Source organism: Arvicanthis niloticus, chromosome 20 (genome assembly GCF_011762505.2).
Source record: "Arvicanthis niloticus isolate mArvNil1 chromosome 20, mArvNil1.pat.X, whole genome shotgun sequence".
Classification (NCBI taxonomy): Eukaryota; Metazoa; Chordata; class Mammalia; order Rodentia; family Muridae; genus Arvicanthis; species Arvicanthis niloticus.
Genome location: NC_047677.1, coordinates 25,610,678 through 25,718,090, shown reverse-complemented (window position 1 = coordinate 25,718,090; position 107,413 = coordinate 25,610,678). Strand labels below are relative to the sequence as shown.

Here is a 107,413-nt window from a genome sequence, read left to right as displayed (position 1 = left end):
CAATTGTCTATTTTATCTAAACCTTTCAAAAGCCTAAGGAACATTAGGAGGGCTGTCTCAGGCCTGGAGTTAGCTGGAGACAGAGGGCTAGGAAGTCGAGGGAAGACTGGGAGGCCTCAAGGGCAGGCTACATCATTGGAACCTAGAACCTGAAGTTTGGCTTGTGGTCCAACACTGAGTCCTTTACAGTGGTCTTAGCGACACTGGCCCTTTTACAGACCCAGCAATACTCACTACTCAGCTGCCACTCATCACCACTCAGAAGCGACATGACTCACACCTCAGGGGTGCCAGCAGTCCAAGGGGATCCTAAGATAATGCCAAGGGGCTCCAGCTCCCTCTGTGCACTTGGTGAGGACCCTTTCCCACATTTTGTTCTGGGGGCTCTGTGAGAAGGATCAAGAACACTTCTGTAACTTGTCGCTGCCCAGGGAAGGAGTACGGTCCCTTTTCAAAATCCCAGGAAGCGTCCTCAGAGGGACAGGAAGGTCCTCATGTTCAGGGTGGACAGCATTATGGGGGTGCTCGGGCAGGACAACTCTCCTCGAAGTCTCCTCTCTGAACTTCCATCCCTGGGGCTGGGAGTTCCTCCTCAAGGAGCCTCGTCCTCAAGGGTAGGGATCGGAGCAGCCCCGGCGAGTCCCAAGGGACGCAGCCACGTCGGGAACAAAGGCCCACAGAGGGGTCGAGGAGAGCTAGGCTCCCAGGGGGGCGAGGGGTGGCTGCTGCCCTCCCTCTCGGCTCCTCCCTCCTCCCTACGTCCTCCGCCTCCTCCATCCTCCTCGAGAGGCCGGGTGGGCGGCCGCGCTAACTTCACCGAGCGCCCCCAAGTTGCCGGGTGCGCGTGTGAAGTGAGGCGGGGAGCTTGGCGGAGAGGCGCGGGGCTCCCGAAACCTTGGCTGTGGCTCAGAAGGCCGCCTCCGGCCGCTAACGGGATCGGAGTCTTGGGTAGGACCGATCGTTCGCCTGCAGCTAGGACACCGCCCGCCTGGCGCCGCTTCCCGCCCAGCGAGGGGACCAGTCGGGCCGCGCCTCCCTGCCGGCACTCGCCGGGGAAGCAGAGTGGGAGCCGTGGGGAGCGCGACCCCAACATCTCTGAGCCGAGGGCGCAGTTGGGGGCAGATGCTGCCCGTGCTGGACGCCGGCCTCGGGAGAGTCGGATCCGCCCGCCGGGAGGAGGAGGAGGCTCAGCCGCGGTAAGTGGGGAGCCCGCGTCCCGGCACCGCCTCCTGGGCCCCAGGCGGGCGCCGACCGCATCCCAGAGCGCGCGCCAAACTTTTGGAGGAGAAGGGGACCGGTGGAGGGCGGGAGGGGAGTTCCCTGCGCGGAGAAAACCCCACGCTGCCAGATTCCCATCTGCCTGGTACCCACGGCCGGGTCACCGCACAAGCCTTAGGCGAGGATCTCAGCGCCTTCAAGCCGACCGTCCTGCACATTCTGAAATGCATGCTCCTAGGAGCCAGGGTCGGGAACTTTTAAACCAGGCTGGGTTCTGGGTTCTTTGCTGGCTCCGAAGCTCCTTCCACCATTGAAACCAGCCCCCTTCCCCCCGCCCCAAACTCCACAACAGGGGACTACTAGCTGCCCGGACTTTGGGAAGCCGTCACTGGGACCCACTGAGGCCCAGGAACGGGGAGGAAGAAGCGGAACACTGAAGTCACTTCTCCCCGGCTAGCAGGGGCGGATTTAGTGTGGAAACTCGGTGTCTGGATGATGTGTCTGGGTATGCGCAGCCCTTCCGGAGGCAGATGGGGGAGACCGGAGCCAGTAATTTGGAAACTTTTAAAGTCCTTCTGGACTGGGGTCTTTAAGCTGTAAGAAAAAGGCTGCGTGTTGGTGCTGTGCCTGACATCTGCATGGTGTCCGTGACAGGGCGTTGCAGGGAAGCAGAGACCCTTTCCCCTGGCGGATGTGCTTCCTCAGAGGAACTTCTATGGGGGGACTCTCAGCTCTGGGTCATATAAGGGGTCATGGATTGAGCTGAGACTTAAGTCAGGGTGAAACCAGGCCTGTTGGCCTGTTTTGCACCAGAATGTCTGCTCGGTTTCTGATTTGTAGTGTCCCGGGCATGTCCCAAGGATCTTGAGACTAGCGCAGTGCAGGGCACACAGTCTTAATAAGTGGCGGTCTGGCGATTGAGGGCACTAGTAGTCAATTATGGACTTTCCTTGAGGGGAGCCCAGCTAGCCTCGGCTGAATTGGCATTGATCCTCTTGAAGAAAAGGCAGCCTCAGTGACTGCAGGGAGCCCTGCCTGGTGTCTTGGGTGGTGGTCAGGTCGAGTCCACTGTGTCTCATGGTTACCTCTCCCTCCCCAGGGCAAGAGGAAGGTTCCATTTCAGCGTCTGGCCTACCTGGGGGAAGGAATGGGATTGGAGGGGTTGCGTGCTGTTTGCCAGACTTGGGGAGTTCTGCGATGGACAGTATAATTAATAGATTGTATTAATCTTCCCATGTGCTCGCCCTGGGCACCGGTGGGTTAGTGGAAGAGAATGGCCAGTGAGCACACGCTGGAATTGAGTCCCTGGGACATGTGGAACTGGGGATATGTACTCTTGCTGGCCTGGCTGGAGAAAATGACTACAGGAGTCCAATAGAAGCTGTGTCTTCCAGTAGGGGCTTGACTTGAGGGTAGCACGTGATAGCATCAGGCAGAGGTGGGTCACAGTTCCGCTACAGAGTATCCATGACTCTTCCTCTGTGCCAGCTGGTGTGAGGCCCCCCCTCCAGGGGCAGAAACAGTCCTTTTTCCTGGAACTGGGGCTGCCAGCAGTTGGGACTGAGAGTCCACAAAGATGTGAGGGTGGCCTTGGCCTGTCACCGGGAAGAAATGGGCCCTAAATGCCAGGATTAGCAAGATTCGTGGGCAGTGCCAGGCCTGTGGTCCTAGAGGAAAGAGGAGGTGTTTGTGCTTGGCCACTCCCAACTCCTGGTAGAATATGGCCCCCTTCCTAAAGCCCCTCTCCACCTTCATCATGTCTTCTGCAGTCAGGAGCGTCATAGAAGCTGTTCCTGAGAGCCATTGTGCTCCTCTAGGATTTCTTTTTTCTTTTCTTTTCCTTTCTTCTTCTTCTTTTTTTTTTTTTTGTTTTTTTTTTTGTTGTTTTGTTTTGTTTTTTTGTTTTGTTTTGTTTTGTTTTGTTTTGTTTTGTTTTGTTTTGTTTTTTGAGACAGGGTTTCTCTGTGTAGCCCTGGCTGTCCTGGAACTCACTCTGTAGACCAGGCTGGCCTTGAGCTCAGAAATCCGCCTGCCTCTGCCTCCCAAGTGCTGGGATTAAAGGCGTGCACTACCACCGCCCGGCTTCCTCTAGGATTTCTATTTCATCTCCTTTTTTACAGATGGGAGACTAAGCCTCAGAAAAATTAGACATCTTTCAGAGTCACACAGTTTTGGTAAGAGACCAAGGCAGGATTTGAACCTGGAGAGTCTGACTTCAGAATTGTGCTGCTGACTCCACCATGCTAGTCCGTCTGTATAGGCTCTGTAGCAACGAGGCAGAAGCATTGGTGTTGCTTTCTGCGCTGGTTCTGGGGCCTGCCTCTGACTGTCTATCTTTTCCCACATTCTCTGAGGAGTCATGGAAACCAGAGGCTGGGTGGTACCCGGCTTCTGGAGCCTTTGGTGTGGCTCTGCAGGCAGGAAGCTGGGGGTTTGGGTGTGAGTGCAGGGCCATGGTACAGAAACTTCACGAGAGACAATGCCCTACTCAGCTGTGAATGGAGGAAACGGTCCCTTATGACTGTCCTGTGGCTGAGCTGTGTGTCATCTATCCCTTCGTTCCTGTTCTGCCCTTGATAGCAGACACTACTGTCTGAGGAAGTTATTCCTCACTAGACATTTCCCTGGTAGATGCCCATAGCCATCTTTCTTACCATACCATGTGCCCCAGAGAGCCAGTCTCTTTGCATCATCAGAAAGGACAGGTCAGGCAGAGCCAGGCAACAAGGGGAGAGGATAATGATGGCTCTCTTTGTCCCCAGTTGCGCTTCTCTATACATGGCCCACAGAGTATAAGCTGTCTGATCCCATGGGGCACAAGAGGATAGGACGACCAAGCGCTCATGAGACAGGGAACTGTAGCCACACTGCTTCAGTATCCCCTGTTGGATGGCAAAGCTGGGCATCTGAGTTTTAGCATACCCGGTGTCCTGTTCCTCCAACCTCAGAGGGTTAGGATCACCCCTGGAGGAGCAAGGCTTTTAGCTACTCAGGGCCTCAGATACGGTATCCATTATATGAGAAAAATAGGCACCTTTAAAAGAATAAAAGAGGCCTTGGGTGAACGCAGCTCAGTGGACACTCCCATCCCAATCTAACAGAATCTCACTGTGTGAGGAGGTCCAAGTGCCTTGAAGAATGTACATGCTGGGTGGAGAGGGAAGGTGGGGATGAGGACCACCCCACAGAGCACTTTGGCTGGTTATCTTTGTACCTGCAGCCCCATCCTGGTGCCTGACACCCAAGGAGGGTGGGAGTTGGGAATGTTATCAATTGAAGGGTAAAGCCTGGCAAGGACTGTGTGCCATTACTGGGAAGTTGCACTGAGGGCATCTTAGCCACTAGAGATGGCTCAGAGCCTCAAGCCTCAGGAAGTCAGGGCAGCAGCACTTAAACGGGACAGATTTTTTTTTTTATCACTCTTCTCTAAGGGCTAAAGAGAGGATAAGAAGCTGTCTGTCCTGCTCCAAATCTGTGGATTCCACAGCTGGGTGTGGGTGGTAGGGAACAGGGTGTTGGCCTCTACTGCAGGCCCAGGCACCTTCTGTCTCCATTGTCCCAACTCTAGCTGCCTGCTCTTGATCCCCAGCCAGTGTGGAGGCAGGAACTGGCTCCAGCATCTGCCTGGCTCCTCCCGAGCGAGCGTTACCACCTTTTCACAAAGATGGCTGTGTGCCGGAGCATTGACGGTTTCTCCAAATTCTGGGCAATTCATCACCAGGGTCCTGAGGACTCTGTGGGAAGTCTGGAGGAAGTATGGAAAACCAACAAACCAATTTCCCACTCAGCTGCTCCCAGTGGCCAGGAGTAAACAGCCGCTTCTGGGGCCAGCCTAGACTGTCTGTCAAAAGATTATGCCTGTCTCTCCTTGCCCCGCCCTACCTCCTTGACTTTAGGAACCTCAAAAGCCAGGGAGCACATCCTGGCCAAGCCAGTCCTGTGCTGCTGGACTGGATGTTGGTGGTTGTGTTGGTGGTTGGGATCAGGCGACACTTGAAGGATAAAGGACAGCCTGGGGCTGCGGCTCTACAACTCTCTGGGTAAGTTCTTGGTCTGGGAGGAAGGCTGGTACTTTGACCTGGAGGGCGAAGAACAGCAGGGATTTTTCACCAGCTTTGGGGCATCTGACACATTGCTTCAGGGTGGGTGGATCAAAGTTAATTTTCCATCTCTCCAAGGTGGGGTCCACTTGCGAAAAGACCACTAGAGACCATGTACTCCTTTTCTTCGGATGTGTTCTGGATTGACAAAACTGTCGGAGAGTTGGGTCCTCTCAGGGAAGCTGCTAGTGTGTGGCTCCTCAGAGTACACGCACTAGTGGACCTTCCGTGTCTTTGAGATAGGTAGCTGGCCAGGCAGTGATGGCGCACGCCTTTAATCCCAGCACTTGGGAGGCAGAGGCCAGCCTGGTCTACAGAGTGAGTTCCAGGACAGCCAGGCTACACAGAGAAACCCTGTCTCAAAAAACAAAACAAAAAACAAAACAAACAAAAAAAGAGATAGGTAGCTGACCCTCTGGGGGCAAGTGTAACTTATTCTCAATGAACTGAAAGCTCACACTCAGTAAGAAGGGACCAGGGTGAGGGCAGGTCGACAGTGCTCACAATCTCCAACTCAGGGCCAAGCAGAATGCCAGAGCCCTCTCACATGTGGCCGTGCAAGCGGGGGTCTATAAACGGGACACTTCGGGAGCCTGGGAGAGGGGCATTGCCTGAGGGTGCTCAGTACTGCTGCCACCAAGCTGCTGGAGAAGGGAGTCACGGGGTGCCCCCTAACCCCCATGATTGCAGACTTTTTCTCCTCTGGTGGTAAGGGTGAAACTCAGGGCCTTACACACTCACTAGGCAAACTCTCTACCACTGAACTCCCTCCCCAGACCCATCTTGTAGCCTTGTAGGGGAAGAAGGGCTTAGTAGCCACACTACCACGTATAAACCATTTCACAAAAACGTACACACACACACACACACACACACACACACACACACACACTCAGATATGCACCCACACACAGAATATTAAGTAAGCACGAGACATGTAGATATACTCCAAAATCATCTACGGGTACAATCCGCTACAAACCCAGACTCACAACCTTAAGCATCGAGGCAAACTATGCCATATTTAAGAACACTCTGGGCTAGGTACTTAACCTTCCTGAGCCCTTCTTCCTCCGGAAAGAAGGGACTAGGAACCTCGGTTTGACTGGCTGTTGTTACAATGCATACGGAGGCTAGAATTGGACACAATGTATGCTAGGCATGTGGTATTCCTGGCGTCTTTCTAGCACGCCCCTGTGATGGCTGTTTATAGAGTTAAGGGTGTAAAGGATCTCAGGGATACCCATATTGAGGCTGGATCAATAGGCTACACTGGATGAGCCCTGATTCTCCACTATGGGAGCACAGCCTTGTGCTAGACCCTCAACCAGACTTTATTAGGAAGACTATCACGTCTTCCCACGGGCAGCTCAAAGGGTGCAGGAGTGAACTCCTCCGAGAGTTGGTGGAATTCCTTCAGCAGCAGTTTAAAAGCAGGGTTACATGGAGTTCTTTGCTTAGCAAGGGAACCCTGAGAGGCCGGATGCAGGTGGGGCTGCAGACCCTGTTCCCTTGGGAACATATTGGACATCTGAGCATAGTTCTGGGCCATTTTTTAGAAGGCTCACAGTTGGGTATGGTGACCCATGCCTGTAATTCCAGCACTCTGGAGGTAAAAGCAGGAGGCTCCGGAGTTCAAGGTCATCCTTGGCTACAAAGAGAGTTTGAAGCCAGCTTGAGCTACATGAGACCCTAGGGACAGAGAGACATAGATAGACAGAGACAGATAGGCAGACACACACAGGGGGTGCAGAGAGAGGGAGAGAGAGGGAGAGAGACAGAGACAGAGAGAGCTCACAAGCCTACAGCCTAGATGGTATCAGTGCCTCCATGGGCTGCTATGCTTTTGGTATGCATCTAGTGTCCACACAGTGCACTTTTAGGTGCCCGGGCCAGCTCCATTCTACCTGTCAGCCGGCCCCACCCTTCCTCCCTGTCTCCCTTCCTCTCCAGCTGCCTCACCATCTGCAAGATCCTGGAAAGTGCTACTGTGCCTGAGCCAAAGCAGTGTTAGCTGAGGAAACAGTTTGCAAAAAAAGTGCTCCGCCCCCAACTCCCCGTGCAGTCCACACCCCTGACCCCCACCCCCCCCCCCCAGCTGCAACTGCTCTAATTTTCAGCAAAGAATTTCACAGCTCAAAGCACACAAACCACAGGCCGCCTGGGCTGGCTGTGGTCTTCATCTCCTCTCTGGAGACAGCCAGAGTCTGAGTGCTAAGGGCAGATGCCCAAGTCTGAAGAAACTCCAAGGGAGAAGAAAGCTAGAAGCCAAATGTCTCAAGCGGGGAGGTCTTTCTCCTCTGAGAGTGAATGGAGCTCCCTGGCCTATGGACAGTGCTAACCCCTTTCGCACCTTGTGTTGATGTCTGAGGGCAGGGCCCACAGGAACCAGAAGCTCCAACACTTGGTATGTCAGCACCACCCCTGATTCTTCTCACATGCCTTTAATGGCTCCCCAGGCAGCTCCCGAGCTGGTCACTGGAACCATCACCATTTTTAGGCTTAAGCCCCACCACATCCATGACTGTTAAGCTGGCAGATCTTTGCCTCACCATGACATCACCGATAGGTTATTTCTCCACCAGTGAACTGAACCAGTTCAAGCCAGACTAGAATATATTAAAGGCAGGTTTGTTGAGAAGCTGCCCTCTGGCAAGTTCATTGGCCCAAAGGACCAGGGAAGACCAGCGAAGTCACCACAGGGAGAAAGAGAAGGTAGGGAGAGGGGAGAGAGAAAGAGCTCAGGCACAAAGAAAGAAGGGGGGTGGGTAGTGGAGACCAAAATGTCTGGATTATACAGGAAGATCCTCTGGGCCCCTGGGCTGGAAAGTTCAGGGTTGGGGGCGGGGTATGCCAGGAAGGGACTGAGGGATGCTGGGAGAACCTGGAGGCCAGATCTACTGTGCTATGTAAAATATGTACCTGAGTCCCTTGTCCTGGGGTCTGAAACCAAACAGTTGCAGGTGTGTATTTGTCTTCATGTGGCTGTCCCCAGAGGAAGGAGTCTCATGGGGGCCAGATTGTGTCTGAGGGTCCAGCTGAGGGGCTGGATCCAGGAGGTTGGTGTCACATGTCACTGAGGACCTTAAGAGGAAATAATGGTTCTGACTCTCCAAATCTGACCCCAGTTGGTATCTCAGATCATGGAGCAATCTATATATATCAGGCCTAGTATCTATACCAGTGGCTTCCGGAGCCAGGAAGAGAGGATAAGGCAAAGCCTCAGTTTCCCCATGGCTATTTCAGCAATGCAGAGTCCTGGGTGGCTTCTATGGCCTGTGAACTGTGGAACATGGCTGCTTCAGCCTGCAGGCAATCTCCTCTCTGGTATTTCAAGCTCCCCTCATTTCCTGGGCACACAGCTTGAACCCCATAGCCTCTTTAGCTGCCCAGGATACCACCTCCTCCATCCCTCTTCCCCCTTGTCATGCATGTCACTCTCTCCTGGAAGCCTGGCTGGATGGCTCCCATCACAGAGCCTGCATGTCCGTTCTATCCCATAACATGGTGGCTGTTAGTATTGTGGCCAGGGGGCTCTGCTGGATAGTGACTCTGATGACGGTATTGTCTGACCTTACTCATCTGTGTCTCCTGTGCTGAGTACTGTCCAGGGCATACAAAGAGTGTGCTGTGTACTGTCTGAGTACAGAAGGCGAGAGCTACAGATGTGAAGTAGGAGCAGCTGGCAGAGGTGTTAGGGTAGTCCAGGTCAGCATGACCCCAGTAAGCAAAGGGAGATCATGGCGAATGGAAACAACAGAGAATGGCAGGGACAGCCGACCCCTAGACTCCTGACCTATCTATTCGTTACCTAGTAATGGACCTGAAACCCTCAAGAGGCTTCTCCATCTATCTCTGCCTGCCCAGCCTGTCCCTTTGTGCCAGGCTGCTGGTCCCTGGATGGGTATTCTCTAGGCTCTCCGCTCAGCCCCATAAGCCCTCAAGGTCTAGGCCTCTCCTCTCTGTAGATACTCAGGCAACCTCTCCATGGTCTATTCCTGAGCTCCAGGCAAAGCAGGTCTCTGAGGCTGTCTCTTTGAGGAGACTGAGGCACAGGGAGGAGAAGAGCCACTTGCTCTGTTGTTCCATTTGCAGACCCCAGTTTGTCCTTTCAGAAGTTGTAGGTCTAGATTTTGGGGTTCAGGGACCCTTTGCATCTCATCTTACTCAACACTATGTATGGTGGACTGGTAGTAGGGGGAGGTCCTTCTGGAAAAAGAGATGAGAGGGACATTGGTGACCGCCTCTCTTGTCTCAGCCGATTCTTGCTGTGTGACAAGGACTCAAGAAGGCTCTTCTCATACAGGAAGCCTTCTGGGAAAACAGAGGTGAGGATGCTCAGATGTGCTGCAGGGACCAAGAGGAGCATAGCCGGGCTGCACTGTTCACAGGATGCAGGAAGAAAGAAGAGACAAGGCCGAGCGTGGCTACATGTGCAGGCTCTAGAGACAACCTGCCTGCCTGTGCTCATCCTTACTGTCAGGGAGCAGGGCCAAACTGCTGACCTTTCCTGTGCCTCAGTTTCCCCACTGATGGAACTCAGCATATATAGTATATGTGAGACTAAGACACAAAGGCTTTTATTATTGCATTCATTCATTCATTTATTTATTTATTTATTTATTTATTTATTTATTTGGTGTGTGCATACCAGAGAATATCTTACTGCAGTCAGCACTATGTGGGTCCCGGGGAATGAGCCCAGGTGTCAGGCCTGGCAGCAAGCACCCAAGCCATCTCTTACCAGCTCAAATGTTTTCTTAGTGCTGTGCTTAGCACATAGCACCAAGCAAAGTGAGCTGCTTTATATACAGGTGTGTGTGTGTGTGTGTTGTGTGTGTGTGTGTGTGTTGCTGTTGGGAACTGGAGACTGTATGTCTGTATGCGTGTAGTTTTTGCTGTTTGAAGCAGAAGCTCACAGTGAAGCTCCGGCTAAGCTAGAAGCCTTCTATGTAGACCAACCTGGCCTTGAACATAAGGCCGTCCTCCTGCCCCTGCCTCCCAAGTGCTGGGATTACAGATACATGCCGCTGTGCCTGACTCTAATGAATTTTCAAAGGCAGCTAAAAAGTAAACTGAGTCTGTACCTTAGCTCCCCTGAGATACCTCACTTGGCATGACAAACCTTGCTGCATGCTACATGCTTGGCGCCCTCACTAAGCCTCTGTTCAAACTATCAAGGTTGCTAGCAGGGTCCCCATTTGTCAGATGAGCAAACTGCTCCTTGAGGCTACCCAGCCACGAGCACTCAGAGAAAGGCCGGGCTCCCTGGATTTGTCTGTGCTTAAGTGTCGCCACAAAGTAGAGGCTGGCTGAGGCTGGCTGAGGCTGGCTGAGGCTGGCTGAGGCTGGCTGAGGCTGTGCCCAGGGCTTGGATATAGAGACTGTGGTTGTGAATTTCCATAGCAGGGAGAATGAGAGGTGACAAGGGAGAGATGCCAAGACAACTCAGAAGAGAGGATGGCCTGGAAGCCACAGCATAAAGCTCACTATTCATAGCCTAGGCTAAGCCATTGAGTCACTGAGGGAAACCTGACATCATTGCATCTCTCTGTCTGCTGCCTACCTGCCTGCCTTTCCTGGGCTCCTGGAGACCTTCAATGCCCACAGTCTTATAGCTGCCCCCCACCCCCCACCAGGTAGCAGGGCCAGAAGCTGCCTTGCAATCCTTTTTCGAGACTCTGTTTCCCAACTTCCCGCCTCTCCTATTGTGTTATGAGGATTTCAGGCCAATATCATTGTACCCAACTTCTGTGCTGAGTTTTCAGAGTCTCTTTTCCTTTAGGAAAGGTGCCTGGTCTCCTGTTGGGAGTCAGGGTTCGCTTGTTTTTGGATACAGGCCTCATGTAGTCCAGGCTGGCCTCAAATACTGTATAGCCATGCGTTTCTTGTTCCATTTCCCAAATGCTGGAATTCCAAGGGCGTGTCATCATGCCCACATTTTTGAGATGCTGAGTATTGAACCCAGGGCCTTGTGCATACTAGGTAAGTACTCTACCCACGAGCTACATGTCTAGCCCAGGAGTCAGTGCCTGGAAAGTGAAGCTGTGTCCTAGATGGGAGAGAAAAGCTGATAAGCAGGCCCCTGTTTCCAAGGATGCAGCCGAGTGTCTGAGAGATCTTTGTTTAAGCATCTTTGGCCCAACTGCTTCACATTAGATAGCATTTTACAGATGGCAAAAATGAGGCCCCAGAAGGGTCAGGGGCCTTATCCGTAGCCACACAGCCAGAATTCAAACCCATCATCTAAGTCCACGTGTGCTCTTGGCCACTGTAGTAAATGGACAACACTTGACCCAGACTCACCACGTTGGCCATGCAGACAGAAAGTACCAGAGGAGCTTCCATGTCTGGATGGGTCACTGTTCACTTTCCTAGAGCATGCAGACGCATGTGGGACGTGGCACCGAACCGTGGATGTGGGAGCTGGGCAACAGTTGGGTTTTTTGTTTTTTGGTTTGTTTTTTTGTTTTGTTTTGTTTTGTTTTGTTTTTTGTTTTTTTTAACCCTTACAGATTCCTCTCTCAGGAAGGCACATTCTCCATGCGTCAGAGGGGCAGCTGTCCAGGATTTTGTGGGTCAGACCTGGAAAAAGAATATGAGTCAGGCTGGGGCGGGCTGCCAGCTTCCTCGGCTTGGGCTGTGGGTGCAGGATGCCAGGCTGGTGCAGCTGCAGCTTTGACTCAAAGCTCTGCTCCTGCTGCCTCTCAGCCAGAAGCTGGGGGAAGGGGTCTGTGCCAGCTCCATACAGAGTGGCACCTTTACACCCCCCTACCGCCTCTCGAGGGAGGGACCTCGCCCTGTTAGCCTGGTTTCCCAGTTAATGACGCGGGGGCGGGGCCGGGGGGCATTTTTGACTGTTTGAGCTTCCACAGCTGGAAGGAGGAGGAAGAAGTGAACCTCCTTTCTGTATGTAAAAGGACAGAGAATCTTCCTTCCTGGAGGCAGGGACCAACATGCCCCTCTCACAAAGGGCTCACGGATTTTTCGATCCTTTTTCCTTAACACCTTATTCTTTAGTCGTTGATACAGGTGTGAGCCCAGAGGGCACCCTACTGGAATTCCCCAATGCTTGTGTCCACGAGCAAAGAATGAAGCAGAACCTCATGAACAGGGGCGGAGGTGGAGATGGTCTATTAAAAAAAAAAAAAAAAGAAGGCAGTTCCGAAAGTGGGCGTGGTCCAGAGGATTGGGAGGGGTTAGAAGCTCAGAGTACTGGGCCGCAAGAGCCCTGACCCTTGACTTTCAAGGTGTCAACTGTGGGCAGCCACTTAGCAGTGACATAGACAGCACTAAGGGTGACACAGTGGGACTCCGCAGCGTCCCCATGCTAGCACTAGTTCCAATTACTTTTCAGGTTGTACCTCAGTTTTTGTAATAAAACAAGAAGCCCAAATGAAGTTCCATTTGAGTTGCCTTCAAAGTGGAGGGGCTGAGGAATTGTGTCTGTATAGCCTGTGTAAGAACCTAAGATTGATCCCAACACTACCAAAAAAATAAAATAAAATCGGAGAGTTAAAAACAAACAAACAAACAAACAAACAAGGCAAGTTGTTGGTGGTGGTGGTGGAGGCTCACACCTTTAATCCCAGCACTCAGGAGGCAGAGACAGAGGGATCTCTGTGAGTTCAAAGCCAGCCTGGTCTACAGAGTGAGTTCCAGGACAGCTAAGGCCACACAGAGAAACCCTGTTTTGAAAAACAAACAAACAAACAAACAAACAAACCCAACAGACCTGACCCTGACATTACTTGTTACCTGTATAGACAGTCCCCGAATGCCCCAGTCAAGAATAGGAATGAGATTTCACCATATAATTTTGTCAACATTGTACCAGGGACAACTGGTACTTGTCCTAAGATTTAAGAGGAAACAAGAAAATCGGAACCAGTTCTTGTCTATCTCCAAAGGCATGCCTCTCTAAATTCAAACTCTCCTGTTCTGCAAGCCTCTCTTGTTTTTAATGAGTCTCACAGAGCCCAGGTTAGGCCTAAGTACTGTGAAGCCAAGGAAGACCTTGAACTCTTAATCCTCCTGCCTCCACTGGAGTGCTGAGATTACAGGCTTGGTGCCACTATGTCCAGCTCTTAGAACAGCCATTTAAATAGGCTTTGACATTTACAAAGAGAGATAGTAAAATCCTACACTGGCAAGGAAGGTTACAGCACCATGGAAGCCTCCGCTGCAACCTAGCAAAAGCCAGCCAGCCTTCTCACAGAGAGAGCAACAGCTCTCCAGAAATTCCAATGAGATGACTGAGCTGAGCTGAGCTGAGCTGAGCTGAGCTGAGCTGAGCTGAGCTGAGCTGAGCTGAGCTGAGCTGAGCTGAGAGCAAGAAAGACTTAGGCCTGGGTGGTTTGATCACCTCTAGTCCCACAGGGACTAAGGGAAGGGGACAGTTTGAGCCTGGAAAGGCCCCTGCCAGTCCAGGCTTCTCGGTGTGTTTGGGGTTAGGGGGACACTTCCCAGAAATCCCTGAAGAAGGGTCACTGGAGTTGTGTCAGTGGGTACAGAACTGGACTCAGGCTGTAGTGACAAAGCCACTGAAGAGGCTGGGACAGCATAAAGGGCTTCAGGCCTGCAGACCTCTAGGTGAGCATACAATGCCCTGTGTTGCATTTTTTGGGTAATCATAGGTCCTTTGTGAAGGCTGTTTATGTCCACGGCCTTCTGAAGAGAAGCAGAGGCAGGGTCGGGCTAGCACGGGACCTGGGTGGAGAAGTGATCTGCCCTAGATATCTACAGAGGGGTCTTAAGGCTACGGACAACTCCTGGAGGCCTTTTAATGGCTCAGAGAGAAAGTGCATGTGGTATCAGCTGAGTTTGATCCTTGGAACCCACTGCTGGAGGAGAGGACCAACTTCTAAAAGTTATTCTCTGACTTACACACACACACACACACACACACACACACACACACACACACACTCAGAGAGAGAGACAGAGAGACAGAGAGAGAGACAGACATGCATGCATGCAAATAAAATAAAAAATACTATAGGAAAATGGAGAGTCATTCTCAAAAGGGAAATGAGAGCTTTCCATCTTGCCCCAGAGAAGGGTGCTTTTAAACACAGGTGGCCAGCTGCACCAGGAGAAAGATAACCATTCAAATTAACATGCAAATCCATTAGTAAAAGGCCTGGAAGTCCTTCCTTACCCAGGCTGCATGCAAAGACAGTATTTGGGAAAAACAGACAGTACACACACACACACACACACACACACACACACACACACACACACACACGTGGGAAAGCCAGGTTGATATGGACCTTGCCATCCCAATGGACAAAAGAGGAGGGAGTCCCCAGACTAGGACCTCAGCACCCCTCAGGCTCAACCAAGGTTTCCTGAGCTAGATGACCAGGCTTCCAGGGGAGTGGCCTGGTGCACAGCTCACTAATGACCTCATCCCCCACAGTGCCTGGGTACCAGTGTGGTTACACTCTCCTTGAGTGGACACTGTTTTAGGAATCCCGACTCAGCCATGTCAGTACTGGGACCTTGGCCAGAGTTTTGCTCCTTTTTGCATGTGTCTAAAACTTAGGAAGGAGTTCTGGGGTGAGATCCCTCAAGCTTAGGGGCAGTCTGTGGGGTGGGGAAGCATGCTTTCCCGTGGTGGCCTGTGTGGGGACCGATGCCCTTGCCCTCCCCCTTGTGTGATCTTGAGGGCAGTGTCAAGGTGAAGTTTGTCAACGTACTAGACAAATTTTCCCTCTCTGCTTTCTTCTTCGCACCTGTCCCTGTGTCTTTCTTTACGTATGTATTCAGTCTGTGTGGCGACAGCCTGTGTCACCTCTAAGAGTGGAAATGGAGGACATGAAGATAAACATGTCAGGAAGGAATGTCCAGCCAGAGCCAAGGGGACCTTGCCCTGAGCGGTCTGGCCTTTACTCTCCAGCTCGGCGTCCTTGGGCGGATTATTTCTCTGAACCAATGTTTCTTGTCAAGACGGTGAAGGAGGTGGTGATGGGAGGGTCCAGCTGCTGTGACCATCAGGCAGCACACAAGGATTGAAGGGGAGGGGCTTCCTGCTAGTCTCTGGGGGACTGACGATGGCGGTAGAGCTGGATGCAGAGTGGCTAAGCAGTATGGTTTGATGATTGCACTCATCCTCCGTTAATGACTACCTTTGTACCCAACCTGGGTTAATGGCCGTCTGTTCTCCTTTGGACCACTTCCCCGTGTCTGCAGCTCTCTACGAGTGCTTTAGACTGGTTATTTTATTCTCTTTATCGGAAAGGCAGACAGATGCCTAGTGCATACAGTTCAAGAGCTACAGATAGAAACCAGTGTGTCACATCTCCCTAGCCCCTCAGAAACCAGTGTGTCACATCTCCCCTAGTCCCTCCGCTGCATGTGACTGATTGACATTTGGTCCAGCCCTGGCAACTTGCACAAGGACAGGTCGGGGAGGCCACAAAGTTTTATGTACATGGGGAGAAGTGTGATATTTTGGGTTTTGTTTTTTTTTTTTGTTTTTTTTTTTTTTTTTTGAGACAGGGTTTCTCTGTGTAGCCCTGGCTGTCCTGGAACTTACTCAGTAGACCAGGCTGGCCTGGAACTCAGAAATTCACCTGCCTCTGCCTCCCAGGTTCTGGTATTAAAGGCGTGCGCCACCACTGCCTGGCCCAAGTGTGATATTTTTAAAATCAAATTTGTTGTAATTTTGTCTCTTTTTCTACATTTATTTGTGTATTTTGTTCGAGGAGCAGATGGTAGGTATACGCAAAGATGCACAGACTCACGTGTGAAGGTCAGAGATCAGAGGTCAGAGGTCAGAGACAACCTATTGGTTCCGTCCTTCGACCGTGGGGGTTTCAAACTCATCTCACTGGCCACAGGGGCTCACTATGCAGCCCAGGCTAGCCTTGAAGTCTCGGGTTTCCTGCCTCAGCCTTCAGACTGCTCGGATTAAAGGTCTGTGGCACAAGACCAGGCTGAAGCTAAGTGTACAGTTTTGTTTAACTTCGGGACAACATTGCACAGAGTTGTCTGTCCTGAAAGCAGTCCTTCTTTATGTCCCACCCACATAACTGTGTCATACGGGACTGAAGGGATGTGGCTGTGTTGTGTGGGACTGGAGGGACTCTCATGCCATCTTGAAAACCTCCCATTCAGGCAAATCACAAAGGCGGAGCCAATCCCAGTGAGTACAGTCAGCGCTAAAACACTGGCTTTCAAGGCTTCTGAACTGAAACCACGGCACAGATTGACATACCTGAAACAGAAGTCTTAGGAACCTTAGATGTGTGTATCCTTACAGCATATGAGACACTCTGGGATTTTCTGTTTTATGTAGCACTGGTCTATGGAGAAAGGAGAGGAAGGACTCAAGCTTGCTTGACTTAGTCAACAAACTGTTCGACCTTCTGTTTGAAACATAGGAGGAGGTAGCATGAGATAAGATCTTGGTCATTAGTGTATACTGGACCCACCTTGGATGGAGCAGCCTGCCAGGTTCCACCTCCAGAGTTCTGCTGGTGACCCTGACCTAGCTCAAATATTTGCACACCATAGTATTGAGAGGTACCTGCAGCCTGGCAACCCTTTGAGATAGTTTTGCTAAACAGCACAGGTTGGCTGGGACCTTACTAAATGTGTATAGCCTAGGCTGATTTCCAGTTAGGGCTTGCGATCGTGAGCCACCATGTCCAGCTTTCTCATGGACTATTTTTAGTTAGCAGGCTCCCTCGGGTTTACTTGATGGAACAGCCAAGAGTAGATGCTGGTTAGCAAGCACAAGAGGAAAAGATGATCTCAGATTGTAAAGGTGGTGGTGGCTGTACCAGGTTATCTTTGAGCGTCTGGAATACTCTCTTCCTAAGATGTAGTTTACACCGTGTATACAGAGTGTGGCATATTGGAGGCTCTAAGCAAAGAGACACTCGTACACGACCGTGTCTGAACAACCTGCCCCTCAAATCCTGGTCCCTCAGAACACAAAACCTTCCCAGCCTTGTGAAAACACTTCTAGAGGCTATGAAAGGCACCATTTACTCAGTGATTTCAAGTTTCTATTTTCCTAGGGGGAATGGTAGGTCAGGCGTGACTACCCAGTGGGTGGTGCTCCCTCTGGTTCCTCTGGGGTCCGCTGGGGTTCGCTGGCCATCCTTGGCTTTCTAGTTTTACCCAGAGAGCTTCCCTGGCACTACAGCTTGTCTCCTTCCTAGACAGGCTTGTGAGACTCTCAGTCCCCACACTGGTCATCCTGGGTAGTCTTGGATCCCTTGAGCCCCTCCCTAGCCTTGTTCCCTGAGCTAGCAGCCAGCTCAGCTGGGAGCTGTTCGGCTAAGAGCGGAGTGTTAAGTGGGCACAGAGCCTCCTCTGTTCCAGTAACAATGGCCCCTTGATGGCTAGATCGCGTCCCCTCACTCCTATTGGACTTTGGGGAGGAGAAAGGATGCCTGCCCTGCCCCCACCCCAGGCAGTCAATGCTGGGTGTGAGGTTAACTCAGAGGCTTTAGTCTCTGTCTGCCTACAGGACCTCTTTCTTCTTTATTCCCAGCCTCTGACCCCTCCCATCCATCCCAGAGACCCTCCTCAGGGCTCCAGGAATGGTTCAGTTCACTCACCTCAACAAGTATCTACTGAACAGGCCCCTGGCCTTGAAGGTTGTTACTAAATAGTCGTAGAAAGCTGGAATATGGGAATAGCTACCCCTTGGATTTAGAGCTTTTACAGTTAGCCTACTTTGGTAGCCCCACAGGCTCCAGGGAGCTAATGCCAACCCTTTTCTCACAGTGGACCTTCAGGGCACTGATAGTTTTAGGTTTTACCAGCTGGAATTCTTATACTCAGCTGGGATTAAACGCCCTTGGGCCCCCTGACACCACGCTAAGCACATCGCCATAGCACCCCACTTAAAGAGCCTTGTGTTTGTGGAAGGCCAGATATGAAATCCTCAACCTCAGGTATTCACACCCACAGCGGAACCTCTGTGGATGTGTTATCTTACATGGTAGAAGTTTAATGCATGTCATTTAGGATTTAGGGTGGCAGAATGCCCTGGATTAGCTGGGTGAGAGTTAGTTACAGAAGGCACACAGAGCTATGCATCAAACCCAGGTATCTCTGAGTGCTGAGCAAGCGATGTCAACTATGCTTATGTCGAGCTCAGGAGCTGGGTTTGAATGAATCCAACACCCACAGTATTAGAAGTTTTCCAAGCACGTGGCCCTAGGGAGCACAGGGAACACAGACTTTTTCTTTCTGGCTTCTGTGTTATGGTGCTTGCTTGTAATCCCAGCACTGGGGAGGCAGAGGCAGAAAGACTTCTGGGAGTTCAGATCTAGACTTAATAGTAAGACCCTGAATCAAAAGGGAAAGATTAGTGTGGCCTTGCTGGTGAGCTAGTGTGTAGCAGGCAGGACTGGCAGCTTCTGTCATCTCCTGGATGTCCTGTGCTAGTGGAGTTTGATGCCCTTAGATAGCATCTCTTAAGTCTTTACTAAGCCTAAGTTAGAACCATCTAAGGATACTTTAGCAGTCCTGATGCCCAATATAGTCATGACCTCAGGAAGTGTGACTTGGCCATCAGGAGTTCTTTTAAGCTCCCTAGATGCTATTAGGATCGAAACCCAGAACTCCAGAACAGGCTCTATGCATTCGTAACATGATGCTTCTCCTCTACCTGTGCAGACATCACCAATCCATTCCAGTTCCCTTCTCCCAGTGGGATGTACCTGTTCAAATTCAGCACTACAGGAAACCTTTTCCAACCAGTGAGCCTCAGAGAGGAGTTGAAAATAACTTGTCCTCCTAGCTGAGAAGCTTTCAACTGTCTGGCTAGAGCCGTGTGTGTCTAGCTGCATCTGAACCAAATAATGATAGAAATAATAACATCAAGCCTTGACCAGAATTAATGACTGCCACGGTTATATAAGGATTGTTTGGCTTGGTTAAGAATAGCGGCGTGAGTCAGCTAGCATCCCTGTCCTGCAGTAAGTTGCTGTCCAGCTGGGAGAACTACATGGAGGAATGCAAGCCAGCAGTGCCATAGGACAGACAGGCCCTGGTTGACATTTGTCTAGACCAGCAATAACAACCAGCTGGATACAGGCTCCTCTGCATTGGGAGCCTCGGGCACATTTGTGCTGGAACTCAGGGTCACCATTTTTTGCTACTTGTATCAGTGCAGAGACAAAATATCTGACAGAAGCCACCTAAGGAAGTGGGGAGGTTGTCAGCGTTTACAACTCCAGCGAAAGTGTGTCCTAGCAGGGAAGGCGCAGCAGCGGGTCGGTCACATTGCACCTGCAGTCAAGAAGCAGAAAGTGGGGAATGTTTGTACTTCTGTCTGTCTGTCTGTCTGTCTGTCTGTCTGTCTGTCTCTCTTTCTCTCTCTTCCTCTCCCTCCCTCCTTCTTCCCTCTGTCCCTTCCTCTCTCTCCCCCCTCCCCTCCCCTTTCTCTTTTAATTAAGACTAGGTCTTACTATGTAGCCTCAGCTGTCTCGGAAGTCATTATGTAGACCAGGCTGGCCTCAATTTTGCAGAGCTTCAGTCTCTGCCTCCTCCTGAGTGCTGGGATTGAAGCCGTGCGCCATGCCTGAGGTACTCTCTCTCTCTGTTATCTAGTCAGGATCCCCACGGAATGGTTCTACCAGTACCCAGGGTAGGACTTCCCACCCCAGTAAGCACAATCTAGAAAATCCTTGGACGGACGTGGTGACTCGAAATCCCATCCAGTTGTCAATCAGAATTATCCATCACAGCCATTAACCTCAAAATCCGATAATGGACCTGTGCCTATGGAGGTGAAGAACAGGAAAAAGGAGGGTGGGGTCCACGGGAAGAACAGTCCATGCCCTCCTCCCTCCATGAGTCTCCCAAGCATGTGAACCTCCCATATAGCCTGGTGTAAGCACACTTCTGGTTGAAAGGCCGCTAATGAAGTAAACTGTGAAAAACTTTGTGACCAACAAAGGATGACATTAAAGAGGGTAGTAAGGTGTGGTAGCCTTTCATGGTTGCCAGCTGCTTCCAGCCGTGTTCTCTCTCTCCCTCTCCCTCTCCCTCTCCCTCTCCCTCTCCCTCTCCCTCTCCCTCTCCCTCTCCCTCTCCCTCTCCCTCTCCCTCTCCCTCTCCCTCTCCCTCTCCCTCTCCCTCTCCCTCTCCCTCTCCCTCTCCCTCTCCCTCTCCCTCTCCCTCTCCCTCTCCCTCTCCCTCTCCCCTCCCCCTCCCCCTCCCCCTCCCCCTCCCCCTCCCCCTCTCCCTCTCCCTCTCCCTTCCTCCTTCCCCCTCTCCTCTCCCCCTTCCTTCTCCTCCCCCTCTCCCTCTCTCCCTCTTTTCCCCCTCTCTCTTTCTCTCTCTCTTTTCTTGAGACAGGGTGTCTCTATGTAGCTCTGGCTGTCCTGAAACTCACTCCATAGACCAGTAGACCAGGCTGGCCTTGAACTCAGCGATCTGTCTGCCTCCATCTCCTGAGTGCTGGGATTAAAGGTGAGCACCACCACCACCTGGCCACATGTATCCTTATGTCACCTACATGTCACCTGTATGAGGGTGGTTGCAAGTTGACCCTTAGACTCGGAATTGTTGAGCCAGAGAGTATCTTAGTCTGTTGGGGGTAGTTAACACTGTGCCATTGCCTGGGAGATTTACTAACAGCTGTCAAACACGGCTCTGGAGGTTGGAAAATTTAAAAGCAATGTGCCAGCACATTCAGTGTATAATAAAAGGCTCGTTCTCTACACCCAAGATGGAACCTTCATGCCATGTCCTTGCACGGTGGAAGGGATGACTAAGTTCCCTCACACCTCGTTTACAAGGACACTAATTCTATTCACAAGGACTCTACCCTCTTGACCTACCACTCCAGTCACTTGCTGAAGGTGTCACCTCTAACACCAGCACACTGGGAATTCGACTTTCACGTAAGAACTTTGGAGGGGCGCCAACACTTAGGCGGAAGCAAAGACTGTGTACATTGGAAGCCATGGCAGTCAAGGGCAGCCTAAGCTGTATAGTGACACACTGTCTCAAGAAGTAATAGGGTCGGGGATGTAGCTCAGTTGTAGAACGCTTGCCTAGCATGCATGGAGCCCTGGGTTTAACACCCAGTGTGGGGGTTTAGATGAGTATGGCCCCTGTAGGTTCATCTACTTGGAAGCCTTCTCTACAGTTGGTGAAACTGTTTGGGAAGGATTGGGAGGTGTGGCCTTGTTGGCAGAGATGTGTCATTCCCAGACAAGACTCTTTCTCTCTGCTTCTAACTTCTGGGTAAAGTATAAGCACACTTACTCGCCGGGCAGTGGTGGCGCACGCCTTTAATCCCAGCACTTGGGAGGCAGAGGCAGGCGGATTTCTGAGTTTGAGGCCAGCCTGGTCTACAGAGTGAGTTCCAGGACAGCCAAGGCTACACAAAGAAACCCTGTTTCGAAAAACAAAACAAAACAAAACAAAAAACACAGACTGATAAAAATCAGGTATAGTTTCTCACAAATGCAAATGGAATCCCAGCACTTAGGAGGTGAAGGCAAGAGGGTCAGAAGTTCAAGGTTATTCTTAGCTCCATTTTCTAGTTTTAAGCCAGCCTGGGATGCCTGTATGAGACCCTGACTAAACAACAACAACAAAACGATAACAATAATGTAAATTATGATGTGTTGCCCAAATAATCCTCCAAAAAGGACGCCTTCATCAGCATTGTGAAAGGATCCTTTCTTTTTCTTTTTCAGTTTTTCAAGATGGTCTTTCTCTGTGTAGCTCTGCCTGTCCTGGAACTTACTCTGTAGAACAGGCTTGCCTAGAACTCACAGAGACCCACCTGCCTCTGCCTCTCCAGTGCAGAAATTAAAGATGTTCGCCACCACACCCATCTGAGAGAATCCTTCATGTTACCCAGGAGAGGGACAAGCTCTGCTGCTGAGACAATCAGACCCCAAATCTGAGTACCTTTTTTTTTTTTTTTTTTCAGCAAAAGCTTCTTTTTCTCACATATCCCATTTGGCTCTCCCATAGCCACATGAATCCGGATGCTTCCAGCTTGAACTAAGCCCATCAGAAGTGTGGCTGCCCATTCGTCACAGCCCCTGGGGGAATGTGTGGAAACATTTTAAGGACCAGGCCTTGAAGTGGTTCCATCACTTTCTCCCACATCCCACTGAGCAGAACTGGCCACGTGGTCATCACTTCATTGCCAGCAAGGCAGGGCCGTGGGGAGGGGCACACAGGCACTCGGGGAATGTTGTAGCTATATCAGAGGGTTCCCTGGAGCTTCCATCCCAGAACAAACTCCAGGATGTCTTGTCCTTCAATGACCATGTGAAGAGATGTCGTGGAGCGTTGTGAGGGCCGGCTTTGGTTGTCGACTTGACTACATCTGGAATGATTTGTCTTAATTAAATCATTTGAAGTGGGTAGACCAACTTTAATCTGGATCTTTTGAGGTGGGAAGATCGACCTTTAATCTGGGCCGTACTTTCTGGCAGCAGCCTATGAAAAGGACAGGGAAGAAGAAGCTTTATTCTCGCCTGCTTGCCCTCGCTCTCATCAACAAGTCCGTGCCTTCACTGTCGTTAGAGCCTACTTCTTTGGGATTCTGGTGTATACTAGACATCCAGCCTCCAGGGCTGAACAGCAACTGGATTCTTGGGCTTTTCACTGATAGCTAGCTATTGTTGGACTAGCTGGACCTCAGCCTGACTGATACAAACATGGTTCCAATTTACCCTCCTGTGCTTTCTCAAACAGCTGCAAGCCACTGTTCTCTGCCGTAATATCCAGAGCAGATTGTGTTCATGATCAACACATCCCAGTGGCTTTGCCCCACCCCCCCCAGATGTCCCCGAACCCAAATATCCATTTGTGGGAAAGCCTCAAGACTTTAAAAAAAAATGTTGGCTGCTATTCATAAAAGCACACAAAGGCATGTGAGCAGCAATATAAAATTAGACGTGTCAAGATCTTTGCCAGCTGCACTGTGGCCTGGCCTGGCAACAGTCTTCCCTCGTGTTCCAAGTCACTGTCCCCTCCACTGCCTCTCCCCTTCAGGGACACATATGTCAAGTGAAGCGAAGAGGCAAATAATGATAAGGGGCGGGAGAAAGGAAATCTCTCACCCCTGGTGCTCTGTCTCAACTTTTGCAAACATCTGGGCTTGAACCATTCTTATCCTTGAGGCTCGTGACTGTGAGGACCTTGTGGGTTTAAAGGCTTGGAGCTGGTGTGCAGGGTGTATGTTCTTGGATGACAACTTGGCACACAGGAGCAAGAGGACAGTTGGAATTTGGTCTGGTGTCACAGCGTGCCATCTCACAGCATGGTGCCAAACTAAAGGATGGGAAACATTTGTTTGCATACCAGAAGGAGTCATCTGAGGCCAGGAGAACGAATAGGCTCTGCCTTCCAGGTCACCTTTAGTGGACTAGCCTTGTGCCCAGAAGACAGCAAGCAAGAACAAGAAGCCCAAAGCGTTCACAGCATCACTGCGCTCTCTCTCTCTCTCTCTCTCTCTCTCTCTCTCTCTCTCTCTCTCTCTCTCTCTCTCTCTCTGTGTGTGTGTGTGTGTGTCTGTCTGTCTGTATGTCTGTCTGTCTGTGGGCTCAATGATACGCCATGTTTGCTTTAATATAAGATCTCCCCATGTGGCTAGCTCAAGTTGGCCTTAACTTATCAGAAATCTTCCTGCCTCAGCCTCTCAGGTGCTGCGATTTCAGATGGCATTCACTATGACTGTTTTGTAAGACAAACAAACAAACAAACAAACAAATAACAAATGGACTGTCATTGTGGCCAGTTGTGTGCCCTCAGGTCTTTTTGGTTCAGTGTCCTAACGTGAGTGTCTCTCATTGCGCTTTATATTGACATTCTCCTTTTAGAAGATATATAATCAAGCCTTTAAAAAAAAAAAACAAAACAAAAAATATAAATAAATAAATAAATAAATAACATCAAAAACTGGCAGACACCCCTCCCCCACCAGCATCCCACGTAGCCCAGGCTGGATGACTCTGAATTTCTAGTCCTCCTGCCTCTACTTCCCAAGTGCCGGAGTTGCAACTGTGCACTACAACGTCTGCTTTTATGAGATGCCAGGGGTAGAACCCAGGACTTCCTGCACACTAGGAACTATGCCAACTGAGCTACATTCCCAGGTCCAACTCAGGCACCTTATGGGTGCCCAATACTCTGACAGCCCTGGAGAGGACAGATGGATACCAAGAGCCAGAGCTGGCATTCTGTACAGAATGGGCATCCGTTCATTTATCCCACAGATGTATTGAGCCCACCCACATGCCAGAAGCTGCACTTGCTGCTGTGGGACTCCAGAGGACACGGCCACCATCTGAGGAAAGAACAGGGGCCCTCCCAGGCTCCTTTGTTTTTCTAATCCTTTTGTCTATAGAATTTTTTAGTAAAACCAAAAAAGAAATAGCCTGACATAAAGCTCACCACTTGGGGGCATGCACAGAAGAGACAGCTCTTGTAGAGGATGTGGGTTCGGTTCTTATTACCCACACAGCAACTCAAGACCATCTGTAACTCCAGTTCCAGGGGATCGGACACTCTTCCAACCTCGGCAGGTATCAGGCATGTACCCCGTGCACATACATACACACGGAAGCAAAGTGTGTAAGCAAAACCTTAGTACACATAAATGAAACAAAATAGATAACACGTTTTAATACAGACAACACTACTTCAAACTGCTCAGTTTCCCGGCATTAAATGCAGCCGACCATCTCCAGAATCATCACCTTCATCTTTCCAGGCTGATGCTCTGTACATAGACGAGTGATCGCCCCTCCCACCCCTGTCTCAGCCTTTTGGGAAGCAAGTACTACAAATGGCAGTCTCCTTTGTTTGTGTAGCTGTTTTTCCTTGTTTTGTTTTGTATTAAGTCTTCTGTATCCCAGGCCAGCATCAAAATTAACTGTTGCCCAAGGATATTCTTAGGCTTTCCATCCCCCTGCCTCTACCTTCTGAGCGTTACAATCACATGCATGTGCCACGGTGCCCAGTTGTACATGGTGCTCTGGATGGAACCAGGGTTCTATGCATGTCAGATAAACACTAACTACTGAGCCACACTCCCAGCCCAATCCCTGCATTTCTCATTAGCACTCCTAGGGTCTCACGCCAACACATGGTTGTCCAAACACTCCACAGAAAGGTACGAGAACTGTCGCTCACAGCATTTCTGTAGCTGCCTCAGCGTTTTGAGCCCTGTGGGTGGGTGGGGAGTCAGTTCCCTTTAGTGGGACATTTCATTGCTTTGCCTGGCCAGTATCCAGGCCAGTTTTGAATGCAGCAGACTGTTTCCCAGGCTGTCTGCTCTGTGTGGCTGAAGGCGGTCTGGACACCAGTCACCATATGGTGCTAGCTAGCTAATGGAAGATTAACTAGGTTACCAGGCCTGGCAGGGGACTTGCATTTCAAGTAACTGTGTCTGTCCACTGGAGGTAGATGAAGAGTGCCTTCCCATGTCTGTTCACAGGCATGAAAGGCTGAAGGGTGCCTTAGGCTGGTTTTGCCAGGGTTATCCCATAGCTCCATCAGGCTAGCCCTCAGTTCCATAGTCCACCACGGCGCGGGCCCGTGCTCCTTATAAATACGTGGGCACCTTTGCCTTGGCCACTTCTGTCTGGGCTGTAGCTGGACACACATAAGAAGTTGTAGATGGACTCATTCATTTTGTTTACCTTTTTAAAAAAATTAGTGTGTGTGTGTGTGTGTGTGTGTGTGTGTGTGTGTCTGTGTCTGTGTCTGTGTCTGTGTCTGTGTGTGTCTGTGTGTCGGGGCATGTACTTGGCCTCCTGGTCATCTTGCCTCCACTTCCTAAGTTCTGGGATTACAGGCATGATACACTGTGCCTGGGGAAATGTGTTTATTTTAGAGAAAAGCTGGAGCCCCAGGATGCTGGGTTGCTGAAGTGCCGGGATACTGGGATGCTGGGATGCTGGGATGCTGGGATGCTGGGATGCTGGGATGCTGGGATGCTGGGATGCTGGTACACAGGATGGAGTGCTGGATGCTGGGATGCTTCAGTACCATGATATGAATGATGGGCACTAGCCAGACCTGCCCTCACACCCTGCTTCCCTGTTCTTCTCCCTTCATTTTGCCATCAGCATTCTCTGAGCATATCAGAACTTCATGACACTGGGGTAGGGTGGGGAGGGGTGTGCCCTTCCTGGGCTATCTCTAGATGCTTCCTGGTGAAATAGGGTCTAGCCTGAACAGGTCAGCACATGGACAAACCCTACTTATCAGAAACAAGTAACATCAGTGTTTCTTTTCTCATCCTGATTGACTGAAAGAAATGGCAGAGTCCCAAGCCACACTCCTCCCCTCTGCTCTCTAGGGATTTAGGAATAGCTTTCATTGACACCACCCTGCCTCCCATCCCCCCACCTGCTTCCAATTGGGTAACACAGAAGGATCAGTGGATTCACAACTTTCCCACAGCCACCAGATCGTCCCTCTCTGCCTGTGGAGCCCGTTTTTTTCTACTTGGAAAAGCTGTATATACAGGCGTGTAACAGCTGGGGCTGTTTCCTGCTATGTTCTGGGTCCCTGAGAGAGGGGAAGTGGGTGCCAGATGCAATGCCTGGCAAGCCCCAGCCCCTTTCAGTCTCCTTGCTGGGACCTCTCCAGAAGGACAGAGGCAGGGCTGGACTGCAATCCCTCAGGGGCCTCAGTGGAAGAGCCCCGCTGAAGGCTCTCCAAATGTGAAACCAGTTCTTCAGTGAGGCAGTTTGCCAAGTCACGGGAGAAAGACCCCTGAGCAGGGAGGAGGGAGGGGGAGCTGGTGCCCTGCTTGGCAAGGCTTATCCACCTCAGCTGCCTCCCTCCCTCTCTGAACCACCAGTTGCCTCGGGGGGGCTTTCCCACCCCTCCCCCTCATGAGCACGCAGCTGTTAGGAGCTTGAGCTGAAAGTCCCCAAGAAATGAGAATTCATTTTGCCCTTGGTCCAGCTATCCCGAATCTTAGTACATGTCTACCGCAGGTGCCCAGGGTGTCTCTCTATCATGGCTCACTCATGAATGGAACCAGTGAATATTCTCCTTTCCCCTGGTACTGCCTATCAACCTACAATACCTAAGCATCTTGCTCTAGGTTAACTATTCTGGGAAGGGCGTCCATCCAACCACCCATCCATCCATCCATCCATCCATCCATCCATCTGTTCATACATTCCTTTATTCAAGCCCACCCCCAACCAGCCGCATCCACTATGTTGAAACTGGGATGTTGATTGTACTCCCGAAAAATCATTTCAGGACAGGTCTGTGTGGAACAGAACGAGGCTTATTACGTAGAGGTGAGAGAAACCATGTGAATACACACGTTAAATCTAAGCATGGACCATCAGAGAGAGAGAGGGGGGGAGAGACTAGGTTCAGTATCTTATCAATAACATATGACTTCCTGGATTCATGTTATAGTATCCAAAGGATGTAAATTTTTATTTTTTATTTATTTTTTATTTTTTTGCCTTTTTGAAACAGAGTTTCTCTGTGTAGCCCTGAGTGTCTTGAAATTAGCTCAATAAACTAGGCTGGCCTCGAACTCAGAGATCCACCTGCCTCTGCCGCCTGAATGCTGAGATTTAAAATGTGTGCCACCATGCCTGGAAATTTTTTCTTTAAAAGATTTATTTATTTATTTATTCATTTAGGTTTTTTTTCGAGACAGGTTTTCTCTGTATAGCCCTGGCTGTCCTGGAACTCACTCTGTAGACCAGGCTGGCCTCGAACTCAGAAATCCACCTGCCTCTGCCTCCCAAGTGCTGGGATTAAAGGTGTGCACGCCACCACTGCCCGGCTTATTTATTTATTTTATGTGAGTATGCTGTAGCTGTCTTCAGACACACCAGAAGAGGACATTGGATCCCATTACAGAGGGTTGTGAGCTACCAGGTGGCTGCTGGGAATTGAACTCAGGACCTCTGAAGGAGTAGTCAGTGCTCTTAACCGTACACCCACCCCTCCAGCCTGCCTGGCTTTTTTTTTTTTTTAAAACGATTTTCATTTGTTTAATGAAATGAAATTGTAAAGTGTTAATGAGGCGCTTTGCTGAGGTCTGGGGTTGGCAGGAGTGTGGTAAGGTTACAAAACCTGTTCTTTGGCGAGTTTGGCTCGTTTGTTGTTTATAACACCTTTGGGATATCTTAGAAAAATGAGTCTTGCCCCTGTAGAAATCTCAACTGATTTTGTCAGTTGTGTGAATGAGGAACTTAAATTAGCTCCTGTGGGGTAGGGTCCTTCTCCACTTCCCACATCCCCTTGGCTTTCCTGCCTCTCTGTCCAGTCTCACCTGGAACACAAAATTGTCCCAGTAGAAAAGAACCTTTGCATCCAGGAAAGAAAGAAAGCATACGAAAAAGAAAGTGACGGAGGTTGTCAGGGAAGGTCTTGGAGCTCTACATGCTAAATCAGCACAGGGGGAATAGAAATTTCTGGCTTCTCTGGGCTTTATAGGAGGAAGAATGATCTTTGGGCATGTGTTAAATAGAAGAAACTCCGGTGAGCAAAAAGGATGCGCCCCGGGTGGGGAATAGTGGGAAAGGCTGGGGCCAGATAGTGCCCACAGAGGCTGGGAGCGAGGTGTGGCTCCCGTCCCCAGGGCCTTGGAGGGCTTGTGTTCTGCTCTGAGTTGTGCAGGAAGGGTTTTCAGCAGCTAGAGTCACCCAGAGTACTGGGCTGGGTGTCTGAGAAGCTCCCTATGTCTCGACCGCGTTCACGTCGCTGGATTCATGTGCTCATAGGCGCCCCCGTGTGTTGGAGACAGAAAGAGTTTGGGAGAGGAACATGGACAGGGTATGAACCAGAAGACTTAGCCGTGCTGATGTCCAGAAGAGAGGAGTGAGATGCTTGAAATGAAGGCCATCATCACCTAAGGAGAGAATAGAGAGAGGGAAGAGCACACCCCAGGTGATCCCAGAGGAAGCTTCAGCAGAGAATGGCCTGGGCAGATGAGCTGGAGGAAGGCTGCATGTCCTGCAGCCCCCAGGATGAAATGTAGCAAGGGCACCCTCTCACTGCAGGTGACTGGGAACAACCCCAGGGTGTTGTTTAAGGAAAAATAGGACATTGCAGAAGGAGAGGACTGAGACACAAAGGCCAGGGAGAAGTATGAGGCAGGAGAATGATCCTCTTGAGAACTGTGTGGCTCATCACCATGAGTGGTGTATGAGAATGTTTCTCAGCTGATACCCACTGCCACCTCCCAGAGGGCAAGGCTGGGTGTTGCTCCCTCCAGTGGTTCCCAACATCGATAGGGCCTGACGCACAGTGGCCCTCCCCAAATGGAAGCTTCCGTGGAGGACCTCGGCTCACCATTTTCTCTTACTGCTCCTGGTGTTTGCACCCAGCAGGCAGAGATCTGGTCCAGCTGAGTGCTGTCTATGACCAGCTGTACCCAGGCAGAGCTGGACTGGGCATGAGATCCTGGCATCTTTCACCACTGACAAGGACATGCTAACAGGTTGGCCTTTAGTGGCACCTTGGTAGGGGAACAGGGGAGTAAAGGATACTGGGAAGGCCATCAAAGGAAGAGGCAGCAGAGATCTCCAGCCAGGCAAGGATCATAGGACCAGCACTGACTTGTCAACCCTGGAAGGGAGGTAGCATGAAGTTTCAGCCACATTATAACCCACTTCTTACAGAGGGCATCCTTCAGGGTAAGCTCTGCCTGAGTCTTGCCAACTGAGTCCTATTCTGGGTCCCCTCCTCATCCCTCTTGACCCTGTGAACTCCTGGATTTGCAACTGTCACACATTCCTCCCTCTCCTGGCCTTAGGGCTTTCAAGGCCACAGAGGGGACATTCTGCAGGGATGGGTGGAGGGGCTGCCAGTCCACTCATGCCATACCGGTGTTCAGTTTTCTTCTGCCTGGCAGTGCCTAGGAACCCTGCATTGCTGTGAGGGAGCAATGTGTGGGTTAATGACTTCAAAATAGAAAAGGCCATTGAGAGAGGAGGGGAGGGCAAGAAGGGTTGGAAGCTTGACATCGGAGGAGCACAAATGCCAACCCTAACTGTTTCTGCTGTGCCTGGGATTGAGCCTGGGGCTCCAGCACACTAGGTTGTACCTTTTTTTTTTTTTTTTTTTTTTTTTTTTTTTTTTTTTGAGACACAGTCTAACTAAGTTGTCCAGGCAGGTCTTGAACTTGCAATCCTCTTGCTTCTGCCGGCCGAGTAGCTGGGATTACGGACTTATGGCCATGAGGTCCATCAACTCGCAAACCTTACCAAAAATGCTAGACTCAGGGACAAAAAGACTGCTGGACCACATCTCCCAGTCTATTTGTTCCCCCCCCCCATCTCCTTTATAATGAATACTTGCTTACCAAGTCCCAGATGCTAGACAAGTGCTCCACCACTGAGCCATGATCCCTAACCCCCGTTAGCATCTTTGTACAACCCAGAGACTCTGGAAACACAAGACCAATAAGCTACCCCAGCACAGCATACTGTGCCTTATGTAGTAAGGGTAGCCGTGAACTTCTGAGCCTCCTGACCCCGTCTCTGCCCTACATTATGCTTTTGTATGGAGGGTCGCTCAGCAGGTTACTTTACAGTAGTATCACCACAACACTCGTAGCTGGGATGTCTTTAATCGACCAGGATTCTGCAGTGCCATGGCTCCGTTTTAATGGCAAGGGCCCGTGACTACTTAAGCTTTTCTTTATCTAAGTACTCCATGTGATGTTTGACTGTGCACACCTTTAACTTGTGAGGTCAACAGAGAAACTCGGGGAAATGAAGGTAGATAGAAGGGTTTGTCATTCACTCATTCACTCATTCATTCATTCATTCATTAGGTCTCATTCTGGCTCAGCAGAACTTTGTAGCTCAAACTAGCGTTGAACTTAAAAAGATATTTCTGCCTCAGTCTCCTAGGTGCTGGGATTACAGGTCTGTTCTGTCATGCCCTAGATCCTGGCTAGCATTTTGGATGTTTTATTGCTGTTTGTTGAGTGTGGTTTTTGCTACCCCGCTTTAAGCTCCAGGCAGACCATGCTATCAGCCCCGACCAGGTTCCCTCGGATCTTCGGATGAAACACACACACACACACACACACACATACTATTTTCAACCTGCCTTATTGGCTCAGTTGTTGGGCACTTTTAATCTCCCACAGCTAGCGTGCCCTTCCCAATACTCTTAGCTCAGCACCTCTTAATCTGTCCTTAGCTTAGTTGCATTTCTAATCTCCTGCCTGGGGAAGTGGCCTATGGCCGCTCCACCTGAGATCTCACATTGCTGGCTGGTCACCTTTTCTCCCTCCAAAGCATGGTGAACTCTCTTTTCCTCTCCCTGCATCTCTTAGCCTGCCTGCGGGGACCCGGAAGTCCCGCCTTTCTCCTTCCACCCAGCAATTGGCCCCGGCATTTTTATTGATTGATCAAGAACCAACTGAGGAACAGGACCTTAGCATCAGAACCACCCCCTACAGCTGTTCGTTTTGTTTGGTTGGTTTTAAGGGAAAGCAAGCAAAGTCTATTGGGTAGAGCAACGGCTACTGGAAGTAATACTTTTTGTTTACCGTGGGACTTTTAAACATATTGTTTATTTATTTCATGTGTGTGAGCGTTCTGCCTGCTTGTATGTCTGTGCGTCACACGCATGCCGTGGCTGTGGGGGCAAAGAAGGCATCAGAATTTTTAGAGATGGAGTTACAGGTGGCCGTGAACTGCTGCTGGGGTGCTGGGAACTCAACCTGGGACCTCTGCAAGAGCACTGAGTGTTCTTAACCACTGAACCATCTCTCCAGACCCTGTTTTGGGTGTTTGTTTGAGACAGAGTCAAAAGGCTGGTCTAATGCTCTGTGCAGCTGAAGCTAGCCTCGAACTTCCGATTTTCCTGCCTTACTTCCAGAGTGCTGGCGTGCGACCTTTAAATGACCTGTTAAAGAAATCCCAAAAGGTGTGGTAGAGTACACCTGTGATCCCAGCTCTTAGGAGGTTGGGCAGGTGGATAGAGAGATCCAGAGTGGTCTGAACTACGTAGAGAGACCCTACCTCAAAAGAGAAGTGAACACATGGGTTCTGAGGATGGGCCTAAGGTCTCTCTTCAAAAGTTTTATAGAAAGATGGCTCTGTTCCCTGTGTATGAACAAGGATACACTGAGTACCTGTCTCTCCACAGGATGAGGGTGTCTCCCACCTGAAGAGGACGGGCTGGGTCCCAAGCTATGCTCCTTAGCTGAGTGTCTGAAGCCAGCCCGAGGGACTCCATGGCACCCCCTCTCCCCATGGAGAAAGGACTCGCTTTGCCTCAGGATTGCCGGGACCTGGTACACAGCCTGAAGGTTCGAGGCAGATACGTCCTGTTCCTGGCATTTGTCCTCATAGTTTTCATCTTCATTGAAAAGGAAAATAAAATTATATCCAGGTAAGGAACTCAACCACAGGTCCCCTTTGTCAAAGGTGAGGTCAGAGGTGACACTATCGTTTGCGGGGGATCAAGAAGTACATCTCTTTTATAAGCAGTCATCAGGCAGACCCTGTGTCTTAGGCCAAGGTCATGTACATAGGGGTGAGACTTGGGCAGCCCAGGCTGGCACCCCTATACCATCAACTGCAAGCCCTTAGGCGAAACACTTCCCTTTGCTGAGGTGGCCCTTTCTAATAGGTGACTAGCGATGGGGCCTGTCTTGTTGATAAGGTAAATATAGAAAAGTAAACCACGTTTTGCCCGTGGCCTGCTACATAGCTGATGCTTGGTACTTGCTGGTATGACTACTTCACTCTTTATTCTAGCACTCCATAGCAGTACCTCTCTTTTGCAAGTCTTGTTGTCATGGGTGGCGGTGAGCCCATGGGAAGCAGGATTCTGGTATAGCCACTCTGGTTGGTGGGACTATCATGGGTAGGTGCCCAGATTGTTTGTCATTCAACTCTAAGGAAGTGACCCTAAGATGGGCTGCACACTCCTTGAGTTTGCAGGGTACTGCTGTGTGGGGCGGACCTGCTAGACACAGAACCATTTCTTAATCCTGATCTCCCAGATGCATAGCCCCAAGTAACATCCTCAGCCAAGGAGGGTAGGTTAAGGACGGCCAATGAATCAGTTCCTATGGGCTGCACATCTTGTAAGTCTTGAAAGCTGCTAGTGACTGCACCAGACGAGCCAGACCTGTCTGAGGGTAAAGCGCCTGAGTGCTTTCGTGAAACTGAGCCTATGTGTAGCCATCACGAGTTGCTTAGCTTCTCCCACTGAATCACTCCTGGGTTTGTACCAAAGAAACCACACTCGAACTCTAGGCCTGCTCTGGAGAGACCCAGCTAAGACTGCTTAGCCTAGTACGGGAGATGGCCTCCCAAATCAGTCACAGACCTTGTCCTTTTTAACACCCCTCCCACCAGGGTCTCCGACAAGCTGAAGCAGATCCCTCAATTTGTAGCAGATGCCAACAGCACCGACCCAGCCCTGCTCTTATCTGAAAATGCATCTCTCCTGTCCCTGAGTGAGTTGGACTCCACCTTCTCCCATCTGCGGAGCCGCCTGCACAACCTGAGCCTGCAGCTGGGCATGGAGCCAGCAATGGAGGCCCAGGACCAGGAGGCTGTGGCAGGGAAGCCATCCCAGCAGGCTGGAGCAGGGACCCGGAGGCACGTGCTTCTCATGGCCACCACCCGCACGGGCTCCTCGTTCGTAGGTGAGTTCTTCAACCAGCAGAGCAATATCTTCTACCTCTTCGAACCACTGTGGCACATCGAGCGCACCGTGTCCTTCCAGCAGGGAGGCGCCAACGCGGCAGGCTCGGCGTTGGTCTACCGCGATGTCCTCAAGCAACTGTTGCTGTGTGACCTGTACGTGTTGGAGCCCTTCATCACCCCTCCGCCCGAGGACCACTTGACTCAGTTCTTGTTCCGCCGGGGATCCAGCCGCTCGCTCTGCGAGGATCCGGTGTGCACACCCTTCGTCAAGAAGGTCTTCGAGAGGTACCACTGCAGGAACCGTCGCTGCGGGCCACTCAACGTGACGTTGGCGGCCGAGGCCTGCCGCCGCAAGGACCACATGGCCCTCAAGGCCGTGCGCATCCGTCAGCTGGAGTTCCTGCAGCCGCTGGCTGAGGACCCAAGGCTGGACCTGCGAGTCATCCAGTTGGTGCGTGACCCCCGGGCCGTCCTGGCTTCACGTATAGTGGCCTTCACAGCCAAATATGAGAGCTGGAAGAAGTGGCTGTCCGAGGGGCAGGACCAGCTGAGCAAGGATGAGGTGCAGCGGTTGCGGGGCAACTGTGAGAGCATCCGCCTGTCTGCAGAGCTGGGTCTGCGGCAGCCAGCCTGGCTGCGCGGTCGCTACATGCTGGTGCGCTACGAGGATGTGGCACGCAGGCCACTCCAGAAGGCACGAGAGATGTACGGCTTCGCAGGCATCCCCTTGACCCCGCAGGTGGAGGACTGGATCCAGAAGAACACGCAGGCGACACGGGACAGCAGCGACCTCTACTCCACTCAGAAGAACTCCTCGGAGCAGTTTGAGAAGTGGCGCTTCAGCATGCCCTTCAAGCTCGCGCAGGTGGTACAGGCTGCCTGCGCCCCGGCCATGCGCCTCTTCGGATACAAGTTGGCCAGGGATGCTGCCTCACTCACCAACCGCTCCATCAGCCTCCTGGAGGAGCGGGGTACCTTCTGGGTCACGTAGTGGGGGATGTCCGGGACCCTTGGAACCCCTTCTCATGAAAGGCTGGCCCTGCTTCCCTCACACCTAGCCTGGCAGTGAGACACAGCCCTGACAGAGAGTCAAAATGGGGCACGGTGAGAGCGGAGCCCCTGGCTGTAGCGGTAGGCCCCCTGCCAGCTAGATTCCCCAGCGCAGCTACAGCTAAGGCCTTGGGGCGCTTCTGAGATCAGCAGCACCCTGTCTCTGTAGGGGTACTGGTCATAAGGCGGGGACACCTTATGACCTGCCGTGTCCCGAGGTTCCTATATGTGGACACACCTCCCTGGCTCTTTCTCACACGGTCACATAAACTATACACAGAGCACATAAAGGCCTGTAGGCTGTGTGGGCCAGCGTCCAAGTATTTAACAACCAGAAGGGGCTTAGGCCCCCTCCAGTCACTCAGACCTCCTACTGTATTAAGTGTTAACCTCTTCCACTCTGAGTCAGACAAGCCTGGACCTGGATGAGCCCTTGGAAAGAGGAGGACAGCCTAGAGTGGGGAAGGGGGCATCTGAAGCTCCTCAGGGAACAATAGTTGTTTGCTAGCTGATAGAAAATGGTTTGATTAGCTGTTCTTGTCACTCCTGAGTATCAGCCTGTGTAGAGCAAGACACACAAGGTGCAGGTAAAACAGACAAGGCTGGGGGCCGGGGGAGGGGGGTTTGTGTGGCTCAGTGGTAAAGCCCTTGTCTCTCATGCCCAGGGCCCTAGGTGTGATTCCCAGCACTATAAATATAAGGGGAAATAAGACATACATATATGTGCAGCACAGAGAGGGACAGAAAAGCATAATAAACACATTCCCCCATAAACACACTCCTCTCTCTCACACACACACATGCACACCACATACACACACGCACACCACACACATGCACACACACCACATACATGCACACACTGGTGCAGAAAAACTTCCTATCTCCATTATTTCACACTCACCATGATTTGGGGGGTTTGAGGTTTTTTTTTTTTTTTTTTTTTTTTTTTTTTTTTTTTGGTTTTGTTTTTCTGTATCACACATCTAAACAAGGAGCCTTAAATTACACTTTTTAGGATTATGTGAAGAGGTTGTTTATTCAAGGACAATGACACTTTGCCCTGACCAGAGCTGGAAAGGAATAATGGTCTCTGAACCATCGATGAGCATCTTAGGTTGTCATGGTTACCTCCTCTGATCCATCCACAGGCTCCAGCTGGCAGGCAGGATATTTAGAGATGGCATGGGTCACCTTCCTATGACTACAGGTGAAAGGCCCCATCTTGCCCACTCCTGGGGAGCATGCTGGCTTTTGAAGGCTTTTTGAGGCCTAACCAGTGGGCTCAGCTTCAGCTCCAGAAAGAGAAAGAGGGCTCAAGGGCCTGCTGTCTCTAGCCAGGCCTCTAAGACAAGCTTAGAACTTCAGAGTGCTCTGCAAGGGGAAGTCACATTAGGACATAGCCTGCCATTTCCCTCTTAGTTGACAGAGGTCAACCCTCAGGTTGCCATGGTTACAGCTAGTGTCTAAAAAGTGTCTGCTTTAGGACTTTGGGGAGAGATGTGCTGAACTCAGGATGGGCAGGTATCTTATTTGGGTTTTAAAGGTTATTTATAGCTTGGTGCTGTTTTGAACTTTGTTTCTGTAAAGCTACTCAGAAGCAGTTGGGTTTGACGATCAGGGGAGGCTGAAACCAGCAGGGAAAAGGATAGTCTAGGAAGAACTTCCCCTAGGAGGGTTGGAGTCATGCAGAGCCCCCAGGGTCCCACGTGTTCTGTGTGAACTTCATGTGGAATGACTCTCAGAAGCTGCCTTAGGCCCTGGGCCTGCTCAGCATGTGCAGTTTGTCTATTGTGTATGAAGCCCTGGGTTCTGGGCCCTGCACCACATGCCTATATCCCAGCATTCAGGAAATCAAAGATTAGAAGTCAAAAGTTCAAGGTGCCTCTATTTAGATCTCCGAGTCTATAAGGAAAAAAATTTAAAGATCCCTCTGCCAAGAGCAACCAGTGTTCCTTCTTAAGAACAGTTTATTTGAAAATCTCTTCTTGTAAGCCCCAACATTTGTGGGGGAATGGGGGAACTCTTGACTGAGCAGATAGGTTTCCCCCAAGCAGAAGCTTTTCCCTCCCTGGCTAGCCTTGGAACTGCTGCAGTGGGGGTTGACACACTGACTTTCTGGAATTGCTGCATCTGTCACTGTGAGAGCCCAGGATGGAGCTGGTGTGAGTACCAAGACACCGGATGTATAACATGGAAGTGGGTCTGGCACTGGTGTGGAGGAAGACAGTTGGGGCGCTCCCCCTGTGTTGGGGTTTGTTATCCACCTGTTCAGCTGCCGGGTCCCAAGCATAGGTGATCCTTCCCTCACTCAGGCCTCTGCTCTCGATTGTGACAATCCAAGAACAAGTGTGTGGGGGACAAAGAGACACCAGCTCTTCATACTTGATGGGGACAGGGGATAGGATGTTGCGGGCAGGCTCAGGAGTGTGTTATCTTCTCTCCAAGCTCTGGATCGGGGGCCATATTCCCTTCTCTGCACCGCATGTGGGGTGGGAGGGGCTGAGCTGGGAGTTTCTTTCCTTCTTCCCTGTGGCAGGGTGGGGGTGGGGGGTTGGGAGTGGGGGGGAAGGCCTCCATCTCCTGGCTCTGAGGACAGACCTTCCCCAGAATGGACCTTTGGGATTTCTCAGGACATTGACAAGGTTGTGTGAACTGCAAGTTGACTTTATTTATTTTGTAGGAAAAAGAGACAGTATTCTTTGCAGGGACTGAAAACTGTACCCTAATTAAGAAGTACAATTAATAAGATTATTAATAACAATAGGGATGATTCTCACACCACACACACACCAGGATACACAAGGACCATGTTGGAGATGAGACAGAGCCAGGTCACGGAAGCGCAGGATGCTGAAGAGGTTCAGTGGGTCTATTACTGATTGGAAAATACAATACCAGGGCCCTTTCTGCAGCCTTGCTCGGGGGCCTGCAACAACAAAGCAGCTCAGGTGGGTGGATGGGCAGGCAGAGGTAGCCATGAAGGTTTAGCCATCCAGCGCAAACCCTCAAGGTTCAGAAAGGGACAGTGTGGGGCAATCTCTGGTCCTTTGGGGCTCTTAGTATATGGAGCTGGAGAAAGTGGCCATGCTGGTGGCATGGGTCAACTGCTCATCCAACTCGAAAGATCAAAGGGCACCCAGGTGGCCTATGACAGTGACAGTCTTTCCTACCATTAGGGGTGGAAAGAACTTCACGTTCTTAAGAAATAGTGGAACCATGCCTTACCTCAAAAGGATGAGGCAAAGCTTGCAACTTCCAGTGTCTTAAGATCTTCAGGATTGCTGGAAAGATGACTCAGTGGTTAAGAGTGTTGGCTGCTCTTCCAGAGGACCCAGGTTCAATTCCCAGGACCAGCATAACAGCCTACAACTGTCTATAACTCCAGTTCTAGAGGATCCAACGCCCTCACACAGACATACATGCTGCAAAAAAGAAAAAAAAAAAAAAACCCAAACCAATGCATATAAAATACATAAATCATTTTTTAAAAAGTCCTTCAGGATCCTTTGAGCTGTGTCCTTGTCACTACATGAGGACAGACTCCTTAGGTATCCCTAAGATAGAGGCACGGTGCTGCCCTTGCTGCCTTGCTGACATTGTGAATCAGCTTCTTCCTGAGAATACAGAACGGCTCTGTCACCTGCTTCCACTATATTTGGGCTTGAACTTTGCCTCTTGTCAAGTCTCCATCTCTCCTGGATACTCTAGTCCTTGGGTCTAACCACCACCCTCTACTTCCTAGTGGGTCCTACAAGTGCTGTCTTTGTGCCAGTACTTGGACTGTGTCCTGTCTCATGGCTAAATGGTACAGGACATCTGCCCAGTGTGAGTGGTCATGGCACGTGCTTGTGTGCTCATGAGTACATGCATGGCATGTGTGAGTGGATGGCTGCATTCTGTTCTGCCTCTGGTGCAGCCACACAGCCTCTTGCTGTCATTGACCCTCTTGCTCTCCTTGTGGCCACAGACAATCTTCCAATGACCGGTTCTGCCGCCGTTCTCATCTGAGAGCTGACAACCTGATGTTCTGAGTAGGGTTCACGAACTAGGATGTGAAACCCTTCTCCTGGTATCTTACTGAACTTATTTCATTATAAACAAACATACAGGGGCTGGAGAGATGGCTCAGTGGTTAAGAGCACTGGCTGCTCTTGCAGAGGACCTGAGTTCAATTCCCAGCAACCACATGGTGTCTCACAACTGTCTGTAATGAGTTCTGGTGCCCTCTTCTGGCCTGCAGGTGTACATGCAGATAAAGCACTCATATGCATAAAATAAATCTTAAAATAATGAATGAACATGCCATAAATTCTGTAGTGGTCATTTTTCCTTTTGTTCCTAGCATCAATCTAGTCATAAAAACGAACAGAAGAAAAAGCATTTACAGCAATAAGAAAGACATGCCTTTCATCGTGAGGCTTTCCCTGCCCATTCCCAGGGGCCAGCAGCCCAAGAGGAGTATGGATGAGTGTAGCTGTCAGGGCCCAATTTATGTATTTATGGTCCCAGGATGATGGGTCTGCTGACCCTGCTTGGAGGCACCAAATGCAAGTGTAGCATCTGAGACACTCAGGTATTATGGGGTGGGGACAGGAGCATCAACCCACTAACAGAGAGCCTGGTGACAAGTCCCAGCTCTGTCACACTCTGTCCTTGGACAAGTCACTTATTGGGGGGTGTCACTTTGTTTTGGGAATGAAAGGTGTAGTAGCCCACAGGCATCGTCATCAAAAGTCTTGGTATGGATTTAAAAGTCAGTTAAAGGACTGATTGTCCTTTTCCCATGCCAATATACAACTTACGGCTTCCTTCTGTCTTCAACAAAAGCTCACTGTGCAGATGAGAAGGGGACTGGAACCCTTTCAGCTGAGGAGTGTAACTGAGTCCCTTCAAGCTACAGCTGTGTTTCATGTCGGAATAACCTTTGATGTACATCAGTTTTCTGTTATGAGAACACTTGCTGTCTTAGTTAGGGTTTACTGCTGTGAGCAGATACCATGACCAAGGCAACTCTTATAAGGACAACATTTAATTGGGGCTGGCTTACAGGTTCAGAGGTTCAGTCCATCATCATCAAGGTAGGAGCAGGGCAGCATCCAGGAAGGCATGGTGCAAGAGGAGCTGAGAGTTCTCCATCTTCATCTGAAGACCTCCAGAAGACTGGCATCCTCAGGCAGCTAGGAGGAAGCTCTCAAAGCCCACCACAACAATGACACACTTCCTTCAACAAGGTCACGCCTACTTCAACAAGGTCACAACTCCTAATAGTGCCACTCCCTGGACCAAGCTTTGAAACTACCACATTTACCAAGGTAATCAGCTTATCAAGTGAAAAGGTCTATTTCAGTTCATAGTTTGGGACATTTTAGTCTATGGGCCAAACCATTACATCATGGCCAGAGCAAGAAAATGCAGGAAGAGGAAGGGGCTGGAGCCCACCGTGCACTCTCAATGACTTAAAGACCTCCCACTGCACCCGCCTCTTAAAGGTCCAACCTCTTCCCCATACCACATTCCAAATTATAATTCTTTAACTCATGGGCATCTGAGGGCATTCTGGATGCAGTGAATGGCAAGCCCTGTTGTCTCCTAAGATGCTTCTGGATGATACAGGTGTTTTCCGGGGAGAAAGGGAAGCTTATTTTGGGACACAGGGAGATTAATCTGGGGGTGTTTGGGGACCTAGCAGCTTGAGGCATAGCTGTGAATAAATGGAAGAGAGCTGAACCCTACCTGAGGACAGTGACTTCAGAGAAGGACCAACAGAGGTGAGGTACAAGATGAACGGGTGGGACCTCTCTGCCTCTCAATCTCCAGTCTCCGAATCTGGCCCAGTCCAGACTTTAGCAAATTAAATCACTTCCACCCTATCCTTCAATGTCCTAGCTTACAAAATAACTGGTGGCTCCCCCTCCAATACAGCTATCACTATGCCATTTGCACCGGGGACTGGATATAGTCAGCATAACTTCTGGGCTGGGCTTGAATGGTCTGCCACAAATGATCCCCACAGAAACAAATTAGCTTAATCACAAAACAAAGAGGCTCAGATACCCACCTAGCACCCTCAGCCAGCAGCACAGGCCAGAAGCCTCTTTCGGCCTTCCTCTCCTTCCCCTCACCCTATTCAGGGTTTCTTATCTTCCTGCCCTACATCCCAACCCATGAACATTGGGAGGACTTGGATACCATGAGGTGCTGAGATAGTTACCTAGAAACATTGAGGAGGCAACTGGATCATCCCGAAACTGTCACCCTGGAGCCTGTGGCATTCTATCCCCAATATACGTTTAGAGGAGATGTGGTCCCAGCTGCCCTTGAGAAATTACTGTGTGCGTTAGTTTACCTGAGGTTCTGAAAGGCCTGCCCTCCTTTGGACAACATTAAGGAGTCTCCCACAGAATTATACCCCCTCCCATCTCTTTTGGACTTTGTGAGGTAGTATCTCATACAGCCGGGGCTGGCTTTGCATTTGTTATATAGTTGAAGATGACCTTGAACTTCTGATCCCCCTGCCTCCACCTCTGGGTGCTGGGTAGGAGTATAGGCATGCACTATCATTCCTGCCTTATGTGGTGCTACTGTTCAAACCCAGAGCTTCGTGCATACTGGGCAAGCACTATGTAAGCTGACCTCAGACCTCATAAAGAACTTGGAGGGTGGAGAATTGTCTCACTATGTATCGCTGGTTGGCTTGGAACTCACTACTTAGACCAAGCTAGCCTTGAGTTCACTGAGATCTGCCTCCAGGGTTGGGATTAAAACACACATCACCATGTGTGTTTTCTATTATTCTAGCTTTAAGAACCATTTTTAAGAATAAAATCCTCATATAAGTTTTCTTGCCAATGGTTAAGAGCACTTGCTACTCTTGCAGAACCTGGGTCTGGTTCCCAGCACCCATATCAAAAGGCTCACAACTTTCTGTTACTCAAGTTTCAAGGGATCCAGTGCCGTCTTCCAGCCCCTGCAGACATCTTTCCTCCTATGGGGAGGTATACCTGTGTCTTTCTTCATCATGATAAAATGTGTGCAATCTGAGATTTATTCATCACAATACCCAGGCCGTTTATAACAAAATGTGTGCAATACAGGCCATTCATAATTGACCATTCTCAACAAATGGTTCTAAAATATTGTCACCATCCTTAAAAGAGGCCCTCATTTTCTTCCTGCCAAAATAAGAAGTATTGGGTATAGTTCAGTCCCACGAATCCTAACAGGCCTTCTGAATGCAGGACCCGCTCCAGCCCCAAGGACACAGGGAACCCCAGTGTGTCCATGGAGACAGATGTCCTGTATCAGATTGCCCAGTGAAAAAAAGTCTGCCAACCATGTCATAGGACCTTCATTTAGCATCATCTATACAATACGGTCCCAAATGGAGCACCAAAGTGCACCGTCAACTTTTCTATCAGCCCCTCCCTTGAATACCCGCACGCTGTCCCGTGTGAAGTGGGTGGTGGGTCCAAGGGCAGCTCACCCACTCTGGCTGCTCTACACACTGTACCACTCAGACCCTGCCCAAGGGAGCTGCAAAAGGTTACAGAAAGTCACAGCTGTGTGCTTATCTCAGGCACCAAAGCCAACGGATCTGCCAAGTGAGGCCACATGTGACCTCTTAGAGAGCAAATGAAAACAAAACTAAAGAAAGGGTGGTCGTTTTTCCTCACATACCCATAGAACCACCATCTTTGAAAATTCAGGATATGAATGGAGAGTCTGTAGCCACCTCCAAGCTGAGATATTGAGAAGAGTTCTCTGCTTGACTTGTGGCCGCTTCTTCATCTGTAGAAAGGGGCCAAGAGTGCCCTCTGCTTCACATAGTCAAGGTAAGGTTTACACAGTCATGTGCTGAGTTATTACACTGGGAACCTGAGTTATTACACTGGGAACCTTAGTTATTGCAGGAGGAATCTTAGATACTGAACGAGGAACCTTAGTTTTATCACTAGGAACCTTGCTTACTACAGTAGTAACCTTAGTTATTACACTAAGAACCTTAGTTACTACAGTAGAAACCTTACTTATTACAGGCACGGCCTTAGTTATTACAGTAGCACTCTAGTTGTTACACTAGGAACCTTAGACATTACAATAGGTGCCTTAGTTATTATATTAGGAACCTTAGTAATTACACTAGAAACCATAGTTATTACAATAGAAATCTTAGTTACTATAGTAGGAACCCTAGTTATTGCACTGGAAACTTAATTATTACACTAGAATGTTAGTTATTACAGTATGAACCTTAGTCATTGTACTAGGAACCTTAGTTATTACAGTAACAACCTTAGGTATTACAGGAGCCTGAGTTATTACACTAGGAACCTTAGTTATTACACTAGGAACCTTAGTTATTACACTAGGAACCTTAGTTATTACACTAGGAACATCAGTTACTACACTGGGAACCTCAGTTATTACATTAGAAACCTTAGTTATTACACTAGGAAAATCAGTTATTACACTGGGAACCTTAGTTATTACACTAGAAACCTTAGTTATTACACTAGGAACCTCAGTTATTACACTAGGAACCTCAGTTGCTACATTAGGGACCTAGTGTAATTATTACACTATGACCCCAGCCAAAGGCAGGGAAGGAAAAGGGTTAGAACCATTCATGATTTTTCTTCTCATGACAGGACAACTGTGTACCCATGAACATTTCAAGAAACCAATGTTTGAAGTATTATTTCCTAGCTGGGCATGGTGGCACACACCTTTGATCTCTATGAGTTCAAGGCCAGCCTGGTCTACAGAGTAAGTTCTAGGACAGCCAGGGCTACACAGAAACCCTGTCTTGGAAAAAACAAAACAAAACAAGAAGAAAGGAAAAAAGGAAGGAAGTAAGGAAGGAAGGAAGGAAGGAAGGAAGGAAGAAAGGAAGGAAGGAAAATTACTTCCTACTTAACATACATCTCTCAAAGCCCTCTGGGCCCTCATATTTGATCCATGTCATTGTGCCCAGGGCCTCAAGGCCAGAATCTCACGTTCTATGAAGCACATAGCAGACTAGCCCATTTTACATTTATACGCCATTTACATGTCAACACTACAGCTTGGTAATAGGAACGAGTTGATATGGTACCAGCTGCAAACCTTAGTCTTCCAGTCCCAGAGCTTGCCCTCAGGAAAGCTGTGCTGTATCTTGGAGGAAACACGCATGTGTCAACCCTGGATAGTCTGTGCCTCTCCCCAGTGATGAGACAGTTAAAGGCAATTTGTCCATTGTCCTGGCTGTGTGCCTTCCCTGTGGACATCTGCATCTGCGAACAGTGCTATTTGGATCCTGGCCAAACCATGGAGAGATTGGGAGCGTTGGGAGGCTGTGCTTTGAAACTGGCTTTTGATGCTAGGCAGCGAGAGCCAGAGCACACACGGAGATCCCTAGACACAGTGCCTCCTGTCCCTTCAGATATAACAAGTAGGAAGCAATTGTAAGACTAGAACCAACCAAACACAGATTTTAAAAAAAAAGGGAAAGCCAGGTGTAGGGGGTTGTTCTGATGCTCTTACCAGGAATCTGTGTAGGAATCTGCGTGTGAACCCTGAAGGTCCTGTTCCCCAATTGGTTCTTGTTCGATCAATAAAGATGCTAGTGGCCAATGAGCTGGACGGAATAGGCGGGACTTCCAGTCTCTCCGCAGGCAGGCTAGCAAACACAGGACAGAAAAAGTATTCACTGTGCTTCTGAGGGAGAAAGAGCCATCAGCCATGTGAGATCTCTGGCAGAGTGGCCTTCTGCTGCTGCTTCCCCAACTGGGCCTGGGGTAGCAAGCGGGATATTGGAAATGTAATTAAGCCGGGGCAGATTTGCTGAAGAAAGAGAACTGAGCAACTAAAATTGAGGGCGGATTTAGGGTGCTAGACTGGGAGTGAAAAGAAGGGCAGCCATTGCAGTATCCAGTTCATCTTGAAGATTTTAGTCAGTGAAAAAATAAATGTCTGGTTTCAGAACCAAAAGCCAGTTGGTTTTCTTAAGGGGAAAAAATTAAAAGAGTATGTAGCTCTGGGACCTGGCTGTCCAGTTTCAAAGTCATCCTTGAACAAGTGTGACCTCCCAAGGTTTCAACTGGAATACAACACAGAGGCAATAATGCCTGAGCCCAGTAGTCTTCAGCAGTCTCCTTTGAGGGAGCACTGGATGTACCCAAATAGAGAAGTCTTTGTACTGTGCTGTCTGGTGACTTCCCATACCATTGGGTTCACTATTCTGATCAATTACTGTTAAGATTATTAATGTAACTACTACAATTAGAGTGGCCTTTGCCCTACTCCTCTGAACATTCAGCCTGAACAACAGCCCAGAAAACACTGGCTGGCCCCGGAGTGAGACTACACGAATGCATAACCACATGTTTGGTTTGGGAAGAGAGATGGGGCAGAGCCGGTGCCAAGCATGAGATAAGACGAAAGGGAATCAGGAAAGCTGAGAAGAGATCTCCACTAACTCAGCAGCCTCAATTGTGAAGAACGTCTGGCTCCGATAGGGGCTGATTTTTAACAAAGCCAAGACATCTCCCTTAGCTGGGCAGACTGGGACGGAGTTCATGGAAAGCCTGTGGTGCTGTCAGCAGGAATGCTGGGAACCAAAGAGCTGGATGGGAAAGACAAGGGTGATTCATAGCCAAGGGAAGCCCAGGGCCCATGTGGTAATGCGATGGGTTCAGAAACAGAGGTGAGGGCCAGGGATGTAGCTCTGTTCGTTCAGTGTTTGCCTCACATGCTCGAGTCCCAAGGCTCAGCTCCTTCACTGCCTTAACCAGGCGTGGTGGTACACGCCTGCAATCCCAGCATTCAGGAAGTGGAAGCAGGAGGATCAGAAGAGCATAAGGTTACTTTTTGGCTACATGGGGAGTTCAAGGACATCCTGGGCTACTTCCCATCTCAAAAAATAAATAAATAAAAAATCAGAAGTGGAGATGAGTGTCCAGAGATAGAGACCAGCAATGGCAGGAGTCGTTTCTGGATACGGCTCGGATACACATGCTGGGAAAACAGTAGAGTTACAGAGTTGCTGCTACCTTCACCGTCCTGTCAATTTGTCCTTGCAGGCATTTGCTTGGCACATTGGTGAATGTAACATTCCAGTGACCTCAGGCAAGGGCAGAGTAGCTGGCTGGAGCCCCAGGAAGGGCCAAGAGAAACACCAAAAAGAAGTCAGCTAGAGCTTTTGGCCCAATATCCACTTATCAGTGAGTGCATACCATGTGTGTTCTTTTGTGATTGGGTTACCTCACTCAGGATGATATTTTCTAGTTCCATCCATTTGTCTAAGAATTTCATGAATTTGTTGTTTTTAATAGCTGAGTAATACTCCAGTGTGTAAACGTACCACATTTCCTGTATCCATTTCTCTGTTGAAGGACATCTGGATTCTTTCCAGCTTCTGGCTATTATAAATAAGGCTGCTATGAACATAGTGGGCCATGTGTCCTTGTTATATGTTGGAGCATCTTTTGGGTATATGCCCAGGAGTGGTATAGCTGGGTTGTTGGAGCATCTTCTGAGTATATGCCCAGCAGTTATGGTATAGCTGGGTCCTCAGGTAATGCTATGTCCAATTTTCTGAGGAACCACCAGATTGATTCCTAGAGTGGTTGTATCAGCTTGCAATTCCACCAACAATGGAGGAGTGTTCCTCTTTCTCCACCCACAAGCTCGCAATACCCAAGATACAACTCACAGACCCCATGAAGAAAGAGCAAAGTGTGGATGCTTCGGTCCTTCCTAGAAGAAGTAACAAAATACTCTTGGGAACAAATATGGAGACAAAGTGTGGGACAGAAACTGAAGGAGAGGCCGTCTGCAGACTGTTCCACCTGGGTATCCATCCCATGTGCAGTCACCAAAGACAAAAGCTGATGTGGATGCCAGGAAGTGCATGCTGACAGGAGCCTGATACAGCTGTCTCCTGAGAGGATCTGCCAGTGTCTGACATATACAGAGGCGGATGCTCTCAGCTACCCATTGAACTGATCATAGGGTTCCCAATGGAGAAGTTAGAGAGAAGACTGAAGGAGCTGAAAGGGTTTGTGGCCCCATTAGGAGAGCAACAATACCAACCAACCAGAGGTCCCAGGGTCTAAACCACTAGCCTGGGAGCACATAGGGAGGGACCCATGGCTCCAGCTGTATGTGTAGGGGAGGATGGTCTTGTAGGGCAAAGGTGGGAGAGAAAGTCCTTGGTCCCGTGAAGGCTGGGCGCCCAGTGTGGGGGAATTCATGGGTAGGGAGGTGGGAGTGGGTGGGTGGATGGGACACATCATAGAAGCAAGGGGAGGGGGATGTGATGGGGGGGTTCTGGGTGGAGGGAAATGGGGAAAGGGGATAACATCTGAAATGTAAATAAAATATCCAATAAAAATAATTTTAAAAAAGGAAGTCAGCTAGAGGCTGCTGAGATTCCTAGAGGTTCCCACCCCACCCACATCCCACCACTGGTCCATTACTCCAAACGAGAGGTTAATTCCTCCTGAATCAGCACCAGAAAGGTGCCAAAATCCCAGAAAAGGGATGTCAGGATGTGAGCACGATGTGGATGGAACTGGGATACAGCAGAGGGCCAAGAGCTGCACTCGGTCACAAGTTTACCATCGTTGCCAAGGCGGCGGTGTGGGGTGGGGCTGCCCTCCAGAGCTGTGAAGAGAGCAACATGGCAGTGTTGATGGAATGGCTGGCATTGCCTAGCTCTCCCGCTTATGTATGGAGAGCTCCAAAGATCACACCTCTCACCTCAATTCTGGGCCTCGTTCAGGAGGAGATGAGCTGAGGGCAGCTGGAGAAGATGCCAACTCAACGCTTATCTTTTCATTACAAACAAGACCTAACAAAGCCAAGGTGGCTCCATCTGCAATTCTGGCACTTGGGAGGCAGAGGCAAGAGAATCGTGGCAAGGTCTAGGCTAGCCAAGGCTAGCCAGTGAGCAGAGAGACTCTGTTTAAAAATACAAAAAACAAAACCACCAACAACAGCAAAAACTAAACCAAAAGCCTCTCTGAACCACTCCCAGCATTTGTTTATTCATTATTTATTTGTGTGTGCATGTGTGCACGTGTATGTGTGCGTAGCTGTGTGCACCACAGCATGCATATGGAGGGCAGAGAATAGCTTACAGGGATCAGGTTTTTCCCTCCATCATGTGGTAGGGACCCTGTCATGGTTTGTAGATGCTCATTCCAGGGAGTGGCACTATTAGAAGGCATGGCCTCGTTGGAGTAGGTGTGTCACTGTGGGTGTGGGCTTTAAGACCCTCATCCTAGCTGCCTGGAAGTCAGTCTTCTGCTAGCAGCCTTCAGATGAAGATGGAGAACTCTCAGCTCCTCCTGTATCACGCCTGCCTAGATGATGATAGTTGATGATACTTTGATGATATTTTGAACCACCTTGATGATAACGGACTGAACCTCTGAACCTGTAAGCCAGCCCCAATCAAATGTTGTCCTTGTAAGAGTTGCCTTAGTCATGGTGTCTGTTCACAGCAGTAAAGCCCTAAGACAGACCCAGAGGTCAAACAGTTTGTGGAGCTTGGCAGTGAGTGCCCTTACCTACTGAGCCATCTTGCTATCTTGCTAGCCCTGGATACATTTTTTTTTATTTTAAATTTGTTTATCTTTGCATTTTGATGTATACAGGTGTTTTGCCTTCATGTATATTGCACCATGTGTTCATGGTATCCATGGAGGCCAGAAGAGGGTATCGGATTCCCTAAGACTGGAGTAACAGACAGTTGTGAGGAGCCATGTGGGTGTTGGGGCCCGGATGTTAAACCTGGGTTCGTTGGAAGAGCATCCAATGCTGTTATCCACTGAACCATTTCTCAAGCCCCCTGGATACACTTTAAAATTTCCCTCTGGCTCTCATGCTATCTTATCCCCAGAGGGTTGTTAAACCTCAGATTGCTGCACCCACCCAGGTTCATATTAACACTGTGAGGGCCAGTACAGCTGATTCTAGAGCCAGATCTGGGGCCCACTGCTTAGCCATGTGCTTCGAGAGGTATCCTGTGGGTCTGGAATAGAGTTCACGGTTTGGGCTGCTGATTCAGGAGGAAGTATCTAGAGAGGAAGATGTAATGAGGTCATGCCTGCAACCCCAGAACATAGAAAGCAAAGGCAGGGGATTCACAAGGTCCAGGCCAACCTAGCCTACATAGGGAGAGCTGACTCAAAAAGCAAAAACAAACAAACAAACAAACAAAAAACAAATAAAAGGGTAGCCAGAGGTCCACAGCTACCGCTACTGCTTCAGTTATGCTCACTGTAGCTGTGATGGACACCATAACCTTAGGAGGAAAGGGTTTACTTCACTCACAGTTCCATATCATCAGAAACAGTGAGGCCAGGAACTCACACAGGGCAGGATCCTGGAGGCAGGAGCTGATGCAGAGTCCATGGAGGATGCTGCTTACAGGCTTGCTTCCTATGGGTTGCTCGGCCTTCTTTCTTATAGACCACCAACCCAAAGATGGTACCACCCACAATGGCTGGGCTCTCCCCCATCGATCACTAATTAAGAAAATGCCCTACAGCAGTGATTTTGACTTGTGGGTAGAGACCCTTTCATAGGGGTTGCCTAAGACCATCAAAAACACAGATATTTATATTATGGTCCACAACAGTAGCAAAATTACAGTTATGAAGTAGCATCAAAAATAATTTTATGGTTGGGTCAACACAGCATGAGGAACTGTGTAAAAGGGTCACAGCATTAGGGAGCTAATGCCCAACAGGCACTACCCTACCATGGTGTATTACACTACCATGTAAGCACTGCCCTAGAGGCTTGCCTACAGCACAATCTCATGGACGCCATTTTGTGAATTGATGTTCCCTCCTCTCAGATGGCTTTACCATGTGTCAAGCTGACATAAAGCTAGCCAGCACAACCACCAAGGCCTGGGAAGGACCAGGCTAGACTGCTGATCCTTCCAGCACTGAGCTCACACAGACTGTTCTCAGGCAAGTGCTCACTAAAGCCAATCATTCTCAACCTCAGCCTGAACCCAGCCCCCTTCCTATGTCAAGAGATGTCTCTCTGATTGCCCATCATCAGCTTTGCTTCATTCTGCCACCCCCGTGTGCTGCTTTTCCAAGTCTTGGCTGAGTGCTGTGCCTGTGTGCACGCCTCTGCTCTCACCTCTCAGAACCATTGTCCCCTGATGCTCTAAGTTTCTCTCCAGCTCCTCCCCGACTTCTGGCTTCTGAAAGAAAAGGTTCTCTCCCTTGCAGAAGACACTCAAGTCCCTCAAATCTTGGTTTCCTCAGGACTAAGCACAAAACAACCTGCTCTCACTGACCCATAGAGAAGCTCAGGATCTGAGAGTCCTCTGCCCAGCAGGTCAGCTCTGGGAGGGAACCGCCACTAGCTCTACGTAATGCTCCAGAGTGTGGCTCTGTTCCATCTGAGGCCTGGCCACAGGGAGATGAAGACCATCGTGGGAAGAAAGAGAAGACAAACAGCAGATGCTGAGTATAATACTCACCAAGGGGGTGGGGACTCCAGTCACACGGGGGAAGGGCATGCTGGCCACATCCTACCCAGGGGACCCTCCAAGAGAGACAGCTGGCAAACACAATAAATACACCATGACCATGCATTGGTGCAGGACAGTAGGACAGACACACAGAGGGGTGTGTGTGTGTGTGTGTGTGTGTGTGTGTGTGTGTGTGTGTGTGTGTTAGAGTCTTATTTAGCTCTTTTAGCCAGGGCTAACCTTGGCCTTGACTTTCTATCCCCCTGCCTCTACCTCCCCAGCATTGGGTATATACCATATACCAGGGACTGAACCTGAATGAGCCAGAACTTCATGCTTCCTAGACAACCCTCTATCTCATGAACTGCATCGTCAGCTCCTGGGACCCAGAATTTCAATATGAATTTTTTGGGGGCAACACAACTTAATCCATAACTCTTACTTAAGCTCCTATATAGCCAAACCCCAGAATGTGAACTCCAGTCATCTGACAAATGTGACTCTGCCCAAGGTGATGACCTCGCTGGGACGGAAGCTCTGGAACAGTGGTTCTCAGCCTTTCTAATGCTGTGTCCCTTAAATACAGTTCCTCATGTTGTGGCGACCCCCCCCCAACCATAAAATTATTTCATTGCTATTCCATAACTGTAATTTTACTACTGTTATGAACTATAATGTAAATATCTGTTTTCAGATGGTCTTAGGCAACCCCTGTGAAGGGGTCATGACCTCCAGGTTGAGACCCACTGGTCTGGAGTTATCTGTCTAGAGCCATATGAACAGAAGACCCTGAGAATTCTTGCCAGCTGCTCTCAGGCACAAACCAGACCCAGACAACCATTCCCAATGATCAAAAACCCCAGAATCCATTTCAAGTCTTCAAATCACATGTCAAAACCTTCGAGAAATGAAGGTTCCTCTCTCCGTCCACTTCCTCTTCCCAAATGGGACACACTGTTTGCTTTGGGAGAATCCACAGTGTGTCCTTTGCCCATGGTCCCAACGCAGGTCTGGTCTTCCAGCATTGCTAGCTGGGTAGAGATGGGAAACGGGCACCATGCCAGATCTAGGCCTGGAAGGGGAAGCAGCTGGCATCATCTCCCTCCTGTACCCGATAGCCACCTCCTGTACCCGATAGCCAGCAAGCCCAAACAGAAACGGTTTTGTGCATGTACATGCTGTCGAAAAGCCTTCCCTTCCCACCTGCTCCCTGCTCGCCCCCACAGATCCCATCTTTATCCACTGTTTCTCCTCAGAGAATGCTCTCAGGAGAAATGTTGGCTTGCGGCAGGACCCCCTTAACCCCCAGGGGGTAGGGAGGAGAGGACAACACACAGGAAGGCTGGGGGCCAGTGTGCCTTTCCAAGGAGGCTCTTGCAGCAGACTCTGAGGCCCAGTTTCACGGTGGAAAGGGGTGGTCACATTAGTTTTGCATTCTTGCTTTGAGAACACCATTGTTGCAGAAACAGTAGCACTATGCAAAAGGCCAGCGAGAAAGCCAGGGTTGGGAGGGGCTGAAGCCTGGTGGGCTCCGCTCAGGGCCTGAAGCCAGCAGAGCCTATTCAGCTGCTGTAACAAAACGGGTTACAGTGAAGGAGAGGTGTTCATTCCCTGCAGGTTTGGAGGTTGGAGGCCCAAGGTGAAGGCACTGGCAGAGGTACTCTCCTCCTGAGGAGGGAGGGACAGACAAGAATTCTGGGGACTCTCTGGCATAAGCCTCAATCACGAGGACAGCATTCACCAGCCCTCCTCATAGTCTCAGCTCTTCACGACGCTGTGTTCCGGGCAGATTACGTTTCACCATGTGAGTTTAGCGATCCAGACATTATTAGCAGCAACGCTCAGCAGATGAGCAAGGGAGGGCAGGCAATGGGGCGTAGGTGCAAGCTTGCTGTGGAAACTGCAGTCAGGTGCCTCTGTGTGACCTCGGTCAGACTTCCTGATCCCTTAGACCCAAAACCAGATACTCACAGAAAGCCTAAACTGGAAGCTTCTTGGGGGAAAGAAAACCCCAAGGAAGCTATAATAAAAAAAGAGGAAGAGACAAGCAAAACACAAACCAACCTCTGCTCACACCTGGCCTAAAAGCCACCAGTCCACATCAAAGGAAGATGTGTGTTGCTAGCATCCTTTCCCTGGGAGAGAGGACCATCTACCATCTCCTCCTGAGGTCTGGGACAAACCTGAATGAAAAAATGAAAATGGGGGCCAGAGAGTTGGCTCAGCGGTAAGAGAACTGACTGCTCTTCCAAAGGACCTGGGTTCAATTCCCAGCACCCACAGGGCAGCTCGCTACTTTCAGTAACTCCAATTTCAGGGGCTCTGACACCCTCCCTCACACACACACACACACACACACACACACACATATAAGCATATAGAACACAAGTGCACATTAAATAAATTAAACCAATCATTTCTTTAAATGAAATTGAGAACATGATGCTGCTAGGTGTGGTTGAGGGGAAGGTGTATTGTAGTATGAGAGTGAGCTCAGGCAGAGGCATCTGGGAGAGTCCTGACTGACACAGCCATGAAAAGAGGTGTGGGGAAGAGAAAAAGAGAAGAGAGAGAAAGCAAAGAGAATACCTAGGAACCCAGAGACCAAGAGACCAGCATAGCCAAAATGGCTGGGTTCCATAGCAAAGAGAAGCTGGGGTAAGGGGCTGTAGTAGTTTGGACATGCTTGGCCCAGGGAGGTGGTTTGGACATGCTTGGCCCAGGGAGGTGGTTTGGACAAGTTGGCCCAGGGAGGTGGTTTGGACATGCTTGGCCCAGGGAGGTGGTTTGGACATGCTTGGCCCAGGGAGGTGGTTTGAGTATGCTTGGCACTACTAGGAAGTGCGGCCTTGTTGGAGGAAGTGTGTCACTGTAGGCTTTGAGACCCTTTTCCTAGCCATGTGGGAGACAGTCTTCCCCTGTTTGCCTTCAGAACAAGATGTAGAACTCTCAGCTCCTTCTGCACCATGTTCCTGCCTTGATGATAATGGACTGAACCTCTGAATCTGTCAGCCAGCCCCCAGTTAAATGCTGTGCTTAATAAGAGTTGCCTTGATTATGGTGTCTCTTCACAGCAGTAAAACCCAAGCTAAGCCAGGGGCCCAGCCTGGTGTCTGGGCTGGAGAGTTTTGGATAGTGTAGAGGGATGCCAGCCAGGATGCTCTGTAACAGGCGGGTTGCTGAGGACCTGGTAGCCTGCATCCACTTTGATATGTTAATAGCCACCTCAGTTGTCCTGGGTTTCCTTGAGAAAAGCAAGGTTCTGTTATCATTTCACGGAAGTTCACTCTGGGGAAACTGGCGCGATTAATTACTCTGTTATGTAGAGCAACTTGTGAGGTATTCTAGACACAAGCACAGGGGACCTTCACACAGCCACACTGGATGGTCTTCACCCAACCCAGATGATGAGTCACCATGGCTGTGTGGACAGAGCCCCCCACTCCTCTAGTCTTCTCCAACCTATGTTCTCTAGCCCCGCCCCAGACCTCAAGGCCATGTGCAATTGGGCAGACGTGTACGCGGCTGGTTGGGAGCTGTGGCTAGATCGTCAAGGTGAAGGTCCAAAGCCCTGCCCACCAGTTGACATTCCACAAGCCCAGCTGGGCGGATGGTCTGTAAGCAGGCACGCCGGAGCTGATGAAGATGGAGGCAGCTTGACTCAGGATAATCCCATAGGGTAGTCCACCTCTTCCTCCAGCTCTTCCATTCCTTCCAGCTCCCACTCCTTCCAAAAGGGTCCCTGAGCCTTGGAAGGAATGACATAGGTGTCTAAATATTCTCCTCCAACTTCAGTGAGCTACCAGGCCCTGGTGCCCTCTCATTATCCCTCCATATCCAGGATGCGGTTGTTGGTGAGACTCAGAGGTAGGTATCCCTCTAACTAAGACACAAATAGAAGAAAACCCAAAAGTGGAAAAAACTCGTAATCGGACGCAGGCTGCAGTAATAGCCTATGACTAAAATGCAAATGTGGGAAGCCCGTTAGCCAGGACATCCGTTGACAAAACAGTAGCAGCTTCTTCCCCACTGGGGCCTATGACTTCCCTGGTCACAGGTTCTAAGTTCCCAACTCTAGGTGTGAGTCTCCCCTGGCTAGTGGGACTAAATCCAAATGCAAAATTATTCTATCTATAATCACTATGCCACTCTAGGACAAGGGGACTCATCTTGCCTGGCACTTTTGTCTTGACACACAGAGGATGCACATCAGAATAGCACTTCTGGCCATATTTCTCCCCAGCAGGCTTGGTAGCCCCTTCCAGCAGTGTAGGAGCTAGGCTAAAGGAAGGGGACCTTTTCAGCTTGTCCTGGACAGTCCTGGCTTTAGTCCTCCGAGCCTGCAGAGTTATGAAATTCCATCAACAGCAATAACAATAGCCTTTTATTGTCTTAGGAGCCTCCAGGGCCTCTGTAAGCCAACAACCAACCCAACGGAGGAGACTACTCCCAGCACTGGTTGATAGATAACCCTCTTCTGGGAACACCTGCCTTTTGTTACAAGCACAGGCCTTGTAGGCTTCCTTCAATCATCCTCATGAATGCTGCAGCTACTCCCGGCCTTTGCACGCCCTGTACACTAATTTCCCTTGCTTGCTCCCTCAGTCACATTCCCAAGCCTCTCAAATGGGTTCTCAAAGCTGCAAACCACTCAGCAGGTTAGTATCACGTCATCCATATAAGGAAACCTTCTTCCAGAGGATCCGGAGGACAACACAATGCCCTGAAGGACTGCTTCACATCAGATAATGAGGTTGCAAAACTGATCCTGCTGGAGCCCTCTGAAAGCCCGCATCCTCTGTTCTGAGCAAGTGTCTGGTGACCGCTGAAGTCAAACATAAGCAAGGTCTAAGACATCACGGAGAGAGCCCACCCATTGGGATCAAGCTCTCCTTTGAGGGGTCAATGCTGGGGACAGTGACAGGGTTAGTGACAGTGTGGGATGGCACTCCACAATCTGTAGTCATGCTCTCTGACCCACATCCTGGAGTTTTCTCCACTCCAGATGAACTCTGCAGGTTTGGCTTAACCCGATCAGCCCTACCTAGGGCCAAGAAGAATCTTGGCTGCACTCTCCCCGGATGCCCAGAGTGGTTCCCTGGTTTGGCCCCAGTGTGTTGGGGTACGCTGTATGAAATTGTATCTCTGTCCTTCCTCACCTACCAAAGGTATTCTTTGATTGGCTTTAATAAAAAGAAAGTCTTATGGTTAACTAGCTGGGCAGGAAGTGGAAGGTAGGACTTTCTGGGAGGAAGAAAGGAACCCTGGGAAGAAGAAGGAGGAGTCGTTTCTGCCAGAAGACCTGAGAGGAAACGGATGTGATCACAGGACTGGAAAGTATGGCTGGATGTGGCTGGAAGGTTGGGTTACTTAGATGAGCTGGTTGAGGGTCTGCCCAGGCCTAAGGCTTTAGGCTATTGAAATATTAAGGCTAATATCTAAGGCTTTGAAATATTAAGATTTCTCTTTGTGGTTATGGGGGAACAAGCTGGTTAAGGAATAACTGATACTGTATTAATTTCCAGAATTAAGTAATATATATAGAACATAATAATCATTTAATTTACAGTGGTGGTTGTAGCCACAGATGTTGCTCCTCCACGCACCACACCTGCGTGCTGGGGAAGGCCCTAGCTGGGCACACTGTCTCCGCCCCTAGCATGCTCTCCCTTTTAAAAGAGACGTACGCATTTATGGTGCTAGGAATTGAACCCAGGACCTTGTACATACTAGACAAGCACCCAGTCACTCAGCCATAGGTCCAGCCCTAGCATAATCTTTTGTGGGAAGGACGTGTCCTGCTTGGTCTGGAACATGTGATAGTTACCCACCACTGGGACAGACCTGATTTCATCACCTGTACTGTTTTATAATGGATGCCTTCCATGATCTGCTTCTCAGTCTGAATACAAACTCTGTCCTGACAATTCCTCAGCCAAGCAAAGAAGCCTGTTAGTATTTTAATTTAAATCATCCCCACTCAGTTTCTCAGATTATGAGCAGAATGCAAACATATTCTTCATCAAAATATGAACATATATATATATCATATATATGTTATATATATATATAACACATACACACACACACACACACACACACACACACACACACACACATATATATATATATATATATATATATATATATATATATATATATATATATCAGTGACCGCAAGAGTCCTTGCTTACCTCTGACACCTCATGAGTCAAGCTATTACTTACCCTCTGCATTTCTTTTGACATTCTCCACCAGAATGGCCTGTTACCCTCTGCTCACAATATACTAGGGTTTTTCTAGCCCACAGCTCTAAACTCTTCCATGTTCTACCTGCAAATCAATTCCAAAGGCCTCAGAACCACATGGCCAGTTTTAGCACAGTAACAACCCCACTCCTGGTACTGATTTTCTGTGTTAGCTACCTCTCTTATTACTGTGAAAACAAAAATACCTGACAAAAGTAATATAAGGAAGGAGTGGTTTGGTTTTGGCTCATGGTTTGAAGGTACTATCCATCAAGGTCTGGAAGTCAAGGCAGAGAAGACATGAAAGCAGGCATACTTGAGGCAACTGGTCACACTGCATGTAGTTGATAATGAAGAATAACTGTTGTCAGAAGCCAAGACCCTCGCCTCTTACCCTCACCCCCTACTTCTCCCCACCTGCACAATGTCCCCTGCAGCTTCATCTCCCTAGCAACCACAAGGTTCTGCTTAATAGTTACAAATAGATTTTTAGATGTAAAGCAGTGTACCGTATCTTTTGAAGTAAGCAGTAAGACCACCATTGTTTCAGGGCACAGGCCAAGAAGATTCTGTACTTTCCCATCACCTGGATCCCTCTTACCTCTCCCTTTGCAAAATGTATTATAAATAAGCACTTGGTGCCTACATATATGACTCTTGACAAGCATTTTCTTCCTTGAGTCCATTCTCTCTCTCGCCCGTTCTTCCAGGATTGTAATCCTCCTCGTCCCTCACGAATAACCTAGGACCTGCAGGTCGGGTCAAACTGTCACCAAGCGCTATGCAACTACACAAGCCACATGTGTGGGAAACAAGCTACAAATGTGTGGTGGGACTTTTATACTACACATGCTTTCCTGGTTAGGGGACAGCAGCCTTTTGTTGGAACCTCAAAGGGGTCCATATTTTTTAAGATGTTCAGAATCATTTGGTAGCAGAAGACCAGAGCCAGATAGGTCTGAGTCCCATGGGATGTTATTTATATCCATAGGACCCAGATCAAGTCCCTAAGCTTTCTGAAGCTATTTGTTGTCTGTATGATGTGACACTTTCCCTGTGTGGTTATTGGTAGAACAGGAGATATATAGAGTGGAGTCTGGCACTGGCCTGTCGATAAGTAATGATCAGTTAAAATCGTTTTATTGTGTCTGATGTCACACTTGTTAGAAATAAGCAGTGCAGTCCCAGACAAATCACACCATGCAGCAGGTCTCACGTGGGAGCTTTATTTGGAGAGGGGCAGAGGCAGCCTCTGGGGAGGTGGAAGAAAAGAAGAGAGTGGGGGAGAGGAAGGGGAGAGAGAGGCGCATGCGCAGAGAGATGTGTAACGAGGCCATGACGCAGACGAAGGAGTGCTGCTGGGTCCCAGAGCTGGCTGTAAAGACACTTCTAGATATCTACTGATGTGCCTGATGCTGACAACACTCAAATCTCTACCCCATTGTACCATCTCTCTATCTTCTTGAATCTCAGCTATGCCTTCCATGAACATCCTCAGTAGGTCCACATGGTAGGGACCCTAAAGAATGTATGCTGGTATTACAGTCAACCGCCCGATAGGAGAAGGGACAGACCTGCATGAACATGGCTGGTCTTTCCCTTGGGCCCTGCCTATTGGCAGAGCTGACCTGGGTGGTCCACAGTTCATGTGGGGTCTCTCTTAGGTTTCTTTTTCTGTTGCTGTGATAAAGTACTCACATCAAAGCAATTTAGGGGAGAAAGTACCTGTGACTCACAGTTGAGGTTACAGCCACATTTCCCTTTCTGTTGCTATAGAAACCCCGATGAAAACCAGCATAGAGAATGGTTTACCATTCTAGGCTACAGCCCATCATTGTGTGAAAGTTAAGGCGAGAACTTGAAGCCTCTAGTCAGACCACTTTCAAGAGCAGAGAGAGAATGACTGACTGTGTGTGCCTTCTGCTCAGCTCACCTTCTCTGCCCATATAGGATCCAACCCTGGAGAATGATGTCATCCACCTTTGGGCTGTGACTTTCTGCATCAGTAAACACAATCAAAGCAAATGCCATGAGAAACAGAACTGATATAATGAATATATATATTCTTTGTATACATATATGCATTATATATATATTACACACACACACACATATATATTCTGAGGACAGGGAACTGGGGTGCCTAATGCAGCTCCAGGGGTCCACAGCCCGCCCTCCCCCAGTCTCCATTCCCATGTCTATAAATAGAGCAGTTTTACTTCTGTCCTGCAGACATCTCTCTTGCCCCTCATGTACCACCTTCCCATGTGTGTTTTCATACTGAAGGGAGATGGAATTGGCCCAGTACCACTGCCTGGCTAGAATATGAGTGCCTTGTGTGACTCCCAGCATACAAAAATAGAATAAAAAACCCAAACAAAAATACATGTCCATCAATAAAATAAAATTAAATTAAATTAAAAAAGAGTAAGGGCCAGGCAGTGCAGAGGAAGGCTGATTTCTGTGAGTTCGAGGCCAACCTGGTCTACATAGCATACAGGACAGCCAGGGTCCCAGAGTAAGACCCTGTCCAAAACAAAACAACAACAACAAAAACCAAACAATGGGGAGATTGGATGTCTCTGGCCTCTCCGAGGCTGTTAGATGATGCTAGCAGCGGGTACCTACACTTACATGAACGGACTCACATCTCTATCCACACATAATCTGAAATAAAATGTAAGGGGCTGGAGAGAAGGACTCAGCGTTGAAGTGCACTTACTATCCTTGCAGAGGGTCTAGGGTCAGTTCCTGTGTTCGTAGCTGTAGCTCCAGGTCCATGAGATCCAACGTCTTCTGACCTCCATGAACTCTTGTGGACATGAGTAGGCACACATGCCTACTCAGACATAAAAATTAAATAAAATCTTCAAAAGATATTTTTTTGTTTTAAATTGTAATTATTACTTATTTATATGGTGTGGAATGGGGGGAGTCCAGACGGTATCAGATCGCCTGGAGCTGGAGTTAAGAGCAGTTATGAGCTGCCAGGTGTGGGTGCTGGGAATTGAACTTGAGTCCTCTGTAAGAACAGTATGTGCTCTTAACCACTGAGCCGTCTCTCCAGGTCCAAAAGATAATTTTTTAAAGGGTAAAATAGTAGGAGTCAGGCTTGGTGGCTGTGATGGTTTGTATATGCCTAGCCCAGGGAGTGGCACTATTAGAAGTTGTGGCCCTGTTGAGGAGGTGTGGCCTTGTTGAAGTGGGTGTGTCACTGTGGGCATGGGCTTTAATATCCTAGTCTTAGCTGCCTGGAAGCCAGTATTCTGCTAGCAGACTTCAGATGAAGATGTAGAACTCTCAGCTCTGCCTACACTGGATGCTGCCATGTTCCCACCTTGATGTGGACTGAACCTCTGAACCTGTAAGCCAGCCCCAATTAAACGTCCTTTTATAAGAGTTGCCATGGTCATGGTGTCTGTTCACAGCAGTAAAACCCTAACTAAGACATTGGCATACTTCCAGAGTCCCAGACACTGAGGAGGTTAAAGTAGGAAGATCATTTGGCCCAGGAGTTATGGGATAGCCGAAGCAATAAGTGAGATCTTTCCAAAGAAAAACACCATGCACAACAATCTATAATGGGATCTGATGCCCTCTTCTGGCACGCAGGGCATCCATGCAGACAGAGCGTTTATACGTATGAGATACATAAATACATAATTTTGAGAAAAAATAATTTAAAAAGAGAAAGATATGATGAATTACATAAAACGGTAATTAATCTGGACCCTTGATACTCATTTGTTACCAGGGAAACTTATATTCTTGAAGGGAGAGGTGGGTTTTTTTTAATCTTCTTTTTCCAACTTTTTATTGAGTCTTTGTGAGTTTCATATCATGCACCTCATCCTATCCATCCCTTCATCCTCTTGTATCTGCCCTCGCCTATACACCCTCACACTCCAAACGAACATTAAAAAAAAAAGAAAAGAAAAGAAAAGAAAAGAAATAAATAAAACAAAGCATAGAAAACTTCTTGTCCTGGAAGCTGTAGTGTGTCACAGTGTGTCTCCCTTGTGAATATTCTTTGCAATGAGTCATTGGTCTGGTTCGTGGCCTCTGGCTTCTGTGACATCATCAACACTGGATCATCGGGACTCCTCCCAGTTGTTGTTCTGTGTCATGGAGATCCTGCGGCTTTGAATCAGCAGGACCAGCCCTTTCACGTGCTCCAACCATTCAGAAATGATGATTTTGGGGTGGGCCAACACAAAGCCCTGGATCTGGGCCTTGGCGACTCTCCCTTATCCACATCACCAGGGCAAACACTCCTTGAGCTAGCCCACTCAGTGCCACTACTGGCAGAAGGGAAGGTCAGCTCTCCTGCTCTCATGCCCTCGGGACTGACTAGCCTGTACTTACACCTCCAGAGCTAGCTCCACTGTGCTCCCCAGGTGAGGTACAGGGCCAACTCTCCTGAGTGCTGCAGCCAGTGAGGGTCTCCCAGTCTCATGACCTCAGGGTCAGCTCTCCAGGCTGTCTGAGGTGGCAAGGGACAAGCAATGGGATGGGTATCATGCCACCTCACTGTAGAAGAGGGGTGTGGCCAGCTCCAGTGCTCATGCCCTCAGGGAAGCTTTGCTTTACTGCCTGGGCAAAGTACAGACCTTGCTCTCCCAAATGCTACTGCCCAGTGAGAGGTGTACATCTTAGGACACCACCTCCCGCGTAATAGAATTTCAGGCACACACCACCATATCCAATGTGTGCAGTGCCAGGGATTAGACCCCGGGCTTCTTCTATGCTAGGCAAGCACACTGTCACTTGAGCTATGTCCCAGCCTCCCAAAAGTAGTATTCTTTATGTAGGATTATATGTGTTATAAATATGTGGTTGTGTCGTTACCAGGGACCAATGAATATAATAAAACTGTAAGAGGCTGACATCAAGAATCTACCATGAACATGACTATAGACTGTTGGGAGCCGCAGTGCCAAGATGGCACGGACATCCTGTCCTCCCACTTGTAAACAACTGACTGCGCAGGTGCAAAAGGCAAAAGGCGCGCCAAAGTCACTGCCCATCCCGGGGCGTAATATGGGGTGATGAGTGAACAGCCAATCAGAAGTGAACACGCCACTCTAGGGTATATATAGCAGTGCCATTCCCGGGCTTGGGGTCTTTTTTCACTTTTGCTGTTACAAGAAGTAAAGCCTCGTCTGTAGTGATACCCGATTACTGCCTCCGTGTCCTTATTCGCGGGCAAAGGGGACACAGAAGAGGTGTGCGCAACAATAGACCGTAAACATAGTAGCTCTTTAAAGGTAAGTGCATTGGGCTGAAGAGATGGCTTAGCAGTTAAGAGCACTGACTGCTCTTCTAGAGGTCGTGAGTTCAATTCCCAGCAACCACATGGTGGCTCACAGCCATCTGTAATGCTGTAATGGGATCCAATGCCCTCTTCTGGTGTGTCTGAGGGCAGTGACAGTGTACTCACATATATAAAATCTTTTTAAAAAGAAAAGAGGTAAGTATGCTGAGATTAAACAGTATCCATTATATATTATAACTGACAAACCGACATTGCAAAACACTGCATATGTCAAAATCACTTACATATAAACAAACCACACATTCTCTACACATCTTTATATAGAGAGAATGTTCTGGAGAGATGCACAGACAGTTACAGCCTCTGAAGGGGCTGTAATACTGACTTCCACTGAGCCCTCTGGAGCCCTAGGCCTAGGAAGCATGCTCCACTCTGATCCCAGAGCCAAGGCCAGGCTGCACTGCTGCCACCAGGGTGGCAGCTCTGAGTGATTTATAAGTAACCAACTTCCCAACCACAGAGAGGAAACCAAAGTAAACAGGTTACAACCACTGTTTGTTACCTCCTCACAGAACCCAGGCAGGCAATGTGGCTTCTCACCATCGACACAAGGTAAGCATTCTAACCCTGGGCTTGAGCACTGAGAACCACGGGAGGTTAGCTGGGCAAGGCCTGTAACTCCAGGATTCGGAAAGAGAGAGCAGGGGGAGCAGGAGATCCAGCTTTGGTTACAATGCAAGCTCCAGTCCTGGGCTATACGAGACCTTGTGTTTAAAAGCCCCCAAAAGGGGCTGGAGAGATGGCTCAGTGGTTAAGAGCACTGGCTGTTACTCCTGAGGACTGAGGTTCAATTCCCAGCACCTACATGACAGCTCATCATTGTCTGTAGCTTCAGTCCCAAGGGACCTGAGTCCCTCTTCTGTTCTGCTCGGGCACATGTAAAGTTCACAGACATACGTGCAGAGAAAACACCTATAGACGTAAAAATAAAATTAAAAGTCCAGTACTCCCCACCTCCAAAAACCCAAGTGTGGTGGAGCACACCTTTAATTCCAGCACTTGGGAGGCAGAGGCAGGAGCTCTCTGAGTTCAAGGCCAGCTTTGTCTATACAGTGAGTTCCAGGGGAAAAAATCCAAAACAAAAGGGTAGGGTCGGGGTTCAATACCTAGCACTGAATAAAGCAGATGTGATGGCTCATGCCTATGATACCAGCACTACATAACGAGTTCGAAGCTAGCCTGGGCTACATCAGACTTTGTCTCAAATAAAAGAGAGAAGGAGAAGGAGAAAAAAAAAAACACATAGAGACTCTGAGATTTGACCTTGCTTGCAAGCTAGGAAACTTTCCTGCTGTAGTTCCCTGGCCACTGTCTGGATGTAGAGCTCCTGCATCCGTGGCCAAGGACTTTAATACTGGAGCATAGCAGGCATGAATTCAAGTTCTCCTTGGCCCCGTATCACAAGCAGATTAGGGCGTGGGCAGTTAGTTCATGTTCGAGCCCAGGGTCACTGTGCTCAAGTAGTTCCCAGTCTTCTGGATGATTCTAGCAACCCTTCCCATTTGGATTCTAGAAAGAGATACTGTACTGTCTTCATTATTCTACAAAGCCGTGGGCAGGGGGGTCTGCACTCTTCCCTGGAGGGTGAAATTCTCTGTGTTCCCAGACCATGTGCTATACAGATATCCTGGAAGGCAATCCTGGACTCTATTGTAAGCAAACAAAAATGTCCAACCTTGGAATAATCTCCTGGGTCAGGCTGGGCATGGGACCTGGACAGGTGGCTTGGTGGTTCAGGGAGTTTGTTCCTCTTACAGAAGACCTAGGCTCCATTCCCAGCATCCACATGTGGCTCCCAACCATGTGTCACTCCAGTTCCAAGGGATTCAATGACTACCCTCTTCTGACCTCCTTGGGCACAAGCATAGATGTGGTACACATACATACATGTGCAAAACACTCACACATTAGATAAAGACATCTAAACATGTTTTTTAAAGCCAGGTATGATGGTGCACACTTTTAATTCTAGTGCCGCCGAGGTGGCCACAGGCCAATGCCTGGGACTTGTGGGCCAGCCAGCCTAGACTACTTAGCAAGCTTCAGGCCAATGAGAGACCTTGTCTCAAGAAATAAAAAGGTCATAGCCCCTGAACAATGACACTTAAGGTTGTCCTTGGCTTCCACATATATGCACACACATGTGGGGGTGGCCTGGGTACACTACATATATGAGCACAGACCCCAACACGCATGTGCGTGTACACACACACACACACACACACACACACACACACACACACACACACATCCACCCACTGGGAAAATGAGGAGCTCAGAAATTGAAGTGAGTCACCTCCCACGGGTCACACAGAACAAAGCAGACTCAACCACACTCCTGCCTCCTCCACAGTGGGCCATTAGTGTAGGCCAGAATCAAAAAACCCACCTCAGGTATTGCTTCAGAAAGAAGCCAGCTGCATACCCGTTGGGGGCCCTTAGGAGAGAGGCTATTCCTGCCTCATCCTGTAATGGAGCCCGTCCTCAGCACACCTACGTCTGAGAATGAAAATCCCTCCCGGGTTACCTCATGTCGCCAAGGAGCAGGGGATGACTGCTCAGCTTTTGGAGACAGATAAATGACCTTTTCTTCTTCAGAAGGAAAAAAAAGATGTCATGCTAGTCTGTATTTATTTAAATATGAAATTTATTTATGGAGCAAAAAGAGTTCACCATGGTGTTCCCAGCAGAAACGGGCAGGCTTGTTTTTGTCTCCTTTCGCCTTGTCCTCCTATGACCTGACTGAGTGTTCAGACTTAGAGTCTGCATGGTTTTCAGGCGACCCTGTCCCACCTTCTGGTCTCTGGAGTCCCCCTCCCCCATGCCTGGAGAGTGACCACCAAGAGGACAAGGCTGGCACTGGTCTCATCTGCCATCTTCATTGGCAAAATGGACACACACACACACACACACACACTTCACATCTCTCTCACAGATAAGAAGCAGTCAGTGTAGCCAGGTGTGCGTGTCCATAGTGGCAGATGCAGAAGAAACAGCCTTGAGGTTGGTCCATCTGCCAAGCATGTCTCTGTCACGTCTTTGAAGGTCTGTCCCTGTCATACCACCCCCACACCCCCTTTCCTGCCTCAGGCTCAGATGCTCAGCATCTGGGCAGGGCTGAGGCTGGGGTCCGGCCTCACCCCGGAAATGTTCTCAACATTGTTGCTCTCACTTGAACTTCATAGCAGTCAAGTGAAAGATGACTTTATCTCTATTTGGTAGCTAGGGAAACAAACTGTCTGTGAAGCTGCCTGCAGTCAGCTTCGTAGCTGATGGAGGTCAGAGACGAGCCTGGAAACTGAGGTTTCAATTCCCCAGGCTCTGCTTTACCCTCTATCATTGAGACTTCCAAAGCAGGATCCCAGATGGGCAGCCTATGTCCCAAAGGCATCTGTGACACCTCACATGTCAGGACACAAACTCTGCCCAGTCCTGTCTCTTCCCAAAGCCTGGAACAATGCATGTTCCTTGCCACCCGTGAAACGCAGGGTGCTAGCTCTCAGCTCCCTTCAATTAGGAGCTATGTATTATTAGTCTGGAAAATCCAGACCGAGTCTGAGAAGTGCAAGGGTCACCTGCTGAGTGTGGGACCCCAGTCTCAGCCCTGCTCAGCCTCTGAGCATCTGAGCCTGAGACAGGAAGGGAGGTCTGTCTTCCTCGGTGGCTAGCACAGAGCAGAGGGGGTGATAGGACAGGACAGACCTTCAATGGCACTTATGTGACAGAGACATGCTTGACAGATGGACCAACCTCAAAGTGTATCATGGCAGGACTAACGAAGGTAGGACCTTGAAGCCTGGCCTTTGGCACCTGCACGTCTGTGGCCCAGGCCGCAAAGGGTAGGGATGGTGTGTGGGCTGGTACTCTGTCAGGGAAAGACTGAGACATGTCTACCTCCCCTGAGCAAGACCATTCCTAGGAAGGCTTCAAAATAAGTTCCCAAGGCAGACGGGAAAATTATAGGGTAGGAAGGTTGGGCAAACCTAGCTTCCCAAACTTTCCTGTAAAAGGGAATGATTGACAGAGGGGGTGGGGAGGGGCGGGGGAGATGGACACCTGCCACAGGTATCTAAGTGTCTTAGAGAGGGCTGGAGATGTCTGCCGTTACTTGGATCCCCCCCTGCCCAGGCCCCTCAGATCAAAGTCAAGACCTTCTCCAGATGGATTCCCTCATCTTCCCATATGAAGCATCCTCTCCCCAAACCTGCTTCCCCACCAGGCTCTGGTCATGGCTGGAAACAGTGACAAAGGGAACAGGTAGGAGTAAGGTCTGTATTTGGAAGGGTGGGGTCATACTGCTCAGTTCATAAGGCATGCAGGACCAGGGCACCAAGATCCACAGGCAGGCAGTTGATAGTGACCCCCACACTGCAGTTAGTGTCCCTGAATCCACGCCACCTCCTCCCTCCTGCCATTATGACAGCTAAAGAAAGGCAGACAAGCCAGAATGGTGGCACGGGCCTGTAATCCCAGCCCTGGGGGTAAAGGGAAGAGGGTTAGGAACTCAAGGGCAGCCTCAGCTACACCGTGAGTTCAAAGGACAGCCTGGGCTACACAAGACTCTATCTCAAAACAACAACGATAACAACGTTTTAACGCAGTTCCAAACATTCCCCCATTGAGAAACTCTACTGAGGCCTGTGCCTTAAACCCACAAGAGCAGTGAGCTGTGTGCTTGCGTCTGAGAATAAGTGTGCATGTGTCAGGGAAGGGCCTGAGACTGTTCACGAGGGAATGAGGGATGAAGAGAAGTGGTAGATGTGGGGTGGGGATGGGGTGAAGAGGCCCTCTGCCTTTTCTCCAAGGCTGCAGAAGCAGCACCGTTGAATAAGTGCCTGTTGCTCATACGATGATCGAAATTTGTAAAGATTTGGGGGAAGCCTCTTAAAAGAAAACTGGCACAAAGAAACAAAAGACGGGATGAGAGGCATGGGGGAAAAGAAAGGAACTGAAGAGGAAGAAATGGAGACACAGGATAAGCTCTGGACCCCACCCCCAGCTCAGCATTCAGTGCCCCAAGCCCCCTTAGGACCACAGCATCAAGTGTGCAGGCAGCACCTGCCAGCCTCTTTCCAAGTTGCATGGAGCTGGCACACCCTACCAGTCCAGCAGCTGGCCTCTACTGACCATAAAGGTCCCTTTCTCTGGTGGATGTTTGTGTTGGGCCCTGTCCGCCGCCATGGCAGTTTGCAGCCTTTGCTTTAGCCACAGGGCCTCTTCCTGTGGCTGAAGGGCTTGCTTTGTGGACCCAAAGATCAGCTGGCCAAAGCTCTGGTCCTGAAAGCCAGATGTTTCCAGCCTCTTGATCTTCCAGGAGCTAAACAGGATCCCAGAGCCACCTGAGTCATAGGCTCCACTGCCCCCACCTTCCTCAGCCCCGTTCCAGAAGAGAACACACAGCCCCTGTGTCTCCTCTGTTTATGACATAAATCATTACACCTCAGACCAGCAGCCAGTGTTGGGGAAGACGCCACGAGTACCATCTGCCCAGAAGCTTGGCCAGCCTTGGCTCCCAAAGGCCTTGATCCGTCCGGCAAACATCAGAATCTTGTCCATGTGCCTCTTGAAAAGCATTGCACATATATACGTACACCTTGCTTGCCCCATTCAGACAGCACCTCTTGGTATGTGGGCCCATGGTTTCGTCACGTGGTCTCTAGGCTCCTCACCAGCACGGCAGATTTAAGACCACTGGTCTATGCATCCTGCAGAAAGTGTGGGGCTCCCAGGCAGAGTTTCTAGGTGGGCAGATTATTTCTGGAGTCAACTGGAAATCCTCTATGTAGCTTCTGTTTCTTCCGGTGTTTAAGAGAAAGGCACAACCCGTGACAGGGTCTTAAAGGTCCTTAAGCCTTATCTCAGTGGGAGGCTGGATGAGGTCACTCCACCATGTGGAGACTGGCAGATGAGAACTATCTTTGGGTGACTAATCTTCTACACTGAGCCATCACCAATATGGAAGGCAGACAAGGATGTGCTAAAGCCAGTGAGTGCCTGGTGACATTTGACCTATGACCTTCGATAGTGGCACCCTTAGTCCTTTATCAACACAAAACGCAGGCACTCTGTTAAACCAGAAAGCATTACGACAGTCCAGGGCCACTAAACGTTGAATAAGAAATGTGTTTGGCAGTGACCATCTTTGTCTGACAGCAAGCCTGTGTTGGTTACTATTGTTGTTGTTGTTGTTATTGTTATTATTTAATACTGGGTTTTGGTTTTGTTTGGTGCTGGGATTGAATCCAGAGTTTTACCATGCCACAAACACTTACTGCCACAGGGCTACAACCGCAGACCTTGGCCATTATTTCAATACACTACTGAGTTTTACCCATGTTCCATTTTTTTTTTTTTTTTTTAATTTTTGCTTCAACTCATGATGTAGCCGAGGATGTCCTTGAACTCCTGATTCTCCTGCCTCTGCCTCCTGAGTGCTGGGATTACAGACATGCACTTCCACAGCAGGCTTTACGTAGGCTGGGGATGGTATCCAGGGCTTCTTGTCCCTAGGGATTAACTCCATCAACTGAACTATCCTTAGATCCTAGTCTGGGTTTTAAAGACAATTTTAAACATTTTGAGATTATAATTTAATTACATTTCTCCTATCCCTTTCCTCCCTCAAGCCCTCCCATAGAACCCCTCACCTTCAAATTCATGGCATATATACATATATGCATATGCATTCCTAAATACAACCTATTACGTCTGTATAATGTTACTTATATATATGTTTTCAGGGCTGATCACTTGGCTCGGGCCAGCCAACTGGTGTGCTCATTGAGGGTTCAGTGGATTTGCCCTTGTTTTTTGTTTGTTTGCTTGCTTTTTGTTTTTAATTTTATTTATGTATGTGAGTACAGTGTCTTCAGACACACCAGAAGAGGGCATCAGATCCCATTACAGATGATTGTGAGCCATCATGTGGGTGCTGGGAATTGAACTCAGGACCTCTGGAAGAGCAGTCAGTGCTCTTAACTGCTGAGCCATCTCTCCGGCCCCCTGGATTTGTCCTTGTGCAGCTCACGTTTGGGCGGTCATACTGGTTAGACTTTATGGATGTAGCTTCTGATGTTACCAGGAGACAACCTCACAGCAAACTGCCTGGTCCTCTCTCTGGCCCTGGCAATCTTTTGGTCCCTCTTTTGCAGTGCTCTCTAAGCCTTAGGTGAGGTAGTACTTTGTAGATGTATTCACTAGTGTGGACTGTGCTCCACAAGTCTGCATTTTGATTGGTTGTGGGTTTCTGTAATGGTCTCTGTCTGTTGCAGAGATACACAACTCTTCAGAGTATATTCCCAATATCTATTTATTTCAGAAGAGACCTCCCAAGCTAGCCTCAAACCTCCTGCCTCGGCCTGAGGAAGTTTAAAAGTTCAAGATTAGTCTTGGCTACAAGAGTTCAAGGACATGAGACCTTGTCTCAAAACTTTTTAAAAAAAAAAAAAAAGGAAGGAGGGAAGAGAGAACTGGAGGGAGGGTGGAAACAGCTTTACTTTTAGTCTCCTTTCTGCCTACCCCATTCTCACCTCCTGCGTGGAACCTGAAAAACCTTGTTATCTTTCTAGCCCAGGCGATCACGCTTCTGGGTTGCCAGAGCCCTGTTTAGCACAATGTTTGGGCGCCCTCTGGTGGCGTTTGGCAGAAATACTTAGGCCAAAGCCCAGGTCTCGCTTCCTAGTGACCCCTCTATAGCCTCTTTGCTTGTGTTCCTATTCAACTTATTCTGCATACAAACCTGCATAGCATCTTTCTATAGATCCTCAGGATCGCCCAGATGTGACTGATTGTTTAAGAATCCCAAAAACTCATCCTGGATCCTGGGTGGGCTTGACTTCACAGCCTGGTGCTCTTAGAAGCAGGACATGGAGACATGGAGAGGATACCATACGGAAACAGCAAAAGGCTGGAGCAGTTCATCTTCAAACCAAAGAGACTACCATCAGCAGATGCCAGGAGGAAGGCACCGCTGGACTCCCTAGGAGCGGCCTGAGCCTTCATCTCAGACATCTGCTCTCCAGAACCCAGCAGAACAGGTTTCTGTGACTCTACCCTGTCGGTGGCCATTTGTAGCCACAATCTTAGAATCTAGTATATAATCCCAAGAGATCTTATTCTTCCTACAACATCCCCAGATGTACAATTGATGTGAAGCCCCCTGGATGGTGAGTGTTCCCATCTGTTTGACAGTGTCCTTGCTGGAGAGTTCTGTCTCCTGAGACAACTGAGGATTCCACCAGGGTTAGATCCTGCCATCCCTGCTGGGTAGGGATCTAGGAGCGACTCATAGAAGAGGCAGCACCTGCTCTGGACCTTAAAGGCTGGAGATGGCGAGAAATAGGAACAGGTGGGCGCTCAACATGGTCCTTATGACAGGGCGTGGAAGACCGAGAAGTAGGAAGGTATGAGCCATGGGCCTTTCTGTTTCAGTGTAACTAGGCATTGAGCAACAAGCTTGAACAGAGAGGTATGTGGCTGGGTGGGATCAAGAGGTTGGCTTTAAGATGTTAAGGGTCTTAGCTGAGCCGCCTGGTCTGGCCTCAGTAGGAGAGGATGCACTGAGTCCTGATCAGACTTGATGCATCAGGGTGGGTTGGTACCCTAGGGGGCCTCCTGTTCTCTGAAGAGAGAGGGACTGGAAGGTGAGTGGGAAGGGGAGCCTAGGAGGAGAGGAGGGAGGGGGCTGCAATTGGGATGGGAAGTAAAGAAACAAATTAATTAATGAAAAATAAAAGATATGAAGGGTCCAATCTTTAAAATTCCCGAGCTTCAGACACACCAAAGGTAGCCTTGCCCCATCCCAGGGGAGTTCTCCAAACTAAGCTACTCCATTCTCCTCTGGTACTGAGGGCTCTTGGTCCTGAATTTTTCCGGAAGAAATCCCTGAGTTTTCCTGAGGCCACAGACCTATGGCTGGGCTGCACAGGTGGGCATGTGATCTAGACATGCCAATCACAACATTTCACCCAGCAGGCAACAGAAGCAGCCCCAGAGGCCTTTGGGAACAGACATGTGGACAATCGAGTATGGGAGAGTGGCTCTCCAGCTCCATGATTCTGAGCTGAAGTCCTAGCACAAGAGGAGGTATTCTCAAGATAGATCCCACATTCTCCTGTCAGGACCCAAAGAAACCAGGGACAAATGGCTGAGGTGCCTATTAACATACCAAAGTGGACACTGGCCTCCCTGGGCTCTCTCAGCATCACAAGAACCTGCTCAGAGTCCTGGCACTTCTCTCTCTCTCTCTCTCTCTCTCTCTTTCTCTCTCTCTCTCTCACACACACACACACACACACACTCACACACACACAGACAAACACACAGAGACACACACACAAACACACACACAGAGACAGAGACACACACATACAAACACACAGAGACACACACACAAACACACAGACAGACACATAGACACACACATACAAACACACACAGACATACAACACACACAGACACACAACACACAGAGACACACATAGAAACACACAGACTCAGACACACACAGACTTAGACACACACACAGAGACACACAACACAGCTACAATATACACACAGAGACACACAACACACACAGATACACACCCGCAGACACAGACACACAGCCCTACCCTAAACCTCTCCAGGCCCTGAACTTTGCTTCCCTTCCCCCAACTTCTGATTCCTAAATTTCAGCCATGAGCTTTTCTGGCTCTTTGAGCTGTTGGTCCCCACTCCTCTTGGCCTTCTCTTCCTCTCTCGCTCTCCATATCCCCACGGCCTGGTCTATTCTGCTGGCCATGTTCAATCCACTACTTTCTCTCTGCTCTGGACCCTTGCGGAGGCCTCTGCCTGTGCGCTCCCTCATATCCACAACAGAAACCTTTTCCTCAACCACATGGAGGAACAGTCATGTCTTGCTTTTTATGACTCTCCCTTCTGGTACAAGAACAATGAAACAGTGGGCCCCGGAGAATCAAAATATCTATTTGGAACCTGGTGTGCTGAAGCCCAGGCACTAACCGGAGGAGGAACGGACGCCCAGGAAGAGTTCACACCGTTCAACAGCTTGTCTCACACTTAACTTTCCTGCCTCTGCGTCATCTTTTCTATAAAATTATCACATACCTACAGGAAAGACAGAGAGGAGGAGGAGCTTTTCCCTCCCCTGTCTGGGCAAACTAAATAATCACGTTTACCTTTACCAATCTTTGTACCCCAACTTCTTGAGAAGAGAGGGAAACTGTGTAGCCAGTTTGCAACCATAAGCCTACCCTCACACCAGACACACCTGCTGGGGCCAGAGAAAGTAAGGGCCACATGTGGAAGGGAACAGGAACAAGGACAAGCTAACCTCATGTGGCAGGAGACTGAGGCAGAAGGATGTTGGCTTCAGGAACATCCTGGGCTTAGTGAGATGCTGTCTCAAAAGCATTCGGGCCTGATCACCATGGACTGTCCGGAGCACTGATGTAATGACTGCCATCCCTAAGGCTCAGGTTCCAAGATCTGCTCTTTGGACCTCGGAGCTGTCCCATAGCATAGGATAAATGGAGAGGTCTTAGGTCAGGAGCCCCCAGGTCTTTTTTTTAGCCAAGGAGACTCTCCAAAATCCCATACATCTATATCCACGGCTAAGGTTTACAATGGAAAAGGATGGAGAGAAAAGCCAGGTACCAGGCAAAGGGAACAGGTGCGAGCTTCGAGATTCCGCCAGCGGTGGGTCACAAGGGTCACTTAATCCCACCCACAATGAGCTCTGATGATGGGAGTGAAGCCCTTTCTTCTGGAAAGCTCAGACCCAGGACACACAATGTGTCCTGGGGCAGGTCACGTAGGTACCTCCTGCCTGGCATATCCTAAAACTCCAGGCTCTCTGAAGGAAAGCAGATGTTCACCATAAGCCATACTGGGAGCAGTGAGCCATGCTTCTCAGAGAATCACAGGAATGTGCCTGAAACACAGATGCCAAATACCTGCCAAGGCTCAAGTTCCCAGGCCAACCTACCAAAAACCAGTGGCTATGGGCCAGATAGATGGCTCAGTGGGTATAGGGGCGTCCCGTATGAACCTAACTACTTAAGTTTGGATCCTAGAAGTCACATTAAAAAAGCCAGCTTCAGCAGCTGAAGAAGATGGCTCAGTGGCTAAGAGCACTGACTGCTCTTCCAAAGTATCCGGGTTCAATTCCCAGCACCCAGACGGCAGTTTACAACTGTCTATAACTCCAGTTCCAGGAGGTCTGACATCCACACACAGATGTAATGGAGGCAGAACACCAGTGTACATAAAGTTAGGGCTCTTTTTTAAGCCAGATGGAGCTATGCACATCTGTAATCTCAGCACACCTAAGGTGAGAACACATAGGACATTCATCAAGATGAGCACACACTGCGAGCTGCAGTGCACAGCACAGTGACAGAAGCGACACACACGCAGCGAGCTGCAGTGCACAGCACAGTGACAGAAGCAAGAGGGCCTGCCTCAAGAAGAAAAGCAAAAACTGACTCAGTCCTGAAAGTTGTTCTCTGACCTACACACACACACACACACACACACACACACACACACACACACACTCTGTTGTATGCGGGCACCCATATTCACATGCAAACTAGAGCCAAGATCCATAACAAAAGGGCAGACTGGCCTCAACTTCCTCTCAGCCTTAACTTTACCCTTTTCCAGTGTTTTGGGAAATACAGTCATTGACATATATCTGCAAAGATGCAGCCTGTCCACCCAGGTGTGCACCAGCCAAGTGCAGGGGTCCAGCCCCCCCCCACAGGTCAAGACCCTCCACACACACACAGGTGCATGGGTCCAGCCCCACCACAGGTGCATGGGTCCAGCCCCCCCAGATCTAGCCCCCATCCCCCACTAATAGTGTCACTTCCCTGTGGGGGGGGCCATTTTCTTCCAAACCACCACAGTGGGTGATCATTATCCCCTCTCCCCAAGGTCCTAGTGACAAACTAAGGTACAATTCCATCAGAAGTTCAGCCTGGGGACCCCATGACTTCACTAGGCTTACTTACAGAAGAATGAATCAGTGGACACTAGCAGGAGCCTGGGTGACCTTAAAGCAGCATTCAGGAAGGTGTGCACCTGGTATAGGCTATGACTCCCCCATGACTTCGTAGATGAAGAAGCCCACTTCCCTAGTACCTCCTCATCTATATACTCCACCCATCTCCACACACACACACACACACACACACACACAGACACACACACCACCCCTGGCCAAGCCACACACGCACAGAATTACATACAAGTGGTTGGGAAGAGTGGCCATAGCCCTGTAAAGGCCCATGCAGGGAGGACTGCAGAGTGGGAGACACGGGGTGTCGATAGAGAAACAGTCGATGGTTTCCCTCTGGGATGGGGATCAAACCCAGGGGCTGCTCATGCTAGGCAAGTGAGTCTTCTTGCATCTCAGCCCAGATGCAGCCCCCTTCTTTCCCCTTACCTATTACCCACAGCCCAAAGACATTTCTCAGGAGACAAATGGTCAACGAGGGCCCCCCGCAAGATGGCTTAGCAGATAAAAGCGATTGCCACTTACTCCTGACGATCTGAGTTCGATCCCCCAGAGCCCACAGTGGCAGAGAGACTGATCTGTTCCAGAAGTGTTCTCTGATTTCTATGTGTGTCCAATCCACATAGTAAGATAATAGCCTTAAATGAACGAATGGCTAACACTATTTTGAAAAGGCAATTAAATTCCACTAAGTCACTGGGAAAGGGCAGATCAAAGCCACAAATGAGGTGTCACCTCGTCCCAGTCAGGATGATTCTGATCAAGAAGACAAAAACAAGCCAGTCATGGAAGCACACACCTGAAATTCCAGCAAGTGGGAGGCAGAGGTATGATCTGGAGTTTAAGGACAGCCTCCACTATATAGTGAGCTAGCCTGAGCTACAAGAGAGACCCCCCACATACACACACACCACACACACACACACACACACACACACACCACTCCAAAACAAAGAACAGAAGCTGGTGACAACTTGAAAAAAAAAAAAGCTTTTCCATAGCTGGTGGCTATGCACATTAGTTCAGTTATCCTGGAGGACAGTATGAATGTTTAAAAAAAAAAAAAAAAAAAAAAAAAAAAAAAAAAAAAAAAAAACTAGAAATACAGCCACATGATACAGCCAACTCAGTGCTGGATATATACCCAGGGAAGAGAAGGAAGTTGGTATGCTAGAGAAACATCTGCCCATTTCCTCTCACTGAAGTACTTTCACACCACTGAATATAGAGCCAACCTAGGAGCCCATAGTCGGACTTAAACTGTGGTGCCTAGGGGCCTGGCAAGACGACTCAGCAGTATGGGCACCTGCAGTCAAGCCCCATGAGCTGAGTTCAAACACCAAGACACACACAGAACGGAAGGAGAGAGTGGATTCCTGCTAGACATTACTCTGACTTTCACACGCGTGCCATGGCATGTACCTACACACACAAAAGACAACAATGTGCTTTTTAAATGAGATACACACACACATGAAATAGTATACATCCATAAAAAGGATGAAATCCTCTCAATATGGATGAAATCGGAGGCCATTATATTACGTGAAACAGGTCAGACGTAGACAGACAGCCACCGTATAGTCTCTTATAAAGCTGGGTAAGTCCATCTCATAGAGTGGTCATGAGCTGTAGTTGAAAGGTAAGTGTGGGAAGAGGCCCAGGGGGAGGATGGGCAATGGGATTACTAGAGTTCCATATTGGGTGGGAAAACCATGATTAATAATGGGTTGCGTATTTTGAAACAGCAAGAACAGTGTGTGAGAATGTGACGTTGGAGTCCAGCCAGACCACAATGTCTACAGCACTCCCCTCTCAGATACTGACAGGTGCTCTACTGTGGTGCTGTCTGTGAGGCCTTAGCTAGCAAATGACTAACCCAGGATGTCTCACCCAGGGAAGGGAGAGACAACAACAGAGGCTGTATTGGTGGCCACACATTCTGCTCCCTGCCTGCTTCCCTGCCTCCTTCCTGGGGATCAGAGAGCCTGGCTGTGGGCTCGCTCCCCCATCCTCACGGAAGAGCCTCATGTCTGCTGTGTAGAGACTGATTTCCTCTCATTGGAGAGCCTGCCATGTTGTTAGTTTCTGGTTCTAAGGCCTGGGGCTCTCCTCAAAGCCTCTGCCCTACTGTTACTCCTACCTCCCAGTGGTGTGAACAACGTCTCTAATAAATTACTTACTTCCCAGTAGTGTCTAATAAATTACTTACTCAGTGTTTTTATTGAACTATCTCTTGCCCCCGGAAGCCCTTCTTGAGGGACTTTGAATGTTGCTAACACAAAGAAATGATGAATGTTTGTGGAGACAGACAAACAGACGTGGCGGTGCCCCGATTTGCCTGTTGCACAGTGTATGTATGTTCTGACAGATCCCGCTGTGACCCATGAATGGATTCCAACAATTTCTCCGATGTCACATGTCAGGTAAGTATCTATGTGTATGGTAGGGGCTTTGTTTGGTTTCAGTTGGGCACTCTCCCTCCGAGCATCCTGAGATGTGTGTGGTGGGCACAGTGCTGGGCAGATGGGTGCCAGGGACATGACCTGTGTTCATGGTCGTCCTTCTGGAGTTGAAGTTCCCAGGCGGGGTCTGGCCTCCACACCCCACTCTCATGCCCTAAAAAGCTGGTTAAAAGGAAGATGTGTTTAGGTAGGGGACTGTTGGGGAAGGAGGAGGCTAGTGAGCTGAAGTAGCTTAAACGGAAGGGTCTTCTGAAGTGACTCCAGAGGTTTTAGTCCAAGGTCACTAGGCTGGGGTGTGGGGGCCGGCTTCTCTGTCACTTTGACTGGATTTGGGGTTGCCTAGGAGACGTACCTCCGGGGTTAATCTGTGAAGGCTTCCAGACAGATTTAACTAATGCTTGAAGATTCATACTGAATATGGGTGGCATTGTGCCATGGGCTGGGGGCTCAGGTCAATTTTAAAGCAGAGGCGTGATGGGGAAATGAGCTGAACACCCTCATTTACCCTTCTCTGCTTTCCGTCTCGGGGTGCACGTGCCTCACGCTATGGCTGCACGCCTTCCCCGCTATGATGGACTGTAGCCTCCGACCCTGAGCCAATATGAGCCCTTCTTTCCTGTGCTTTCTTCTTTGCTTTTATCAGGTATATTGTGCAAACAATGAGAAAAATCACCATTTCAGGAGGCGCCTGAGCTGGAGCAAGCTGTTCACCTGGCCCAGAAGCAAAGAGCGAGGGGGAAAAGGTCAACATCCCATAATTCCCTGCTTCCCACTGGGCTCCATCTCCTAAAGGCCCTGCCACCTCCTTGTATTCCACGGGCGGGGGACCAAGCCTTTAACACATGGCCCTCCGGGGTCTCTTATGGAAAACACAGGGGCGAGGCCAGTGAGCGGAAGAGTCACAGCGTAACAGTCTCCAGATCTGGTAAGAAATAAAAATAATGCGTGACTCTTTTGCCAACTGGACACGACCTAAGGAAATCAGTATTTGTATGCAGGCCAGCACAGAGGGGCCTCACACAGCATATGCTGCTGACGGGGCTGCCTCTGACAGGTCAGCCTTCAGAAAAAGCTGTTTGTTGTGCCAGAGTCGCCATGTAGCTTAAGTTCACTGGGACTGCGCCGTGCTTAGCTCACGCAACATCCTGGGTTCCATCCCCAGCTTACAACTATGAGGAAAGTTCTAGAACTAGGTTGTGGAGGTGTTTGAAAACCTCGGAAAGGCTATGTGGCAACTTTCATATTCCGAGTTTTAGAAAACAAGCTGAGTGTGGCAGTGGTGTCCGCATCCTCAGCACTCATGGGCTGAGGCAGGAGGTTTGCCATGAGTTCAAGGCCAGTTTGGCCTACAGAGTTCCAGGCCAGCCTGCATTAAGAAAAGGAAGAGGGGCTGGGGAAATGGCTCAGTGGTTAAGAGCACTGGCTGCTCTTCCAGAGGTCCTGAGTTCAATTCCCAGCAACCACATGGTGGCTCACAGCCATCTGTAACGGGATCTGGTGCCCTCTTCTGGCACGCAGGTGTACATGCTGATAGAGCACTATATACATAAAGGAAGGGAGGAAGGGAGGAAGGAAGGAGAGAAGGAAGGAGGGAGGAAGGGAAAGAGAACAGAGCCACTACTTGTCACATGGCCATTCTACGTCTGGGAATCTGGGAAAATAACCCAAGATAGAGCCCAAACCCAACACAGCACTCTTTTTATTAACAGAGCGGAATCCGTGTCCAAACAGCCACCAGGGGAGAGCCATAACGGCCAATAACATGTACCTACAAAGTCATTTTACTTTTTTATACTTTATTTCTGTTATGTATATAGGGTGAGGGTGTCACGTGTGTGCCACAGCACAGGTGTGTGTGTGTGTGTGTGTCAGGGGAAAACTTGCTAGAGTCAAGTGTCTCCTTCCACCATATGGGCCTCAGGAATCAAATCAAGTCATGTGACTTTACTCACTGAACCATCTCCCAGACTCTTACGAAGTGATTTTTAAAAACGCAGACATGGTTCAGTGGGAAAAACAAACAAACAAACAAACAAACAAAAAAAAAAAAAACAAAAAAAAAAAAAAAAAAAAAAAAAAAAAAAAAAAAAAAAATCATATCACCAAAACTGACAACCAGATTGATCCTCGGGACCCGCACTTGCTGGAAGGACAGGACCAGTTCCCTCAAGTTGTCCTCTGACCTACACACACACACACACACACACACACACACACACAAATAAATGTGATGTTTTTTAATTAAAGGAAAACGCACGAGGGAATGGTCCACAACGTGTTAACATCCATCCGGTTTTATCTCTGCTTTGTGGTTGACACGCAGGGGTGTGCTTACTGACAGAGGCTAATTTAGACGAGAGGCATCTTTGCAATAACGCTAAGCATTTCAAACTGCGCCTGGTCCTCTGTGGATGAATCAGGCTTGCTTCTTCACAGTCTCTCTTGCAATGGTAAGAGCACAGAGCTGACCGAGGTAGTCTGGACCACAGGGTCTCATTTACAAAGGTCAACTCTTTTTTGGGGGGGTGGGAGGGAGGTTGGTTTTTTCGAGACAGGGTTTCTCTGTGTAGCCCTGGCTGTCCTGGAGCTCACTCTGTAGACCAGGCTGGCCTCGAACTCAGAAATCCACCTGCCTCTGCCTCCCAAGTGCTGGGATTAAAGGCGTGCGCCACCACCACCTGGCCAAAGGTCAACTCTTAAGACAACACTAAGAGGCAGAATAAGCAAAGGTTTCTCAACAAGCAAGTGGTGTTTATAAAGTTTTTATTTTCCATTTTCTTAAAAATAACATTTGCTTTCCTTTATGCGTGTGTAGAGTGAACTTGTTTCCTTAGGCTGAGTAATAGGCAGATAAAGACCACAGCAAGGTGAGGGGCCCCGGGTGGAAGCAGGTGGGGATGGTCAGGGCAGGAGGGGCGTGGTGCAGAGGAAGGGGCGGGGCAGGAGGAGGCGGGGCGCAGAGGACGGGGAGAGAATGGGGTCACCCATGGGATGCTTGAGTGCCCACCAACGCACACACGGGTCTAACACTTGTTCAGTTTTTTTTTTTTTTAAAGACATCTAAAATTACTGAGAGATACAACGTCAGCACTGAAATCTACAGACGGAACCCAAGCACTTGACCACAATGTTTAACTCTAAGCTCAGTGATTACACATTGGACAGTTTAAGAGGGACACGGGCTGAGAAGCGGGTTGCTCTGCCTGACTTGGAACGGATGTCTTGAATCTCCTTTCGCACCCCTCAGGTCCTTCCCTGGGACAGCTGCAGGCAGGAGGGCTTAGGTGTCAAAGATTGGCTCCTGGTTCTCCACAAGGGCTGTGGGTTCCGGCTTTGGAGAGCCGATATCAAAAGACCCCACCTATCCACTTAGTGATGAAGCCGAAAGCAGATAAAAGCTCAAGAATGGCCAAATGGGTACCAACCGAAACCAGGGGAGGGGGTTGGAGTAAGGGCAGACCTGTGCCCACCCATCACATGTGGTCACGACTCCTGTGGAACACTGGGGGTGGGGGGAGTCAAGATGTCCCATGACTCTCACCAACTTTGCTCCCTGCCAGAGCTCTCAGGCTAAGCCCCATCCCTGCTCTTCCTGGGACCTCCAAGTGGTCTCTCAAGGCACATTTACTCCCTCCAACCTCAAACTGTTCCAACATACACCATCCCTCTCAGCACTCAGGGGCTAAGGAGGCTCTTAGTAGGGCAGCTCCAGGGCCTGGCAAGATGTGTTGCTGCTGCAGTAATTTGATTGTACTCTTTCCAACACAGACCTAACTCTCCTGTCCACAGCAAGGGAACGGGAGCCGGCAGGAGCATGGAGGAACTGAACTGGACAGGCAGTTTATTCAAGGATGAGGCTTCAGGACTGACAATAATCTGACCTGTGACCTCGCTCCTGCAGAAACCTGAAGCTTGCTTAACTAGAAGCTACGTGGGGACGTTCCACCCCAACAGGAACAGCTGCTCTGCCTACCTTTGTGGGACTCTCGGTGGGGGTGAAGGGCAGTATGGGGGGGGGCGCTTGAGAGAGGGACAAACTTCTGGACCCCTGAGGCCTGTTCAACACCTTCTGCTTTCTTCCTAAAACATATTTACAAAGTCAGATACAAAAACCAGAAGATCCAGGGACACACAGAGCACAGCTCCCCAGCGGGGCAGGATGAAAGAAGGGGATGCTTCTTCCTCTACACCACCCCCTCCACACCCCAGAGAGAGCCTAAAATCTTTAACAGCTACCCTGGGGATGTTCTGGAACTCCAGCTAGGGCAGAGGAAGAATTAGACTCCATGCTAGCGAGAGCAGGAAGTTTCAAGTAACTCCAGCTGGAGGAGGGGGAGGAGGAGGAATGGGTGTTTCTAGAATGCAGAGGGCTGATGTGACTGAGCCAGGAACCAGAGGATGATTGCAGAGGCCTGAGGAAGGCAGGGAGGGAGGAGGAAGAGGATGGGATCAGGTGACAGTCACCCGGAGAGTCAGAACTGTGTCGTGAAATGAGAAGCACTTTATGGAGCTTAGTGGTATTTCCATATTTCCCCCAGGAGATGACAAGGAAGGTGGCCATTCCAGGGTGGCAGAAAGGAATGGGAAGGGGGAAGCTCTTCCCTAAAGTCCAACGGATACTCAGTGCTCAGTGGATGTAACCAGCCAGTACCCCAGAGGCTGCGGAGAGCCAGACTGGGGCTTTGTCCTGCAAGTCTCAGCACAAGGACCCCAGTAGCTGCCCAGCCTTCCACCACACAGGGGGCTGCCCTCACTCTCCCTAGCCATCAGTGTGGCCCTCAAGTGTCTTCTCTCTCTCTCTCTCTCTCTCTCTCTCTCTCTCTCTCTCTCTCTCTCACACACACACACACACACACACACACACACACACACGTAAGCACGCATGCACACACGTACCAAAGGATATCAGGTAAGAAATTATTCATCAAATATATTAAGGAATTTCCTTTGAGAGGGGAAAGTGGGGAGCAGTTAACACACAAAACCCCATAGGGCATCTGGGTAAAAGCCCCTCCCACCCGGCTTGGATATGAGGGCATGTTGAGGCATGGCCTCAGGGCCTAGCTGCCTAGGGCTTTAAATTGAGTCTGGGGCATGATTCTGCTGGGGCCATCTTGGGGACCCTTGAGACAGAGGAAAGCCATGGTTGAGAGGACTAAGGTTTGGGGCCTCTCCTCCAGGACAATCTCTGGGCACAGGAAGTCACAGCTTCCCGTGCTTCCTCACAAGAATCTCAGGGTCTGGCAAGAGGGGACCATTTCCTAAAGGGTCAGGGAGGAGGTGGGGAGACATGTGCTGCTTTCTGGTCCTCTGCTCCTCAGGACAAGGGGGACCCTCACCAGGGAAGAGAGGTCACAGCTGCACCTCATAGCAGGCTGCGCCAAAGCTCAGCTGAATGATGACAGAACCCATTTGCCAAGAAACAGCCTAGAGCCATGAGGCAACAGGTGCTGACTGGGTCAATCTGAGATCTGGTATCAAAGGACCTACCCTCCTTTGCCTCACGGTCTCTGCCTGTCCTGCTGGGCTATCTCTGGAGATAATCTACCAGATGTGTCCAACCTTTTGACATTGTAACAGAGCATCTTCAATCTACAAAGTCCACACTCAGGAACTCCTCAATCCAATTATCCAAAAAACAAAACAAAATCAGTAACAAAACCCCCCTATGTTTTAAGTAAGTTCACTGTTTTGTGTTGGGCCACACAGACAGCTATCCTTAACTGAGCAGCCCAGGGCCACAGCTGGACATACCTGCGACTAGCCCTTGGGATGTCAGCAGAAGGGTAAGCCTTGTTGTGTGTACAGGTCCTGCCTTCATCAGCCCAAGACCATGGTGGGGCTTTCATATCAAATCAGCCCGATTTGAGGACGATGCTCAGCTTTCGGCTTCCTGCCCTTCCTCTCTCTGGCCTCAGAAGAGGAAGGAAGAAAGGCAGGAGGGGGTTGGTTTGATTGGGCAGGGCAGGAATTTCAGGTGCTGGGGGCTGAGGGACAGGATGAGGAGCATCTTGTCTCATTGATTTTGGTCTGTTAGTGCATCCATGTGTGTGAAAGTGTGCATTTGAAAATCAATAACATAGGGACCTTTGGGTGACTCACATGGCACACACATGCACACACGAACGCACAGGCACACGCACGCGCACCCCAGTCACGCAAGCCACTCCAGTCCTCCCCACTGAAGCCAGGGTCCTTCGCACTGACTTCCGGATCCATTTGCTAAGTTGCCTGCTGTTGTCCAGGTCTCTTCTGGCCCGTCTTTCTGGCCATCGGCACCCTGGCCTGCCGAGGCCGTCGAGGGCCATCTACCAGATGTAGCCTCCGTCATCTGCCTCACCCGCCTCACCCTCCTCCTCCTCAGCCTCCTCGCCTGCCTCTTCTGTCTCCTTCTCCTCCTCGTCCTCCCAGCCGACACCGCTTCCAAAGTCCCCGGAGAAACCCACGATGTCATCTATTGGGAAAACAAGCGAAAGGCCGGTAAGGAACCTCCACACTGCATCTACTCTCTCAGCCTGGAGTCCTGCCCCACGGACACCGCCCGGAGCACTAGGCGCATGCTCCTTACCACAGTCAGGGTTCCCACGCATGCGTGTGCCGGTCAGCTCCAGACCCAACTGGTCCACGCACCAGCAGTCACCGCTGCTCTGGTCACACTGCATCTTCCGGTAGTAACCATCCTCATCACAGCTCGGGATGAAGGCACCTGAGGGTTAGGGTGGGAGTCCGGAGAGTGGGCTCTGGAGTCGTGTGTGAGCAGGGGCCTAGACAGCCTGAGAACCTGGCCACCCTGATACTAACACCCACCCCTTAAGAAACCACACACACATGGCTACTGACTGGAAGCACAGAGCTCCCGTCCCCGATGTCCCTGTATCACATGCTCAGGCTTCTTCGAGGATGCTATGAAGTGCTGCTGTTTCATGGCCTTCGTTCTGTAGGACAGTCTGGCCTCACGTTAGTAAGCTTGATCTCACTCTTGGTTTTTCTCCAGCTAGGAATGCAGAGTTTCTCTTCCTTCATTTGGGGCTCACTCATTTTTCTCAGGTCCCCAGACTGTCCACAAGGCATCTTTTAGTCAGGGAGGTTGAGGGTGGGGAAGGGATAAGAGCCACAGAGACAACCAGGGTGGCATTAGGTACGCTAGAGTGGGGATCCTAAGGCCTGGGGGCCTGCTTGGGGGAGTGGATGATAGAATAGCTTTCTCAGCAAGGCTGGAGGCCAGTAGGCCTAGTCAGCACAGCCCTATGGGGGCTTTAGGGGCTGGGTGTTCATTGAGTGTGCTGGTCTTTCGAGCTCTGTCATATGATTCTTAAGGATCCACAAGGCCCACCTCTCAGGATCGCTATACCCTCAACGTCACCCTCCAGCTACCTGGGTTCCTTCCTACTGTGTGGTGGTTGTTGTTGTTGTTTTTAGGACCTCAAATCTTTTCATGATGCCACCGGTGTATGTCCCAGGCTTATTATCCTCCCTCAAGATATAACTCCCCACCTTCCAAGGCCAGTTCCCCAGAAAGATCTCTACTGGCCTCTCAGGAGGCTTGTGCTCACCTGCATTCTCCCCGATTCCCTACACAACAGTCAGAGTTGGGAATTCTCTTCCCGACCCTCACGCTCAGTGTTCCTATGGCTGGGCTGTTCAAAGGCTTTACACAGCCATGAACCTTGTCTGCCTTGCCCATCGGTTCTGCTCTAGGCTACACTGGGTCTCTCATCTCTCCAGGGTCTTCATTTAGAATGTGAATGAGCATCTCCCGAGGATGGGGTCCCATTCTGGCCTCAGACACACACCTGTTGCCGTGAATTTAAGTAGAGGGCTCTCCAGCCCTGGTCTGGAAAGCCCAAAGTGTTTAAGCATACTCCCTGAGGGGCAGCTGAGGAGAGACTTGCCTACCAAGCCAATGAAACCAAGAGAGGTGTTTTCCTGTGCCGTCCCAGGCTAGGGCCGCTTCTCGGTTCACCATGTGCCATAAAGCCAGGCAGTTGAAACCTCTGGGCCTCAAGGAAGTTTAGGACAGCATCCCCGGCCCCTCCTCTGCAACCCCTCCCTACCTGGTTTCTTCTTGGCTGCCTCCTGGATCTGTGTGCGCTCCAGCTCTGCCAGACAGGGGGGTTCTGTAGAGAGAAGCAGCCTTAGGGTTGGCCCATGGTGCTGAAAACACACTGAACCCCCCAAACTTAGAACCTTTTGTGGGGGTTCTGCAAAATAAAAACACCTGGTCTCTCACATCAGGCCACACCAGGGTGATGGCAGCACACACCGATCCTACTAAGATCCTCCAACCAATGTAAGGCTCTGTTGGATGAAAACACCCAGCGTCCAGTTAAGGGAGGCCACCACCGCTTAAGACAGGCTAAGGATCCCAAGAATCCCAGGGTTCTCTGGGGGTGTTGGCTTTCATAGGATGAGCTAAAAAGTTCAAATGAGAGCTGGGCATGGTGGTGCCTACCTTTAACCACTGCATTCTGGAGGCAGAAGCAGGTGGATAGCTGTGAGTTTAAGGCTAGCCTGGTCTACATAGAAAGTTCCAGGAAATCCACAGTCAGATAGTGAGTCCTTGTCTCAAAAACCAAACCAAACAAACCAACCCACACAACAACAAAAATTCACAAGAGGCAGAAGGGACTGGCAGGCACCACAGGCTGAGAAACTGTAGGAGATAAGAAGACTAGAAGATGTTAGACTTAACCCCCGGGGGTCTGAACATAACTGGTGGCCTATCTCTACTGTCTGGGACCTTGGGGAGACCATAGCCTTCCAAACCAGAGGTCTGCCTGATAGTAAAATAGGATATCTCAAGCCTTCTGCATTTGCGGAAGTGGGATGGACATCAGCAGCCTGGGGAGTGGACATACTGAGGCAGCACACGCGGCAGGCAGGCTGGCCAGCGCACTGAAGACAGAAAGGCTCTTGGACCTCAGCATCACTGAGGGAGGCGTGACTCCCATGGTGCTGTGCGTCCAGAGTTTCTTAGTTTGTGCTCACGCAGCCTCTGAGATGGATATTGTTATCTCCCAGAAAGCGAACTCACAAAGATGTGGTCACTTATTTGGAACCCCAAATCAGCATATGGTGGAGCCCTTGCCAAGCCTTGGCCTTAGGCTGCAGATGCTTCTCACTGACCATGCAGTGGTCAGCGGAGGCACTGGGCTCACCCCAGCGGCTGGCCAGGCAGCTCACTAGGACCTCAGTTTCTCCATCATTTGCCCCTTGGCCGAGGTGATTTCTAAACACAGACCCAGCTCAGGATCTGAGCATAGAACAGCTAACAGATGCCAAGCAGCAGGCGTGGTGGTACACCCTATAATCCCAGCACTCGGGAGACAAACAAGACCGCAAGTCCAAGGCCAGTCTGGGATATGGAGTGAGTTCTAAGCCACCTTGGTCTATATGCTACCCTGTCTCCAAAAGATGAAAGAGACACAATAAAAGTAAAAACTGGGGCTAGAGAGATGGCTCAGCAGTTAAGAGCACTGGCTGCTCTTCCAGAGGTCCTGAGTTCAGTTCCCAGCAACCACAAGGTGGCTCACAACCATCTGTAATGGGATCTGATGCCCTCTTCTGGTGTGTCTGAAGACAGTGACAGTATACTCACATACATGAAATAAATAAATCCTTTTTAAAAAAAATCTGGGTGTGGCTGGTGTATGCCTATAATCCCAGCATTGAGGATCACAAGAAAGGTCAGTTTCAGCCACATGGTGAGGTCCAGGACATCCTGGAGTGTATGAAATCCTGTCTCAAAAAAAAAAAAAAAAAAAAAAAAGTCTTCATGTGTGGGCTAATGATACCTTACACAATCAACTGTTTGGGGTGAAGAAGGTGTGTCCATCAGAAGGGGAGCCATGAAAAACAAATGTGTTCTCAGCTCCAAGACCCTCCCCTCCCTGCACCATCCCCTCTCAGATTCTCCAAGGGCCCCCCGAAACATGACATATATAGTTGTATGTATGTGTATTTATCACGTGTGTCTATGTACGTGTGTGTGTGTGTGTGTGTGTGTCTGTGTGTGTCTCTGTGTGTGTCTGTGTGTGTGTTTATGTATTTGCAAGGGCAGGCTTGTACATAGCATGTTGTACATGTGAAGGTCAGAGGACAACTCTGGGGAGAGAGTCCCCCCCCCTTCTATAAATTCTGAGGCTGAAACTAGGTTCATCAGGGCAGATGCTTTATCCACGGAACCAGCTCACAAGCCCCATGTTGATTTCTATTTATTTTTTATTTAAAGGTATCTAAAAGCACACAAGCCTCGGGACCCACAAAATCCAGTCCACCTGAGAGCCTGCCCTGGGTTCTAACTAGCAAGGGAACAGATACAGCAAGGAGATGGGCTGGGAAGGCTCTGAGCCTAAGATGTGAGTGAGAGGCAACCACTGTGACTCCTAGAGAGAGGCTATGGCTGGGGCTGGGCCCTCAGGAAGGAAGCTGGTGCCAGAGAGCCACGGGCAGTACTCACTCTCCCTCCAGAAACAGAAGCACCACTCAGCAGTAGAAACGCGGCCATCTTTGTAGGTATCACAGGAGTTGAAGAAGGGGCGGATGCAGACCTCGTATTTGTCCAGGTTGATGGCAGCCAGTTCTGTCTGGTCCAGGAAGAGGTCTCCACTGGTGTCCAGCTTAGAGAACATCCAACCGATGGAGTCCTTGCAACTGGCCCCCAGGCTCTTGTCCAACCCTGGAAAAGAGACCGGAATTCAGGTGAGCTCTGCTGTCCGTCCGTCTGTCCATCCATTTCTCTATGTATTTCTCAGCCCCAGACCTCTGTTCAGAGTCAAGTTAGCCTGAAACTTAACCACGGGGTATGGAAAATAAAAAAGAGCCTTTGCCTCTTCCCTCACATAGAACTGTACCTGAACCACTTGAAGCCTATTTTACAAGCCTTTCTGAAGATGTTTCTTGGCTACTGGGGATCAGAACCAGGGCTGTAAGTATGCTTGGCAGTGCTCTCCCTGGCTATATCCTCGGGCTTAGAAAATAGCATTTTTTCCCGTTTCCTTGGCTACCCCCTGGAGGGACTAAGCTCTGGCGCCCATGGCTAAAGCCAACCGACCACTCTACTTCAAGGTAAAGCTCTTTGAGGGTTCACATCGTAGGCTTGGAATCTGACAAGGAAGGGGACAGAATCGGGCTGGCCCCGTGACACCTGTCTGCTGGGCCCCTTCCTGTCTTCCTCACCCCACCCCACCCCACCCCACCCCACCCCACCCAGGCAGAGTACTGGTCCCCATGCCACCTGCAGGGCTAGCTGCACTGCCGGCTGAACCGTTTTGCTTGGAGTTCTCACGAAGGAGCTGGAACCAGTCACGGAGCCTATCCCCCAGGTCGGCTAGGTCCTGCCCTGTGCAGGTCTCTGCAATGCAGAACAGAGCAGTTTGGGGCTGGGCGGGGCAAAGCAGCAGGCTGGGAGTCTGGGTAATGTTAAAGGAAGCAGAAGGAGAGGGGAGTGAATCTTCCTCTCGGCCCATCCCCTATCCCCTCCCCTTGCTCTTCCCCTCCCTCCCACTCAATGTCTAACCAGTCTCCTTGTGGAGGAGTGACCTTCTTCTCCAACACACAGGGAAGAAAAAAGGGACAAAGCCCCAGCTTCCAGTTCTATGGTACCAGGACCCCAAACTACACAGGTTCCTGTTAGGGCCAACAGTTGCTTCCCATTCTGCAAACTATCCTACAGTCCCGAGGAATGTCCAGGTCTCCCGGCTCGGCTCAGCACCCTGGGTCTAGCTTTGGTCATCCAGTCTCTTACCTGACTTGCCGTCGGTGGTAGACGTGGTAGACTGCTCCGTGGGACAGGGACAGGGGCCCTCACATCTCACCGCCAGCTGCTTGTTGCTCAGGCACGCCTGCTGTTCCAACTTACACTGCAAGAGAGAGCTCAGGCTAGGTGAGGGAGGCTCAACTATGGGTCCTGCAGCCAGGGGCTCTGAGACTGTCTATCACTCTGGAAGGAAGGGCCATGGGGTCTTGTGCTTGCTAGAGAACATCAATGTAGAAATGTTAAAACCCCAGTCCGGGGCTTCTACCGTGCCTTGATCATTGAGTTCTTGGATAAAAACCACATATTCACAGAGTTTATATTTATAATAATTCTTAAGCAGTGCAAGCACTGGGTAGCTGCCTCCCCTCTATGTTGTTAGAATCTACTTTCCTACTGATAACCCTGAGTTCTTATTTACTATGTTTTATCCGGGCTGCTCTGAGTTTCACGCTTTTTTAACTCTTAACCCATGGCTGCTTCCTTTGTCTTCTCCTGCACAGATTTTTTTTTTTAAATCCCACAATGGCTTCTTCCTTTTTCTTCTTCTCCTCGTGGACCTTTCTGACCCAAGCCCACAAAATCTCAACTCTACCTCTGTCTCTTCTGTTTAACGATTGACTAGTAACATCTTTCTTTACCAATCACAATTAACCAGAGACAAGATCACTTAAACTAATGTCTATGTACAGACTCTCTCTTCTCTAGGACAACTAATTTTAAAGGCCCAAATTAACATTAAAATACAAATAACATCAAGCCAACCCACTATACATCAAGGCCAAGGGAGGCCCACAACCATGCCCAGGGCCATGTGCTTGAGATGGAAGCCAGACCTCCCGAACGTTTAGATGAACCTTGTCCTCTCCTGCGGGACATAGCTTTCCTCCTCCTAATCTGCACCCCACATTTTTCTCCTCCTCTTCCTCCCAACCCCTCTCTGCTGTCTTCTTCCTTCATCTTTGTGTGTTCCCTGTTCCTATGCCCCCTCAGCAACTTTAACCTCAGCATGGAATAACAATCTCGTGGACTTCCAGTTTAACTGAGAAACCCTAACCCAATCACTAAGAAGGAAGAACAATGGAGAACAAATTCCAGCATCAACCTGGGCCCATACACGTGCAAACATGTATGTGTGTGCTCATACACACACATACACACACATATGCAAACATGTACACACATGCATGCACACACATGCACACATACATACATGAAAACATGCACACACACAAACATGCAAGCTCACATGCACACACATGCAAACATGCATACACATGCAAACATGCACACACATGCACACACACACACACACACACAATCATAGGAAAATAGAAAAAGAAGGAAACAAAACACAAACCCCCAGGGTCTCCTGACTCAACCCTAGCTAAGCACCCTACTGTCTTACTTCTAGAAACATTACTAGCCTTCACCTGTGCCCCCCTAGAACTCTTAGCTTTGCAAAATGCTTTCACAGACATCATCCCATTCTTCCTCTCAAAATTCCACAAGGTAGAAATCTGTTCCCTCCCAAGGCTTCTTCCCTACCTCTTCTGATGGGGGCCATGTCCTGCCCACATCGCCCCCTGCTGGCTGGCAAGCAACAAGACCTCAGTGTGGAAGTCCTTCCTTCTCTCCTGCAACTGACCACATGAGCTCCCCTCCCTCCATCCAGGGCTCTGAGCACTTTTGTGAAACTTTCCCTGGCTTCCTCACTTGCATTTCTTGCCCAAGCATCTCTTCATGTCTCTTCCCTGCCCTCTGCCTGCCAAAGATTGGATCACCCTGTCCAAATCTGAAGGGCTGCGTTGAACATACTGACGGAGTCCCGTATCAATCCTAGGAATCTTCAGGGGGTCAGCCAATGGTCCCTCTGTTCCCAGTGGCATTGGGTACACCCCACCTCCACCCCACACAGGGCCAAGGCTCCTCACCACTGAACTGTAGGTGTGGCCATCGGAGCCACAGACTGAAGCTAGCTGGGCCATGTGACAGGGCTTGCAAATGGAGTCTTTGCCTCCGTGGAATTTCAGAGAAGGCTGCTTGATCCTGTGAAGATGGATGGGGGAGATATGGGGATGGAGGTAAAAATAAGATTTCTAGCAGAAGGTCTAGGAGACATTGTCTGACAGGAGTCCAGTCCAGTGGCCTACAATAGACCCACACTCCCGTCCTCTCCCATCACCCCTCCCCCCATCAAACCCATCTCCTAAAAATGGACCAACCGGGCAGAACATGGACCCTCACTTGGTCTTTCCCAGGGAGAATGCCAGGTCTGATTGCAAGAGGGATCTACCAAAGCAGACGTCACGGCCACATCTGGCTCATCCAAGTCATTGCGTCTAACCACCCAGGTAGTAACTGCTATGGTTTTCAATGGAGGTATTCATTAACATTTGCAAAATGGAAGAGTTGGTATAAAACCCCCAAATGCCCCTCAACGCCTCCTCCTCCTCCTTCTCCACAGGCCTCAGAAACTACAATCTTCACTATTTCATTAAATCCCTGCATGTTCCAACAGGGGCTTCAGATCATCTGGTCTAACCTGTTTATCTTAGACACACAGGACACCCAGGACAGAGAACCCTGTGACTCCCTGGGTCCGGAGTGTATTTGCTAGGATGTGGCACTCTCTTGTCTCTGTTTCTATCTGTCTTTGTTTCAGTCTGTCTCAGTCTCTCTGTCTGTCTCTGTCTCTGCTTCTGCCTCTGTTTCTGTCTGTCTGTCTCTTTCTCTCTTTCCTTCCTTTCTTCCCTCCCTCCCACCTTCTCTCCTTTATCCCTGTCTCTACTCATTTATGAAAAGCCAGTTGCCATGGGGTGAAGCTGAGGACACCCCAACCTCTCTCTGGTGCTCTGCAATGACTAGGAGCTCACACCTCCACCCAACAGCCAGGAGACAAGTGGGAAGGGAGAGACCCCAACACCAACCAGCACTTCCTGCATTTCCATGGAACCCTAAAGTGTGCACTTTCACAAATACCATCTCTTTTATCCTCAGACACCTCCCCCCTGCCCCCAGAAGTGGGAATCTGTTCCTTTACAAGTTCTTCTGGCTTCTCTCAGGGGCCACATCTTCCTGCCCAAGTTGCCCCCTGCTTGCTGATGACCCTCAAGAGGGAATCTTCCGAATCATCCTCTCTTACCACAGACCCTGAGCCACACCCAACCAAACCAATAGGACCAATATGGGTGTCCTGATGCTCTGAAATTGTGGTTCTCAACTTGTGGGTTGCGACCCCTTCTGGGTTCAATGACCTTTTCATAGGGGTCGTCTAAGACCATCAGGAAGCACAGATATTTATTTATATAATGATTCATAACTAGCAAAATTACAGTTATGAAGTAGCAATGAAAAATAATGGTATGGTTGTGGGTCACCACAGCATGAGGAACTGTGTTAAAAGGATGCAACGTTAGGAAGGTTGAGAACCACTGCTCAGAAACAACATGATCACGTGTTTTGTTTTTTTTTTTCCTAGCATCTAAATTGTGAGTGATGTTCTTTGAAACAGTAGATGTCTAACATGTAAGGACAGGGTCACGGAGCCCCACCTCCTGGCTGTCCCTCACCTGTGCTCCAGCTTCTTGCGGCTGATACACATGGCACGCTGGTAGCCTTGAGCGACACACACCTTGTGGCGACTGCACTTCACTTTCTGGCAGGGGTCCTTGGTGGTGTCCAGAGCTGCGGGGACATGAGGTCGGGACACTGAAAACCGAGGAGAACAGAGGATCTCCAGCCCAACTGCAGACCCCAGAGGTCCCTCTCTGCAGCAGCCCTCGGTAACCAGAGTTCAGGACTTCAAGTCCTGTGGCCAAGGTGCCTGGCTGTTGAAAGAGCCCCAGAGCCTCTTCGGGGGTCAGACTCCTCCCCCACACCCCAGAGGGACAAGCTACCTTCATCTCCTTGCTGGTTGTCCTCCCAGCTCTTGATGTAATCATCCTAGGAAGAGACAGAGGGATGGGAGAAAGAAGGGCCCCAATTAAATCTCAAGCTCACCTGAAGAGACAAGGATGGGAGGGTCTGGACCACTGTTTCCACCTATCCAGGCACTGCCCATAACCTCCCCCACACTCGATACCCTAGAACCCTTCCCAGTCTCTCCCACATGGGACTTCCCACCCATCTCTGGTGGCTGGCCGGGGAAGAGGCCTGGACTGTACTCACTTCTACCTCCTGAAGGCAGAACGCCATGGAATCCACAGGAAACAAGCAGTGGAGAGAGGAAAACAGACTTGGTTATGAGACCCACTCTCAGACCACGCGCCCAGGGCATCCCTGGTCTACTCTGATTGTGATAAGAGTCTAGAGACCCAATCCCTCCAGCAACACCTATTGTAGGCCAGTATTCCTGCATCTTCTGTACACAAACACACACACACACACACACACACACACACACAAACTGCACTCTGGAGGCTGTAAGGTTAAGTCCCATGGTTTTGAAAGGACAACAAATCCCAGCCCAGCCCTGGCCCTACTACCAAGGCAGATGTCTGAGGGGGCTGTACTGCCTGGAAATGGTGTTTCTTGTGCCTCTGCCCAGGGTATCTGGGAAACGGCACCCAGTTTCTCCAACTGCAGCCTCTTCTTTGGCAGGCACCCTGCCGTCACCTGCCCACCCTGTGAGGGAGGTGTGAGGAAGGGCTGTGGGAAAGCTGGTGTCTGCTCAGGGTTCCTTCCTTCCGACAGAGCTCAGATGGTGCCCACTGGGAAGGGAACAGTGCCCACGGAGATGGCTTCCCTGATTGTCACGGTCCAGGGAACCTGAGAGGTCCTTCCAGGTCACATGAGCCAGCCCGCCACGGGCAGAGGAAACCAGAACAGTCAGAGATGTGCCATTATGTGACTCAGATCCCACCTTCACTGAAGCAGGTCTCTGGTGCCCAGCATAGCCCTCTCTTCCCACTACCTCACGGGATCTCTGGGACCCGGGGCCCTTGGAGACTTTCCCATTCTGTTCCATTGCATGGCCCAAGCACCCCAGCCTGACCAGAAGAAAAGCTTCCCATAGGCCCACGTCCCTTGCACGAAAGCCTCAACACTCTTTGCCTCCCCACTTTGCCCTTTGAGGTGATACCCTGAGCAGACACCAGCTTTCCCACAGCCCTTCCTCTCAAACAGCTTCCAGGGTGTCTGGGAGAAACCTTGTCAGGCAGGTAGAAGCAGCTTCCGGATCCTGAGGGATAGTGAGGGATAATGATTCCCGAGAACCAACCTCCAGCTTTCTCTGCGCAAGACACTGAGGAGAGACCACATATGGCTACCTGCAACTCATCCTAGTCTTTCCTGGTCAGAGATGTGCAGCAGAGGGGTGGGGTAGACCTGGTGTTTAGCTGTTATGCCTAGGAGAAGAAGCCGTGGGGCTCTGGTATCAGACGACAAGGGCACACAGTAAAGAGATGCCCACAAGGGCTTTGGAAACCACTTCCGGAAACTAACACGTCACAGGACAGCAGGGATGAAAGCCAGGCAGGCAATGGTCAAACTAAAAATGGGCTATTTATTCAGATCTACCTAGATGCATACATGTACGCCTATGAGCGCGTATCGTGTGTGTGTGTGTGTGTGTGTGTGTGTGTGTGTGTGTATGTTGTGTGCAGCCAAGTATGCACTCATCCTCCTCACTTCTATGGATATGCACATAAGCATACAGATGTGGAACACGTGAACACGGGGCCACTTAAGGCCATGCACCAGTGCCGCCAGATGGTTTGTATGCAGAAATGAAGTAGCAGACCCCATTTCTGTGAGCAGCCTCCAGCTTTCACACTTGGTGCAGCCTTCCTGCCTCTTCCATAGATAGGGAAGGTATTAAGAGATGGGTGGGAGAGGAGGGAGGGGCCAGAGATGAACAGGCTCCCTTGGAGGGAGCAAGGGAGGGAGCAAAGGAGGAGGGAGGGAGGGAGAAGGATGCCTCTGCCTGCTCTTCTTGCTCACTGTCCCTCCCATCTGGCCTCTTCCCCAACCCTTGGCTCTCCTCACCCTGGACACTACAGGATGCCCAAGGAGCCAAGTGTCTTCCAGTCCTTGGGCTCAGGATCAGACAGGAGAAAGGACGTAACAGCCCAAATGCTCAGAGCTTGCTCTGGAGGCCATAAGTTGAATGCCACCCCCACGCTTGGCCTTTTGTGAGAGCCGCCAAAGGATGACAGCTCAGTTCTAGCCCTTCTTCAACAGCATCTCAGGTGCATGGGTCCTCTGCCCAGAGCCTCCTTTACTGAAGATGGGAAATAGGCTGAGAGCAGTCAAACAGCCAAGGCCAGCCAAGATGACCAGGGCTGGGGCGGAAGTAGGTACCAGCCGTTTTCAGAGACTGTCTCCAGCTGCTCCCACTTTTTCTTGGGAAGGGGGGGCAGTATGGTTGTAAAGTGGAAGAGGGGGAGCTGGTGTTACACGCCTACAATCCCAGCAGTTGGGAGCCGGGGCCAGAGGATATCCAATTCAAGGCTAGACTGGGCTACAGATTGAGACCCCATTTCAAGGACAGAGGATCTTGTAATTGGTGTTTGGGGAGCAGGTGTGAACTGTCTGTCTTTGACCATCAAGATCTGTGCCCTCAACAGCCACCTGCTAAAACACCAGAGTGGGCCAGTCCTGAGGGGATGTATAATCTTCTATGAGCTTGCCGATCTGGAGCACCTGCTGAGGGCTTTGGAGTCTACTCATAGACTTCGGTCAAAACCCACTGTAGAATCCTTGGGACTCAGTACAAAGTGACTTCTTAAAGCTTATGGCCAAGAATGTCTGATTAGAAACTCAAGAGGCGGTGGGGAGGGATTTTAAGACTTTACCCCAAGGAGAAGACGGCCTCCATGCTGACTTTGGGGACAGAGGAGATCCTTCTGAGTCCAGCTAAGCCCTGTGACCCCACTGCACAGTTAGTGAAGGGCTGGAGGGATGACGAATTCATTGCAACTCAGCCCCTCACTCCAGGAGGGTGGAAGCAACCAGCCAGAGGGAGGAGAACAGGGGGTCCTGCAGCTACCCAGGGTCCCAGGGTCCCAGGGTCCCAGGGTCCCAGGGTCCCAGGGTCCCAGGGTCCCAGGGTCCCAGGGTCCCAGGGTCCCAGGGTCCCAGGGTCCCAGGGTCCCAGCTTCCCCTTGTTAGTGCCTCAGGCACATTCCTGGCCTCTGAAGCTCAGCCACCTCTCTCTTGGCCTCTCTCAGAGGAACATGCCCCACATTGAAGCTGTTATTTCAACAAGAGACTCAGATTCCTGTGTGGAACAATAGGGGCAAGAGATGAAAGGTGAAGTACCCCTGAAAGTTGGGGAAGGAGGGGTCATTGCTGGGGAACAGAGTCCAGTGGGGACTTGAGACTAATCGCTCCCCATAGGGGTCACAGGGAGTGGTGACAGACATCTTGCAGGCATCGTGGGAGCAGTCATTCTGGGGTAGAACGGGGAAATGCTGAGGTCAGATGGGAGCCAGTACCATCTTCAAGCTGATGAAGGGGATTGTGGTTGACTGGGTAATACATCCTTCCTGCAGTATGTCTATTTATGGCACCTGAGTGGCCTTATTAGCGGCTGTAAGAAATACTCAGACAAGGGTACCTGGGTCTTCTTGGGGAAAGAGGATGCCCTATGATTCATCTGCACCTGACAGGGTCTGGGGGCCTTTCTCTTGGTCTCTGGAGAAGGAGCCAGAACACAAGTAGATGAGTGGTACCCAAAGTTCTAGACTGAGAGAGGGCCACGCCCTTCTTCCCTGGATAGTCCAGGGAAGGGTCACAAAACAGACAAGCGATGGGTACTTCTGGATTGCATGAATGTACTGTTTTTGAAAGGAATGGTGATTTTTAAAGTAAGTTCCCAGGCAGGGGTTATAGTTCAATAGGTAGCATGCTCACCCAGCTTGCAGGAAGCCCCAGATTTCATCCCCAGGAGCACAGAAACTGTGCGTGGTAGTTCCCTTACAACCCCAGCGTTCTAAAGGTAGAGGTGGGAGGATCCAGAGCTCCAGGTTCTCTTCAGCTACAGAGTGAGCTCAAGGTACCCTGGACATAGAAGATGAATAGGAAATGAATTCTGTCCATGTACTTTGCAGAAACACCATTAAAAATGAGAAAATCCATTTCTAGAGGTGTTGGAAGATAGAACAACTGCACAGATGATATCAGCCAGGCCTGGCACTGTCATTCCCTGATGTGAAGAGAGCCACAGTGGGGGAAGGCTGCAGGCCAGGAGAATGTCCTTCAAAGGCCTCTCATCCACAAAAGCTAGGATCTGCCCCCTGTGCCACATGGGCCCAGGGACATAGGAGGGACAAACTGTGTAAGTCTCCCAGTGCCCAAGTACCATTAGGACTGCTGGACTCACATGAGTTGGTTCTGGTCAAGCTCTGGACACCCAGAGTAAGGTCAGTAGGCTAGAGTTCCCATCTATGGTCCCACCCCCACGCCCTGCTGTGCATCTTCTGGTATTCTGCATATGTCTGATTTCTTCACTTCTACCAGAGCCATGGGGATGAGAAGAGGAGCCATTCTGTCTCCCTCTGGGGGAGCTTCACACACATGTAGAGTGCCACACTGTCCTCTCCAAGCCCCCTTGCTACTCCCCAACCGCCTTTCACCTCCCCTACCACCCTCTGCAGTCCCCAACAGTCCCTCAAGACAGTAGAACCCTGTCTTGGCTTTGCATTCACCCTCCCCAGGCTGGTGGACAGTGGCTTCTTTTTTTTTTCCCTATTTACTTCCAGAGCAGTTTGCATTCATTTATTTAGAAGGGTGGACAGACAGACAGACAGACAAAAGTATTCTTTTCAGAGTGTTAACAAGATGTCTCCTCTGTAGGACGAGGAAGCAGAGAGCATTCAGCATCCTTTTTCAACCCTCCGCATCTTCAAATTTTTCTACAATGATCATCTATTGCTTTTATAGGAAAGAAGGGGATCACTATAAATGTTACACGTAGAACCCCTTCCCTGGTTCCTCAACACCTCCAGAAGGTTCATATTTTTGTCTGTGCCCATCACCTTTTTGCTACCAAGTCCACTGTCCACCCAGGGACCTCTCAGGAGGACATGGTTTTGCATAGCTGCCTTCTCCACTCTACATATATGCCCATATCTGACCCCAGACCAGCTAGGTGTCTGTCACAACAGCTCTTGCATTCTCTTTTCCAACCCCGCCCTTGCCTGCTTAGCCTACCTTGGAGAGTCTAGCGTTGCTCTGGTGACACCCAGCCATGTAATGTTTCTGCTTCCCTCTGCTTTATTTATACACCCAATTCCTTAAGGGAAGACACCGTATAAAGTTCAACTTCCCTGCCCAGCACCCAGGACACAGTAATAACACTAGCAACAACAGCTACAGTCTTCACAGTACCGCTGGGAAAGCTCTATGCTAAGTACTTAGGACTACTGCCTTGTTTACTCTTCACAGAAACCCTAAGAGAAACTTACTGTTGCAATCTGTTTCTCAACTGAAGTTCAGGGATGTTAAGTGACTTATTGAGGACCTCATGCAATTGCATGGCAGGATACTGACCCCCAAACCAGCACACCGGAAGTGTTAACTGATAAAGACGTAGGTCAAATAGAACCAGGAAGTCTAACCCCCATGCTATGGTAGTCTCTCCTGCCATGTCAACATGCCCCAGGGAGTCCTGAAGCCAGGAGGAGAGGGACTGGCATCGGAGGGAGAGATTTCTGGGGGGCTACCTTCTCCAGGCTCTTTCCAGAAATCCCTCACCCGCCCCTGGTTCTGCAGGTTTGGAGCTAACCCATCTCCTGCTTTGATCTCTGCAGCTCAGCTCAGTTGCCATGGAGACAGGCCCACTGCGCCAAGCTGGGGGGGGGGGGAAGATGAAGTGCGCAGGCCTAGTGGGTTTAGGGGCACATGCTGGGTATTTTGGAGGCTGTTTACTTCCTGTAATTTTAATTAGCACCCAAATCGCCAGCTCACTTCACAGCTTGAGTTAACCCAATCGATTCCGATTCCGATTCCGTTGGCTGGGGGCAGAGGAAGAGGGGGTAGGGAACCCAGGAGACAATCACTGACCCACCCTCTCTCTGCAGCAGCGTGGTGAGGGAAGCCACCCCTCATGCCCAGCGTGAAGTCAGCGTACTGGGTTCCTGCTTGGCCTTATCACTGAATGCTAGGCCAGAGTCACCTGCCCTGGACAAACTTTAGGTCCTTATTTGTGAAACAGGGCTCTCTGCAATGCTCAGAACCAAGATGGAGGGACACTGGGAAGGTGGGATGTAACTAGGACCTCTGCGCGCAACTGACAGCATGGGGATGGGGCGGTTTCAAGTGGCCACAAATATGGACTTCTGCCACCGTCTCTCAAGGAGGAGATTGTCACAGGACATTCGTACGGATTCATCAGGAGACTCCGCTTCTGTAATTCTATTAGAGCATTTTTTTTTTTTCATTTTCTTAATAGATCAAGAATCTCTCATTTTTGGCTTTCCAAGACGGGCTTTCTCTGTGTAGCCTTGGCTGTCCTGGAACTCGCTCTGACTAGCTGGCTCCTGGGTGCTGGGATTAAAGGGGTGTGTACAACCACTGCCTGGCTAAAAATCTTTTAAAAATGTAAGTGGGCCAGGCCTCACCTAGGCTCCAAGAGGTATCTGACAATCAGTTCACCTCATTCCAGAACACACGTAATGGGTGCAGGAATGTCCCTCACCCCTGGGGAAGGCCCAGAGTTGGGGGGCCTTATATGGTGGTAACTTCTCCTATCTTCCCCAAGAAACAACCACAGCCACAGACAGGGTTTAGGAGGGGAGAGGTGAGGTTGCCTGGCACAACCTCTGCCTCAGCAAAAGGGAGGGCTGGCTGGGCAGGAGCATCATTAAACACCTGCTTCTCTCTCACAGGGCTGAGTCCACTGTGTGAGACCTGGGTAAACAGATGGAGGCAGGCACCTAGGAGATGCCATCTCCCACCTCTTTCCCCTCTCAGGAATTTCCTCCAAAGGTAAAAATGTGTTGCTCATTGCTCCCTGAATACCAGGAGCCTGGCCTGGGCTCAGGTATGCTTGCACCAACGCCCCTGCCAAGGCCAGACAAGGCCAGAGCATGACCTCCCATGACTCTGACAGGACCTGGCCACCCCCACCCACTCAGTGCTTGGATCCCACACCCAGCAGTGGCCCCTGCTGTGTGTACAGAACTCACACACAGTGAGTGGAGAAGAGGAGAGAGGCCAAGGGCCTGAGCTCTATCTGAACTGTCTCAAGCCTTGGTTTCCCAACAGAACCACCAGGGATGAACCAAGGTTGCCATGGCAATCTCTAAGGAAGACCCCAGCCATGAGCTGAGGAGACTTGGGCACAGAGTTTGGAAGAACATCAGAACACAGGAGCAGACAGAATCTCAGTCACCTGGACTTTGGGACCCCTTTCTTTCTAGATAAGATACGAGGATTATGAGCTGGTGAGGACCTGGGGTTCTGATTTCCCATATTTCTCAAATGAAGAAATAAGAATGGAATGGGGGTAGGTGCTAAATAGTTTCATCTTCTCCACCATGTCCCAGACAAGTACGCTGGAGCCATGGGACAGGAAAAGGGGTCAGCTGCCTTCTGCTGCCAAACAGATACACAGGCCCAGGGGCCTGGAGGGTAAAGATGCTGGGGACCCCTTTTCCTTATGCCCCCATCACTTTGAAAAAGGAACAGACCCTCCTGAATAATTAGCCCAGCCCAGAGCCCTCTCCCCACCTCATCTTTGCGGCCTACATCCATGGTGGTATAGCCAGCAAGTAGGAGTAGGGGCTTAGAGGATTGTGGGAAGGGGTGGGGCCCATCCTGGCTGTCGCTTTCCACTGTGTGAGCATTTCTGTGGAGCACCTACAACACTCTGAACAGTACTGGGGGTGGATGCACATGAGGTGATCTGTCTCCAGATCCTGCCCCGCGGGGCCGACATCACAGATCACAGGAGAAAAGTGACAAACACATTAACTGCTTCAGCAGAAAGGCCCTTGAGATGCAAGCCCCTGGAGGCAGCACCCACAAGTGCCAAATGAGCCTGCAACCAATGAGCAATGAGGAAGGGGGCTGCGGCCAATGAGTGGCGAGGAAGGGGCTGGCCCTGCAGCAAAATTGATGATACTCTTGGTGGGCGTGGGCGAGGGGGAACTATCAGAAACCAGCCCACCCCAGAACCGTGGAGCACAATACTATTCAATCTCGTCACTCAGGAGACTGGGGCAGAAGGATCAGTTCAAGATCAGCTTTGATGAGTTTGAATCCAACCACCTAGAACAATATGATACCCCAATTTGAAAAAACCAAGTAACTAAACTTAGTATCCAGGCCTAGAGCTACCTATCCACAGCCCTAATGGGACTCAGGACTCATACTGGCCCTGGGAGAGAAGGTTAGAGACTGTGTGACAGGCTATGTGTCTGGATTCCGCCCCTTCCTAAACACATATACCTAAACCCCAATGTGAGGTGGCATTAGTGGTGACAACCTTAGGAAGCAACTGGGTTTAGATGAGATCACTAGGACAGACGCGTATGACAAGATCAGAATCCACATAAAAAAAGCAGCAGAAGGGTCTGGAGAGAGAACACTGGCTGCTCTGCCAGAGGACCTAGGGTCCATGTCCCACACCTACGAGGGCTCATGGCTGTCTGTCCTGTCCCACGCACACACATGGTGCCTAAACATACATGCACGCAAATCACCCATACACATAAGCTAACATGAGCACTTTTTTAAAGAGGAGGAAAAGGGGCTCAAGCTCACGAGGACGCAGCCAGAGGGCTGCCGGAACCGGAAGAAAGCCCTTGCCAGGCGGTGTGCACCAGCATCTGGATCGTGGGCTTTCCGGCTTCTGCATTACAAGAGGTAAAACTCTGCTGCTTGTGCCCGCCATTCTACAGCACCTGCCATAGCTAAACAGTGAAAGAGCTGCGAGGTTGTGGAGTCAGACGCTGGTGGATCTCTGTGTGTTCGAGGCCAGCCTAGTGGTACACAGAGAAACTCTGGCTCAAGAGAGAGAGAGAGAGAGGGAGAGAGAGAGAGAGAGAGAGAGGAGCGAAACAGTAGAGGAGCTGGGCACCTTTAATGCCAGCACTCAGGAGGCAGAGGCTATGAGTTCAAGGCCAGCCTGGTCTACGTCGTGAGCTCCTGGACAGCCAGGACTGCATAGAGGGAAATACTGAAGAGGATTAGTGTGATTGAGGTGCCCAAAAACCTACTGCTTTGTCAGAGACCCTTCCTCAGGAGGAAATGGAAACCTTTCCTTGAACCCAAAGACTCAACCTGGCAGCCAGAGAAGGGGGCAGGGTGGGGTACGATCTTTTCCTAGGGTCACAGAATGCTCAGAGTTCAGGGATCACCGTCATTAGCCTGTGCCTTAAACCGATGAGAAGACTGAGATTCAGAAAGGCAACATATTTGCCTCAGGCTCACACAGTTAATCTGCCCTCCCGATAGGAAGAAAACACAAAGCACTCTGCCTGGGCCCCTGGGACCTGAGGCAAGCCTGAGCTCTCCCATTCCTCAGACAGCTCTGACCTTGTGAAGAATGAGGTGTCATGGGCTGTCTGGTCCCTGAGAATGGCTGGGAGACAAGAGAAGCATCCTGCACCCTCACCAAGCAGTGAGCCTCTTCCATCCCTCTCTTCCCAGACCAAGCATCCTCCAAGCCCTCAGATCCATCACTGGGAGAAGAGTCAGAAACCAGGGTGGAGGAGGAGGCTGGTGAAGGGCCTGGCCTGCTCCCAACCCAAATTATAGAATCCCTTCTGACCCACTTTGGGGTTCTCACAAGCCCACACCTCCTCACAACATATGCACAGATTGTCTCTACACTCGCGCTGGCTTAGAGGTTGGAGCGGGAGGAAATAGTCATCTGAACCCCTTCGCCACTTTTCCATTTCACTGGCCTATTGGTGTGCACAAAGACATGAGACTAGTACACGGTCAGCGGATAGAAACCCCGACCTGGAGTCTCCAGGTTCACCATGAAGATATGCATACCCAGATCCATAGCGGATGAGGGAACTGATCAAGCCGCTGTACCATCCTTGACATAAAGAATGAGGAAGGCTGTGGGCCAGCTCCAAAGACAATATTCCATCTGATGCTTTCCATAACAGAGGTGGCCTGTGGGGGATGCCCTCCCTCCTGGGATAAGCTTCCTTAGTGCACACTCATGTCTTCCTCCCAATCTGAAGCTGAGGCTCAAAGGGCTGGATGTGCCATGCTTGTCATCCTGTGGAAAGAACCTGAGCCAGGCCAAGCTGTCCTAGAACTCTCCACCCCCTGTCCCTCTTTGGTTATTACTAGGCTAGGACGAGGCTACTGGCAGGCTGCCTAAGACACTAGGCCTTTGTCGTTCTTCCAAGGAGATGATGCCTCTTCCCAAGACAGCCTTGGAAGCTGATAGGACGCTAGCCAGGGGACAGTTGGTTTGCTACAGTTGACCCTTCCTCCTCCCTGACTCAGTAGAGACGAGGCACGTCAGATATCCTGAAAATAAAGCCGAATTACATGACCTGGATTCAAATCCAATTTCTGGGGCTGGAGACATGGCTCAGTGGGTGGGTGCTTTGCCTGGTGTACACAGAAACCTGAGTTCAATTCTCAGTGCTGGAGAAAACCGGGCACAGTGGTGTGTACTTGTGAACCTGTCTCAGAGGAACAAAACAACAATGAAATCCCAGCCCTGCCTCTTCCTAGCTGTGGATCCCCCAAATAAGCTACTCAATGTCTCTGTGTCTTTGACCATACAAGGATAGCTGATCAAGGGACAACTGTCTCCCGGGGTTGTGGAGAGGCAGCACAAGAGGCAATGCATGTTGGGAAGGCTCACTGCCATCGCCAACTCAACCTGGATTAGCAGCACGCCTCTGGGTGCCAAGCACTATGTTCACCACTCACAAATATAATTAAAATTTAATGGAAGTGGAGTGCAAAGCGGAGAAGAGCCAAGGAGAGAGAGGAGAGAGAGAGAACAGTCAGTCCTTCCCAGCCAAGCTCTTTGGAGCCGACCCTAGAGATGCAGTGTAATGGCTTTCTCTTCTCAAGTGCCCATAACCATGAGGCCCTGCACGCTGCGTTCCAAGACCCATGCACACACAAGTCTGACCCAGCTCTGCAGGGAGTGAATTCAGATATGAGAACACTGAAGAGCAGGACTCATAAAAAGCATAAGACTGCCTGGGGCAGAGAACTTGGGAGCCATGGAGCCAGGCTAAGGCCACGACTTCCTAACTACTCCATCATGAATCCGCTTTCCTCCCTGGGAGAAGAGTAGCAGGCCTTAGAAAAGACCTACAGGCCCAGGATGTGAGAGCCCACTGGAGGGGAGGATTACTCTGCTGGCAGAGCCTGCTTCTGATAATCCTGGTGCTCACAGAGAATCCTAAGCGGAAGGCTCTTCTCAAGGAGCGAATCCTGTGTCCAAGCAACGCCCTAGAGCCTCTCCCACCTCTGACTCCTCTGACAAGATCTCCTCCATCTTCCCTGTCCATTTGTCCACTGTTCCATGACACACCCCCTCATGCATGTCCCTGATGCCCTGGATCCAGTTCCCTGAGCACCGCTCACCCTCCTGCTTGCCCCTCTCCTACTCAGCCAGACAGGTGGCCCTGTGCCATCTGTGATCACTTATGAACCAGAGTCAAACTCAACCTGGCAGTCCCTTAGGGACTCCTCAACATTTTTTTTTTCCCTTTTTCTCTCACGAAGAGCTGGTGTTTTCATCTTCTTCAGAAGAGCTTGCCCGATGGTGATGGATATAAAAATCTGTGCTACAGCGTCTGACTGCAGGCCCCCAGCTCTTAGGGTGGGACAGGAAGCGTGTACAGCACAGGCAGGGTCCATAGACACAGTCTGTGCACCACACAACTCCATGAGGTTCTCACTGTGGTGTGGCTACAGTTATGCAAGGTGGTGGCTCTGAGCTAGCAGTCTCCTCTCTGCCTTTGAAGAGAAGCTGGCAACAGATTCCCCAAGGCTGAGCCCTCTGGTCTTGCCTTCCTTGTCCCACTTGGATCCCAGACCCCATCTTCCTACAGCCAGGGCTCCCCCAAAACTGGGCTTTAGAGAAAATCCGAGTTTTCAAAGCACAAATCCCCCCCCCCCCCACCTCTGACACCATGCTCTCTGTGAATCCTGCAGGGGCAGCTCCTGCAGTTTTAATGCGGGTGCCTTTCTTCTGATGGGGGTGGTGGTGGCACCGATACAGGGAGACAGGTGGGCAGCCCTAAGCCGAGGGTCAAGCTAGTCAACCATTTATTAGCACCCACTGTGTTGGCTGCTGGGAGCCGGGTGGATGAAGAGGAGAAGAACCTTTGATTTTTTTTAAACCCTCACTGTTCTTCTGGTGAAGCTTTACTTTTTCCCTCTGACCTTCACTAGTCCCAGGCAGATCAAGCAGCCGGGGAGTCAGAGGGAGGCCCGGACCGGTGACACATGGATTCCTTCCGGAAGGATCAGCTTGCTGCTGCCCCCTCATTGCTGGACTGCGGACAGCGGCAGGAGACTGCGCTAATCTGGGCTGGGCCTGCAGGTGCCTGGGGAAGGCCTTTGGTAGGGCAAAGATGAAGAACAAGGGCCCACTAGGTGGTCCTGGGGCCTGGAGGCCTGGGGCTGCTCTTTCCCTTTACTAACGAAATTATGTCACGTTGACTTTGAAAACAAAAACATCCGAACCTCTGCCTCTTCCCCATGGTGTGTCTGGGTGCCTTATGTATGTTTACAAAATAATGTCTAAACAGATATCCCCGACCGGTTTCAAGGCGGAAAAACTGTTAATACCATTTTTTCCTGCTCTGACAGTATGCGTTCATGCGTTTCCCCAGCCCCGAGTCACTGACTGGGTATCTGTTCTCTCAGTAACAACCTGCCTTATCAGCCCTGTACCTTACGATATTAAAACAAGCTCTCTCTTTATTCTGGAACAGAATAAAACTCTTGAATAAAAAAAAAAATCTTTAAAAAAAAAAGACTTGTGGATGCTCGAAGTTTAAGAAGTAAGAACAGTCATGGTGTGGTGTGTACTAGTTAAGTCAAACAAAAATCAAGAGAGTCTGGGGAGTGAGGAATAAGAACCCAACGTAGAGGAGGCTTTCCGAGGTCAGGGCGTCAGCTAGCGGCAGATCGAGGGGCGCTCTACATCTCAGGGCTCACCCTCACCCCATGGCTTTCTGAGGTGCCCAGGACGCAGCCACGCCCTCCCTTCCTCACCCCTGCCCACGCCACCATCTGCGAGGCGGCCGTGGCTGCCCTGCGGGAGGGAAAGCGCCTCCTATTCCCTCCCTGATCTACAGGTGCGGGTAAACAGAGCTGCGGCGCCGGCCGGGCCGCAGCCTCCTCCCCGCCCCCACCCGCAAAGCTTTGCCCAAGGTTAAGTCGGCTAGCCGCGGGCGTCCGCCAGGGACCCCAACCCAGCTCCTGAGGCTCTCGCTTCTGCTTCTCACGCCCACCGGACCAAGGATGGGTCCCCCCCCCCCTTGCTCCCCCGTTGATCTTGGTCCGGGAAAACAAGCCTACCTAGCTTGGCTCTGGCGACCACCCTGAGAGAGAGAGCCTCGGGCATGTTCACTGTGCCCCCACCCCCCAGGCGCCCCATTATGGACACGCCTTCCACCATCTCTTAGGAGCTCCGGAGAACCCTTCCCTAAACTCAAAGCCCTGGCTACCACTCAGTCCTTGAGCCTTCTTCCGAAGCTCAAGGTGGGATCGGAGGACACCCTTGCGGCCGCTACCTTCCCTGCCGGCCCCACCCAGATCTGCTCCCTCGGCCAAGACCGGTGTGTGCAGTCTGCAGCATTCACCCGGCAGGGGCCTAGCCTGGGGACCGATGGCAACCGGGTGGGGGTGGGGGAACAGGCGGGGCCCAGCAGAAGCAGCAGCCGGGGGCCCGGGTCCCCACATCCCGCACCCCTGCTCCGCGCCACGCCACCGGGCAGACCCCGTCGCGAGCGTGCGCCCCTAGAGCGTGTTCTCGTCTAGGACACTCCGGGAGGTTGCGGGGCTGAAGGTCCCAACGCCAGTGGCCACGGGAACACCGGAGGGGCTCGGGGCTGGGACTCCCGGTGTTGTTTACTCTTGGCGCAGTTAGCCTGGCAGGCCCGAGAGGCTCCGGCTCCGACACGCGGCGGCGGCTCCCAGCGCGCGCCGGGTCTCTGCTCCCGGCCTCCCCTCCCGCAACCCGCGCCCGGCCCGGCCCTCCGCGCCCCGCCGCTCACGTCTCGGAAGCGGTTCCAGTGCTTAATCTTGCCGCTGTACTGCGAGATGGACGACAGCCATTGCTCGTCCTCCATGAAATTGCCGGGGGTCTCGCCCTCCTTGAACCCCTTGGCGTCGCCTTCAGCCAAGGCGACCGCGGCGAGGAGCAGCAGCGGCAGAGCCAGCCGCCCGGAGCCCGGAGCGCGCATCGTGGTCTGGGCTTGGATCTGGGGGGGTCTGGACTTGAGCAGGATTTGATGTCCTTCCTTCCACCGCGCCGCTGGCGAAGCGCTGCGGTCCTCCTCAGCCCTCCTCCTGCCGTCTGACTCCAGTGACTGACGGAGGGTGGGTCGTGGCTGAAATGTGACCTGGTTAGCAGATGCACTTGTCTGAAAAAGCCCAGCGCTGGACGCGGAGAGGGAGAGAGAATCAGAGAGGCTGCGCCAGCGGGGGCTGTGTCTGTAACTGTAGCATCAGCATCACGTTTGACATCATCATACCTGGTTTAAAAAAAAAAAAAAAAAAAAAAAAAAAGGAGGGGGTAGATTTCAAAGCAGAGCGCTGGATCAGAGCAGCCAAGCCAGCCAAGCCGCAGCGCAGGGCTGCGCAAGTCAGCCCAGCTCTCAAGGAGTTGCAAGCCAAGGAAGCAGAACCCTGAGATGTCCCTGCTGTGTATCCAAGGGTGGACAGCAGAAAAGGGTTCCGGGGTCTTTCATAGGGCTGGAAAGAGGATGAAAACTCTCGGTTACCAAGCCAGTCGGACTCAGGTGTCTAAAAGGGAATCTGGCCACAGACAGTTTCTCCTCCCCTTGCCTCCCCCCGCCCCCCCCCCCCAGTGGCTTGTGACACGGCTCTGACAGCTGGCTCCCTGCGAGTTATGGCGCTCGGTTAATGGGTGCCTTCCTTAAGACAAAGGCGGTCTAACAACTGGCTGCCTCTGAACTATTGCTCCCCAGGCCCGCCGCTCTTTTCA

General features: G+C 50.2%; 2 protein-coding genes and 1 long non-coding RNA gene across 5 annotated transcripts; 1 reads left to right on the top strand and 2 right to left on the bottom strand.

The window, feature by feature from the left end:
* Window positions 1-770: 770 nt before the first annotated feature.
* Window positions 771-37,513, top strand: Chst3 (carbohydrate sulfotransferase 3). Of its 3 annotated transcripts, none has more exons than XM_076917132.1 (3): window positions 771-1,196; window positions 32,421-32,666; window positions 33,641-37,513. In XM_076917132.1, the coding sequence occupies exons 2-3, from the start codon at window positions 32,509-32,511 to the stop codon at window positions 34,923-34,925; spliced, it is 1,443 nt and encodes a 480-aa protein (XP_076773247.1). In that variant the 5' UTR covers window positions 771-1,196; window positions 32,421-32,508; the 3' UTR covers window positions 34,926-37,513. The 3 variants fall into 3 exon arrangements, with proteins under 3 accessions (XP_076773247.1, XP_034379596.1, XP_076773248.1); XM_034523705.2 differs by lacking the exon at window positions 771-1,196 and adding an exon at window positions 3,357-5,258; XM_076917133.1 differs by lacking the exon at window positions 771-1,196 and adding an exon at window positions 7,454-8,033.
* A 27-nt stretch (window positions 37,514-37,540) lies between these two features.
* LOC143435301 (uncharacterized) lies at window positions 37,541-44,904 on the bottom strand. The gene is made up of 3 exons (XR_013105473.1): window positions 44,510-44,904; window positions 40,035-44,402; window positions 37,541-38,409 (listed from the first exon to the last, which is right to left on the bottom strand). It is a non-coding gene; the product is annotated as an uncharacterized LOC143435301 (long non-coding RNA).
* Window positions 44,905-79,284: 34,380 nt separating this feature from the next.
* On the bottom strand, window positions 79,285-106,939 carry Spock2 (SPARC (osteonectin), cwcv and kazal like domains proteoglycan 2). Its single transcript, XM_034524393.2, has 11 exons — window positions 106,461-106,939; window positions 92,464-92,472; window positions 92,193-92,238; window positions 91,866-91,980; window positions 90,228-90,342; window positions 88,285-88,399; window positions 87,775-87,891; window positions 86,998-87,216; window positions 84,593-84,655; window positions 83,107-83,244; window positions 79,285-82,992 (listed from the first exon to the last, which is right to left on the bottom strand). Exons 1-11 carry the CDS (start codon window positions 106,647-106,649, stop codon window positions 82,847-82,849), a joined length of 1,272 nt encoding a protein of 423 aa, XP_034380284.1. The 5' UTR covers window positions 106,650-106,939; the 3' UTR covers window positions 79,285-82,846.
* Between the last annotated feature and the right edge of the window lie 474 nt (window positions 106,940-107,413).

Coding starts and splice junctions, on each gene's coding strand:
- Chst3 (XM_076917132.1), top strand. CDS start 32,509: ATGGCACCCCCTCTCCCCATGGAGAAAGGACTCGCTTTGCCTCAGGAT. Junction 32,667..33,640: donor GAAAATAAAATTATATCCAG/GTAAGGAACTCA, acceptor CCCTCCCACCAG/GGTCTCCGACAAGCTGAAGC.
- Spock2 (XM_034524393.2), bottom strand. CDS start 106,649: ATGCGCGCTCCGGGCTCCGGGCGGCTGGCTCTGCCGCTGCTGCTCCTC. Junction 90,343..91,865: donor CGCAAGAAGCTGGAGCACAG/GTGAGGGACAGC, acceptor CCATCTTCACAG/GATCAAGCAGCCTTCTCTGA. Junction 82,993..83,106: donor GCGTGGGAACCCTGACTGTG/GTAAGGAGCATG, acceptor TTTTCCCAATAG/ATGACATCGTGGGTTTCTCC.